The sequence below is a fragment of the Strigops habroptila genome, chromosome 7 (genome assembly GCF_004027225.2).
Source record: "Strigops habroptila isolate Jane chromosome 7, bStrHab1.2.pri, whole genome shotgun sequence".
NCBI classification, from domain to species: domain Eukaryota; kingdom Metazoa; phylum Chordata; class Aves; order Psittaciformes; family Psittacidae; genus Strigops; species Strigops habroptila.
Genome location: NC_044283.2, coordinates 31,588,028 through 31,732,206, shown reverse-complemented (window position 1 = coordinate 31,732,206; position 144,179 = coordinate 31,588,028). Strand labels below are relative to the sequence as shown.

The 144,179-nt window shown below is 39.7% G+C and overlaps 5 protein-coding genes across 27 annotated transcripts; 4 read left to right on the top strand and 1 right to left on the bottom strand.

The window, feature by feature from the left end:
• The first annotated feature begins 26,321 nt into the window (after window positions 1-26,321).
• On the top strand, window positions 26,322-35,033 carry FRG1 (FSHD region gene 1). The gene is made up of 9 exons (XM_030491668.1): window positions 26,322-26,496; window positions 26,756-26,823; window positions 27,929-28,051; window positions 29,004-29,061; window positions 29,238-29,352; window positions 29,764-29,868; window positions 30,619-30,710; window positions 31,723-31,833; window positions 32,723-35,033. Exons 1-9 carry the CDS (start codon window positions 26,435-26,437, stop codon window positions 32,757-32,759), a joined length of 771 nt encoding a protein of 256 aa, XP_030347528.1. The 5' UTR covers window positions 26,322-26,434; the 3' UTR covers window positions 32,760-35,033.
• A 355-nt stretch (window positions 35,034-35,388) lies between these two features.
• ASAH1 (N-acylsphingosine amidohydrolase 1) lies at window positions 35,389-54,949 on the top strand. Of its 2 annotated transcripts, none has more exons than XM_030491666.1 (14): window positions 35,389-35,516; window positions 43,840-43,886; window positions 44,078-44,168; window positions 45,362-45,448; window positions 46,235-46,313; window positions 47,196-47,270; window positions 48,028-48,073; window positions 49,510-49,654; window positions 50,830-50,884; window positions 51,091-51,172; window positions 51,777-51,908; window positions 52,139-52,262; window positions 52,806-52,862; window positions 53,521-54,940. In XM_030491666.1, the coding sequence occupies exons 1-14, from the start codon at window positions 35,493-35,495 to the stop codon at window positions 53,608-53,610; spliced, it is 1,134 nt and encodes a 377-aa protein (XP_030347526.1). In that variant the 5' UTR covers window positions 35,389-35,492; the 3' UTR covers window positions 53,611-54,940. The 2 variants fall into 2 exon arrangements, with proteins under 2 accessions (XP_030347526.1, XP_030347525.1); XM_030491665.1 differs by lacking the exon at window positions 35,389-35,516 and adding an exon at window positions 39,167-39,353 and having other exon boundaries at window positions 53,521-54,949.
• A 10,005-nt stretch (window positions 54,950-64,954) lies between these two features.
• Window positions 64,955-69,255, top strand: LOC115610338 (general transcription factor IIE subunit 1-like). Its single transcript, XM_030491719.1, has 4 exons — window positions 64,955-66,122; window positions 67,414-67,615; window positions 68,138-68,364; window positions 68,798-69,255. The coding sequence occupies exons 1-4, from the start codon at window positions 65,675-65,677 to the stop codon at window positions 69,184-69,186; spliced, it is 1,266 nt and encodes a 421-aa protein (XP_030347579.1). The 5' UTR covers window positions 64,955-65,674; the 3' UTR covers window positions 69,187-69,255.
• Window positions 69,256-70,751: 1,496 nt separating this feature from the next.
• PCM1 (pericentriolar material 1) lies at window positions 70,752-113,777 on the bottom strand. 22 transcript variants are annotated; one of them, XM_030491696.1, is made up of 40 exons: window positions 113,488-113,777; window positions 109,352-109,470; window positions 108,523-108,768; window positions 107,243-107,515; window positions 106,534-106,704; window positions 106,244-106,360; window positions 102,804-102,981; window positions 100,371-100,480; window positions 99,748-99,964; window positions 98,378-98,576; window positions 97,908-98,084; window positions 97,018-97,175; window positions 96,578-96,792; window positions 94,898-95,049; window positions 94,690-94,816; window positions 93,856-93,990; window positions 92,153-92,343; window positions 91,411-91,608; window positions 90,258-90,480; window positions 89,993-90,138; window positions 88,807-89,000; window positions 87,456-87,639; window positions 86,404-86,762; window positions 85,713-85,871; window positions 84,865-84,921; window positions 83,495-83,667; window positions 83,288-83,416; window positions 82,518-82,638; window positions 82,062-82,199; window positions 81,672-81,805; window positions 80,963-81,097; window positions 80,243-80,440; window positions 77,841-77,900; window positions 75,948-76,086; window positions 74,914-75,062; window positions 74,682-74,757; window positions 73,500-73,750; window positions 73,180-73,272; window positions 72,953-73,076; window positions 70,752-72,014 (listed from the first exon to the last, which is right to left on the bottom strand). In XM_030491696.1, the coding sequence occupies exons 2-40, from the start codon at window positions 109,445-109,447 to the stop codon at window positions 71,989-71,991; spliced, it is 6,228 nt and encodes a 2,075-aa protein (XP_030347556.1). In that variant the 5' UTR covers window positions 109,448-109,470; window positions 113,488-113,777; the 3' UTR covers window positions 70,752-71,988. The 22 variants fall into 22 exon arrangements, with proteins under 22 accessions (XP_030347556.1, XP_030347558.1, XP_030347559.1 ...); XM_030491698.1 differs by having other exon boundaries at window positions 86,404-86,759; XM_030491699.1 differs by having other exon boundaries at window positions 98,378-98,561.
• Window positions 113,778-119,185: 5,408 nt separating this feature from the next.
• On the top strand, window positions 119,186-141,153 carry FGL1 (fibrinogen like 1). The gene is made up of 8 exons (XM_030491695.1): window positions 119,186-119,268; window positions 124,097-124,172; window positions 129,806-129,986; window positions 132,408-132,567; window positions 134,588-134,685; window positions 135,548-135,636; window positions 136,190-136,377; window positions 140,653-141,153. The coding sequence occupies exons 2-8, from the start codon at window positions 124,107-124,109 to the stop codon at window positions 140,810-140,812; spliced, it is 942 nt and encodes a 313-aa protein (XP_030347555.1). The 5' UTR covers window positions 119,186-119,268; window positions 124,097-124,106; the 3' UTR covers window positions 140,813-141,153.
• The last annotated feature ends 3,026 nt before the right edge of the window (window positions 141,154-144,179 follow it).

The following is a 144,179-nucleotide window of genomic DNA, read 5'->3' as shown; positions in this document are numbered from 1 at the left end:
AACAGCCTTCCTGTCTTCTGGTACCGATTTGGAAAACCAAATGAGGTATTTCTCTGTCAAAATTCTCATCAGAATCATGTATGTGAACACAAATGAGGAAAGATTTACCCAGTGTCCCACTCAGGAATGCCTTTTAGAAATTTGCCAAACTCCATCCTAAAAGCAGCTAGTTGTTCTTCTAATTTCCACTTACATTTATTACTGTCCAACTACATCACCACCTATTCTCATCATAACTTTACCTTGTATAAATATCTTTTCTGCTTACCACCTGATATATCCATAGAAAACTACAAAATCCACCTTTTCAACCTTCATTTTAGTAAACTAAACAAGCCAAGCCCTTTCAGTCTCTTCTTACATGTCCCCCATTTTCCTCATTATTCTAATAGTAATTCTTGGCACTTGTTCAATTTTCATTTTCTCTTTATTGAATACAAATGACAAGTTGTCCTGGGTTCAGCTATAGCAGTCATTTTTCTCCTGCTTAGTAGCTGGTGCAGTGCTGTGTTTTTTAACTTTCAGCCTGGGAACAACGCTGATAACACCGATGTTTTTAGTTGTTGCTAAGTAATGTTTATTCCAACCAAGGACTTTCTCAGTCTCATGCTTTGCCAGGGAGGAGGGGAAGCCGGGAGGAAGCAGAGACAGGACACCTGACCCAAACTAGCCAAAGGGGTATTCCATACCACAGCACGTCATGCCCAGTATATAAACCGGGGGGAGTTACCCGGAAGGCCCTGATCACTGCTCGGGTCGGGCTGGGTATCGGTCGGCGGGTGGTGAGCAATTGTATCCTCTCCCCTTGTTATTTCACTAATCATTATTATCATTGGTGGTAGCAGTAGTGGTTTTGTGTTATACCTTAGTTGCGGGACTGCTCTTATCTCAACCCGTGGGAGTTACGTTCTTCCCATTCTCCTCCCCATCCCTCCGGGAGCGGGGGGAGGAAGAAGGGGGGGGGGGGAGTGAGCGAGCGGCTGTGTGGTTCTGAGTTACCGGCTGGGCTCAGACCACGACAGTTCTTTTTGGCGCCCAACGTGGGGCTCGAAAGGTTGAGATAACGACAGATCTGACCAGAGTGTGTTTAATCATATTTGTGATAAGCATTCATTGTTACTACTCGTCACAATGGTGATTATTTGGCTCTCAGACTTGTTGCGCTTGATCTCAGAATTTCAGCATGTTGTACCTTACTTACAGCCACTATTTGCTGTTTTAGCGTTTATCGGCTGGGGGGCCTGGGCTAAGGTTCTTGTTTCACTGTACTTCATGGTAATGACTTGTAATACAATAGACTCATTGATCATGAAACTGGTCTGGTTTGTGCTTCCAGCGTGGCCATCACCACTATACATTGGGAGGTATATAATGAAATATTTTAGCAATTGCATATCTTTTTTTTTCTCCTCGGGGGGTAAACTTACGAAGGAAGCATTCTCTTTCACCCCCCGTTCCCCCACCAGCCTATTTGCAACAGCAGTTGAGAGTTCTGAAGGTTTTAGATGGCCTTTGAGTACCCTTGAAACCTGCCTGCTGATTGTGCTGGGGATCAGCATGTTGGCACACATACGGAGTGTGTTTTACCCACGGCCATCCCGTCGTAGGAACATCCTATTTCGTTTAATGTCAAAAATTCAGCAGTATCAGGTTCGAATCTGGTCTAGGGTTAGACGACGATATAGGAGGACCACCAGGAGATTTTCCCTGAGGCTGGACAGTTATGAGTGGCAGGGTGTGTGGGATAGTATGGGCAAGTACCTAGGCCAGTGGGCCCCTCCAGTGCTTTGGAACTTCACCACTGAACAAGTGCAACATCCGGAAAAACTAGTAAAACACTTAAACGAGGTGTGCTGTCGTCCTGGTTATACCAGAGAGGGACAAATTTTGGCAACGTGCTGGGGCTTGGCCTATGCCTACAGAGCCCTGCTCAACACTATCCAGCACCTTCAAAGGGAAAAAAATGGCTCTGGATCTGATGGCAAAGCAACAGACAACGCAGCTATGCCAACTACAAGCACAGCAGCTACTCAGACCCTGACCACAACAGTCAACACAGCTACTCCAAGTACAGCAGCTACATCAACCCCAGTGACAAGCACAACAGCTACTCAAACCCTGACCACAACAGACAACGCAACTACTCCAACTTCAAATACAGCAGTTACACCAACCCCAGTGACAAGCACAACAGCTACTCAAACCCCGACAGCAACAGACAATGTGGCTACTCCAAGCACCGCAGCCACACCAACCCCAGTGACAAGCACAGTAGCTACTCAAACCCCGACAGCAACAGACAATATAGCTACTCCAAGCACCACAGCTACACCAACCCCAGTGACATGCACAGTAGCTACTCAAACCCCGACAGCAACAGACAATATGGCTACTCCAAGCACCGCAGCTACACCAACCCCAGTGACAAGCACAGTAGCTACTCAAACCCCGACAGCAACAGATAATGCAGCTGTTGGTGTTACTCAACTCCCAAGCACAACAGCCGCACCAACCCCAGCAACAGACATTGCAACCACTCCAATCCTAGTGGCAGACACTGCAGCCACTCCAACCACAGTGACAAACACTGCAGCTAAACCAAATGGCCAGTTTGTGACAATGTCTGTTGCCCCTGTAAGCAAAAGCAGACGAAAGGCACAAAGAGCAACCCGCGAAGCGAAGAAAGATGAAGACCCAGTGCCATTACTATATGCAACAGCACCTGAACAAGAGTTACTACTACGTGGGTCAGAGGAAGAGGAAGAAGAAGAAGAGGTCGCTTCTCGACCCCGGACCTCAACCGAGCTGCGGAATATGCGAAAAGATTTCACCCGTCTTCCAGGGGAGCACATTGTCACCTGGTTGCTCCGGTGCTGGGACAACGGGGCCGACGGTCACGAACTAGAAGGTAAGGAAGCCAAGCAGCTGGGATCACTTGCTAAGGAAGGAGGAATTGACAAAGCGACTGCAAGAGAGAAGCGAGCCCTCAGTCTTTGGAGGCGGCTCCTGGCAGCTGTGAAGGAAAGGTTTCCCTACAAAGACGATATTACGAATCGCTCAGCCAACTGGACCACAATAGAGAAAGGCATCCAGTCCCTGAGGGAATCAGCCATTATAGAGATGATCTATCGTAGGCCGGATTCCAGGAACACATCCGTAGACCCAGATGAAGTCGAATGTAGACGACCCATGTGGCGGAAACTTACACGGAGTGCGCCATCATCATATGCCCACACATTGGCATCAATGACCTGGAATGACGGAATATCACCAACAGTGGATTGCCTGATTCGTCAACTCCGAGAGTTCGAAGACAATCTCACCCCTTCCATCATTTCAGCTGTGGAAAAACTGTCCCAGGAGTTCAAACAATTGAGAGACGATTTATCCGATCTATCCAGCTCTCCACGCGTACCAACCCATGTCTCAGCTATCAACAGAAGGCGCCCTACTGCTCGAGAAAGAAAATATAGGAGGTACACGCCAAGGGCCACCCTATGGTTTTACCTGCGGGATCATGGAGAAGACATGAGAAAGTGGGATGGAAAACCTACTTCAGCTCTGGAGCAACGGGTGCGTGAACTGAAGAGGAGAACAATGGTCAAGGATGATCCTCCCAGGAAAGCTGCTGCTCCAGTCTCTGGCGAGCAGTTTCCCAGATGGAGCGAAAGAGCTGATTTTACTCCAGCTCCTGTGATAAGGAATACTAATCCCTTTCTACAAGACAGAAGTGGAGAATTTTGTGATCACTATTAGAGGGGCCCTGCCTCCAGCCAGGTGGAGGAGAGGGATAATCGGGTTTACTGGACTGTGTGGATCAGATGGCCTGGCACATCAGTCCCACAGAAGTATAAGGCTCTAGTAGATACCGGTGCACAGTGTACTCTGATGCCATCAAGGTATCAAGGGGTGAAACCCATTTCTATTTCTGGAGTGACAGGAGGATCCCAAGCGTTAACTATGCTGGAAGCTGAAATCAGCCTGACCGGGAGGAAGTGGCAAAAGCACCCCATTGTAACTGGTCCAGGGGCTCCATGCATCCTTGGCATAGACTATCTCAGGAGAGGGTATTTCAAAGACCCAAAAGGGTATAGATGGGCTTTTGGTATCGCTGCCTTGGAGACAGAGGAAATTAAGCAGCTGTCCACCTTACCCGGTCTTTCAGAGGATCCTTCTGTTGTGGGGTTGCTGAAGGTCGAAGAACAACAAGTGCCAATTGCGACCACAACAGTGCACCGGCGGCAATATCGCACCAACCGAGACTCCTTGATTCCCATCCATAAGCTGATCCGCAGACTGGAGAGCCAAGGAGTGATCAGCAGGACCCGCTCACCCTTTAATTGCCCCATATGGCCAGTGCAAAAGTCTAATGGAGAGTGGAGATTAACAGTAGACTATCGTGGCCTGAACGAAGTCACACCACCATTGAGTGCTGCCGTACCGGACATGTTAGAACTTCAGTATGAACTGGAGTCAAAGGCAGCCAAGTGGTATGCCACAATTGACATTGCCAATGCATTTTTCTCAATCCCTTTGGCAGCAGAATGCAGGCCACAGTTTGCTTTCACTTGGAGGGGCGTCCAGTACACTTGGAACCGACTGCCCCAGGGGTGGAAACACAGCCCTACCATCTGCCATGGATTGATCCAGACTGCACTGGAACAGGGGCAAGCTCCAGAACACCTGCAATACATTGATGACATCATCGTGTGGGGTGATACAGCGGAAGAAGTTTTTGAGAAAGGGAGGAAAATAATCCAAATCCTGCTGAAGGCCGGTTTTGCCATAAAACGGAATAAGGTCAAGGGACCTGCACAGGAGATTCAATTTTTGGGAATAAAATGGCAAGATGGACGCCGCCAGATCCCCACAGACGTGATCAACAAGATAACAGCAATGTCTCCACCAACTAACAAGAAAGAAACACAAGCTTTCTTAGGTGTTGTGGGGTTCTGGAGAATGCACATCCCAAATTACAGTCTGATTGTAAGCCCTCTCTACCACGTGACCCGGAAGAAGAATGATTTCAAATGGGGCCCTGAGCAACAACAAGCCTTTGAACAAATTCAACGAGAAATAGTTCATGCAGTAGCCCTTGGACCAGTCCGGGCCGGGCCAGATGTGAAAAATGTGCTCTATACCGCAGCTGGGGAGAATGGTCCTACCTGGAGCCTCTGGCAGAAAGCTCCAGGGGAGACTCGAGGTCGACCCCTTGGCTTTTGGAGTCGGGGATATAAAGGATCCGAGGCCAGCTACACTCCCACTGAAAAAGAGATACTGGCAGCCTATGAAGGGGTTCGAGCTGCCTCAGAAGTGATTGGAACTGAAGCGCAGCTCCTCCTGGCACCCCGGTTGCCTGTGCTGGGCTGGATGTTCAAAGGCAGGGTCTCCTCTACACATCATGCAACTGATGCTACATGGAGTAAGCGGGCCGCACTAATTACACAACGAGCTCGAATAGGAAATCCCAGTCGTCCAGGAATTCTAGAAGTCATCATGGACTGGCCAGAGGGCAAAGATTTTGGGATGTCACCAGAAGAGGAGGTGACGCGTGCTGAAGAGGCCCCACCATATAATGAACTGTCAGAGAGTGAAAAGCAATATGCCTTGTTTACTGATGGGTCCTGCCGTATTGTGGGAAAGCATCGGAGATGGAAGGCAGCTGTGTGGAGTCCCCTGCGACAAGTTGCAGAAACTGCTGAGGGAGAGGGTGAATCGAGTCAATTTGCAGAGGTGAAAGCCATCCAGCTGGCCTTGGACATTGCTGAACGAGAAAAATGGCCAGTACTTTATCTCTATACTGACTCATGGATGGTGGCAAACGCCCTGTGGGGGTGGTTGCAGCAATGGAAGCAGAGCAACTGGCAACACAGAAGTAAACCCATCTGGGCTGCTGCATTGTGGCAAGATATCGCTGCTCGGGTGCAGAACCTGGTGGTGAAGGTACGCCACGTAGATGCTCATGTACCCAAGAGTCGGGCCACTGAGGAACACCAGAATAACCAGCAAGTGGATAAAGCTGCTAAGATTAAAGTGGCTCAGATGGACTTGGATTGGCAACATAAGGGTGAATTATTTTTAGCCCGGTGGGCCCATGACACCTCAGGCCATCAAGGCAGAGATGCAACATATAGATGGGCTCGTGATCGAGGGGTGGACTTAACGATGGACACTATTGCCCAGGTTATTCACGAATGTGAAACATGTGCTGCAATTAAGCAAGCCAAGCGGTTAAAGCCTCTCTGGTATGGAGGACGATGGCTGAAGTACAAGTATGGGGAGGCCTGGCAGATTGACTATATCACACTCCCACCAACCCGCCAGGGCAAGCGCGATGTGCTTACCATGGTGGAAGCAACCACCGGCTGGCTGGAAACATACGCTGTGTCCCATGCCACTGCCCGGAACACTATCCTGGGCCTTGAGAAACAAGTCTTGTGGCGACACGGCACCCCAGAGAGAATTGAGTCAGACAATGGGACTCATTTCCGGAACAACCTCATAGACACTTGGGCCAAAGAGCATGGCATTGAGTGGGTATACCACATCCCCTACCATGCACCAGCCTCTGGGAAAATCGAACGGTACAATGGGCTGTTAAAAACTACACTGAGAGCAATGGGTGGTGGGACTTTCAAACACTGGGATACACATTTACCAAAAGCCACCTGGTTGGTCAACAGTAGGGGATCTGCCAACAGGGCTGGCCCAGCCCAATCAGAACTTTTACGTACTGTAGAGGGGGATAAAGTTCCTGTGGTGCACATAAAGAATTTGTTGGGGAAGACAGTCTGGGTTATTCCTGCTTCAGGTAAAGGCAAACCCACTCGTGGGGTTGCTTTTGCTCAGGGACCTGGATATACTTGGTGGGTAATGCGGGAAGATGGGGAACTCCGATGTGTACCTCAAGGGGATTTGATTTTGGGGGAAAACAGCCAATGAACTCAACTGTACGCTGTTGCCTGCTCTATAACACTTTTATAGCCCACCAGCTAGATATCTTCAGGTCGCCAGCCATTGACCCTGACTTCCCTCCGATCATCACCTCAACAAAGAATGAATTTTGAGGAAACCAGACGAGCTCAGCAGTGACCAGATGAGTTTGGCGGTATCATCAGCAGGCAACAACCCAACACTACGTACCGTCCCTCCTGCCCTGAAAGACTATTACAAGAGATGCAGCCTGACATCATGGACTGGATGAGTTCAGCAATTTTACAGGGATTGGTCCATGGACTAGGGAATGATATCTTTCTCTGTGTGCGGGTGTGGGTGTATACATATGTGTATATATGGGACAGGGGTGATGGTGTGCTGAGAGATGTGGGATCTGAGCATGACGTGAATGGTATGGAATAAGGGGTGGATACTGTCCTGGGTTCAGCTATAGCAGTCATTTTTCTCCTGCTTAGTAGCTGGTGCAGTGCTGTGTTTTTTAACTTTCAGCCTGGGAACAACGCTGATAACACCGATGTTTTTAGTTGTTGCTAAGTAATGTTTATTCCAACCAAGGACTTTCTCAGTCTCATGCTTTGCCAGGGAGGAGGGGAAGCCGGGAGGAAGCAGAGACAGGACACCTGACCCAAACTAGCCAAAGGGGTATTCCATACCACAGCACGTCATGCCCAGTATATAAACCGGGGGGAGTTACCCGGAAGGCCCTGATCACTGCTCGGGTCGGGCTGGGTATCGGTCGGCGGGTGGTGAGCAATTGTATCCTCTCCCCTTGTTATTTCACTAATCGTTATTATCATTGGTGGTAGTAGTAGTGGTTTTGTGTTATACCTTAGTTGCGGGACTGCTCTTATCTCAACCCGTGGGAGTTACATTCTTCCCATTCTCCTCCCCATCCCTCCGGGAGCGGGGGGAGGAAGAAGCGGGGTGGGGGAGCGAGCGAGCGGCTGTGTGGTTCTGAGTTACCGGCTGGGCTCAAACCACGACACAAGTACCTGAAGCAAACAGTGTTTCAGGTAAGACCTCTTTAGGAACTCCGCAGTGGTATCCATTCTCCTCCAACTTTCCTGAATATAGCTTGATTGATAGACTGGGAACTCATCTTAGCCTGCCTTCCTGCCTTCCTTCCTCTCACAACACTTTTCAAGTTAACCACTTCCTTCACTAACTCAAGCCATCATTTATTAGGTGTTACTGTATCAAATTCTATAATGAAATCCAAAGTAGATGAGATCCAATATATCACCTTTGTCTAGAAAATCTGGTACCAAATCAAAGAAAGTAGTAATATTAATTTTGTGCAATGTACCTTTCAAAAACCATTGCAGCATTTTAACCCCATTTTAATCCATGTCTTTAACTTGCATTTCTGTCTATAGGCTTGAAGGCAATTATGGACAGCTTTATTGACCTGCAGTTTTCATGCTGACTTTTGCCTGCTTCTCAAATACTTCATTTTTCACACTGTTGGCCTCTGGAACACCTCTTTGCTTTGTCTAAAATATTTGCTAATGAAGCTGTAACAGTTCTGAGAATTCTGAGATGGAAATTAGCTCATCAACTCAACATGAGCGTACTAACAACTTGAATTTCTGGCCTGTTTACAGGCACTGCAATTTATATGCTTGACTTTCATTATTACTCTCACCTCAATGTCACTATTTTTATTGAGAAAGCATGCAGTTAGTTCTAGGGTGCTAGACCTATAATATCCTTTATCTTCACCTGTATACGCCTTCATTTTCTTCCCCGTAATTTCTAAATTCTCTCCAAGGTGCTTATTCATCCAGCTAAATGTCTACATTTGTTCCTCTTAGTTGGGATAAATTTTCCCAATACATTTAACAATTTACAAGCATTCTCCATATTCAAGTTCCTGAGCTCCAGGGTTGTTTAGCCCGGAGGAAAGGAGGCTGAGGGGACACCTTATTGCTCTCTACAACTACCTGAACGAAGGTTGTAACATATTGGGTGCAGGTCTCTTCTCCAAGTAACAAGCGATAGGATAAGAGGAAACGGGCTCAAGTTGCACCAGGGGAGGTTTAGACTGGATGTTAGGAAAAATTTCACTGAAGGGTTTATCAAGCATCGCAACAGGCTGCCCAGGGAAGTGACTGAGTCACCATCCCTGGAGGATTTTAAGTATAAATGAGGCACTTACTTAGGGAAATGGTTTCATGATGGACTTCCCAGAGTTAGGGTTTATGCTTGGACTCTTATGGGTCTTTTGCAGCCTAAATGATTCTATGATTCTAAGATTCTATAGCCAAATGTACTATGTATTTTCTGTTTGAATTGAAGAATCCACTATTCTTCTTCCACTGAATTTAAACTAAATTGACTAATGATCACTTAATCCATAATTACCTTCTCTGACCTCCTGTTTTATAGTCGGTTGCCCAGGACCACAATGCCTTCTTACTCAATGAAGGTATGTTAAAATATAATATTTTATTGTTTCAGTGCCATCAGGCAGCAAAAACATCCTGGAATGCAAGTACTAATAAAAGGTACTATAAAACTCACTTTTATTAATGTTGTTTACTAGTATTAGTCCTAGCTAAAAATATTTCCAGACCCTGAAGCCTCTAGCCAAACAGCTACTCTACCAACAGCACAGTGAAAAGCATCTGTGCTGCATCTAAAACCCTATCCATATGTTTGGGGCTTTTAAAAGTACAGTCACTGCAAGTCATACCCAAACTAACTTCATTTACTGTCATGGTCAGCAACAGAGGATAGCAGAGTAAGGTGCAAAAGCTGGTAAATACTCAGGCAGTCAAGCCGTAAAAAGTTGTAGTCACAGCAGTAAGTCTGATACAGACAAATCCAGGATCAACACAGACAGTGTAAATTTGATATCCAGTTTTAATACATATCTACCTGCTGGAGAGAGCACAACTGACCAAATGGATGACTGCTTGTCAATCCAGCATCACATCTGAAGCCATAGCTGCTCTTCAGATATTCCTTCAAAAATACACAGGCTTCTCATTGTAAAGCAAGTCATGCAGACAGAGTTATTTAAGACTGCATCAAAGAGCGGGTTTTGATTTTTATAGTAGTCAGAAATCACACGAAAACCAACTTTTTTTTTTCATGTTGGTGTATTAGTTCGCTAAACCTTAACTTAAAACAAAGTTTTGATTTTTCTGTTTGATAGAGAAGATGGCTTGTACATTCACCTACATGTGTGTCTATGATACACACATGCACGCACTCTTTCCCTCCCCACAAGTCTAGCATCATACAGAACACAAGAGAAACCAGAAGGGAAGAAAGGCAGACCTTTCCTCCACTGCTGTGCTGGCTTTGACAGGGTTAAGTGTGCACTCCTCATATTCTACGTTTGTACTGCTGGTTCAGATAAATGGGTTTCATTTTATTGTTTACTTGCACTTGATAAGGCTCTTGGATTGATTCCGGTGGCTCACAATGCCTTCCAGGCACAGGATGTTATTCTTACTACTGCATCCAATGCCTTCCATAACACAGTGTTTTTACTCTAAGGCAGGCAGGCATTGTGAAACTAAAATGTCAGAAAAATCAGTTTCTCCATTTTTGTAAAATGAAGAAAAATCTGTGAAATAAAATCAATTCTATGCCAGCACAATAACCATAACAACCAGAAATATCAAGAGAGAGAGAAAAAATTGATTTCTTTTTTTCCTCTTCTATCAATCAGTGTTGGACAATATGAAGGCACTGTGGAATCCATGATTCACCTTGTTAACACACAGCTAGAAAAGGATCTAAATATGTTTCAAATCACAGGAGCTGCTCTTACAGAGCAGGCAAGTATTCTTTAACCCAATCAATTAGCAGCAGCAGCAACTCAGGTTCCTGTAATCGAAAAAGTATGTCTCTCCATTCATCTTCACCTCAAATACAGTTGATATTAATGTCCGGTGAACTCCAAAAGGATTTGGATGGCTTTGCACTGGGAAATACAATGAATCTGATTATTTCAACAGAAGACTAAAATCAAGATTTTTTGCATCACTTCCTCACCTTGTCACTGACTTGCATAGTCTCAAAACACCTGTATATCTCTGTATACCTTCATCTTGCATACTATCTTTAATAAGATGGATACTAATATCTATTTACCTAACAGAAATACCGGTGACTTTCCTCACTAATAATAAACTATTTTAAGAACTTCATTTTTTAATTAATTCAAATCCCCCCAGTCTGGTGATTATGCTGAACGTCCAAGACTGAGCCCATCTTTCTGGAGCACATGGAAATTTTTACTAGAACAGCAATGCACAGGAGGTGATCCCGCACCTCTACTCTGCTCTCGTGAGACCTCATTTGGAGTACTGTGTACAGTTCTGGTGTCCTCAACATAAAAACGACATGGAGCTGTTGGAGCGAGTCCAGAGGAGGGCCACGAGGATGATCAGGGGGCTGGAGCACCTCCCGTATGAAGACAGGCTGAGAGAGTTGGGGCTGTTCAGCCTGGAGAAGAGAAGGCTGCGTGGAGACCTCATAGCAGCCTTCCAGTATCTGAAGGGGGCCTACAAGGATGCTGGAGAGGGACTCTCATCAGGGACTGTAGTGACAGGACAAGGGGTAATGGCTTCAAACTTAAACAGGGGAAGTTCAGGTTAGATATAAGGAAGAAGTTCTTTACTGTGAAGGTGGTGAGGCCCTGGAACAGGTTGCCAAAGAAGTGGTAAATGCTCCATCCCTGGCAGTGTTCAAGGCCAGGTTGGACAGAGCCTTGGGTGACATGGTCTAGTGCGAGGTGTCCCTGCCCATGGCAGGGGGGTTGGAACTAGATGATCTTAAGGTCCTTTCCAACTCAAACCATTCTATGATTCTATGATTCTATGATTCTATTTCTGCCTATGATCTTAGCAAGAAAATACAGAGGTCATTAAAATAACAAAAGTTTTAAGGTATTATCCTGCTTTCTGTGTGAATTTGGAGAATACTTTACCTACATGTGTTTGACACTACCTTTCAAAACTTGAGAACCAGCTCTGGTTTTCATACATATACTCTGGTCAAAATCTGCTAGGACTATTTTAAACTTCTCCTGACATATTCTTGAATCTCATCCAGCTCTTTCCTCCATGTTAGCCTGCTGTAAATTAGAGCTTTGAGACTGGCTGCACAAAAGAACTCCCACATTGCAATAGCAATGCGTTACAACACCTGTCTCACACATCCTACCTTCCAAGGGAATCCTGCTCCACAGAGGCCTCACTGAAGCAGTGGTCAACACTGACAGCAATATCTGTAAGCAGCAGCCTCTTCATCTGCCACAGCGACCTTTAACAGAGCTTTCCAATCTTGAGCAAATCACGTGAGACCCCACCTGTAGCACTGTGTTCAGCTCTGGGGCCCCCAACAAAAGAGGGACATGGCCCCACTCCAGCGAGTCCAGAGGAGGGCCATGAGGATGATCAGAGGGCTGGAGCACCTCTGCTATGTAGACAGGCTAAGACAGATGAGCTTGTTCAGCCTGGAGAAAAGGCGGCTCCAGGGAGACCTTAGAGCAGCTTCCAGTTCCTAAAGGGCACCTACAGGAAAGATGCAGAAGGACTTTTTACAAGGGCATGTAATGACAGAACAAGGGGGAATGGCTTTAAACTGACAGGAGAAGATTTAAATTATACATTAGGAAGAAATTCTTCACTATGAGGGTTCTGAGGCGCTGGCACAGGTTGCCCAGAGAAGCTGTGGCTGCACCATCCCTGGCAGTGCTCAAGGCCAGGTTGGACTGGGCTTGGAGCAACCGGCTCTAGTGGAAGGTGCCACTGCCCTTGGCAGGGGGGTTGGAACTAGATGATCTCTAAGGTCCCTTCCAACCCAAACCATTCTATGATTTTATGATGACTATATGTGTTATCTTCTTGGCTTCCACAACTCAGTACCCTGTATGCTTGCATAATGTCAAGGAGATGGTTTTCAAAATCACTGTTCTCATCTGTGAGCTTTGACTCGCTGGAACTGCTAGAAGAGCACTAATGTAATCACAGCAAGCCTGACAGAGATCACAAATCAGAACCTTTACTAACCTAAAAGTAGTATTTACTAGGATTAAACACACTGCCCACGGAACTCATAACCTGGTGAGTAGGAAATGACAGAGAAGGTGTTTTCAATTCTGCCTTTCTTCAGAAGTTACATTCTCCCTCCCTCAAGGTCCACGGAGGCAGCTAGCCCTGCTGAGGATTCACACCTCTGCATACTTTGTATGTATATAGAATGGACAGAATTAACTGGTGCTTCTCAAATCGATACTAGCTTTTCTAGGCAAACTATAACAGCATCATATGAAAAAGATGAAAGCCCTACTCAGCACTGTTGTCACTAAGCCTCAAATCCTGGAACCAGGAGATACAGATTCAAAACCAGACAGAGCAGGGTATCAAATCCTGGCCTCTGACATATGGGATGATCATTTAAGTAGTATGATAAAAAGGTGAAGGATGTTTGTGTCAAGGGATTTACGTCATGTGTGCTAGTTTAGAAATATTTTATAAAACTCTTTAGCTTACTGTAGGGCAATATGTTCAGCGTCTTCCTCCGTTCAGGGCCAGTTCTCTTATACTCGTGAGAATTTTCACACCTGTGCCTGAGCTTTCCTTTCAAATTAGCTGCTCATCAACTCTATTACTAAACAAACATGAAGCAGCTGTAGCTCTCAGACTATGATTAAAATTAAACCCTTCAAATCCAGCCTATCTTACAGAACCTCTGTACAGTTGTTCTCAATTGATTAACTCCAACTGGCTCACTACTAAAGCTAATCTATAAATTTAACAGTCTGAAAAAAAGCTTCAAATAAAGCATTTAACACAAAGGGGATCCAAATGGTATTTCAAGTAAAACACAAAAAGATGATGCCACTAAAACGCTTTAAGAAAAATAAATAATTTATAGTTTTGCCTTAGAGCAGTTAAACCATGGATTATTTTATTGATTCAACATTCACTGTTGTTGTTTTGCACAACACTGGAAAAACAGAATAATGCCCTTATTGGTCTTCTAAGGGAGGTAAGGATGCTAGGAACCACAAACCAATCAGCCCACTATCAGCTGTATACACCACCTGTGGCAAAATACCAAGTGCTCACCAGAGGGCTGCATTCCAACCAGGCTACAGAATAGGTTTTCGATCTGAACTTTCCAGAATATAAACCCCTGCTGTGTAGTCAATGAAATAAAGTAAAAGACAAGTAGGGCTGATCCATAGGGCTGCATTATTCTGTTTAATCATGATGTAATGCATAAAATTATAGTGCTAGAAAGTTAGCTACACAGTAGGCAAATGAGTCTTCTGCATGAGCTTTCAAAACATTTCAGGAAACGCTTCTTTGCCTTTACAATTTCTCTTTAAGAGAAAATACAAATTTACATGAGGACTTGCGTGCTGCTAGCTGAAATTTACAAATATGAGCAATACTAACCCAATCATGCACTGTTTTTTTCCTTGTTTCTATTTTAAATGGAAAGGTTTTGCCTCAACATCCACATCATTTTTACTGGTATGATACAGGGCTAAACCCTCTCCATTCAATGTTGTAGTTAAATTACCAGTATTTCACTGGAACCTAAACAGCCCCATAAATGGACCTTCATTAGTATTCTCATGGCTCCGTTTTCCACCTGCTCATTGAATTCAGCATTTAAAGCCTGCCAATAGCTTCCACACAAGATGGAGCTGGCTGTGGATTCACTTTGACACTCTAGTTTCCATTCCCACCTGCCCATCACATCCTATGGTACACTCAAGTACACAACCTCTCCAAAAGAAACTCACAATACCCTTTAACAGTTATGAGACAATAGCCTGAGGCATTGCGTGATCCCAGCACTAGGGATGTGTCTCTGAGCCAGATGGACACATCATCCTCTCCAAAAACTGGCACACAATTAAGGAAACTGCCTGATTCAGTTATTAGGTTTGTAACAGATTTAGAAGCCATGCCAAATTAATGTTAAAATAAAAAAGAGAGATGCCCATAGCTGTTTATGGCAGATGGGAAGAGATAAAAGGTAAAACTGGCCTTTTATAGTCAGTGGGCTGACTATATTTTAGGGGTGAATGAAGGCATAATACAGCATGCAGCCTGCGTAGGGAATCTTACTATCCGTCAGCAGGAGAAAGAAACAGGAGACCCCAAGGATCTGACCCTTCAGACATCAGCCAAGAGGATGCCTACATTGCTTTTCTCATGCCAAGAGCAGACCACAACCTCAACAGTAGCCAAAACCATGTCACCAATCCAGCCAGGATTGTTCCCTCGTTTCTCTGCAGGGAGACACTTTGTGGTGGCATAAGACAGTACTATGCACCCAGATAAATGAGCACTCTGTTACCAACACGAAAGAAGGCATTTCAATAAACAGCTGTCTCCAGCTGCTCTTCCTCTGTCCACTAGCAAGGGACTCGCAGGAAACCTTTAGGAAACCATGCCACCTCCAGATGACTTTCATCTGAATCGCATTCCCACACTGACATGCCTCTCGGTGAAGGTAGCACTGGTACCAAGGCTTAAACGTAATTTATTCTCAGAGAAGAGCAGCGTAAGGGGCAAAATCTGGTAAATACTCATGCAGTCAACCTGGTACAAGTTGCAGTCATGGCAGTAACTCTGATACTGACAAACCCAGATCAACACACACAGTGTAAATTTGATATCCAGTCTTAATACATATCTATCTGCTGGAGAGAGCAGAACTGACCAAATGGATGACTGCTTCTCAATCTAGCACCACATTTGAAGCCATAGCTGCTCTTTATATGCTCCTTAGATATTCCTTCAAAAATACACATCACTGGCACCAAGTCTGGGGAGTTCTGTCACATGCCTCCACATACAGAAGACGAAACAAGAGGTGGCACCTGCACATATTCTTAAGCATCTCTTACCAGCACCCACATCTTGAGAAGCAGAGGGAGAGATGACTTGGAACCTTCAGGTCAGCGGGGTGAGACACTTGCTAAGTAAAGCAAGGAAAGGGGTTTCAAAGAGCATCCAGGAGCCTCTATTTCTCCCTTTTTAGAGTTGTCACTGCCATTTGGTGGACAAATGCTCTATATGCAGGCATGGGTAAAGGTAGCTGGGTCTTACATTGCTCCGAACCCTTGGTTTTTAATAACTATTGTCTTGGACTCATGTTGATTCCACAGGGCCTTTTTGTTTCTCAGTGCTTTTAGCGTATCAGGTCACCATGTGGTCAGTGTTTATGTTTGTTGTCTTCCTGTGAGTAATCTGTCTCAGGCCATAACCCAAGCATGACACAGGAGTACAGTAAGTCTGAACTGACGCTGAAGCTTTCCAGATTGCTGCAGTAAACTGCCGTGAATAGTGTTTCAAAGAGTATTTGAAAATATTATGTGGTTGTGAACCTTGGCTATTATACACTGCTACCAAGAAGGGCAGTTCCTTACACACTGTGTCAGCCGCTTAGAAGAAGCCTGCCCTATGCATAAACATCCTCTTCTTTTTAATCTGTCCCAGCGCAGCAGAAGAGCACTGAAGGACCATTAAGAGTGGCCAGGCTTGCAGGGCTCACTTCTTGCCTCGCACCGGAAGACTACCAACATTATTCTTACACTAAAAATCTGTTCTGCTTAAACAGCATGACCATGTTCATGTCATTTTGGGGGGAAAGAAATGAATCCTTGCTCTTTTCTTTTTCACTCTAACCTCAGCCAGCTGTAATTGCTATCCTCTCACATCCCGTCCCTGGGTGAGGGGGCCTCTACACTTGCTGGGACAGACGGTTTGCCTTGCTCAGAACAGAGGGAATCTCCCTGTCTCCAGTGGAAAATGAGGGGCATGGCTATGATGTGTATAGCCTACATATCTGACCAGAGATCCACAGGCTGCCTACTGTCAGAGCTGAAGCGCCAGGCAGCATGGTACTTCTTTTAACTAGACTACTTGTGGCTTTCCACTGGATACTGGAGAAAAATACATGTCCCATTCATGGATCTGGCAGAGCTAGACATTTTGTACCTCTCAGATATGGCAATTCTGGACAGCTCAGGCAGTGATGAGACCTGAATTAGATCTTAGCCATCTGCAACAAAGACAAGGGCAACAATGGACTCTACCAATGCTGAGCTGTTCCTCTGGAGCCCAGAGTAACCAGATCTCAAACTGATTCCTACCCACCACACCTGAAGCAGGTCTGGGAGAATTTCAGGTCTAGTGCTCTGGATGCTCTGGACTGGTTACAGCAAATCCTCACACACACACCTTAGAGACTTCACCCCGCAAACAAGCCAAAGAACAGTATGGATATGGCTCAGTGCTCCATTAAGAAGTTAATTGTATAAATTACACCCCACCTATTGCACATGCCAGAAACTCTGCCTGGATTATTCCCTAGGACTCCACTCCAGACAGACAGTACTCTGGGATGCACTGAAACACCTTAGCCAACCTCACAGACTTCACCTTTTAAGATTTAAAGCATATCGTGCCTTGTCACAACATAGTTTCATGAAGCTGTGCCAGCAAAAAGACTATTTTTATTTTCAGCAAATTAGGTTTGGGATTTTCAGGAGCAGGAGAGACCCCTTCAGCAAAATAAAGCTTAATTAAGAAAAAATATTTCATGCTGCACCTAGACTGTAAGAAAAGCACTGATGTACACTGAGGATCTGTTGTGAGGAAAACAGCCTGAAAGCAGGTGATGCATACTGAAACGTTCTCTCTCCTTTTCTCTCAGGATCAGAATATGGGAAGATCAGCAGTTTCAACTCCCAATCACTTACCTGCTGTGACAGGACACAAGCCAACAGATGCTGCCAGTTCAAAGCACTCAACAATCATTAGTCAGGCTAAAAAAAATCACAGCAATGTCTTGAAAAGCCGTATTCTAAAAAACAATAGATGTGCTCTTCTTTTGTTCTGCCTTTCCAATTTTTAAACCCTTACAATCAGGTTTTATGTCTCTTCTTCATAACCACAAGGGACAGGAATTCTGGATTGCATTTTTTCAGTGGAAGGTAAAAATTTGACATCATTCATTCATTCATTCAAGTTACTGAAGCTTTAAAAAAAAAATCCAAGCTGCATTGGGAAGGTGAATGCTGCCACCTCTGGCTGCCGTATTTCAAAACAGTTTCCATATACTGTTCTGGGGGTTAGAAACATTATTTCCTAACGTCAAGATGGAAGGCATGATTGCAAACTCAGAACCTGTTTTGTGCTGCTTGTGCTGCTTTTAGAAAGCATTGCACAAAAAGCTGGGCAAAGCAGACTTACCAGGTATGTTATGGGCAAAATTAAACACAAAAGTACAACGAGATACTGATGACAGTCCTGATAAGGCAAAGATCAGGAAGTTCCACATTTGCCTTTCATCTCTAACTGCTGCAAAATTTAATGAACATTGCCAGTATTTAGAGATTCTCTGGATGAAAAGACAAGTAGGACATTCTGAGTCCGGCTCCGCAAATGAGCAGGAGTTAAGTGTATTTATTTGTCTTTCATATTTGACCCAAAAAGGGGAAAAAACCCGCAAGTAGAACCACTGTCACTTACATTTTACACATCTACAAGAAAGTGAGTGGACAGGGATAATGAACAGCTCAGAATTCCCTCCAGAGCAAAAAGCTTTTTCTATCTTTGCCTAGACTATATAGATACTGTACCTATATGCAACAATCTACAGGTCTCCCTTCTACCTCCACAATTGCTAAGTCCATACAAAAGAATTTTTTACAAGACATTCACTGCCACTACATTAGTAAAAACTGCCTTTTTGTGGAAGAGCATCTGCATTCAGAACAAATTACACAGAATCAGAAGCTATAGAGGATAAGAGAGGAAAATCACATAGAATAGCTCTTCAAATTCAAATGGGCATTGAAAACAATCATAGCAAGTAAATGCTCCAGTCCTATCAGAGAAAAAAAAAAAATGCAGAAAGAAATTATATAGCAATCCTAGGGGAAAGGAAACACAATTTACAGAAGAAAAAGTGTGCTGTTTTATGGCCAGGACTGAAAACGAACATCCTGCCATGGATTCATTCTCCTTTTAAGTCCTGCCAATTCACATCTCCATTGAAATTGTAAAGGACACCCATGTAGTCTCAGAAGACATGGAGTAAGAAAAATATACAGCCCAAAGGGAAGTCACATACCCCTACGGGGGGGTGGGAAGGCTTATCCTCAGTAAGCTCCTTAGAAGGAATGCTGTGAAGATGAGTACACCCTTCCCAGACCATGAAAAACCACCTGCTTATTTCTTACTAAGTCACAGGCTTAGTAAGGGAAATACAAAAGGGAAGAAACCCTTTTCGAAACACTCAAAAAAAAAAAACCAAACTGGCAGTTAGAAACTGTATTTAACTCAAACTTGATCATAGGCTAACAAAGAACAACTGCAACAGTGCTACATATACATGAAACGGCAAATCTTTCCCTATGGATCCTGTGGCTTTCCTAATGAGATAAACAAACTCAACCACATGTAACAAGGGAAACAAGGCTCACTGAAGACAAGAGAAAACCGTGTCCCAGAGAAGGAAAAGTCTGCATACGAACACATAGCACAAAGCTGGTAACTTGCCACAGAAATCCCATCATGTTTAATTTATAGCTGAGTCCGCATTTGCCATAAAGTCCCAGTGAAAAAGGGAAGGGTTTTCAACTGCATTTCAGTCAAACATGCCAGCTATTTGTCAGGAAATGTCAAAAAACATCAAATACACTCAACTTACAGAATCAAATTTCCATCCCATAAAAAATGAAATTTCAGTATACAGCAATAGATTGCTGCTTAAGTACTGGAAGTAATGCAGTATATTTTTCACTCATTAGTATGCTATGATTTACTAGAAGTTTTTCTCCACAGACCCCATTCTGCATAAGGGTTCCCTCCCATCTCTAGTGAGATGGGAGTTCAGATTGCAACCCCGAAGTTACAGGTCTGTTTCCTACTTACCTAACAAGTTTCAGAACTCACCAGAGTTCAGTTACTGTTGTGACCTCCACCTGCCTGTTAAACTGGAAGAAAACTGGGCAGTTAAAAATTGATTAAAAACACCAGAGTAATAGGCAGAGAGAAAAACGTGTTCATACACATGGGAAAAATTTCCTTAGTATGTCAGGATAAAAATCAGACCAATTAGTGGAAAAGAATAGCAGAATTTGAAGAAGTACACACGCTAAGCCATTTGGGATGACATACAGAAACCAGCAGGCCTGAGCCCCTGCAGACACCATTCAGAGTTGGCATCTGCATGAGACTACTGTAGCTTCATGGTTGCCTTTTCATTTCTCTTTTGCATCCCCTCAGTGTCCAGCAGAAAGAGATTCGGTGAGTGCTCTGTTCCCTGATGCCAAACTGTAGATAAGGGTCTCAATATTTGTACAAGCAGACATTGAGAAGGTCTGGCCAGCTACAAAAGCTTAGCCACAGAACTTTACAGAGCAACTGCAGAGGAAAGCAATACAGAAAGCAATCAGGCAATGGAGAAGATGCTCAGGAGCCACAACCAACACAGGGTCTCTGTACCAGGGACGCTGAGGACTGGGGGATCTGAACTGAGACTCCATCCTGCTCCTGATAGGCTGAGAAACCTTTCCTATTTTCTAAATACTCTATCTACTATAAACTGAGTAGTAGAAATGCCATTTTGAGAATATTTACTTACCTGTGCTAAAAATCTAACACTACATTTTAGGGTTTTAAAGAGGAAATTTCAGGACACATTTAAAATTTAGAAGCTATAATAAAAGCATTTTCAGCATGCAGCATTACAAATGCCACGAATCAAATTAGCTTTTTACCTACATCTGTCATGTCACTGTGGTATGCACCATCATGTCCTGGGGATGCTTCAATACCCTGACACAACTGCTGCTGAACATTATGAGAAACCACTGCAACATTCCAGTGTATGTACTTTGTCCCATTGGGGAAAAATCAAGATATAGTTGCTCTGGTTTTAACTCACATCAGAGTGCACTCCTTCTGTAAATGAGTAAACAAAACTGTATCAATCTTGGCTGTTACATCAGTCAGCAGCTTAGTTATTTCACAAGGGCTCCACAGTTAGAAATGAAAGCACAAAAAAAAAGCATATAAACTATCTGTCAACTCTGATGTCTAAAGCTAATTCAAGCTTCTCTGGTTTGGGGATGTATTTTTCTATTTCCTAGCATAAATAAATAAGATGGAAGAAAACTGCAAAGTGCCCAAGTTTTGGTCCAAACTCTTCTGACACTAGGCTATCGCTACCCATGGACATTCAGTCTCAGCCCTCCACTTCCATCCACCCTGAGTGTCTATCGGAAACATTGTTTGTAATGATCCCCTGCAAACGTGCATGATGAAAGTGCACATTTTGCAAATGACACCTCAGCCAATCTGCCCCATCTGCATGAGAGATGGCAAATGACTTCACTCTTCAGGCATTCAAAATAAAATGCACATGCGGCAAATTCAAAGCTGGCAGGAAAATCCAGTCATTAAAAAAGTGATTTGTTTTCTACATTTGCAAACACAAAGGCTCCATTTATTTCCATTGCCATAAAGAAAATGAACTGTTAGACTTTTTTAAGCAATCATAGCCAGGACATTTTGGGAATGTTTTAATTTCAAAAATACTAACTAGCAAATTAGTGTTTAAATAGCTTTGCCAAAGCAGTACCATTTTAGATACAGCTTTCTAATTGATGGCATTGCTTTGCCCTGTGGGAAAAGGTTTTACTGTCTTCTGTATATACTGCAGTGATGCCTATTTGTTGCTGGAGTCACTAAATTAAAGACGAAACCTAAACTATGTGAATTTTCAATAAAAATATATTAATTAACAAGAAGATATATTTTACATTATGGGAGGATGAAAAAAAAATAATCTACATTTCTAAAGAAATCATAAATTTATGGCACCTGTCCTTCTGCCTTTCCCTCTTTTGCTTCATAATGGGGAAAACAGAATAGCAAATACAGAAAACAGCAAACATAACTGATACAGCCCCATCCTGAGAAAGCTTATAAACAGGCTTAACTTCACACAGAGTGAGTTACTTAATGGAACTCACTGGGATTATTCCCAATGCAAAAATGTAAGCATGTGTGTAATTCCTTCCAGGAGCAGGATAAGTAAAGGTAATCTGTAATGAAAATAAACTACTCACTTTTTTCAAATCTCTTCATCTGCATTTATTTTCGTGGCTATAGCAGCATCTGGTGGGCAAACAGAAAAATAGCTCATGCACTGCCACCATATGATCTCATGTATTTTAAAATACAGACTGGTTTTACTTGCTTTTGGGGTTTTTTAAGTTAACAAGAAAAACATCAATTTAACATAAATAATTCTTAGTAGCTTTAAAGTTACTACATCTCTTATAAAATGCTTTATACTCTTAACCAGAAGCGGTCAAGGCATCCTCTCTCATCTTACCTGTCAGGCAAGCGCTTACATACTTCGAAGAGCTAGTCACACTGTGTCAACGTACACTGGCCCACTTTGACAAGAGCATACAAATACCCCCCAAATACTAAGTGGTCAAAAATAAGATCTACTACAAATAAAGTTGAAAAGTTAAAGTAGAGATAAGAAAACAATAAAGAACCCTTGCAAATTTGCTCTCCACAGAATTGAAGCCTTAAAAGAATTCAAAGTAAAACCCCAAAATAACCAAAACACCAAAGGGCAAGTTAGCATGCAAGGGTGGCTGAGTGATAGGCATGCTGACAGGCATTCTTTTTTGCTTCACTAACTTCCTCTCTGCTTTCTTCTAATTCCTACATAATTGCTCTCCCATTTTTCATATTCCCTTTACTAAAATTTCTGCCTTATAGGCGTATCTGTTTAGAGCCAGGAAAAAAAAGTACTTAATGATAAAATGAGATTCAAATACAATTATATTTGCTAAAATTGCTTGATGCTGACATTAGCTTGAATTAATTTTCAAAGGGCTGGAGACATGAACATGTAGAAAAAAATATGAATATATTGACTAAGATGGTAACTTCCTTCTCCAAGTGACAGAGGAGAGATGTTGCGCTGGACCTGGTTCTCACAAGCAAGGAGGGGCTGCTGGGGAAGGGCTGGAGGGCAGCCTTGGATGCAGTAACCACAAAATGGTGGAGCTGGACATCCTTAGGGCATTGAGGAGGGTGCACAGCAAGTTCATTACCCTGGACTTCGGGAAAGAGACTTTGGCCTCTTTAGGTGTCTGCTTGGTAGAGTGATACGGGATAAAGTCCTGGAGGGAAGAGGGGCCCAAAAGAGCTGGATAACATTCAAGGATCACTTCCTCCAAGCTCAGGAGTGATGCATTCCGACAAAGAGGAACTCAGGCAAAAACACCAGGAGGCCTGCACGGATGAACAAGGAGCTCCTGGACAAACTGCAGCAAAAAAAAGAGGCCTACAAAGGGTGGAAGCAAGGATGGGTAGCCTGGGAGGAATACAGAGAAACTGTCCAGGCAGTCAGGGATCAGATCAGGAAAGCTAAAGCCCTGACAGAATTGAATCTGACCAGGGACATCAGGGCAACAAAAGAGGCTTCTATAGGTGGGTCGGTGATAAAAGGAAGACGAGCGAAAACATGTGCACTCTCAGGAAGGAAACGTGAGACCTTTTAAAGGGTTACAGGGGACATGGAGAGGGCTGAGGTACTCAACAACTTTTTTACCTCAGTCTTCACCAGCAAGAGCTCCAGCCACACTGCTCAAGTCACAGAAGGCAAAGGCAATGAAGAATGAAGAACCACCCATCGTAGAAGATCAGGTTCAAGACCATCTAAGGAACCTGAAGGTGCACAAATCCATGGGGCCTGATGAGATGCATCCACGGGTCCTGAGGTAACTGGCAGATTAAGTGGCCAAACCGTTATCAATCATATCTGAGAAGCTGTGGCAGTCCGGTGAAGTTCCCACTGACTGGAAAAGGGGAAGCATAACCCCCACCTCTCCTATGAAGACAGGCTGAGAGAGCTGGGGTTGTTCAGACCAGAGAAGAGAAGGCTCTGGAGAGACCTCAGAGCAGCTTCCAGTGCCTAAAGGGGTCTGCAAGAAAGCTGGAGAGGGACTTTTTACAAGGGCATGTAGTGACAGGACGGGGGGGACGAGGGGGTAGTTTTAAGCTGAAAGAGTAGATTTAGATTACATATTAGGAAGAAATTCTCTACTATGAGGGTGGTGAGGCCCTGGCACAGGTTGCCCAGAGAAGCTGTGGCTGCCCCATCCCTGGTAGTGTTCAAGGCCAGGTTGGACGGGGTTTTGAGCAACCTGGTCTAGTGGAAAGTGTCTCTTTAGTGGAAAGTGGCAGGGGGATTGGAACTAGATGATCTTTTAATGACACTTCCAACCCAAACCATTCTGTGATTCTAAAGTGCTTTAACAGTGAAAAAGACATTGTATCTACCACCAAAACGAAGGAAGCAAACTAAGGTTCAACCATTCTAATATTGGCTGTAAAATTCTAACACAGTACCATAAGGTTTCTAGAAGTCAGGCAATAATCTCTAGAAATATGAGAACAGAAAACAGAATGCACTAGAGGATGAGGCTGAAATCAAGGGATGGATTGCTAGAAGTCTGGCTAGGTATCTCAAGCTTGCATTTGGAAATCTGGATCTTCTCTGGTCCTTCACATACAGTGAGATGTGCAGGACCTTCACAACCAGACTGGATGCAAGACTTTGCTAACAAAATACTTCCCTAACTGCAGCTCTATGCAGAGTCCAGAAGTGGCCGCAAGCTGTCCATCACTGCCTGCAGCTTCCTGTACTGCCTAGTTTTTTAGCTGTTACTGGAAGAACTAATTGAAAGGTGCAAGTTCAATAAACCAATAAAGTCACATACTGCCTACTACAGCAACACATTGCTTCAAGCTATCCACTTCCCGAACACTGATCAAAGAGATGACTTCTTCCACTAACAAACTGCAACAGAAGCAGACACCAACAGGAAAGTAGCATGCCACAGACACAAAAGTATTCTGGATTTACACACAGCAGCAACTTGATTCAAGTTTGGGGTTTTTTTTGCTGACAAGCCCATGCCTCCTCCCAACTGCCTTTTCCCCAAAGCTCCAAAATGGGGGACTTGCCAAAAACTCTTGAAAGTACGTAACTGTTGTTTTCATTTTACCTGGCAGGTGTAACTACTCCAGCTTCACAGGTAAAAACATGGGGTTAGTCATGTAGATAGAAACTGGAAGCATTCTGGTGAGAACTGGCAGAGTCTTGGATCCAATCAAACTACCTGTGGAAGCCACCTGCAGTCATCCACAAACTCCAGGGTCTTTCACCAGGACACTACCCATGCAGAGTTTTATCACTGGCCATGATTGCAGCGATTTTTAAATGCCTTGACATAACAATGTATGAGATTCATTTCTTACTTGAAGAAGGTACCTCTGAGGTGCTGAGAACTTGCAAGCATACATAGGTAATGAAATTAGAAAGAAAAATTAAGCAATCCAATGCAAGCATCTCTGTATGTGTACATGCAAGACAAGATTTGACAAGGATGGTATACTTCACTTGAGCAGCTAATATAATCAGCAGACAACCTCTGGGCACAAAACCCCTTCTGTTAGTGTGAAGTAGAAACAACAGATTAGGAAGACTAAACATAAGCTACTTCTCTAATTGTGAGACTAATCACATGTGCTAGCAAGGCCATTCCCCAAAGATGTAGAGATACCTGTTGAGAAGGTAGTAAGTCAACCATGTGAGAAAAGGATGGTTATGCCCCTAGGGAAAAGCCTGAGGTAGATTTTACCCTGTGGAATTCTGAGCAGCTAGTAAGATGGGAAAAAAATGACATAAACCTCATTTTGTCCCTAATTTGGTGTAGTTGGTTTCCTCACAAGCTTCATTTCCCCAGCTCCATCCAATTTCCCCAATGCTCCATCCCTAGCAGTGTTCAAGGCCAGGCTGGACGGAGCCTTGGGTGACATGGCTTAGTGTGTGGTGCCCCTGCCCATGGCAGGAGGGTTGGAACTAGATGATCTTAAGGTCCCTTCCAACCCGAACCATTCCATGATTCTATGATCTGTCTTCACAGGCTTACCTTGAAGCTTTTGCTCCTGCACCAGCACAGCCCCCACGTCACACCACCCTCGCCACTGAGACAGTCAGGGCTAAGGGTTGTGCTGCGCATCCACCAGATAAGCTTTTGAGTACACCCACAAAAAGATGCTACCACATACCAGACAGGAAGCTGTAAGCTCTTAATTCCTTAGCGCCAGGGCAACTGAAGGCACCAAGCCAGACTTATAACAGGGGGAAGTGCAGGGGGACACGCTGTTAAAGGTGATTTTAAACTTCTCTTTACTCCTCCTCCCAATCCGCGTGCGCAGGGCGCGATACGCGCGACGAGCCAGCACGGAGCGCACGCCACCGCCCTGCGCTCACAGGCGGGCGGTGCGCGCCTGCGCGGGAAGCGAGCAGGCAGAAAGGTTTGTGGCTCCGCGCCTGCCGTCGGGGCGTACCCGGATGTGTCCTTCCACGACCGCCGTAGCTCGACATGGCGGAGTATTCCTGCGTTAAATCCACCAAGCTCGTCCTCAAAGGGGCGAAAGAGAAGAGGTGAGGAGCGGGCTGTTCCCGCACCCCCCGCCCCGGGCCTCCCGCCGCGGCAGGCGCTGGGCTCCCCTCGGAGGCTGGTTAAGGGTGGGCCCGGGCAGGCCGGACGCGGCAGGGCGCTGGGGCTGTGAGCCCCTTGCTGCCGGGCGGTGTCAGGGACCCGGTTCTATAGGGCTCGGGAGTGAGGCCGTGCGGGAGAGCGAGCTCGCGGGGGAAGGGCCGCGTCGGAGGCACCTTCTTATTTCTTTGCGTCTCTTTTCAGCAAGAAAAAGCAGAAGGAGAAGAAAAGGAAAAGGCAGGAGGATGCGGCAGAGCAGCTTGATATTGTTGGTGAGCTGCTTTCCGGAATTACGTGACAGTGTAGAAACTGTAGGGGATAGCGAAGCTGAAGAGGTTGTTAAAGGGCTTTGCAAACGAAGTCTAGGTTCTGTAGAGATTTGTGACTTTCTAACAACGTCATGTGTATGTTGGGATCTTTGTAGACTGCAAGTAGAACTTCTGACACCAAGGGGATGGATTTTCCACTTACCTTTTTAGCTGAAGTATGTAATTATGTAATCCCGAGCCATTTATCAGCTTGGATCTTTCCTCTTTTTTTTTTTTTCCTCCTCCTTCTCTCTCCGATGGTATTTGCTTCAGGAGGAGAGACTTTTTAGCGCTGTAACGCTGTTATTTAATGAGGGTATTTCTGTATAAATAACCTACATCTTCTATTACTATCACTTTGAAAATTAGTGCTTGGATTTTCTGTGCTTTCTGTTCTTACTCTGCCACTAGTTACTTTCTGACTGCATTCTTTAGTTCACTCAACAATCTATCCTTTCAAAAGGAAAAGAGTTTTGGCTAATTTGTTTGTTTTTACTTTTTCATACTTGCTTGACTGCTGTGATGTGTTCACATTATGAATTTGCTACTATTAATCAAAACTGAAGACACAAACATTAACCAGTAACAAAATATAACTTCACTTTTCCCTTTATCATAAAATAGGACCAAAGTATGTATGCTTATAAGCAGTAACTTGGCAGACTGTTGTCATTCCGTGCTGTTATGTCCTTGATTGATCACTTAACAAACAAAAGCAGCTAAAAGGAACCACAGAGTCATGAGAGATGCAGATGTGCACTGTGCACACTTGCAAGGTGTATGTTTGCTGCTGAATTGATCAACTTGCTCTATGGACTAACACAAAGAAAGGTTGAAGCGCAGGAGCCTGTAACTAGGGGTGACAGGGTGGGTGGAACAGCAGGACGTCCCAATTCAGCAGCAATACTGTGACGTTTGCTCTGTGCTAAAGAATAATGCACGAAGATCTCGAGATGGCAGTAGCAGTTGTATCTCTACAAATCTCGGAGAAGACACAGAAATACCCTCTGTAACTGCTGTAATCAGAAGTTGTAATTACTCTGTTAATTGTCATGGTTTTGTATTTTAGGAAACTGGTGGGCTGTCAGTAATTTTGGTGAAATTACGGGAATGATAGCTATAGAAATGGATAAAGGAGCTTACATCCATGCCCTCGACAATGGCTTGTTTACGCTTGGAGCACCACATAAAGGTTTGTTTCAGGAAATTTGGAAATAAGTAGTTTTAGTAATGAAAGGCGCAAGAGCATAAAATTAGCTTCACTTAGAGGCAAGCAGTTTTACAGCTAAAAGGGCTTATTACAAATAAAATAATGCAATAAACCTAGCCATAGCATGCAGATGACTTAAACCTAATGACTGTTAGTTTCACTTATCTAGTTTCTTGCTGGTTTATATGTACAATAAATTGAACTGCATTGGAGACGGTCACCTGTTAAAGGCCATACTGCTTACTGGATAAAAAGCAGTATAACTTTTATTAAATCCTATAAAATCTTTCTGGTGTCAATTGAAGAGTGAAACTCAAGGCAGATGAGTTTCAAGGCTTATTGCTGCATCCTCATCTTAATATATTTGTTTTGTTGCTGCACAAGTGGGCGACTAATGTGATCAAATAATTATCTTGTCCTTACTTTGAATTTGAGAGCCCTCAGTCACACAAGGAGTGCTCCAGAACCCTGAGCTGTGTTTCACCTCTAGTGCGAGATCAAAGCAATGATGGCAATACTCTCTCCTTTTGGTTTTGAGGGATGGAGAGGCTAGCAGCTTTTAGGATACTGAGTTGTGTTATCATATCTGAACCTTAGTACATTTTGTTGTGGAAAAAATAACATTACAAGGAGATAAAGGTTTTAAAAGCCACCCGGAGAATTATAAAACATTCTCAACTGTAAATTTCTTTACACAAGGAGTGTCTTTATTTTGTCTTGCTGTAAACACTCTAAATATATTAAATGAGCACCTGCTTTGCTTTTTCGAAGTGAATACTCAAAAAAGGAATTTTTAAAGAAAAAAAAATATTGCAGCTTTCCATAGTATTTAGCAATGGCCATGTTTAATTCTTTTTGAAGCTGCAGTATTAACAGGCTAAAATACTGTATGTTTAATACTTCATACCTAACTAATGGAACATTCATTCCTCAGATGATGAAGGCCCTAGTCCTCCTGAACAGTTTACAGCAGTAAAGTTGTCTGATACAAGGTAATTACTGAAACAATGTTACTGGCTTTGATACTTGTTATCTTTGTTTCTGGTGTGAATAAATGTTTTGGTAGTCTCTTGAAATACATTGTCTAGTAAAAAATGTTTCTGTTGGATATTGTGAATTGCTTGAATTAAAAACATTCTTCGTCACTTTCCTGCATTTTCTCTTTGAGGATTGCTCTGAAGTCTGGTTATGGCAAATACCTTGGTATAAATTCGGATGGACTTGTTGTTGGACGTTCAGATGCAATAGGGTCAAGAGAGCAATGGGAACCTGTCTTCCAAGATGTAAGCTGTTTGGAATAGTTCATTTGACATTCCTAGCATTTGACTGTATTTTGAATTAATCCTATATTGATGTTTTTGTCTGTCGAGTAAAAGCTTTTTGCAGTCTCTTCCATATTTTAATTTTTAAACTTCTGTTTTCCCAGCTGCAATACATTTCTATAATTGTAATATAATTGTAATTACTATAATTGGAAACTCTTAGAATACTTCAAGTTACTGCATTTTGACAGCTATAAGCATCTTAAGAATAAAGGAGCCAGCAAGTCCACTGGCTAGCTATTGACATGTCCATACATACAAGAATAAAATGCATTTACAGGATTTTTTGGTATATTGTAGAGAATAAATGTTATGAATCATGGATTATATACAAACTCTTTATACTAACAATATGTGATATTATATCTGCAGAAGAAAATGGCATTACTAGCAGCAAACAGCCGTTTTATTAGATGTAATGAAGAGGGAGACATAGAAGCCAAAAGCAAAACTGCAGGGGAAGAAGAAATGATAAAGGTAATCTATAACTTCCACAATTAATTCAGGATTGGCACAGATATTCAAACAAGCAAGTGTCTGTGTGCTGCAAATTGCTGTTAATACAGTTATAATAGCTTTCTATAAGCTGTCAAGTGGCCACAAGAAGGGTAAATGAGCTGCATGGCTGCATAAACCAAGATGCTTCTAGCAGAGATAGGAAGATACTTTGCCCCTACAGAAGGGTGAGAAGGGGTTGGGGGGGCAAGACAGTCTGTGTGATAGTCCAGATAGTTCTGAACAGCTTGGTATGGAAGAGATCAGTTATGACTGAAGCAGGGACAGAGGGTCTACCAGGATGGTGCAGAAGGGGAGATGTTTTAAGTAAGAGAATGTAAAAAGACTATCTTTATCTGGACATGGAAAGTATATGTGTGCCTCAAATAGAGGTAGGTGTCTATCAGAGCAATAATATTTTTAAGTCAGTCTCTGAAAAAGGCACTTTACCGCTGCTAAAACTGAGAACTGTAATGGTGCTTCTTTGAGATGAAGGCAATCATGTTTTACAGTAGTATTGAGGATCACACTTAATATTTCCCAAGAGGCAGCTCTTGCTTTTATTGCAGTTTTTTCCAGTTGTGAATTAACCAATTTGAAAGATGTTAACTTAAAAAGTCACCATGACATTCATTCTGTTATAAAGGATATGTTGTTGTCTTTAATCTGGAACTTCTGGTTTTAAAAATATAGGCATTTTCTGTTCTGTTTTGGTTTTCTCTCCATGACTAGATTCGTACTTGTGCTGAAAGAGAAGCTGAGAAGAAAGATGATCTTCTACATGAAGACAAAGGGAACGTTAAACAGTGTGAAATCAATTATGTGTATGTAGATCAGAGCAGGCTCAAGTACTTTTTCTCACTTCTCTTTGGGGCTGTCTTTGGAAGGACCACGTTCCCACACAGCCGTTCACTCTCTTTCCCCTCAGCAGGACAAGGGAAGAAAATAGTATGAGAAAGCTCGTGGGTTGACATAAAGACAGGGAGATTGCGTACCAGATACTGTTACAGGCAAAATAGAGTCAACTTGTGGAAAACTAATTAAATTTATTGTCCATTAAAGTAGATTTGGATAGTGAGAAACAAAGACAAAAATTAAAACCACCACCTTTCCTTCACCCACCTCCCAAGCTCAGCTTCACTCCAGACTCCTCTGCCTGCTTCCCCAAGCAGGATGGGGGCATGGGTCAACACATGAGAGCTTCTCTCTGCTGCTCCTTTCCTGTCCCACTTTTCTCCTGTTCAGGCATGGCCCTCTCCATGGGCTGGAGTGGAATATTCACTCCAGTGCCTGAAGCACCTCCCTCCCTCTCCTTCTCTGTCTTTGATGTTCACACTGCCATCTCAGAAACTTCTGCTTTTACCTCTCCTCCTCTGCCTGTGTGGCATTTTGCCTTTTCTTAAATATGTTTTCACAGAGGTGCCACCAGCTTTGCTGATGGACTCATCTGCACCCTGCAGTGGCTCCAGCACAGGGCAGCCCCTGGACCTTTCACACACAGACCACCCCTGAAGCTCCCCAATACCAGCACCTTGCCACCTACACCCAATACACTTTCCCTCCCTGACTTGTCATGCTAGTAGTTGAAGAAGGAGCACTTTAAAACTTGTAAGCACATCATGCTAATCGTGTAGGGCTTACTCCCATTTAGACTGAAAAAAACCCAGAACACTGAATATCTTCATCTCCAGAAATCTGGTGCTGTAATGGTTTGCTAGGTTTTGCTAAGCCAGTTGTCCACTGTGTAATAGAAGTTAATATTTTTATCACAGCTGTTTTTCAAAGTTTTCAGTAAAGCAGTTACACTCTTTTACATTTTTTTCCCTCCCCTTACAGAAGGAAATTCCAAAGTTTTCAAGACAAAAAGCTTAAAATAAGCAAAGAAGATTCAAAAGCCCTTAGAAAAGCCAGGAAAGAAGGCACTTTTCATGAAATGCTGCTTGACAGGTACTTCGGAGTACAAGAAATAACATCCTGATTTAAAAACTACTGCGAGGTGGAATTATAGTAAACCTGGGGTACAAAAGAGAGCTATGTTTCATGGGGTGGGGTGTTAAGCATTTCCTCTTGGGCCAGTGATCTGGCTGAGTTCTGGGGTTGGCTTCTTTTTGTGGTCTGCATTTTCACTTCTTAAACTGAAATTCATAGGTTTAGATTTACCCAGAAATTAATTGTTTCAGAAATCTTTAAGTAGGTCGGTCAGTCTGTTTAGTACAGAAGAGTTGAGGGATAAATCTTTTTAACCACAAAATCAAGCTAATTTTAGCATTTTCAATATCTATGGCACCAAAGCACTTTGGAGAGTGGAAAGCTGCATTTTAAAGAGAAATAGCATTTATTAAGAACACTGTTCATGCAATCTAGTAGGAACAATCTTTTTCCCCACGTGAGCTGAGACTATAAAAACTGTCTTGGATTTTTAAAACATTTTGTATCAATATACAGTAGAAATATTTGCATTAATTCAGTTGGTGGAATGCAGAAGACTATTCTGATAATTGGAAGTGATGGGAGAAGACTCCTGGGACATTAGAGGTTGAGTGTCAGTTTCAAATCACACCGAATCCGAATTCCATTCCTCAGGGTGGAGAAAATGCAATTCGTGATGATTTGAAGGGAAAGACAGGGTTAACTTTAGACATTGCAGTTCTAGCTCCTTAAAAAAAAATAAGTTAATTGACAAATCCAAAGTATTATTAGACTTTATGAGAGCTTTACTGAAGTAAAGTTTAAGAAAATTGCTTTTAATGCTTAATGCTTTGAGGAGGCTAAAACACCCTGATGTAATCATATTTGGCCTTAATCTAAATCTTGTTTCATTGCTTTTTCCATACAGGAGAGCAAAAGTGAAAGCAGATAGATACTGCAAGTAGCAACCAGCTGGTCCATCTTCTTCTGCAGCTTTGATGATGGTGTCATAATTGAAAACAGGAGTAAAATGTTTTGTAATTATTTTTTATTGAAGCAGTTTTGCTGATGTTTTTATTATGTTATTTTTAAAGGATTGCCTGAGAGCTGTAATTAATTATGAAACTAATGTCACCTTTCACTAATGAATACTATTACATTTACTCTAAAACTACATGCTATTGAAATAGTGAGATAATTATTTAATGGGAAAGAAATTGACCCACCGAGTCTTCCAGGGCTGATGAAAGGAACCTGAGCTAAGAGACAGGGCAGAAGACATTAAGGGCTGAAGAGAACGGTGATGAAGTTTGAAAGCAAAATATGGTTAACACATTGAATGTGTAAGAAGTATGTAACTATTGAACAAGAAGAAATAATTGAAAATGCATGTCTTGGAACACATCCTCCCAGAACCAGAGTAGGACATCTGTGGAGCCAGTCTACATTGCATCAGGTGAGGACTGGGCCAGAATATTCAGCCTTCCTAAAACAATGCTGTAAACAGATAAGTGGTGTAGTCTGTATGCTGAAAAGTGTTGACAGATCATAGAACTCCATTACAAATGAAAATGCAAGTGCTTCATGAGAAAAAGGGATGGCTCTTTTGTGTTAGCAGGCCGCTTATTTTACAAGAGGGAAAAACTGATTTTGCTGGTTTCTCTATGGCATGGACTTGAATTTGTTTAATAAAAGAGCAGGGACTTTTTTTTTTATGGTCATGTATAATATGCATTCTTAGTATCTCATAAAATATGGTACCCCTGTCTGCTCTGATTACCAAGAAGCTTTTCAGTAACAACATCTCCATAGGAACTACCTCAGAACAATTGCTTACTCTCTCCACAGCTTTTGTAATCTGCATCATAAAGATTACTTGGTAAGAACATTGAGCATTTTTATGGGAATAATTTAAAATGTCTCTCTGGAGCTCCTCCTAGCTGTCAGTTTGAACTGCACACATAGTACAAAACTGTAAGCTCATGCAAGATAATGATGTGTCTAAAAAGAGCGCAGGAGCAGACCAATAGCACCTAGTCAGTAATGGCAGTTTATATTGGTCTATTTCATAGGCAGTTGGCCTTGAGGAAAAGGCACAAAGAATCTAAGTACATCATAACTGTTTAAACCTTTTATTGACTTTCAGCATGAAAACAAATTATAGCTGGTTAGGGGAGGTTAGCAATAAAAGCATGTAATTTTTCCAAGAATTTAAAAAATATGAATATAGCCCACACACATTTTATGGAACCAAAAGAAGAAAATCTCCGCAGGCTGATCACATTCATGAGGTAACAGGCATTTTTTTAGAAAAAGCAAACAAAAGTCTAAACCTTCCACTGATGGCATTTTTAAGCTTATCATGCTCTATCAGTGCTCTGTCCCACTGAGTACAGAGATTTTTGCCACATGGCTTTTTCTGCTAAGGCAGCATAATTTATCTATTTGTTTTATACCTGTTAAATCTACTTGTTATTTAATAGCCATTTTATAAGAATAGGCACACTCGCTAGTTCCTTGTATGAATATCTGTTTTGGAATGAATGCCTTTTCTCCCCGCTTCAGCTTTTTCTGTTGAGACAACAAATGAGAAATCAAAATGCTCCCTCTAGGGATCTGGTGTGTGCAACTGTATTGGGACTGTTGTGCTTGTAACTTTCTTGTACAGACAAATCCTTGGAGACCTTCCTGTTATTCCGGCTGCTCCACAAGATTTTCTGTTTTAATGCCAATAGAAGTTATAACAGAATGCTGAGAAATTAAATAAGCAAGGTTTATGTTGAATAAAAAAAAAAAAAGTAAAACTATCAAATGAGAATTTTCCCCTCAGTTTTCAGAGGTACAAAAGCCTCCTTAGTAGCTGGGGGTTTTTAACTTAAATGATCTTCTAGAGAACTGTCTTCTCCCTTATGTCTATCACTTATCTGATTATTGTATTTCAGGAAATACTATTAATACTATTAACTAAAACATAATAGTATCAGATGGTCACATAAACTGATTGAATACTTGAGCTTTTTACCAGTTGAATAGCTTCATTTTAAAGCTTTCACAGATTTTATTTCTAGTTCTGGTACAAAACTGAGTCTAAGCTTAGCACATAGCAGGAATGACTGGAAGTTATCTTTATTTCCTATCAGTTTCTATTAACTATGCATTCTTTCAAGAAAGCAGGCAACTGCTGGGAATGTCAACATGTCTGTAGTGAGACTCTGCATTAAAACATTTGCAGAAAGAAATTGTAATTAGCAGAACTGATCCTTGATTCTAATTTTTTAGGTGTTTCCAGAATTATATTAAAATTCCCTCACATACAGATAACCCAGTTATAAAATCTCATTGACTGTATCCCTTCTGGATATTTGGCTTGTATTAAGGGAATGGCTCCAAGAAAAATTAGAAGTATGTAAATTACCAATGGTAAGTTATTTGCAATATAACTTAAGCCCTGTACAATGATGTAGTCCAGAGAGAAAGCTCCCTGTCTTTTAGTAGACTTGAGAGAGAATAGTTGGCTTTTCCAGGGAACTCTGTGTATCACCTGATTGCTCTCAAATAAAAATAGACACCCTGTCAATCAGCAAACCATATAGGCATAGTGTGAGGCTCGTGAGGCTAACTTTTTTACCAGTAGTAGAAATGGTTAAGCAGATGAAACTGATTGTATATGTAGCTTAGAGGCTTTAGAATTGCAATGTATGTCCATAAGGCTGCAGGCCAGAGTAATTATTTATTGGGCAGTTCATTGCAGGTGTCACTGATCCACAATCACTGTGAATCTTAAATGCATCTGAAGTGAGTGCTGATGGTTGAAATATACTGATGTGGCAGTATCTGGTTTTCCTTTCAAGAATAGAAAGGATTTTTCCGCCTCCTATTTGTCAGTGTAAATAGGAGAATGCAAGGTGTAGGTGCTGTAAGTAGCTCCAAGTGATAGTAACGGAAGCATGTTTGTTACAGACCTAGCAATAAGTGAAACAAAAAGAAATGTTTCAGCAAGTGAAAAGACATTGTCCCAAGAAGAAGAGGAAGTACTGGATTCAGCAAGGGACAAGCAGCCCTGCAGGGAACGAGGATATTGTACTAGCCGTGGGGTCACCCTCTGTGTTGGAACTAGTGATACACTAGATTCTTGCTAAAACATGTATCCTGAGATAACACAGAAGCAGAGGTCTGGGGAATTCACTGGAATTTTAGTCCCAGGAAAAGGAAATGAAATGTATAACAAAACAGTGAAGATCAGTATGTCTGTTGAACTGTTGCTATAAGGAGTACATTGGGATATTTTCCCACGGGAGGTATTAATAGAGTCTTGGTGATACCATGTCTAGCAGTAGTGTTGGCACAAAGAACTTTAGCTGGAGCAGAGAGAAAACGGGAAGTAATTTGTGCAGCCTCCACTTGCGGAGGAAGGAACAAATCTGGGGAGTGGCGATACAGTACTGGATAGATGAGTACAAGAAAGCAGAGGGTGGACATGAAGTACTAGGTGTCAGTGACACCAGCTGTGAGTACAGTTAATGAGTAAGCTGCACATCTTAAGAAGCTTTTTTCTTCTGACTTAACTTAGATTTTTTGAAAATTGATGGAGCAAACCTAGACAACAAAATGGTACTGGTGTGGACCCTGCAGACAAGGCGTTCTGATAGGAACACAGCAGCATAGCCATAGTCAGCCAAACACGGGTGCTGGAGGATGTTAACTATTCCTTAAACCAAAAATTTCTTTACTGCTGAAAGAACTAAACCAGAAGTATAAAGAGGCTTCAAAAAGTAAGTTGTGAATGTGTAATGCGACAATGGCGTAATTTTGTCTTCAGAGCATCGAGTTTTTAATTTTCCAAAGTTGTTATTTATTTTCTACTGTTAAAAATGTCCTAAAGATAGTAAAGCATCTAGATGGAGATAAAGATAGCAAGTGTAAGAAATGGTCTCTAGATAAAAGCTTTTCTTGTAAAAGCTCAGGGTAGACACAACAGTGAAGCAGCAATTTATTAATGTTTTTGCAAAAACACGTGTCCTGGCAAGCAGGCACACACAGCAAAGGCAGAACTTTGATTTATATTTCCTATCCCGTCCGCAAGTTTCCTCCCTTGTTTCCCCATTGAGTGGGTACTCCAAGGTTTACAGCCTATCTGATGCGTATAATGTACACGCTAACTGTCCCACCTCTGTTTACATCTCCCCTTACTCGATTTCATATGCCCCTTCCTCTTATTTATTTATCTATCTCCTTTTGTGGTTTGATTTCATAGCTCTCTGGCAGACATGTGGTACCCCAACTTACTGTTTAAATACAGAACCAGTTTGCACCGGCTTAGTTTCATAGGTTGTACAAAGATAGCACTCTTTTTAACCACAGAGTGTGGCTGTCGCCCAAAGATGACATTGTTTAACTACAGAATGTGTCTGTTTAAGTCATGGTATTTCAAACCCTTTGTTTTGTTCCCTTAGTAACTTAGCCCCAGCCCCAATGTTGCAAAGCCTTATATTGCAAAGCCCCATCCCTGATATGCAAAACCAACACTGTTTCTCTCACAGTAAGGCACCTAAAAGCTGGCTGCTCCAGAAGTAAAAACTAAGCAAGAGGGGCTACAGATGTTTAGAAAATAACAGGACCAACTTAATCTGATTATTTCTTATGTTAGCCTGCAATAGTATGTTCAGTTACCTGTGTGTAAACACAGAATTATTGCCTGGTATTTGTTTTCAACCAGAAAAATTTGCCTGAGCCCTAAGGAAACAAAGCAGTTTCTTATGTGTAAAAGACACTCCCATGAAAACCTCAAGGTTTCTCCTGTTACGCTGTAATTTTCCTCATTTCCTAAATCCCCTAATTGGTTCTGTATGTTCTTCCACCAGTACTTAATGCTTTTCTGCCTTGGTCTCTAAAGCTCCGTGCAATTCCACGCTGAGCTGATTCCTTCCTACACACTGCTCCATGCCCTCCCTTTGCCCAAGGCTTTCACATCTTACAACGCATTTCTCTTATCCTTTCCTGTTTCTTAATTTCTGCAATGCAATGTAGCTTTTCAATCAGCCAAGGACTTCCCTTCCTTTTCTTGCCACCCCTGCTTTGTTTTAGAAGAGTTAATTGCACAGCCAATTAAGTCATGATATGAAAGACTGTATTGCTGCTTTTCTGTGTCTCTAAAAACGTGACACATCTGGGGCACTGCATAAAGCTGAAGACATAAGCTAAAACACAAGCATCTTAGAAGGTTTTTAGTATTTATTTGTGGTGCTTCCAAAAACTGTTGCTAACATATATACTCATTACCTGTTCATTTGCTCACACTAAAATTATACCCTTTTATTATAAGCTGTTGGGAGGATGCAGCTTATTCTGCTGCTGGCTTGTATTTGATAATATAACAAATGGGCCATTTGTGTATGGTAGTAAATAAATAATGGGCAACTGAATCCTGGGCTGCATCAAAAGGAGCGTGGCCAGCAGGTCAAGGGAGGTGATTCTCCCCATCTACTCTGCTCTCATGAGACCCCACCTGCAGTGCTGCATCCAGCTCTGGGGCCCCCAGCACAAGAGGAATGTACACTGTTGGAGCATGTCCAGAGGAGGGCCATGAGGATGATCAGAGGGTCAGAGCTCCTCTGCTATGGAGATGGGCTGAGAGAGCTGGAGTTGTTCAGACCATAGAAGAGAAGGCTCCGGGGAGACCTTAGAGCAGCTTCCAGTGCCTAAAGGGGCTGACAAGAAAGCTGGAGAGGGACTCTTTACAAGGGCATGTAGTGAGAGGACAAGGGGGAATGGCTTTAAACTGACAGGAGAAGATTTAGATTAGGTATTAGGCAGAAGTTCTTCCCTATGAGGGTGGTGAGACAATGATACAGGTTGCCCAGAGAAGTGGCTGCCCCATCCCTGGCAGTGTTCAAGGCCAGGTTGGGCAGGGCTTGGAGCAACCTGCTCTAGTGGAAGGTGTCCCTGCCCGTAGCAGGGGGGTTGGAAATAGATGATCTTTGAGGTCCCTTCCAATCCAAACTAGTCTGTGAATGTGCTTAGCTGGGTGTACTCGCATACCCTGTATTTGCCATTGCACTGTCTCTCCAGTTGCCCATTTCCTGCACTCTTGAGCAGGCAAGATGGAGAAAACTCCACCTTCCTAACGCAGGCGCCTGCCTCGCACCTCGAACCACCACAAAACCTGCCTAAAACCTCCCAAGGACGCAGAGTAATTACAAATCACAGTGTTTATGAAGTGAAAGCGGGTGCCACGGGTTTGCTTTTAGCGTTGGCCATTTTAGTTCGGATCTTCCCTTGTACAACTTCCCTCTTCTAGAAGTCAAGGAGTGCCCGGGCGGGGAGGCCTGGGGCGGCGGCGGGAGGGCCGGGGCGGCGGCGGCAGGGCCCTGCCGCCGCCGCCCCGGCCCTCCCGCCGCCGCCCGCCTCCTCTGACAGGCGAGGCGGGGCCGTGTCATGTGGGCCGCCGCACCGGGAAGCGCGGAGCCTAGCCGGGCAGGAGGATGGCGGGCTGGGGTTGGGCGCTGCTGTCGCCCGCCGCGCTGCTCGTCGTGGCGGAGCTCGTCTGGGCGCCGGACCCGGTGAGCCTGGCGGCGGGAGGGGAAGGGGACGGCGCGGAGCGGAGCGGATCGCTCCCGGCCGGGGCAGGGCGGTGTGAGGGGAGCCGGCCTCACGCAAGAGGCCCTTAACTTCACGCGTGTGGGTTCGAGGGAGCGCCTGGCTCCCTTCACGGGCTTTGTAACTTCTAAATGGCTCCTCTGGCAGCCTTGGCTGCGGTTACAAGTCTTGGCGTTTATAGGGTGTGTTTTACAAGTCCTTACTCATCCCCGCGTTCAGTTTCATACACATCTGTAATGTGAATATTGTATGTTGCAGCAAAGCAACGATTTTCAGAAGGAAACTTAAGAAGGCCGTGCTAAATATACATACGCTTTTGAATCTGCTCGGTGTATGTGCTGTAGCCTCCCCCAGGGGTGGAAGCGCAGAGCAGGTGGGCTTGGGGTGTCCTTGTTTGGTTGTTTTGCTTTGTTTTTATTTTAACTGAATAGGTGAAGTATTTAACTTTTGGTGGAATTGAGAGGTCAGGGGAGTGGGGGGGAGTTATTTGGAACAGGCTGGCTTCCATCTCCTGGGCATGTAAACTGCTGTTTTTGCTTCCTGATGTGTTTTTTTATTCCCGAAGCTTCAAAGCACTTTTTGATGTCTTCAGTTTCCGACTCTCCTCATCCTCTGTGAAGAGGACAGATTTTTAAATATCTCTGGATTTCAAAGTACTCTTTTGCAACCTATTTTTAAATACAGTTTATATTAGATTTTCAAATATTTTGGGAACATACTACTCCCTGTATTCTTTTGTGTTTGCTCTAAGACTTTTCCTAGCAAATTATATTGATTTCAGGAAAATGAGTGTGGGTTTTCGAACAGGGAGAACTGCCGGAAAGGGTTTGGAGGATTGTGGACATCTGAATGACCCATCTTCCCTTAGTGCCCTGACTACACAGGATTTTTGTTAACGAGGAACATAGAAGCCGAATGCCATGAATTACACCTCGGTGGTGCAGACAGTCAGTCCCTTTCGCTTTTGGTTAGGCCTCCTCAGCCATACTCAACTTTTTGTCCAGACTGCAATTTAAATTGGTTTGGTCCCCATTTCTTCAGCGTTGCAAGAGTACTCTTAACTTCCCTGCTCAGAAAGGTGCACAGCGTTGGGAGTGCTGCAGCAGACAGAGTGCTGCACTGGCATCGTCCTGTAGGGGAAGAGGAGCAGGGAGAAAAATGTGTTAGGCCACAGAGTTCATAGACAGAAAGATGCTGAATGTAAGAGATTGCTTGGAAGATATTCAATGCCATGTCCTTAAACTACGGAACCTTATTTTGTAGCTCAAAGAGGTCTTTTTGTATTTATTTTTAAAAATGAAGATGAGAAACACTGAATATTAAGGAAGGATGCTGGAGATCGTCCACCTCAAAAGTACTTTTGAGGGTTCTAAAGAAAGTGCTGGCATTCCTCAGACTGGACAAGCTACATTCCGCCTATTTCATATTAATGAAATGAGGCTAGGTTTTAGAATATTAACTCAGCAGTCATTAAACCATGCATTAATTTTCTGTACTAGAGTGAATAATAACTGTCATCACTTGGTATTTTTTTCCCAGGTAGCAATTAATCTCGACAGTTTTCCGGCTATTTGTTTCCTGGTCTGGTCTACTTTTTTGTTTTTCCTTTTTATATAATCAGTTGTAATATAAATCTTCTGTGCTCCTTCCATTCTTTCTTGTTGTTTCCATCTTTCCCCATACCATATTGTCTTTCTCCTCCACTGTGTTCTCTTTCTTTTACTGTTTCGATCCTATGCTGCCACACATCCATTTTTGTATTGTTACGTGCATGCAAATTTGAAAGAAAGAAAGAGGCTTTAGTCACCACTCAAGAATAGCTGTATTCATCTTAGGGGACTCAGTGCATGTTTGAAAAGCAAGTCTGCAGTGGTGACCTCCTAATTGGAGCCAGCTTCTGCAGGCTCTTTCTAGGAGACCACTTCTGGCTTGTCATGTTGGAAACTCAAAGTGATCCTCTCGTGCTGGCAGGCTGCTCCTGCTTCTCAAACAGTATTTATTGTTCCTCTTCCAGTGTCAAGCCTCTGCGGAGGGGAGGATCTCGCTGACCGCAGCAGTAACTCCATAGCTGTTTGTTTCAGGCTGGTGACAGAAAGTGCCTGGTGGCTTTTCTGTTGCTGTAAGAAAAGGTTTTAGGTGTCTCTTTCAATTTTTAACTTGCGAGATAAGTTTGCAGTTAGTCTTCAGCTGATTGCAAAAGGCAACATTTTTTTGTTCACGACCAACCAAAACATTTCCAGTTTTCTGGTTGTCTTGACATCTTTTTAAATTACTGCTTATATGCCAGCATATAGTGGTTTACCTAAAGAAACTTAATAATACTGGCTTTCTTCAGGTATCGCAATCAATGCTAGCAGTTTTTGAAGGTATATGGGTTGGTTTGGGGATTCTTGGTTTCTTTAGCTTGCTTTATGCATAGACAGGTGAGAAGTCTAAAATCACTGACATGTAAGGAGGGAACATTTTCTCTGTATCTTTCCCTTAACTCTTCCTTTAGCTGTTGCTTTCCCCACCTTTTTTGTGGCTTAGGTTGCAAAGGGCTCAGAAGATAAAAATAGCTTCAAATACAAGATTAAAATCTCAAGAGTGACATAACGTTTAGCACGTGGAACATCACTTAAAATCCTTTGAAATCAGTTTGCATGGTTGCCACTGTTTCCTCTCCGTACACATGGGCTATACAGACAGATCAACTGAACTTCCATCCACTGCAGATAATTTTTTGTTACAGGCTTTATCTCTGAAGAGGCATATTCTGATAGCAGGTATCTCATGAAGGTCCAGATCTGTGCATCCATTGCACTAGTTTGTGTATGTAATGTCACTTTTTGTGATTAATTTTAGTATTGCAGGATGGAAAATTTCACAAGACAGTTGAATTAATACTGTTAAGCTTTTGCATGGCTTTGCACAAAGACTCTGACTTTTGTTGCCTAATTAAGTCATCTGATATCCACCCCCTATCCTCCTTGTTTTGAAACTTCCTCATTTTGGAAATTAAATGACCTTTTGTTCCAGCTGTGCAAAGGCTGTAACCGCACTGTGGTGAGATCTAGGAAACACGTAGCTGCTGGTCCTATACCTTCATCTTGCGTGTAGGAGAACCAAAATTCATCCCATGCCTTTTCCCAGCAGCTGGAAACAATACAAAAAGAGAACACGTGATAGCACACGGAAACCAGTCCCACTTTCAAATTCCTGTTTGCAGTTGTAACAAATTATGCCTGTGTTTAAAGCCCGTGGCATTGTGGAAGACATTATGTTTTCAAGATTAATGCATTAAAACCAGATAATGTGATGAGCCCAAACAGAACATGGACATTAGTTAGCGTTTTTGTCCCAGATATGTAGCTACTGGAGGTCTTGTGTCAGTCTTTACTGGAGCCAGAATGCATTATAAGGACACATTAGTAATGTCATTAGTACAGCCAAATAAATATTGGAAATCAAGGTGTGTGGGGGGAGCGGTGGAATGATCCCTACATATTCTTATTTCAATTCTGTCTCCCAAACACTTGTGCCTTGGGAATTTTTCTGTGGAGTCCTGGAATAGCATGTGTACCTTTCCTTCTTCCTAGTGGGACATACTGTGCTCTTTGTTGCTTACTGATCTGTTCCGATGGCTTGGGGACCAGATCTGGTCTGCCCTTGATTGGCTTGAAGCACAAGTGCAGCTAGTAGGCATTTGCTTGTATTTCACTGGGTAAAACATAGTTAAATTGTGGCATGTATATGCATATGTTTACATATGTATGTGCATGCTTTGTGTGATCGATGGGAAAACACCCTTGCATTCACTTTGAGAATGCTTCAATATAGTCCTCAGACTTTCATTTGTAAGTAGCTGTGCTTACAGGAATGAAGGTAACTAGTTTCTAGTTATATTCCTGAAATATGCCTCTCATAAGATTTGGCAGCAGTTCAGCAGCACTTTCCCACACTAAATAAGCAGTCGTGCCATATAGCTTATTGCACCGGCTGAGTAATTTGCCCAGAGTTCAGTGTGCTTTCTCTGCCGCAGCTACGCAATGCAGCTTAGTGCTTAGCATAGTTATGAATGATGCTATAAAATGTGATTATGAACAAACTGGTCAATGCTGAGAATTAAGGTTTCTGAACTTGTCTCTAGAATATGCTTATGCTTATTCAACTCTTTGTTGAATCACACCAAGTAAAAATGCATCTGTGTATTTATGGTAAACTTGTGCTTGCCTTGGACTACATTCGTCAAGTTGTCTGAAGCACAGGGAAGTTGTTGTTTGTCCCCTACCTCTTGCATTCTCCTCTGCACCCTTTCCAAAGTCCCAAGACTCTCTTTATGATCTTTATTATTATAATCAGGAACTGAATTAGTTGATTAGTCCTAGAGGTTTAATTCAAATCTAAGGCTAATAGAATAATAGTATTTTAACTAAGAAGCTAAATTGTAATGGTTTGCTGTCTTTACAGTATGGAGAAGAGTGCAGGACTAAAACATACCCTCCTTCAGGACCAACGTAAGTAATCCAATTAAACTTGTCTAACAAATGACAGAAGGGAATTGCAAGTCTGAACAGCTTTGGGGTTTTTTAGTAACTTGTTCCAGTTGCAGCTCTAGAAAATGCTAGTTACAGGTGGGAAGCACCTATTTTGTCAAATGTTTTTTCAAAGCCTTCTTCAAATTTAAACTCTGGTACTTATCTTTCAGGTTCAAAGGGAACGTACCCACATATGTCATAAATCTTGATTTGCCTCCCAGCAAAAGATGGGATAACTTGATGCGCGACAAGAAGACAGAGGTATGAAATGCAGAGCTTGCTTTGAAGCTTAGCAGGTATAAAACTAGCTCATGGCCTTTTATTTTGAAAAAAGTTTTGGAAAGGAATACGTGTGCTAAAATTCTCTGTAACATTTCTACTTGACTTTTTTATTATGATTCTAGACTAAAATAATTGCTTGAGTAAAACGTTTTTTCTATTCAGCACTCAAGCTCGCAGCATCCAGTGTAGGGGCACTGATGTTTGGGATGTAGAGGAATAAAAAGTGGTGGAGCATAAAGCAGGCTTTCATTTATGAAAACTCTTTAGTCATGAAGCAGTACAGAACGATGGGGAAGGAGTACACGAAAGGGACAGCCACAGCAAACTGAAATGAAACAGAGGCAGCATCCCTTCTCCTCTGCACATCCCTGCTTCTTTCAAAACACTGCATGAGATGCTGAAGTGAATTTCCTGCCCTTTTCAGGGATGCTGCTTCCATCACTGGTGCTTACAGAGCAGAAATTGTTTTTAAAATACTCAAGACTATTTCAGGCTATTTAGAACAGCTGTTCTTCTGAAGGTTGCTGGCAATTCACGTCAGTAATGCTTAGCTTCTCAAAAAAGGCCAGGGTTTTTTACTATATCCCTTTGACCTTTCAGCTCTGAAGGCCAGACGAATTCTACTTACACTGTACTATTTATTTTAAGTGTTGTAAGCTTCAAGTTCACCTTGAATTCTGACAGGTTTTATCTCATGTACTTTGGAGTTAGATCACATAGGGTAGAACTCTATTTGTGGCCATTCACATGTCGCAAATGGAAAGCATGTACTTCTATAAGAACTTTATTGAGTCTTTTTGGCTTCAAGAACATCAGTGCTTAAGCAAAGAGCTTTTAATTAACATTTTTAAAGACAGAAGAGTGCAGCGTATTAAAATCAAAATGATCAAAGGAGCAGAAGACAAGGGTGGCTTTTCCTTGTAATTCTTTTTGTCTGGTAGAGGGACACATCAGAGCTAATCTGGAAAGTTATTTGAATAAAGGTTGAAGAGTGACTCTTTAATGAGGAGTGGGGGGGTGATTTTCTCAGCAAGAACACAACATTTAGCACTTCACTTAAATAAGTATTTTTTCAACAAAACGTTTTTTTGAAAAACCTGAAGGAGTTTTGTTAGTGTGCTAGCAATTATTATGCTCAAAATCTGCTCAGTAAAAGCCGTTCTTCTTTTTAGCTGAAGACTGTGGTCCAGAATATTAAAGATATAGCAAATACCTTCTTCCCCAGCGGCAAAGTTGTTGACATAGTGGATAAGAAAATAGTAAGTATTTCAACTTAACAATTTCATTACTGTATGCTCAACTACCAGAATTAGAATGCTGCTAAATCTGGCAATTAAGAACTTTACAAGTGATAATTCTTCCAGAGCAAAAATGCTGTTTTGAAGAGTTACTCTGAAATTTTGCCGCCTTGCCTACTCTGAACTACTCTGAAACCATCAAATGCACGTCTCTTCCTCCTCTCATTTTTTCTAAGATCTTTTCAAGTTTGGATCAGTCATGCCAGACATATGCTACTTAGAAAACCAGGACATTGCTGTAGCAAAACACTTCACTGGAATTCTCTTTGCTATGTTCAACTCCTTTTAAACCATAGAATAAAATCAGGTTTTGAAAACTGTAATAAATATCTGATTACAGGGACAACTGACCAGGTCTCAATTTAAAAAATAATTTGGTTCTGATTAATAGGCTTGGGCATAGAATCAGGACAGGGGAACACAGTGTAGCACTAGAGACAGCATAAGGTCAGATCTGTCCCTCATCTTTATTTACAACAGCCTTAGGTCATGCTGGCTGTGCTTCATTTGTATCCCTGTTAACATGAAGATACTGTGCTAATCTCTGTTGTTCACACATCAGTATTTTGAGAAGTAATAGTTTTTACCTTCCCCAAGTATGTACTTGTCATCCTCAAGTTCTACAGGCTGCAGAGGAATTCAGTACTCAGTATTTGTGAGAAGGGTGTACCTATTGGGGAGAGATATGTTTTAAGTAACAGAATAGCGTTGATTTATACAAACAATGTGCAAAACTTTTCTTTTCAGGTTCACCTGACAGCCACGCTTCCTTATCCTTTCAATGAAGAACTTAAAGGGATTGCAAATTCATCTGGGATTCCTTTGGGTAATAGTTTCCAACACTTTAACATTGTGAAAAGCCAGACTCATTTAAAATTAGTATGCCTACCAATCTGTGGTATAGTTGCAGTCATCTGTGACTTTAACAAATAAATTATTAATGAAGTAGATAAAGCTATAAATTGTGTGTCAAACTAAATGAAACCAGAAACAGTATTTTGGAGGAGAATGGCAATAAATCACATAAGCCTTTCATCAGGCTGAAAATTCTGGGTAGAGCTGTAGCTTCTCACGCCTGAGTTTTGGGAAGTGGAGCAAGTTTCAGTTCCTGTGCGCTAAAATTTGTGGGAATCCTTGATTCTCGTTGGTTTCCCATTCAGCTGTGTGTCTGCTGTTGGCATCCTGAGAAGGCAAGGCTCAGTTTCATGCCGTGCTTTGTGATCATTTGCCCCATTCTCCTGCCTTCTTTCCACACCTCCTGAAAAAGAATGCAATGCCAGTGAGAAGTAAATGTTGAATTCTTCCAGGATTGAGACAGAGAAGGTCCACAGACCTGCTTCCACTGCTTCCCCCATACAGGAGCAGTGTACCTGGTGCTAGTCAGCAGCTCCTCTGTGGGAAGAGTGGTACATAGAGTACATTTCTTCTTTAAAGTGAATTTTGTAGCTTGTTTTGAAGTTTGCAGAGGAGGAAATAGCAATGACTGTCAGCTTTCTGTATAGTAAAGCAGAATAGATCCTTCTATTTGCCTTTCAGGAAGCTCTTCATTTTGCTGAACCAGTCATTTCAATGCTCAACTGAGATTTAAACAGAAATTCTTAAGAGAAATAGAATGCTGAATTTTGCAGGATGCTTTTTTATAACTCTTTTTTTCCTCTGTTCATGGCAAAAGTTTCAAACTATTGAACTTTGTTTCTTTTTGTTTTAGGGGAAATTGTTATTTTTAACATCTTTTATGAAATTTTTACTGTATGTACATCAATAGTGGCGGAAGATAAAACAGGTAATGCAACCCAGAATCTACGTGAGAATCTCTTATGTAGGAGAGGGTCCAGGTCAATTACACAGACGTAGTCCTTGTCAACTGCAGGCAAGAAGGTCTGGTAGAACAGACTAAAAGCAATAATAATAAAAAGGTATTCTTGAGAAGAGAGTAAGAGGTCACAATTGTCTTATAGCTTAAAAAAAAAAGGAAAAAATACTTTCAAAGGTTAAAATAGGTAGCATTTGTTTTTCTAGCGGAAAGAAACATCAGCCAGACACCTGATACTTTCTCAGTGCCATGAGGGATTCTAGTGCAATCTGTTTGGCATCTAGTTCCTAGCTATTGCTCATGAAAATGGATAGCCTGTTCTAAGAAAAAAGACTTGTTTTCTTTCTGAGTTCTGCAGCCCTTGGCTGTACCTATTCCAGCTTAGGAGATGTCTGAGGGATTCTCAGAGGGCTTACGAACATCTCACTTTGAGAGGAAGCTCAAGGTAATAGCATTGCGTTAAGATAATGTGGAAAGCATCTGAAGCTGAGGTGGACAGCAGTTTACAAGATTACTGGATTTCAATTATGGCAAAACACTTCCCTGATCCAAACCCGCCCACCATTTACTGTGCTTATGAAAAGGGCAACTAGACAGTGGTATTTTCCTTGTTTACTTTCCCAGGTATTTTCCCTGCTTACTCATTTCCTGGTTTTCTAAGCTGAAATTTATGTCTCTTTCTTTCTTTAGAAAATTGTATTGATTTAATTTTTTTACTGCTATTCAGGGAAGCTGTACCATGCCAGAAACTTGGATTTTGGACTTTTTCTTGGGTAAGCACCTACACTTTTATTTATTTGTGTATGGTTTTTTTTTTAAAACCCAAAGAAAAAGCTGAACTTGAAATTTCTACATGCATTCTATGAGTCTAAATGATGAATTGGATGTTGTTAAAACTGTGACAGGTAATTCTGGATTGCATGTTGTGAAAAAAGGGCTAAAAAAAAACCAAACAGAAGGGTAGTTCTGCTGATCTTATATCAAACTACTGTGAGTCTGTCAGGAATGACTTTGTAAAACAGTTGTGTTCAGTGTTACTTAGTGTTTTCTCAGCTCCAATTAAAACTGTCAGGAACCAAAGAAAGGTCCATGTAACCTTATCTCCGAGGTGTGGTTTGTTAGTTAAATGGCGGGGCAGAAGCATCAATTGTAGCATATGCAAGGAAGTGTGGATTGGATTGGGGCTTGGTTTTGTGGCGGTTTTTTCCTCCCAAATTCTTCCCTTAGTTACTGTACTGTGCTCTACTGGCACTTCCCATCATTCATCACTTTGACTCAGAAGCCAGTGATTTGTACTCCACCGATCTAACATTATCATTCATTTGGATATAAACTCTAGTTTGGTGCCCAGCACTGGATTCTCTTTGAGTTCTCATTTCATACCTTGTGATCATGTAGTCTTACTATCCCAGTATATTGTTTAATGTCACACATCCAGATAACTCTCAATGCCCAGATGGATTTTAAATGTCCATCTTCATTGAGATTCTTACCTGCCTATCAAAAACTCTTAATGTTGTCAACTGTGACTCCACCTGTCCCTTGGTGTGGCTTGTGTTGAACTTCTCCCACTAGTCAGAAATACTGGGAACATGCTCCCTGAAAATTAAAGCAACTTTCAAAGCTGCTCCCAAAACCTGGATTTTTTCCAGAGAATTTAATGGTCTGCTAAGTGTACTTTAGCACCCTGTTGCCTACAAACTGTTCTGGCTTAGCTTACAAACTAGACTGGCGCTTCCCTTAGGGTAGAGCAAATCCAGTAGTATGTGGTTTGTTTTCTCCCTTTGAAAAGTCAGGATTTGAGAGAACTGGATCATTCTGCTGCAGAATAAGCTACACATGCTTTCAGGATACGGTAGGTTTGGTGTCACAGGCAGTACCTGTAGCAGCCTCCTTTTGCCAGCAGGAATAGAGCAAAGTTACATGTGTTCAAAACAGACCAGCTGTATTGGTTGTGCCATTTAATACTGAGTAGCGTGTACGCTCTTGGTTCAAACAAAACTTGGGTCTTTTCACTGACTGCCTCTGCATTTAGACTTCCTATTTGTCCCTTGCTAGTGCTGCTCACATAACTGCTGAGCAGTGGTGTTGGCTGACATGAGTAAGATCAGAGGACAGGCATCACACACAGGAAATCTGTGTACTGTGAAGGGAAGTTTTAAAAGCTACTAAAGGAGGGAGGTTTCAAATGCTGTACCGTCTTCTGCAGGTGGGATGTTAAAAATAACTCCTGGACTTTAACTCGGGAGCTGAAGCCCATAGTGGTGAACTTGGACTTCCAGAGAAACAACAAAACAGTATTCAAGTCTACAAATTTTGCAGGATACATAGGCATGGTATCTGGAGTCAAACCAGTAAGTACAGGGAGGGGGGATTGTCAGTTTGTTAATAATGCTTCAGACTTTCCTGTAAGATGTAAGTTTCCTTGCTTTCGTTCTCTGCCTTGGGATGGTTTTTAATAAATGATCTCTTAATTGTTCTGGTACACAGTATAGCTATTTGAAGAAAGGTTAAAAACCCAATGCTGCACTCATCCTTGTAAAAGGAGATTGCCTAAACAAAATATTTATGTTTGGACAATTCTTAAAAACAATGTTGAATTCTGAATACAAACAGGAGTGAACACAAAGAGCTCAAGTGGTTGGAGTTTCTTGCTAGCAAAGGAGTATTGCTGTGATCCCAGAGGTGAAACAGCATCGTTGTGCTATTTTAATTCCTTCTCTAATCCTTCTTGGAAAAGGAGTCCTAAATTGCGAGGGTTTTTTATAATTTCTTTTTTAATAGGCAACTGAAATTTGGGGGTTGTCTACATCTTAAAAAACAGCAGTGGAGAATATGCCAAGGTCTCCAGCTTACCACAGCTCCTCCTTTTCTACGTGCTCTGGCTTTATCCTCTGTAATAGGTGGCCCTTTTCATAGTAGAGCATTTCTGGCATAGATCCCTGCATTGTATCCATTTATTTTTTCTTCTGGTCAAATAAATTGGGAACAGTCCATTCTGAAAATAACCCAGTGTAGCTGAATTCCACTTTCATTCAAAAGAAACCCTAGTTGGAGAAGACTTGGATTGGAGTTTGAATTGCATGTTGAATTGTGTACAGCTGCATGCGCATGTGAACAGCAATAACATATCAGGGTGTACTTAGCACTGGGACTGAAAAATCTACCTTCAAACTGAAGTAGTATTCAGAGGTTTGAGAAGATGGTTATATACAGCAGGGGAAGGAAAACTGGTAATTCAGCGATACAGCAAGGACCAAGAGAAAAATGGCCACAGGCTTGACCTGCTTAGCATAAAAGCATGGTTTGCTGGATTGCTGTGCCAGCCAGAAGACTATGAATTACTCACTTCCTCAAGCAGTGATAAATTAGGTTCTTCTCTGCATGGGCTTAATCTTGCAGCCCAAAGGGGAAGAGTCTAACAAACAAGAAGCTCAACTGGCATGTAAATTGCAATGCTGCCCCTTGTTTGTTACTGGCATCAATGGGCTGGTGATGAATGGAGTTTGACTTGTTTAATGCTTTTCAGGACTTGTTCACTCTGACAATGAATGAGCGTTTCAGTCTTGATGGTGGTTATGTTGGTGAGTAATGCTTATTTCTGTCACTATTTCTGTACAAGTTTCCCAGACCTTGGGCTTACCAGTTACCTTGAAAAACAGGCATGCAAATGGTGAAAAGATTCCGGATGAATAAGATAAAACACAGTTCATTTTAAAGGCTGTCAGAGTTAGAATAGCAGATGTGAACCTCCTGAAAACAAATTATTGTAACCAGTGCTATTTTGCAGGAATCTTCGAATGGTTTCTTGGTAGAAGAGATGGTATGTGGATGGGCTTTCTTACAAGAACAATACTAGAGAATGCTACAAGGTATTTCCCCCCTCCATTCCCCCTGCCAATATTCTGCTGCTTTAATCTGCTTTGCTTTCAACTGGCGTGAATACTGTAGACATATACTTGGTATCTAGTGATACAGATACCTTCCTAGAAGCCTTCATGTTAAATAGTTCTGGTTTTGCTGATCTGGGGGAGGGAGGAGGCATCTCAGGATCCCTTAGAACTCCTCAAATTGTTTTCTCAGATATTTTTGTTCTAATGACCCTATTGGTATCTGAATGTGTAACATTCTGCATCAAAACACATCGAAAAGGTTTCTTATATGAAGTAAACAAACAAAAGCTGTCACACAGTAAGTGAATTAGGTGGAATATGACACAGCATGTCCTTTTATTCCTGGTTTAAATGTAGAAAAAGTGCAAAGAGTACCTCCCAACAACCGTACTTTAAATACAAAAGTGAGTAGAGGAGCTTTGCTTAAATGCATTTCTTCATTGTGATACAATCTCCTCATATGTGCATGAAAGGGGAAGAAGGGTGCAACTACCAAACCTTTCCTGGGTCTGTGAAACTCATTCTTTAGTACTTGAACCATTTATAGTGTTTTAATAGTCCAAAACTACTTTGTTATCTGCAGTTACCAGGATGCAAAAGACAAACTGGCAAAAACAAGACTGCTGGCTCCAGCTTACTTCATACTGGGTGGAAAAAATTCAGGAGAGGGGTGTGTGATAACTCGTTCCAGGACAGCTACTCTGGATATCTGGGAGTGAGTATGCTTGACCTGGCACCTGACTCAGCCCTCCAGAAGAGGATAGGTTCCAACAATAATTGCATCCCATGTTTCTTGTGACTTCTGTTGTCCAAGAACTCACTTTAGCATTGTTGAAAAATTCCACAGCAACCCTAAAAAAAAATCTGCCTGTATATAGTATATACTATATATGTACTTACTGTGTACTTGGAGAAGCAAAACATAAACATACACCTCTCTTTCAGCCTTGATATCCAGAAAGGTACGTGGTATGTCTTAGAAACAAACTACGATCGCTGGAAGCCTCCACTGATCTTGGATAATCGTAGAACACCTGCAATGAAATGCCTGAACCAGACAATGCAAGAGGTAAACATACTCCCAATACCTCATCTTGCTGCTTTGAAACTCCCAAGCTGCAGTGCAGATCTGACACTGCCAGGAGCAGTCGGGGCACTTGCAAGCACAGCTGTAATGACAAAAGTGGCTAACGGTTTTGTGGCAATTTGTCTGTGCTCCTGGGTCATAAAGTACCAGCTGCTCTTCACACAAGTGTATTCTAGTTTTAGGCTTTCTCTTCATGTAGGTGGATTTCCGGCAAGCATCTTCTGCAGCTGCATATGCAGGGGGATACACCCGGAGATACTTTGAGAGAGATTTTTGTGTTTCCTGGGCTGTTTTATCACCAGTGAAATTCAAACACACACTGTCAGGCAGCAGACACTGGCATTCAAGTGTCCTGTGCTGTACTGAGATCTGCTCAAGTTTTTGCAACCCACGTTCTTCTGATCTCAAGATGTACGAGTACCATGTATCTTGTTATGTAATTGAGCAGTAAAAAAGTTACAGTTCTGAGCATTTACACCTACAGGTTAATATCCCTTACCATCAATGTATTATTTTTTTTTTCAGAACCTCTCCTTACCAGCAATTTATGATGTTCTCTCTACAAAGCCTGTCCTCAATAAGGTAATGCTTCTATTTTTGCAGGAGGTTTAGAGTGGGGAGCAGACCACTAACTACTGTATGTCTAAGGAGGAGGTCACAGTGGTACATTCAGAGTTCTTTAGGTGAAAATGTGCACATAAAAATGAAACAAACTCCACGTTTACTTTGTAAAAGCAAAAGGTAATTGCTGTTTTCCGGAGGCCCTACAGCTTTAAAACTCCGAGCCCTTTCCTCATAGCCGGCTCTGGTTTGAGGCAGCATTTGCACTATAAACATCTTAAGGACCCTTCTAAACAGAATTAACCTGGGATACTGCCTTTATAAGTAGCATGAAACAAGTTAATGTACCTCGTGGTTTAGGCATACTACATGCACATTCTTCTTGCAGCAGCAGATGTTTTAGTCTGAATTTCAGGTTTTGGTGTTTAGGAGCAAGAAGAAAAAAAAGACTAAAAGGGTGGGAAGAGTTTTTGAAAGATAAAGTTCAGTTACTGTAGTAAGTGGAAGCAGCACTCTTGGCTGAGCACACAAGCTATACATACTTGCATGTTGTTGACTAAATAAGATAAATGCTCATTTTAGTTGAACTGTTCATCTGGTATCAGAGTTTTTCACTAATTGCTGTAATAAGGCTTTTTCTTTTTCTTTCCCTTTTCCCTTCCTCCCACCTGCCTGTTAGCTGACTGTGTGCACAACGCTGATGGAGGTGGATAATGGTCATACAGAGACTTACCTGCGGGAGTGCCCAGATCCCTGTAGTCCTTGGTAGTCCTCTACCTTTCCTACGTTGGAAGCTGCTTGTCAGAGTTGGAGGTCATCCAAGAAAAAGTAATTCTGGAAAAAGATTCCTCAGTCTAACTCCTCTCTTCAGAAATCTAACAGCTATATAGAAATGTCAGTGAGCTTCTAACAGCGGAGGACCCACTCTCACAGTGACTTTCCTGCTTTCTGACCAGCGGTTCTGCTGACAAGAAATGTATGCTAATGAATGTCTGGGTTGATTTCAGCCATTTCTGGCAAATGAGTTCAGCAGTTGGCTCTAGATCCCTTCAGTCTCGGCAGTGTTCTTGGTTTGGTTTGTTGTTGGCTTGTGGGTTTGTTATTTTTTGTTGTTTGGTTGGGGTTTTTTAGATTAAAATACTTGTAAAGCACATGAGAGTTAAAATGGCACTTACCAAGCATGAAAAAGAATTGGGTATAAGGCGGCCATCTGGGAGGGTACAGTTCTGTTATTCATTCCTAAGCACCTAAGATGAATTGCTAGTGTTATCCAGTGTGAGGATATGTCTAAGATAACCTGTTATAAAATAACCTACCAAGTGTCATACCTACTCGCAGAAACGACGTCTTAGGGCAATACCTAAAATGAGGTCTGAGCCAAAAAAATGTCTTTTCACTAGTGTAAAGATCTGCTGCTGAAGCTCGCTCTTGGCCTATTAACAATTTTTTTTAATACAGATTATTCTGTTGTCTCAAAAAAATAAATACTAATACAGTAAATATTGATAAGAACTACTTTCTTTGACCAAAGGACACATGCACTGATTTTGCACGTCGGTGGCAGTCACTGTGCATGTCACATAGCACACGGCAGCAAATCTCTGCCATATCATGCAATCATATAACAGCAAGATTTAGATCAGGGCAGAATGCCTGTATAGTGTGGTATGCAGCTTCTGGGACATTTGATTCATATAAAGCAGTTAATCCAAGTCAGATGTTACAGTCTTGTACCATTAAGAGCATATCATATACTTCTGAGGTCGCACCTTAATCTGGTAGGGGGTTGTTCAGGTTTATTTGGAATTAGTTGTGTAACAGCCATAATCAAATTACTTTGTCATTTAAAAATAAGTAAGTTTACTTGCTTAATGAGTCCTGTCCCACTTTAGCATATGTGGAGCAAGGCAGCATAGACTATTTACAGTCATTAACTAATGAGCTTTTGGTATGTCCCTTGTGCAAGGCAATCCACGTTTCCACACTGGAAATTGCTTTACAATTGCAAAAGCACAGCTAAATCCCGTGGATGTCTGTCCAGAGCTGAATGCCTGTGCCTGCTGTTGACTAAAATAAACAAAGCTGTTTAGAAACAAAAAGCCCAACAACTCTGTCTTACTGTGTCTGCCTTGATAAAGTGTTGAGTGTGAGGAATTGTTTATTGATTTAACCTTCACCTGTCGAATCTGAAAGCACTTGATCTGAAGGTTTTCTCAACCCAGACAAAAAGTCTAATTTGCTTATGTTACAGATAGTAACATCTGTTTTTAACAGCAGTTTACTGGCCCCTCCTGCTTCTGCTGCCCTAGGCACTGTAACGGAAGCTAAGACCATTTCACTGAAGAAATGTAAACAACAACTTGTAACTTTGAGATTTAATTTAGCTTCTTTGCTATTTTTTCTTTAACAGAAAGACAAAAAGAACGAAAGTGGGCCTGTTTCATAGAATCATAGAATGGTTTGGGTTGGAAGGGACCTTAAAGCACATCTAGTTCCAGCCCCCGTGCCATGGGCAGGAACACCTTCCACTAGAGGAGGCTGCTCAAAGCCCTGTCCAACCTGGCCTTGGACACTGCCAGGGATGGGGCAGCCACAGCTTCTCTGGGCAACCTGTGCCAGCACCTCACCACCCTCACAGGGAAGAATTTCTTCCTAATATCTAATAGTTGAGGTATAATAGTTGAGGTACCTCACAGAAACTAAAAGGGTGGTCTGATTTTTTTATTGTAAGGTTTGTTTTCCCCCCGGTCAAGGAAACAACCATACCTATTTTCTCTCAAAGTTTAGATAAGGAGTTTACACAGCTTTCCTAGTTCTGTTGTGAAAAATCACCAAATGGTTGCAAAAAAAGGAGATAGATATATATATATGTAAGCAACAAGCCAAACATACTTTTGTATTATCACTGCATAGTCCAGTTCTATAAAGAACAGCCTCAGTATTTTAGCTTCCAGCAGATTTTTACTGATAATGTAAATACAAAGAGTTAATCCAGTTTATTCTGAATTCGCTCAAACAAGGCGTTACAGGAAAGACAAAACAGTTATTTGGGTGCTGGCATTTAAGTGCAAAAACTGTCAGTTTCCAAGAAAATTTTAGACTTCTACAATATAAGAAACCCATGCAGTGAAGCCCCATACCATTTCAGAGGAAGAAAGGATGGCTTCTCCCATGTCAAAGAGCAAAATGCTAGCAGCTAGTGAGGACAGGAGAATCCAGGAAAGGAACTGGGTTCAATCAAAGTCAAGCACTAGTTTTGGGACACGCATGCAAGTGAGTTTGCATTAGTGTCAATTGCAAGACTTTGCTTAGAAGCCAGGCTCCAGAGCAGCACCTACAGTTGTGCTGAAAGTATCTGCAGGAAAAGCAGCAGGAGTAAATAGAAGACTTGAGCTGGAGCGTGCATGGAGGCATGATGGAGGGTGGAATGAGAGGCAGCAGCTGAGAGCTTTAGGCAGGCACCACAGGTAACAAAATACTCCCAGCACAAACACCCGTCCCACCTTCACGCAGCCAGCTCTTTGGACTACAGGTGAAAGGAGAAAGAAGGAAAGCAATGCAAACAGAAAGCTCAAAAGCCTGGATTTCACCTTAGTGGCAGCAATAGGAAAATGTCCTGCTTATGCCACAGATCGTTAGAGGGACTCTTCTGCTTTGGGAGGACCAGAAGTATTGGTGAGAAAGGCACACCCAAGCTCTCCAGCAGCAAAACCTTTCATCCTTTGCACCAGAAGAACAAGATGAGCCACGAAGAGTAATGCTCAGTCAAAGCAGTGGCAGAAACCACAGTTTGCCTTGGGAAGAAAACTCCAGGTATTTATGCGTTTTATGAGAAGCTGCCTTTGACTGTTAAAGGAGTCTGGAAACACAGCATACCAGTTGGCCGAGTACTGTGATCCAGAAGCAAGCACACCACGCAGCTGTTCTCTAAGTCTGCCTTCCAATTTTTCAGAGCATCATAACTTGCAGTATCAAAGATTCTAAAGGCCTCTTGCAGCTAAGTCTGCTCCCACACTCTTACTTAGAGGAGAGGACAGTAATTATAAAGGAATTAGTGTGTTTACATACCGAGAAGTGCTGTACTTGGGACATTTTCTGATCTACAGTGAATCAGCTCTGAATTATAATAATTGTATATGGGACAATCCCGCTCAGTGTAATTTGTTTTGCAAAGTTTGTTCTCCTAGCTCAAGGGTGATGGATGAGCAATAGAAGAATTCCAGTAGTGAGGCTGCCTCTGTTGGGCATTCTGTATTTAAGGTAACTCCAGTCATAGGGCTTGCTTTGGGTTTTCCACTATTAGTCTTGTGCTCCTTTCAATCTGGCTAAGCTTTCCCTATTAGGAAGATGCCCAATGTAGAAAGAAGTTAATCCTTAGGCTTTTCCCTCTTTATAAAGTTTCAGTGAAAGTAGTTCATCTCACTAAGAAAGAAAAACGAAAAAAAATACTTATTTTGTCTGTAGAAATAAGAATAGATCACAAGAGCTGAGTTGTAGCAAAGGCTGAACTGCCATCTTGTTTTTTAAGTGGAACTTTAATTTAGGTGCCTGGGGGTGTTTGTATCAGACACAGCCTTTTCTCAGGCTACACCAGCTATCTGAATTACACCACTATTTAAACCTTTGAGTAGTTACATATTATTTGCACCAGCTTAGTTCCCAAAATGCTACATCTGCATTCCTGCAAGTGGTGTACATGCACCATCTCCTGAGATGGAAACTGTTCTGTCAAGATATCCCCGTCCAGCTGCAGAAGGTATGCCTTCTGCATGAACCAGGTGGGAAAAAGAAATAGAAGTGACCGGATGGAGAGGGGGAAACGGGAGAAAAAGAAAGAGTACACGTCTCTGCTGATCCTACTGCTCCCTAAACTAAGCATTCCTTTGCTGTCATATGAAAGCCCAACCAAAATGTGCCTCCCCACCTGCAGCAACTGCTGTTACATTTTTTCAAGTCATGCTAAGAGGCAGTAGGTCCAAACTGATCCTCTGAGAAAAGAATACTGAAGTTAAAACATACATGTTATCCCAGGCAACCATTCTTCAGATTTAAAAACAAGATACACCGAGGCTGTGGAGCGTCCAGAAGCCAGCAAGCATAGCAGCCACTCATTCGCCTTCCCTTTTGGATAGAACACAGTCTCTTTGTATGATCCCAAAATTCCTTTTACAGAGATGCCTTGTTTCACTCGCTGCACAGGACAGGCTGCGTTCCTGTGATGAATGAGGATGGCATAATAAAGGATAAAGGCTTCTGCTTTGTTCCAGCTGTCAAGACAGTAAATAAGATAAGGCCTTGCAAGAGAAAGGATCATGCTGCAGACCAGGCAGGTCCAAGTACCCACTGGGACAACCAAGTCCTCACCCCATCTCTGTCAGGTACTGCACAGGCAACTCAATAACTTGTGGTGTTTGGCCAGTACCCGGTCTGTGATACCTGTGGTTGCATTTGGAAGTACTCCTCACAACAGCCATCAAAACAGAGGGAGCTATGCTGCAATCAGATAAAGTACTGTACAATGTGTCCTAATTCTCTAATTCACCTCAGTTCGGGGTCTCAAAATTCTCCAGCATCTTGGTTTCAAATTCTGTTCCTCTGAGGTCCATACATAACACTGGCATGATATGCCCTGTCTTTCTAGATACCAGATTGCAACATAAACTAATCCAAAAAGAGGCCTAAAGCCCTCAAACAAAGTTGAGTTAGTTCAATACCAGCAAGCCTTCAAGAATCGTGGAATTAAGTAACACAAGGAGAACACCATAGGAAAACTGGTAAGAAAATGAATCATCTCAAAGCGAGGTTTGGATGGTTCACAAAATAAGCAGAGCTCGGAGCAACACACTGAGATAGGGACTTTCTGAAAGGGCCAGCACAGGGAAAGAGAGATGTTGAAAAGGAGGCCATGTGTGATGAAGAGCCCTGTGTGGACAACGTAGCAGGCTACATACAGGTAGCCTCATTATACTCCTGATGGTTATTTTGCAGTGCTTGAATGTACGAGCTAGGCAGCTAGAGGTTTCATTTTTTAAACTGAGGGCTGGATATCAATTGGAGTGGAGAACATAAGGCACAGCAGAACGTAGCTTCCACGTGCCTGTCTGGCGAGAGGGAGAACAGCAGCTGTTTGGCCTGGGGAGGACAATAAAACAACTTATACAGCTCCTGTTTACCCAAGGTGCAGGTCACAACCTCCCACCAGGCCATTGAGACCAGCCGCTGCTCTGCCAACAGGTAAAACAAACCGCATTTGCTCTGTGAGGATCCTGATCACACCTTTGTCCCCCAAAGCAGCAACCCACTAATTTTCCCCTTCAGCCTCTGATCATACTCTATTTGTTTCTCCCACCTGAGACTGCTCAGTCCATTATCGGCCTCCTTTTCATCAGGCAGCCTGCCAGTGCAGTGCGTGCCCACACCATTTGAGATAAACACCCCAGCACCAAATGGGTCTGAAGTGAAGCCAGGCAACTTTGCCCATCCCCACCTCAACCTCCCGCTTTCAATAATGTCTCTGTTGTGCAACATCGCAACAACACAGCGGCACGAACCCTGCTTCCCACGGCCCTCGGTGCCACAGTCACACATACCTGCTCAAGCCACACTGTACTTTTACTGGGGTTTCTTTGGCTTGCCATTTTCACTGCTGCTTGGAGTGGTGCATGAGCACAGCATGAGCCCATATGGAGTTCCCTCCCAGCCACCAAATAGGTGGACGCGTGGCCGAGCAGCACCTTTGCTGCATGGAGGTTTACCTCTGCTACATGGTTCACCTCTGCTATGTGGAGGTTAACTGTCCTCGCTGAGCAGCCGTGGTGGTGTCAGGCACAGCCTGCACAGGCGACTGGGATTTCCTGCTTCTGAAGCAGTGTTATCAGCCAGACTATCACGCTCCTTAATTTAGAAAGCTGGTTCATGTTGTCTTGTGATCTGGTTCCACACCTCCACGCGCAGGCTGAGGACTGTCACATGAGTAGCAGCGCTGGGGTTACACGGCACTTGCCCTGTTAAAACACTCGGCAAGGAAACCCATGGGTATTGCTCACTGTAAACGTTTCCCACAGACTGAATCCAACAGGTACCAGCAAGTAGTCTTGCTCCTTTGTGTTTTCTAGTGTAACATGACAACAAAGGAGCACACTCAATAACCACTACATGGAATGAGGTGTATCTGCTTCATTTTACCTGTGTGGGCATTTTAAATTTGCAGTGGAAGGTTTATGCCAATTATACTCCTCAGCTGTGGGTGTCTACCAAATAGTTTCTTATTTGACAGAGCAAAAAAGAGTAGTAAAGGGTCTTTCCCAGAATAAGGCATGAAATCAATCCTCGCTGCTATAAGTCGCAAGCAAGAGCAGAGCTCATCTCAGGGATCTTTTTTTATAGTCACCTGTTCCTGCAGTTTCTAAACTGTGGCATCAAACCTTTGCTGCTAAAATACGAGGGTTTCTTCTGGTATTGGCTATTTCTCAAAGGCGCTGCCTTTTATAGTGCCAGTCCCACAGCCTATCCTATGCAGAGAAGCGCCCGCACCTTGAGGGCTCCCCACAGACCCAGGTGAGTTGGAGAGTTACAGTTCCAGCAACAAAGAGCAGTAACGAAAGCACATCGCATGCTGCAACTCGTACCACGACGACCTAAGTCACATCACTACAAAACATCAGCCCCCACTGTGTGTACATAAAAGATAGAGATTTGAGATCGAATATGATGATTGCATTCCTGATAGAATTTGCATTTTAACCCTGGACTGTACAGTGTCTGGCAACTGCATTTCAACATCATTTTTAAACACAGGAAATAATAGTATCCATAACTTTATCTTCTAGAGAAATGCAGTGAAAAATTGCTTTTTGTTTTCTTTTGAAAACATAATCCACCTAAAAAGATTAATAAGTAAAAATACAAACCTAGTAAACACATAAATCCCAGCTGTTTTCTTTGCAAGATACTCAAGTTTCCAGGTTTGATTATGAAAGCTTCTAAACACAGATTATGTAAAATACCTGTACTAAATATTTGGTTTGCAACAACAAAAGAAGAGCTAATGATTATGTTACTTTTAGTCTTCTAAAGTCATGCTAATGAAAACACTAATCAACGATTGCAGTACTTACATTTTCAGTCCTTCCCTGTTGTAGGTGGATGTCATTGAGCAATAGATTTGTGACTTTATCATGACACAATGTAGGCAAGGCTGAATTCATTCAGTTGCTAATGAATGTGATTTGGGGACTCTCTTGCTCCAGCTGGGTGATAATTAGGGTTTATCACAGATAGGTCTAGGAAAAGGCTGGGAAATACTTAAGCTTGTTTTGCAGTTAGTTTGACCTCTTAGGAAAGGAGCAATTCTGCAGTATCAGCCTCAAGTCTTCTGCCTATACAAGAGAGGTAATGATGAGGTTTTTAACTTATTTGCAAAGGATATGGTTATATGAAGTCTGATGAGAGATTGCTTTACTAAATCTTTCTGGTTTAGTGCCTTCTGAAGTGTGAGATGGGTACTTTGCTTTCTCAGGCACCTCAAGTGAAATGTTAATTAAGCAACTGGCTCCAGAGAAACCTTGCAAAACTTGCTCTATATGATGCCTCTTAACTTGAAATTCTGCTTTTGGTTGTTGCCTGACAACTTCTGTGTAGGTTTCCCAAAGCAAAAAGGATCCAAAAGGTAGATCCTGCATGTCGGAAGGACAAAGCATTGCATTCCTCTCTCCTTGATGACACTGGCACAGGCTGCCCCGAGAAGCTGTGGCTGCCCCATCCCTGGCAGTGTTCAAGGCCAGGTTGGACACAGGGGCTTTGAGCAACCTGGTCTAGGGGGTGGTGCCCCTGCCTGTAGCAGGGGGGTTGGAACTAGATGGTCTTTAAGGTCCCTTCCAACCCAAACCATTCTGTGATTCTATTAAGATTATAATGGCTCCATATTAACTACAAGCAGAAGGGCCTCTCAGGCATCTAAGCAACTGAATAATCCTACAACTAACCAATGTAGAAAGAAGGTAGCCCCTCCACTCATATCAATAAGTACTTTAAAAGTATCTAAAGTCAGAAGCTAGACTGTTGCTTCCGAGATATCTTGTCCAGACACGTTATCAGCTGGAAATACTCCATTCTACATGAGTAGCAAAATATCTGTCTGTCTCCTTAATGCAGACTGTGGCTCAGCTACGGAGCAGATTCCAGTTTAAAGCCCTTCTCCCTCTGTAGGGAGCTGCTCCTCCTCCCTTGGTAAGGGTCTCTCTAGGTACTCTTAAAGGAGAACTGCTACCTGTGAGCTGAAAACTACACAACAGCTTTTAAAAGTCAGCAGTTTTCCTGAATTTAAAGACTTCAGATTTGGTGATTAGAAGATAAAGAGGTTTTTCAAAATGGACTGGAGAAATAGAACTTGAAATAAACCAAAGCACTGTAGAGAAAGCTTCCCCCCACTTTGTTTCTATGTAGTTTGTACTAAAAAGTACAGTTTGTGGTTTTAAGTAGCTTAAAGGAACACTTCTGGAGGGGTTTGTGTTTTCCATGAACGTTCTTTATTCAGGGCAAATTTAGCCATTTTTGTAAAAGAAAGTTATTTCCTCTTACATTGAAACAAAGGCACATCTAGATTCTCACTGCAAATGGACAGTGGGTTCTATAGATTTGTTCTCAAAAAAAGCTTTTCACTCATCTCCATATCATCAATTAATGATATTTACAGTGTCTATATATGGGGGAGTTCTGTTGTGTGGGTGAGCTGTTTTTTCCCTTCCCTGGATAGTTCACATAATTGTAGGACCCTGGACCTGAAGAGCTTTTAACATCAAGGCGCTCGGAAGCACTTCAGTGCAGTCCAGACTTCCCAGCACTTCAGACCACTGCTTGCTTTAGAGATGCAAGTACGCAGTGCAAGTCTGGGATAAGGAGTCATCCAGAGAACTGATAGGTCAGCAAACATCAAACTTACAGTTCAGGTCCTACTTCTTCCTTAATGATGTTATCTACTTATCACACTCCCTTTGAAATGATTTCATTCTGTATTTGGCTTGGGGTAAGAAAAACAGTCATGAGACCTGCTTGTAGTACAAGTCCTTTAAGTGCCAGGGTTCTGCCCCCATTAGCCAAGGGCTAGATGCAGAAGTGGATTTATTCTTTCTTTAATGGTTCCCACTATCAAACTGGTGTTCATATAAAATGAATTCACACAGAGGGCACCTTGGCCCTTCCTGAGATCTTAGCCCAGACTAATGCATGTGCCTGGTACTGTATCTGATGCAAGTGCTGGGGCTGGACTGTGTTACAGAAATAAGTGATGGCTGCTTCCCTTTGGTCCTGTACTGGAGGCTGTGGAGCCTCTCTTCTGTGGGCTGTGTGCCCACAGTGTAGCAGGACAAGGCTCAGGGCTCTCCAGAGCCTGAGGAGACTCACAGCCATGCTCCTGATCGCTGGAACTGAGGCTGGCTGAGGACACTGTCCACCCATCCTTCCTGCTGAGTATAAGCTGTGACACAGAAACATTCCAAATTTGTGAGGCCAGAAAGAGGAAGAAAGAGAAGTCTTTAGCAAGACTTCTGTTGAAGTCTTATGTTTGTCTGTGCTCCAGAAATCTTGTGGTTTATGCTCAAGTGCCCCTGGGGTTAAAGCACTGGAGATGTGGGAAACTAGCCCATAGCCCTGGGCCAAGAGCAGTAAATCTAAGCTGTCCTGCACACTGGTAGCTTCTCTGCAGTCTGAAGCTTCTTAGCTATTCTCAATATATAGATCATTTCCTCTGCATACTCTTATCCTGGCTTCAAAGGAAAGCCCACTCAGCTCTAAGAGCAGAGAGTCCTTGCTGTGGATGGGGAAAGGAAAATTGCCTGCCAAGTGCAGCTGAGGCACGAACATGGTCGAGTGGCTCAGGGGTAGCCACTGTGCTCACTGACCTGTAATCCACTAGGTCTGCTTATGGTTTTACCTGGCAGAAATTGCCCTGGCAACCTGAGGTAGCTCATCCATGAAGGGAAGAGGTAGAGGTGGGATTGCAGTCAAAAAGATTTTATTAAGCATCTAGTCTCTCCTCAGCAGATGGAGTTCCTGACTCTGGACTAGAGTTTGTCCCTGTCCCACCACAGACACATCCACATGCATGTCAGACCTTCACTTGGACGTGGCTGGCAGCAAGAACATGGTTTAGCTTCTGAGAAGCTTGGTTGAACACAAGCTGCATGTCCCAAGCTTTCCTGCCTGTGGAAGGGAATATTGTTTGTCTTGTGATGTGATGAGCTATGCTGCCCTGCTAACCATGACAGTCAGCTGCACTGTAGTTGAGCCTCTTTTGAGAACAAGGGCAAAGGAGAAGTGAAAGAGTAAAAACTATAAAAATTTAAAAAACTGCTTTTTTTCTCCAGGATCTTGTGAAAAAGCACAGAAATGCTCTTCTTACAGTCTGGGGAGGACTGACAAGGAACTGACTGACATTCCCAAAGCTTCTCTCCTTACTGTGGTTAAATTTAACTCACTTGGAACAGAACAGAATAATTTAGGTTATACAGAACCTCTGGAAGCCATCTGGTCCAACCCTTGCTCATGGCACGACTAATCTCAAAGCAAGGTCAGGCTGCTCAGGCTCTTGTCCAGTTGAAGTACGGAGACCCGACCTCTTCCTGTGGGAGGAAATATAGGTCAGTGTGGTGCTATTGCCTTCAGGGTTCCCAGCCTCAGACCAGTGGGTTTATGTTTGGTTTAGGTTATTCAAAAGGCTGCTTCTATGAGGTGTAAATTCAATTACGGCTCAACTACAAGGCTACTGTGAATAGGTTTGGCTTTTTTAGCTTTCTGATGAAGGGCACCTGGAAGCTCAGTGTAGCAATATCTATGCTTGAGCAAGCTGGCCTTCAGCAGTGGGTGGCAGTGCTGGCAATGCAGCGTACTGTAACACATCCCGTGCCTGCCCACTGCCTGGTCCTGTGGCTACACCAGCACTGCCTGGCTGTACATGTCATGGTTCTCTGCACAGCAGCCTGGCTGGCGGTTGCGGTACCAAACACCACTGTAGGATTTTAACACACCTCAAAGAAGGGAATTGGGATGTGGCTTTACTGAAACCTATCTCAATTCTTTTCTTCTCCCTCCACTCATCACAAGTAAGACACAGGACAGCCAGACTGATTAACGTAAGCACTAAGGAGGAAAATGTTCCGCTACAGATGTTCCCGGGTCATTTGGTGTAGTGGAACAAGCAGGCACAGCCTGGACACTCTGTGCTGAGTGCAGGCAGTGCCAGACAAGATGGAGCAGCCTGTGCCCCAGATTTGCCAGGCCTTTGGCCACAGCAGCCAGCAGAAAAATCACAAAGCACAAGCTAAAAGGAGTTCAGATGGCTCTTGTGGCTTTGCCACAAAGGGAGGTACAAGCTCATCTATTTCACATGTTGTTAGGATTTAAGCCAAAGATTTCTTGCCCAGCTTGTGTCCTGAGCTTTACTTTTGAAAACGCATGGTATTAACTTCAGCTCTGACCTGGCTGGCTGTGAATGAAAACAGATACTTCGAGCAGACCTGGACATGCAAGTTAACTGTGCTGTCTTCTGTAAAGAGGATTATTATGAACTTTGTGTAACCTGTTTTCCTAGATATCTTCTCTGGGTTTTTACACAAGAGGACATGAATAATTTACATTAAGTAATCTTTCATACCTTCCCCATCCTCAGGTGCAGGTTAAGGATTTGACATCAATCTGTTTTGTGAAGACTCTTGTAGAAGCACAGCACAGCAAATGACCTGCTGTATGAGCAGGTGAGTGCTGAGAGGTTCACTATAGCTCACCTCCCTTCCGTTTGTTGTGCAGCACTTCTCTTTCTGACGGTGGTTCAGCTCCTGATGGAAGAGCAAAACGTTATCACAGAGGTCCCAGCAGCCCTAAAGCGCCTGGCCAAATACATAGTGCGTGGTTTCTATGGATTAGAGCACTCCCTGGCCCTTGATCTACTGATCCGCTACCCCTGCATGAAAGAGGATGACCTGTTACAGCTGCTCAAGTACGAACGTAAACAACTGCGTGCTATCCTCAACACGCTCAAGGCAGACAAGTTTGTGAAGCTGCGTATGCGAGTCGAAACAGGGCCTAATGGGAAGAGCACAAGGCACAATTACTACTACATCAACTACAAGGTGCTGGTGGATGTGGTAAAATACAAACTGGATCATATACGCCGGAAAATAGAAGCGGATGAACGGGATTCAACTACCAGGTCCTCTTTTAAATGTCCGTCTTGCTCCAGCACTTACACGGACCTTGAAGTCAATCAGCTCTTTGATGTATTTACAGGTATGTTGCTTATTTGCTCTCGTCTTAAAAAGTAACTTCGATAGCACAAAGTTGGCTTCTATGCAAACTTTGCAATAAAAGCATGTTTTTAGAATATATTTCTTGTTGGACAAGGGCCTGGGACACGAGAAGCTGGGAGGTGAAGGTAAGAAGAAAGCTGTCCTTGTAGAACAGGCCAAGCAAGAGGAAGAACAATCTTAAATACACATGCTGGGGTTTGGAGTCAGATTTCAGGCCTCAGCTTTGCTATGAACAAGACTTTTAACCTGTTTTAAGACTACTCACCAAAGTCTTGTGATCCCCACCTCCTCATATGGGAATGAGAATACAGTACTTGTTTGACTCTGTTCTGAATGCATCAGTTAATCGATTTGTGTGTTCAGTTCTTCTGCTGAAAGAGTTGGACAAGATGGATGAAACTGTTTGCACCCAACTACTGTAATAATCGTATTGCAGCTCGGCAGCAGAGGTGTTCCATCACTCCTGTGCTGGAAACAGGGGAGTTCAGGCTCCTCCTGGGGCAGCACAACACATCCACAGCAGAAGTGGCATCAGAGCTTGTGGGTTTCTCTTCACTAAAATCAAAATAACTCAACAGAGAGCACTTTTTCTAAATGAGTCAAAATGGCATCATACCTCAATGCATTACTCTAGGCGCAATTGCTGCGTTAACATCTGGGCTGTGGTATATCAGCAAAGGATGCCAGAGCCAGGGAGAATGAATTTTACATGCCTAGCTTGGAATGTCAAAGGTGAAACTAATATGCCATCAGTTAGCAAAATCATCCTTTGCTCTAAATGGAGGGACTTTGTCAACATAGCAAACACTGAGGCTTCCGATATATTTTTAATAGAATTTGCTTTTTTTTTTTCTTGCTTAAGACATAAATAGAGGGGTTTAGCGCTAAATGAGTCTTTCTGAACTTCAGACCTCTGCTATTTACGCTTACAAATGTCTTTTTTTTCTTACATTATGAACTAAGAAAAAGATGAGATCAGAGAAGAAAAAGATTAGATCTTACTAGCTGATGACACTCCACGTCTAGCCAACTTAACTTCCCCCTCCCCAATACAGACCTTTCTGCCTTGCATAGCAACTGTGTGAATATCAGTCCCTCTCCAAAAGGAAAGTAAGGCTTGCCTTTATAACTTGAGATCCCTAGTTAAGGTGAACAAACAGAAAAAGTCAGAATGTTTTGGTAATGGTGCAGGCTGTGGATTTCTTAGCAAGGTACTGCTGGTCTTTTGTGCCTTATGAACTCCAGAATTTCTAATTTGGATCATGTTGCAGAGACTTTCCACTGCACGTACTGCAACACTGAAGTAGAGGAAGATGCCTCAGCACTTCTGAAGCGTGATGCTCGAACCTTGCTAGCGAAATTCAATGAGCAGATGCAACCTGTCTTTGTGCTGCTGCGTGAGACTGAAGATATTGCTCTGCCATATGAATTGCTGGAGCCACAGCCAACAGAAATACCAGAATTGTCAGAAAGGTATAATCATAACCCTCGAACTTCTCATCAGCAAACGCCCCCCCCCCCCAACAGCTTCCCAGTTGTAAACCCTTTGAAATACTGAACTTGCAGCCCACTTTCTACTCAGTTCTGTTTTGTTCAGTACTGTCAGCTGCTTAGTGAAGAAGCCTGTAATATCTAAGGCATCCTAAATTATTGTTACGCATTTATAGTTTTATTTTTGCTACCTTTTAAAGTAATTAATTTTCCAGATTTCTTCAGCTAATACTCATGACCCTTTCTGTCGGAAAGTCACGTTTCTCTAGCAGCATGCTCCATCCAGAGATGCATGACTGAAGTGTCCATGTAAAGTTCAGTAGTTCAGAGCCACTTGCCTCTGCGATAAAGTAATAAGGAATGAGAATTGCTTTAATACAGAGCACTGGTTAAAGCTTGTCTGCTGACAAAACATGCTTTTTCTTGGTTGGTTGGTTGGTTGTATGGAAACTGGGGGTTCTTGCCTGAACTTAACCTGTCCCAAATGGGTGATATTCCATTCAGCTTTGATCAGAAGGTGGGTTCAAGTGTGCTGGAATCGTGCAGCCAACCTGAGAAATGGGCCAGCAGACGTTCCTCTTACAGCAATATGTACACCCAAAACTTAGTTATTGATGTACAAGACTCTGAGCACAAGAAGAAAACAAGAGAAAAAGCAACTAAGCAGCAACCTATCTGGATGTCACAGAGCACTGTGGAAGGAGCAACAAGAACCGCCAACAACAGTGTTGGTAAGTTTTTTTTGGGGTTTTTTTGGGTTTGGTTTTTTTTTTTTTTTTAGCAAATACTTTAAATTTGCAGCCTTACTGCATTTCATCATAGCTTTCCTGTCAAAAATGTAGTCAGCTTGGTTTAGAATATAGTTACACTTCAATTCTGCACTAGTGGTTATCACAACTTCTAAAAACCAGTCTTTAGCCTGACTGAGGTAGCATTTGTAAATGGTCAAGAGGTCAGGTACCAGCTCCTGGAATTTTTGGCTCTAGCCATGTGGTAATATTAGTGGTAATCTTTAAAGTAGATAATTCTTGGAGATGTCTGCACTTTGAAGAGAACCTTAGAGTGTGGGTAAAGATGACCCAGAGTAGAAGAAAATAATTTATGCAGGATGCCTGTAGTGACTGTAAACTATTGATACCTCTAATACTTAGTGTTGTGTATTAGCAGTAAATGCTTCTGAAGAAAGTGGTAAAGAAACTGTTGCTGATAATGAAATCATGAAGACTCTTCTGATCCATGAACCCAAGTTGTCATCTAACACAAATCAGGCTCCTGTTGTCAGAAGCAAACCACCTGAATCAGGCAGTGACGTTAGCGAGTGTGAAGGAGATTCCAAGCACCCAAGAGTAGCAGAAATGGAAGTAGCAGACAGCAACTTTGAACAAGAGGAGGAAGAACAGGAAACACAAGGTCCTATTTTAATGGTAGCTGGTCAGCCTCGTTCATATGGTGAAGTTAATGAAAATCCAGAGCTTGTGTCTTTGATGACAAATGAAGAGAGAGCAGCTTACATTAAAGCAGGGCAAGAAATGTTCCAGTCTGTTTTTGAATAAATACTGCTGTGTGAACATGCGAATTTGTGTAGAATGGGTGAAGGCTTCTTTTGAAATAAGACAATCTAATAGTTTTTTAACTTATTTTCTTCAAAGTTTGGTTTTGTTTGAATTCCTTGCTCTTTCTTATGCAAGACTGTAATCCTGTAGTAGGTGACTACAGCTCAAAATGCTATCAGTGCAGCAAAAGCCACCCAAAGTTATTAGGGGTTTTCTGTTGTCTTTATGCTTAGACTTTGTGCTGTAATTAGTTTTGGAGCATGTATCATTTTGTGATACAGGGCGACTGATTAAAATAAAGTTTCAAAAGCAGTGGTGAACTCTATTGTAAGAAATTAATTATTCCACCTTCCTCTGGGAACTAGCAGATGCTTCTAGTAGTGAAAATGAGTTAAAGCCCAGCATGATGTGGTTTCACTCCATACCAGTTTTGTTAGGTCATTCACCATACAACAGTAAGAACTGCTACTAAATTGCATTGGCTATAGGAGAGAACCACCTCAGGCCTCTTAACCTTAAGATTAAAAAGAATTATGTCAATTCTTTGTGATGAGCTGTGCAATGGATACTGGACAGTAAAATGTAACATTCATTTTGGTCTGGATGGGTAAGGGAGCAAGCAATGCTTGCTGTTTCTCATAGCTCTTTCAGACACTTTCCCATTAATCTTTTTAAAGCAGGATCTCTCCTGCTACCACTAGAAAAACACATTCCATGTGAACTGAATGACACAAGTAGAAGGACTAGCATCAGAATATAAGGGAGATCTTAACTTCCCCAGCACTTCTACTTCAATGAATGTAGATGATGGGCACACACTGAAACACAGGCGCTTCCCTCAATGTTAGGAAACCCTTTTTACTGTAAGGGGGACTGAGCCCAGAGGGATTGTGTAGAGTCTCCCACACTGGAGATATTCAAACCCAGCAGGGCACAGTCCTGGCCAACCAGCTCTGAGTAGCCCTGCTTGAGTAGTGGGTTGGACAAGATGGGCTTCAGAGATCCCTACCAACCTCAACCACCCTGTGGTGAAAGGGTAGAGAGAAAGCATGACCAAAGAAATAGTATTTCAGTTCACTGTTCATACACACTATTCCAGAGATCTGGTGTGTATGAACAGTGAATTTCTCTGAATGCCAGAGAAAGAATTGAAGAATGGTGTGTGCTTATGCTATTTCTTGAGACAAATCTTGTTTATATGGTAAATCATTAAACTCCTAAGCTCAACTATTCAGAAATCTTACTGTTCTACTTTATGAAAATGATCCCTTTTAGGTCTACTGAATGATTCTTGTGCCAAGTTAGTTAGTGATTAAAAACTTAAATTTTGTTTCACAGATTTGCCTTTGACATAATATATTTCATCTGTCCTCAAAATTGTAAAGTTTTTTCTGCATACAGTACCATAGTGGGGTTAGAGCCTGCACAGTAGTTAAACTGAACTCAAACTTTCTGATATAATTCTTTCTTTGAAGACAAGAGGCATGTGATTGTAATCTGCCACTTCACTATTCACTCATAAAACCTGGAGACACTCAAACTAAAAAAAAAAAAAAGAAACCACGGAACAATCACACTCTCCTTTTTATTCAAACTTCAGGCATATTTAGGCTTCACTGGCACTAGACTGTTTCTCACGGCATATAGCTATATTATTACAGTGACCTCAAAAAGAAGACAATTCTGAATTAAAGAAAGAGCACCATTGCTTTTTAACTACTTTTAGAAAAGCCTTGTGTTTAAGGTAAATGGATCTCTATAATGCAGCAGATATGCCAAATTATTTCTAGCTCTATTTTATGACTGCCTGTTATTAGCAAGTCTGATCTGAAAAAGTGAAGAAAACAGTTGTTCTGGTTCAAGTTTTCCAATCTACTCTTCTACAACCCTAACCCTGCCTTTGCCATGAGACTTCAGGAGGTGCTGACTTTAACTGTTTGAGTTTTCTTTCAAACATTAATTTCCTAAATTTCTTCAACGTTAAAACTCTTCACCAAGTCAACTACTTTTGACAGCCTGTAGAATCCGTTCCTATTGCAGCAACTGTGAAAGGACACTAAAATTTTCAGACAGGTTTATCCCTTTGCACATTGAAAGTCAAAACAGAAAATGCAGAAAATGAGAGCTGGTTCCTGCAGTTAACTACAAATCCAGGGTATTTATTCCACCTCAGATAAATGTGCTGATAGAAATGAATTCCACAGGCCCTGAACAGGAACATTTTTTGTTTGGTTTGTTTTTTACAGACCAGCTATACTCTAGGCTATACAAGCAACAGGTAAGGCATGTATTGTGCCTACATCTTATAGTTGTAGAAGATAAAGAAACTCTGTGGGACAAGAGTTTCTTGTCCTAGGAAATTAGCAGTGTTTCTCTGTAGAGGAGTTACAGACTGCTACAAGCATTCCAACATTAAAGTCAGTTAACTTCCAACAAAAAACCCTGCATACCATTTTGTAAGCCAGAGGAAATTTTTCGGAAGATGAACTTACTTACAGACAAGTCCAAACTTTATTTGAAACTACCATTTTGAACAATTTAAAAATTACTAAACAAGTCACAATAAAAATAAAAAAGAAGAGATTAAGACAGAAAAAGAACAGTGCAGCAAAACTGAATAGAAGAGGATTCAGTTCCAGCTGTTCAGACTGCCACAGGCAGAAGTTAGCATACCTATCCTAAGAGGCAGTGTGTCAAATTTTACATTTTTATACACTTCCAGAATTCTGGGAAATTAGTGATGATCTTCCATATGTGTTTGTATACAAGGAGTTTATAAATGCAGGTATCTGCAGGTTGTTCTCATCCACTTTGAGCTCCAAAAGTTTCTGTAAAACAAGAGTATGCTCATTATCGTCTAACAGCTACAAGGCATCAAACAGCTGCGGAACACATTTCAACTCCTTGTAAGGATTCATTAAAGCACCTTGATGAAATATCTCATCCTCACCTTTTTTACAAGCATTCTGAGCCATGGCTTACTTGAACAGCTTGTACTGTTTGAAGAATTGGAACTAGCTACACTAGCAGAAAACTACCATCAGAATACTCAGTTCATGCATTTATTTATGTCTTTACTGTACCTTCCACTACAGATCTACAAGCCTGACAACAGAACGTAACATAAGCCTCTAATGCCATAACTTGTGTCACAATTTCAACATTAAAAAAACAAAGGTTTTTTGACCTGCATTACCATTAAGTTTTTGGAGCTGCATAAATACTGTTTCATGAAAGTAATGAATTTTTATTGTTGTCATACACACTGAAAGTTTTTTTTATCTCATGGTATGCTTCACATTAACAATTATTTTCATTTCCCTGAAGAGAGATTTTACTATTGTCAGCAGTCTCTTGAACTCTTCTATTACAAGACCACTGAGCAGTCTGTCAGCAAATTATATTGAGCATTATTATATCAGATGACAGCAATTAGAATTTACAATATTATTAAACCCCAGCTTGTGTTATGAGGAAAAAAATACTGTTCCATTTTATTAAGTTTTAAAACCATCCTGTTGTAACATGTTAATTTTTATGACTATCAGCCACATAATCTAACAGAAGTATGTATACAGAAGAGACACAGAAGGCAAAATCCCTTCATACCAATACATCATTTGAAAATGCATGATAACAAAAAAGGATATTCTTTCAGCACCACGATGATTGCTTACTTCCCTCACTGGTAAGAAGATATTTAAATTCTAGGACATTTGAGGGTGTTTTCCCAATAGGTGTAGAGGATTTAAGAAATAATCTTTACCAGGTTCTTTCAAAGTTTGGGCATCTCCTACTAATTCTTGATCTTGAGCTCCACCTCCACCCAGTAATTCATCAGACAAACTGTTGGTTTGAGCCTCTGTTGCCATCTTCTTCATTAAATCTGCCTTTGTAAGAGAGAAAGCAAAACTCAAAATACTGGATCATTCTTATTGCTCTCTTGATAATTAAGATTGCTAAATAACAACCCCACAAGCAATAGCAAAATACCTCTGAGTATACTGCAAGTTTAAGGGCCAAGTCTTCAACTTTTACAAAGTCATCTTCATCAGATTTTTGACTTATGTTTCCAGAACCAGCTTCCTGTAAACAGAAATGGAGACATTTACGAGTGCTACTCTTAAATAGTGCTACTTCTGTTTATCTTCCCTCAAAAACTAGATTCTTGACTATTATAAAGTACATCAAAAAACAATGCCCATATCAAATTCATAAATGAAAACTGAACAAAACTGGAAACTAGAAATAACACTGAAATAGAAAAAAGCTTCTTATTTCTCTTGGACGTATCTTAATGGAAATATACGCACATATTCATTCACTAACACAGGCGACTCTGTATCAGGGCTGCCAGCCATGGAGCTTTCAGAACTTGCAGCTGATTTGTTTTCCACACATGTTGTATCTAGTGTTTGAGTTTCATTTACTGGTAAAGGTGGGCTTGATTCTTCTGTTTTCACGCTGGCTGTTATAAAGGATTCTGGCGTACTGAGTGTTAAAGGTGGTGTACTCTCCATGCCATTGAGGTAATGAGGCAAAATTGTAGCCACATCTTGTTCATCTAAAACCAAAAAACTACATTTTAACTAGGTATAGTGATAGTATAAAAAAATTCCCAGATCCTTCTATTATGTTTTTTAGATTATGATCCAAAGCTGCAAATGAACAATGAAAGTTATTTGTACTCTCATACAGTTAAGTGTCAGCAGTTATCACAAGACAGAACACGACTTCAAAACATTTGACTTGATAGAGCTTTAAAAACAAAGAGGCAACAAAAAAACAACTTCCAGAACTATATGACCTACTGTAAAATATTCATTCTAGATATGAGGAAATAATTAATACAGAACAATAAATTCCTTAACATTTTGCCACATTCTCATGGCAACACAGGATCTACTCAAATACTGCCTATAGAAAAAGAACAAAACAAGTATTTGCAACAGAAGGACACCCAGGAGAAGGTGGTAACAACTGTTGGATTAGAGGTAACATTCATACCACCCGGTAGTGTCTTTTGACAGAAAATGATTTCTCAGTTCTTCACCAGTTACAACACAGCATTACTCACAGAAGTAAATCTTAAAGTGATTTTAATTGCTAGTAAATGGTAGTAGCAGGAAAAGCAAGTACTAGACAAATCTAAACATCAAAATACCGTAAGTGACAAATTTAACTCTGCTGCAGTTGTGTGCCAAGAGCTGCAACAATCAACTGAAATTCACGCTATTTTCAAGCATCAAAACCACTTCTATCTAGCTAAGCTTATTCCAGGTTTCCTCCTTATAAGGTCTGCTGTGTCTAGATCAACATAGATAGATCTAGTCAACTGACATGGTTCCATAAAAAATCCAGCCCAGTAAACTCTTGCAAATTTGATCACCTTCCTTTTAAATTACATATATCACAGGCACTGTCCAAGATAATTCTCACAGCATGTAAATTCATATAGAAGTGTTAATCTCTCAGTTACTGCATAGGGGTCTTACCTTTAACATTAACAGATTCTTGTTCTGATGACAATATCTCACTGCTTTTTGTCTTACTCAATTCTTGCTTTGAAGTCTATTAGGGAAGGTGAAAACAAGTTAATTTCTTCTATCATTCTACTTTCATTAATATGAAAACACTGCAACAAGAAAAACTGAAATACATACAAATATGTACTGAAAAGATGTGCACTGGCCTAAGTTTTTTCTGCATTTACAGCTTTGGTGATACCTGTTCATTTTCAGTTGTTGTTTCACTGCTTGCTTGTAGTGATGTCTGCACATCAACAGGCCCTTCCTCAAATTCAATTTCTTCATCTTCATTCTCATCTTCTCCACTGCCATAGTTAGTCAAAGCTTGGGTTTCTGCTTTTGATAAACCTGAAGGCAAATCAATGGAAAACCACCTTCATATTATATTTACATATTGACATAGCCTGACAGCGTAAAAGGCTGCAAAATCCAAATACCCTTTGGAAATTTACTGCAATGATCAGTTATAACTCTTACTTCAAAACTTTCTTTGAAATTAAGATACAGCGATGACTGAACTTTCAACAATCCACATGCTCCCTATGTGCTATCTTGCAAACGAACACCACTGTGTTGATGTGAAATATCTAAGTTATTAAACAGGCTGGTGTGAAGAAAGTAAATCTAAGGGAAACCAAGCTGTGAGCATTTGGTGTAAGGCCACAAATGGGACAACAAATTATTAAAAAATATGCAAGTTTAAGTGGAAGCATATTAAAAAAATAATAATTATTCACATGAAAAAAAGTCTGAAATTTCGTCAGCTTTCATATTTTCAATTTAAAGGCTGAGAAACTTCAAGTTTAGCTGACCCAGGATATGTAACTTAAACAATCTGATTCTAATCTGTTTTTACAGATGTTTACAAAGAAAAAGCTGTTACAATTGGAATGTTTAACCCATGACACAATACTAGCAAATACAGTACTGGAAAACTTTCGCTGGGAAAGACCTGTGGATGCCCAGTGCCTGGAAGCGTTCAAGGCCGGGCTGGACGGGACTTTGAGCACCTTCCAGTGGTCTAGTGGAAGGTGTCCCTGCCCATGGCAAGGGGGTTACAACTAGATGGTCTTTAAGGTCCTTTCCAACCCAAACCATTCTGTGATCTTATGACTAGAAAATCCATGAGAGGTGGTGTTACACAGCAGTACTTCACGCAAATCCTGTTGTAAAATTAATTGGTCAAAACTACAGTGAAAGCACTGAATAATGAGCTATATGAAAATCACTTACTTATTGCCACTGGTCCACTTTCATTTTCCTCATCTTCCTCTGGATCAGACACATCAGACCTAATACTTTCAGGAACTCCATTACCATCATATATTTCTGAATCCTGTACTTGTTTAGCAGTTTCAGTCTCATCCTTGTCCTAGGAAAACAGGGAATATTGTGCATTTTCATGTTTGCTTATCTATAGATCAAGTTATGGTTTCTGCATCAAGGAGTCACCTTTGCAACTCAAAAATATTTACAGACTAAAATTCATGTTTAAGAAGTACTTAAGGCCTTGAAATGAATATTGCAGAGCTACTCCTAAAACAGCATCAGAGCCTACTATAAGAGATCACTCACTGTTCAGACATTGCTATCAAGGACGTTGTAACTGAGTTTTCATTATCTGAAAAAGTTCACACTGATTGGCATTCTAGCTTAAAAAAGCATATTTAAATTAGGTTTCTCATTATCAAGAGGAAGACAGACACAACTGCATTACTACCTTCTAGCAACTTCCCTGCTTCTCCTAAATGATTTCTAGAAAATGTTAGGGATATTTCTAACTACAGCTTCTCATTTCTTTAGCAATAGCTACTCAGCAGTTTCTCTGTTGAATGATTTTCTAAATAACTTGAGTGAGAAAATTATGCTCAGCCTATATGAAACCTCAAGTAAAGCCCTGAGTTAGGCTCCAAGTCTTGACGGCACTCTTTTACACTACGGCAACCATAACAAGTGATATGCAGTGATATGCAACCTTAACAAGTGATATGCACTTTTAGTTCCAAAGCAGTGTGACAGAAACTCTAAGCCCATACATGCCTACACATATGCCTATGCCCATTTGGGAAAGCTTTCAACATTCTACTTAGTACTTCACCTATCTCTTTCCCTTGGTTGGAAAGAGTGCAACATTCCAGCAGAAACTACAAAGGTTCATATATAACCCATCTCCCCAAACACAGTGATTTTAGTGGTTTCCAAAACAAAGAGCAAAGGCAGAAATCTGGGGCACTGACATTTAACACTCAAGAGCAAACGCATACTTTGAGGACTGCAAATACCATGTGTCCCAACTCAAAACTTCTGCCTTCTCCTTAAGATGAAAACAACTTATTCCATACCATTAAGAAATAAAATGTTAATTGCTAAAAATAGTTAAGCTGTCCTCGTTATTGAGTTCTTCAGCGAATGACTGCATGCTCAATGCTCTGAGCTGAGAACACGGGCAACAGCCCCAAAACAAATCCCGCAATAAACACCTTCAGAACAGGTCTTTCCTTTTTTCTTTAAAATACAGAAAATGCATACTAAAAGGAAAAACGAGATCCTACCCTAAAGCTGCTCAGTATCACAAATTACTCCATTTCAGTTGTGTAGCATTCAGCATAAACTTTGCTTCTTTTAGACTTTCAAATCGTCACTCCTAAAGCAAAGCTCATTCTATGTAAAGGACACCAACAATAAACAGAAAAACATCCTCAATGCTATCTTTGTTGATCTGAATGCACTTCTTGAAAGGTAACAAGATAATATTTTATAATAGTCTTTACGCTCTGCAGTAGAAAAAGGAATAAAACAAGAGCAACCAAGGAAGTGATATCCAAGTCATGTTTACTGAATGCATATAGTACCAAAGGCTTATCGATGAAGGCAGATTTTTTGGTAGTCATTTCCCAGACCATCTACTCAAATTTAAAAAGGGAAATTATAATTTACTTCATTAAAGTAACAAAGTAAATCACTGAAAATAACAGAAAGGAGATAAAAGCCATGATGTTGAACATATTTATAAACACTAGAAAATGGGCTCCTTACAGATAATAGATTTATCAGACAGAAACAGTAAGACTAAGTGATCTGTGAAATTATCTGAGGAATAAAGACAGTTGAGAAGCATAAACATACTTTGTCCTCATCGACATCTTCAGCAGATGAACAAACATCCACCTGGACACCTTTTTTTGCCTAGAAGAAACACAAACTGTCTTCAATTCTAAACTGAAATAAATTTGAAACACTGAACCAAACTAGGGCTTCATGAAAGCCTGGATGAAATGCCAATCTTACCAAGAACTGCTATCTCAAAATGGCAGAAAGCCACAGGGACTTCTATACTATGACCTGTTTACACAGATGTCTTAAAAAGTTGAGAGCTGCAAAACACTACGAAAACTCTTTTAGCCCGTTTTATTCAAACAATTATGTCTACATGGGCTAATTCTCCAGATGATGGTTGAATCATGTTTAACATACGGAATTAGATATACCAGCTCTGGTCAAGACAGTGCTGTGTTTTTCAGCATGCAATCTAAAACCAGGTAGCTTACTGGGCTCAAGACAGCCACAAAATCAAACAAGATCAGATGTGCCTGCATCAGGATCTGAGAGTTGAAAGCTGTGAGAAAACCACATAAAGATAATTGTGCAAATCTGTACAAAGTAATTGGGGACCTATCAGTTCCGGCTCATCTCTGGCTCTGCTGAATCTGAACTGCTGCCACAGGAACAAGGCAAACACTGACCTTAACCCTCATTCTCCGTCTTCCAGCAGATGAGAAGAGATGCCAGATCTAAGTTGGCTCTATGCATCTTCATAAGAGTGTATAAATCAATCCTTTATGTAACAAGGACCCGATGAGCAACTTCAGATAAAAAGAAGCCTGACTCCAGAAAGATTTGGACATGAGTGTTTCTTTGGCCTCTTTACAAGGCACTCTGCCGTCTCTCTCATACTAGCCATATTACTGGTATACCTAAGTTGAACTAGAAATATAACTGATGATATGCTTAAAACTGCTTATAGAACTTCATGACAGATTCACAAAATATATTCTGTTGACATTTTAAAATGAGTTAAGGGTTTGCTTTAGTATTTGTTTTTCTAAAAGAAACCTGAAAGGACACTGAAGTTGTAACTAGACAAGAAACATTAAGGTAGATACCTGACTGATGTAAATATATGAACACGATCTGTTTTAGTGTTTCATAAAACGGTTCATTTTTAGTTATCTAAAAAATGCTGTGCTCCTAAAAACTGCAATACTAAAATTAGAAATGGTGATGCAACATCTTAATAATGTAAATGGTGCAAAAGCCAACCAAAACTTGCTGTGTTAGAGCAGAATATGTACCACAGTCTCAAATATTTCTGAAAATTTTATAGGTGTTTTATACTCCAAGTCTAGAATGCGATACTTTCTACATATGGCAATAAGCCAACTACTTGATGACTACACATGACTTATTCAAGTTAGGTAAAGATGGTGCCTAAGCTACTGCAAGGAAAGCTGTAGGCATAACTGGAGAGATGACGAACTGGGACTTCCATGTAAAAATATTCGGGTGGGATAGAGTTAATTTTCTTCATAGTAGCTGGTATGGGGCTATTGTTTGGATTTGTGCTGGAAACAGTGTTGATAACACAGGAATGTTTTAGTTACTGCTGAGCAGTGCTTACACACTTTTCTGCTCCTCACACCACCTCACCAGTGAGCAGGCTGGGGGTGCACAAGAAGCTGGGAGGGGACACAGCCAGACAGCTGACCCCAGCTGACCACTGGGATATCCCATACTATATGGTGTCATGCTCAGCATATAAAGCTGGGGGAGAAAGAAATAAGGCGGGAAATGTTCAGAGTCATGGCATTTGTCTTCCGAAGTAACCATTATGAGTGATGTATCCCCACTTTCCTGGAGATGGCTGAACATTTCCATGCCAATGGGAAGTGGTGAATGTGTTCCTTGTTTTGCTTTGCTCACACATGGGGTTTTTGCTTTACCTGTTAAACTGTCTTTGTGTTAACCCACGAGTTTTCTCACTTTTACTCTTCTGATTCTCCCTCCTATCCCACTCCGAGGAAGGGAGCAAGTGGTGGCGTGGTGCTGAGCTGCTGGCTGGGGTTAAACCACAACAACTACACAATGGCCTCAGATGTTAATACTATTTCAACACTTGATTATTCATTCCTATGTGCACATATAACTATTAAAACACATTTTGTATGAACTATCAAAACCAAAGTCTACACTTAGATACCTGTAACAGACGCTCATCTAAAATACAGGACATCTCCCTTACTGAGGAAAACTGGTTCATGCTTCTACACAAGCAATACTGTGACTACACAGCGCTCATTTGTAAAAAGAAAAACAACAAACCCACACCAACAAACAACAGAGATCCAACAAAACTCCCAAACCCCACATATATACAATGTATGAACTAAGGTAATCAAACTAGTTTAGGAAAGACAGGTATTTAAGAGACTCAGAAAAGCTACATTTTTCAAAAATGTAATAAAACAAACCTCTTTAGCATATGATTGTATGACTTCAGTAGTTTCTGTTTTTCTTTTACATCTCTGCTTTACAGAAATACTGTTGTTGTCCAAGTCTTGCATTAGTTTAAAAAAGGCTAATTCGTTAAATAACACTTCAGAGATCTCCACAAGAAGATCTTCTCCACAATCTTTTAATGTTCTACCAGCAAATTTCACCAGTGAATCCTGTAAAGAGAAATAATTATTCTGGTTTTGTAACAGGCTTTCAGACTTCAAAGACTAATTATTTGTCATATTCCTAATAACTCAAAATTAGTTAGGTATATAATAGCTAGTACTTTTTTAAAAATACAGTTTAGTGTCTTAAAGAGATTTTAAGTAGAATCTCTAATCAAGTAACAGAACTTATCAAGTTACTGATTTAAACTCTTGTAGGAAAAAAAAAGGAGCAAGAGCAGCTTATTGATTTTAAGGAATTTATGCAAAATGTCCATGAAGAGCATCCCAGAGCTCTCTCTGAAGACAGCCACAGGCTGAAGATACACCTCTTACTGTTTTGCAGTGACTGAAAAGAAGTTCTGTGCCTGGTGAAGCTTTAAGAAACAAGGTAATAAATACTTCACTGCTGTACCAAAGCTGAAGAACAGCAGCTATGCTGTAATTTACAGCTTCAGGGAAGCTGGTTTATCTGTTGCTTACTATCCAAGTTGAAACAGAGTGGCAAAACAACACTGAAAAGCTACTAACCTGAAGTATACTGCCAAGCTGCTTATGAAAGAACTTCACAAATTCTTTACTTTCATCGTTCTGTTGTGTAAGAGTCAAGACCATACGTCTTACTGACGTCAGTAACTGCGAAGAGCACACTTCATCCATGTGTTCCTAAACAAGTGTCACACAATGAGCTTAGTCACTACTTAAAAACCCCAAACAACTAGCCATCAAGTCCAATACTGAAATTGATTTATAAAAACACCACCCACCCACTGAAGGAACAGCATTCCATAAGCAGGTCCTAACCCACCTCACAAAACAAAACTGGAACACCGTTATAGCAGATACCATACTTCATTAATGACTGACTGGCCATGACACACAAAGCTTTATCTCACTTTTTCAATACATTAGTACATGCCATTTTTTAATGTTTGGACAAACATTTCTATTTGATTTGGTCAGCTCCAAACAAAGAAATCTCTATTCTTCTTGATGTCAAGTCCACCAGCCCTATGCAATCTAGAAATCTTACAATTTCTTTCTCTTATTAAAAGCCTCACATAATCTTTCTGTTAGAGCATTTAATTCTTGCTTCATCCTCTGCCAGTCTGCAACTTGATACACACTTATTGGCAGCTGTTTCCAAGATGCAAGTTATCAATTTAAGCAATGTTCTTCTATGCAACTGTGCAGGCCCTTTTCCTATCCTAATTCGCACCTTACCGAAAAGAGTTTTTACCTTCAGAAAAGGAATGACCTCTTTCATAATTGCTTTAATCTGCCGGTCAAGCTGCTGAGTATCTATACGAGGACATGGAACAGCAGGAACTTCATTTAACTGTAGCACAGGAGGACATTCACTGTTACTTGGACCTTGTTAAAAAGAGAAAAAAAAAAAAAGGCACATTTAAGTAATTCAACATTGCACTGCTATTAAAGAAATGCAATTTCAAACCCATCTATTTTCATTTTAAAAAAATAAGTAACATTTACTTAAGTATGTAAAGTTCCTAGAAACTTTGCCAAGTTTTCAAAATAAATGAAGAGGAAAGTAATTCAGCCAATTACATGATTCCTGATAAAGTAATTATTTTCTAAAACTAAGCAAAATACGTATATATGTGCATACCTTCTAATTTAGCAGCAGAAGCACCCTGAAAATTACTAGAGCAGCCCTCAGAGTCAAGGGTACTTTCAGCTTCAATTTTCATACGCTCATATTCCCTCATCCTAGCCAAAGCTTGATCTAAGTGAATCACTGTGTTGCCTATATTTAGAATAAAAACACCTTTTAATCTAAATAAAAAATTTTCAATTGATAGACAAATAAACAATGATAAAAATTCAAAGCCACAAGTTTTGAAATCTACATATAACTGTACTTGAATTATAGTATTTTATTACACACTTTGATCAGCTCCAAGTGTTTCACAAGTGACTAATTTCTCTAAGTGTTGTTTTATGAAACATGTGATTACACACTAAAAATCGAAGAAGAATATGTCTATGCTATTTAAGCATAGACAATTGCAGGCATTTTAGGAGGGAGGGAGTAACACAACATGGTAAATCACAACATTCTTACCAAGGTCATCAGTGGCAAAAGGTTCAAAATTTGAAGATGTAGACATAATACTCCTATTGTCTGCATCATTTTGTTCACAACCTTGACATGCTTCTGTAGAAAAGTTCTTGCCAAATGTTTCCTGGAAAGACATCAATCAACTGACTACAAAGCAGGAATGTACCATCCTCTCACAGATGTGTCAACAAGCCAGCAATTCTTTTCAGCCACATGCTGCGGGATCGAGACTTGTCACCAGGCTGCCTGACTGGGGAACAACCTTACTTATGAAAGGTTGTTCCTTACAACCTTACTTATAGAATCAACTGATGGATATAGAACCATCAGGTGATTCTACCATGTTTGTTTCAAATACTTCAACTATAAAACACATAAGAAACTCTACAGAGGCATCAGTGATCCCTTATATAGAACAAAGCAAAAATTTGGGGGGAATCTTGTGATCAGTACTTGCTCTAACCTTACCACAAGAGGATTTTGACTCTTTTGAATATCAGTTTCTGATTTATGTCCCCCTCCATGTCCTGTTCCTTCCTGACACGCGCATTTCCAGCATCAAGAATCCTACTATATTTAATCACTTTATATTTAATTTTCTCCTGGTATTATTATTCTCCTGTATTCGTTTAGAAAAGTCTGTGTAAGTTGATACTAATTTTAGAAAAAGTCAATTGCTAGACTGAATATTTCAGTACACAAGCACGCATGCATGCAAACTGAATAAATAAGAAAAGTTGATAGTAAACTAGCTTCTGAACTTTAAAACTTACATCATCTGTAGAAGGCAGGCTTTCACTGGGAGTGAGTTCAGAATTTGATGCCACCCATGTTCCAGAATTCAGTGATTTTGTGCACTTCCCTCTTTCATTGTTCTCAGATAAATGTCTGGTCACTATATCCTGCAAAAGATATTAAATCAATACTGTAAAAAAGGATCTAGGATTTGTTTGATTCATACACAAGATTTTTGTGCATACCTGTAAAGCATATAGAGCCCTTTGCCTCAGGTAATCTGTATTTAGCAGCTGAAGCTCATGGAAAAGTTCAATAAGAAAGTGGGGACGAGACTCATTTTGAGAAATAAGAGTTGCCACTTCAGAATAAATTGTGTCTCGCAAAGCTTCAAACATAGAAAGATCACTACCAGTTTCTGTAGAAAAAAGGGAATTCATTAAGTCCTTGACATGCGTCCAGTTGAAAGACAACTGCCTATCAGGTATGCAAGTTACAGGTACACAAACTACATCACAATCATTGTAGATTCCATTATATAGCTGCTTTCTTAAAGCTCACTCATTTCCTGAAGCGCAACAATGATTTAAACATTCTGAAAGAATACTTTATGCAATCCTCTATATACAAAATAAGATATAAAGCATTCGTATGAATAACTTTCTTTACACTTCTGAACAATACCTTCAGAAAGCATTCTTTACTAAAGCGAATAATGCACACACCTCAATGTTGCTTTCAGTATTCCACACTGAAAATAGTTTTGAAGTATTCCAAACGAGATAGCCAAAGGTCTCAAGTTTATATAATATAAGTCCACACTTTAGCAACATAAGTGACAACATTAAGAAAGCTCTAGACTGAATTCAAGAAAGCTACTCCTTGCCACACCTCCCACACGAGCTTAAATCCTACATTCTCATACCTGTCTAATATCACTAAATTAGTATCATATCCTTAAGCCCGACAACATATGAATGAAAAGACGACTGTGTTCCCTCGTAAGTCTCCCATTCCTTTGAAAATTGAGGATTATCCTTGCGACAGTTATATTATTACATACACATTTTAGCAAGTGTTGAATGGAAAAAAAGTTACACTTGGAAAACTCAGCTTAGTTTAACAGATGTGTATTTGTTAGTACTTAAGTTAATGAAGTTATTAGCAATACAACAGATGTTACTGTGCAATTTGATTATTTGCAAATAGTTTAACAGTATTTTTTAAGCACATAGACAAGCCTTTTCAACCATTAATAAGCCACCAGAAATCACTCCTCTCCCCATCAATAAAATATAATAATAGCTTTTCAACTTGCTAAAAATGCTTATGGAAATTAGATTCTTATTGTAGTATCTACATGTGTATTTTCTATTTGTAATCGTGACTAACCAAGAACATGATAAACACGTTCTCCACAATTACAATTCAAAGTAGTTTGCATCACTGCATTTCATGCAAATTACAAGTAACTTCTTTTGCCTTGTTTACAGAGAAGGTGCTGTAATAGTACTAATTTTGAACATCTGTTAAACAGTCTGAGTTTAGGACCAAAGCTAAGAGGAAAAAAAAAAAGTAACAGGACATTGTTGAAGCTAAGCACTGAATGCATTACCTGGCGCTTCAATGCATGCATTTCTGTTAGACTGCTGCAGAATTCTCCTAGCATGCGCTGTAGGAAAGTGGGGATAGACAGTGATAAACACAAAAATGTGCACCAGAAATAAAGGCAGGCTCTATACAAAATAGCAGGAGGAAAACTGCTTAGTCATCCAAACCACATCAAAGCTGCTTATGGTGAGAATTTGAATGGTAAAAGTTTATTATGTATCCCAATAAACAGCTCTTGGTGCGGACACAGCAACATTGACAAAGCTGTACATCGTGCTACAATGACTAGAATTTCTGCATCTTTCAAACAGGACAAAGATACTGTCAAAACCTAAAAAGATACAGAAGAATATATTTATGATCTAGATGCAAGAAAAGCAGTGCAGACGGCAAAAATGTAAGGGTTTATGTGATGTTATAAGATTGAGTTTGAATGATGTTTGATAGAGCTCCTTTAAGCATGAATAGAAAGAAAACATGGATGCAGTACAGGATGTAGTTTAAACACTAAACAAAGTTTAATCTGTTGTGCAGTTACTTTCCATAAGGACACCAACAAATGGGTGAGGTTTCTATTGGCTAGGTTTTTGTTTGTTTTCAGTTAAGAAAATATAGAAACAAACCCATCAATCAAGTACCTAACCTACAGAACTCACCCAAAAGCCATTAATACCCAACTTTTTACACACTTTTATGTTTACAGCATCCTGTTAAAAAGCAAAATACACACGCTAAATATATAGTACTGTCTTCTTGTCACAATACACTGCTTTTAAATAATACACTAGCAACAAAGTATGGAGGTCCTTTACTCAGAGAAGTTCACAAAATAACTACATCAGAAAAGAATACCTGAAGACATTTCTGTAGATCTACTGTATTTAATTATTTTTTCCAATTGTTCCCGATTCCTTTTGCTGAACACCTTTGCATGAACCACCTCTTCTGCGTGCCTGCTTTTATTGCTCTTGCAGGGTTCACACACACTTGAAGCACTTGCACTTTCATAACCTAACGCAAGCGAATGAAAAGGAAGAAATCAAAAAATAGCTTACAAAATGTTTTATTACATTTAACAACTTGTCCGAGAGCAATCTCAAAGATGAAAAAAACCAGTGATGTTTCCTAGCCAAAAATTTTCCTCTGTACACTGAAGCAAAACCCTTAGTGACTGCAACTATACATGCTAGTACCGTCCCTATCTTCTTATTCAGTATTCTACTGAAGGACATCTTTCAGCAAGTCATCCAGTTTGAATGTGAAGACATAATGAAAAGATTCTCCTGGTGGTTTATCACAAGCGTATTCTTAGAGTATTTGCATCCACTATCCATTCAAATCATGATGCCCTAATCGGCTATGTTTTTTATTTACTGAAATACTGAAAAACCTTATGTAGTTACACTATGTAAAATGAAATTGTATTTCAGTGACTTATTTTCATTAGTATAGCTACCATTTATGGAGAGTAAATTCTCCGCAATGTAATGATTATAATCCAAGTTGAGTTTGCCATGGTATCTAAGATTACTTTACAACCTACCAGTATTTTTAATTCTGCCCTTTAGCTGAGAAGAACTCTTCCTCTTATTCTTTGATTTGGGTGTTTTATCTTTTGAAGCCAAACTTGCTTGAGCTGATGCTTTTCTAGATTTAAACGTCTTTGTCACAGTAGTTGGGTCTACTGGATCAGGCATGCTACTAAAACTCTCAAAAGACTCTTCATCAAAGTCTCTTCTTCTGCTCACATCAGACTGATTTTTATGACTGGAAGCAATGTTTTGTCCTGAAACTGCAAAACCTGCTTTCAGCTGAGACTGATCATCTTTTTTCACTTCCTGGCTTTCATTAAGCCAAGTTGATCTTCTTTCCATTTCCTCTTCAGGTTGTCTATGACTCCTTCTGTCACAAAGAAAGAAATACACACCATAATATATCATAACCTAGTCTCTCAGATAGAAACAGCATGTATTATCAGGCAAATAGCTTTATCCATAATGCAAGTCAAATGCCCTAGTTACTTAGCCAACAACTAAACATTGGGCGGGAGGGAGACGAGGTGGGGGAAGAAGAGGAAGGGAGGGAAATCTAGTGAGAACCCTTCCAAATGGAAAACAGAAGATGTCTGAAGAAGTTTACATTTATCATTGATTTCAATCTGAATACACTTATGTAGCTGTTGCTGTGCTCAAATAGCAGTATTGGACAAAACGTTTCTTTAAACAACATTTGTTACTACCTACTGTAGCACACAAATAAGCCTTCACTGAAATTCTGTTCTCTAGTTATTCAAACAGCTCAGTTTCTAAAACCCATGGAAATGAAATCTTCCTCCACTTACAAGTATCACAAAACCACTCCAGCATTATATTTGATCTTAAGATTAAGTGATACATTAATATATAGAAAAGCACAACATTCGACTGAAAAAAGGAAAAAAAAAAGAAATTCAACTGGAAACTGCAAAAGTAAAGCTCATCCTGTAATTCTATTATAACGAATTCCGCAAAAGAATGATGAATTCCCACAAGCCCCAGAAAAGGTAGGAGTGTGGGAGGGAGAACAGTTAAAGAGTTGCACTGTGACATTTAATACCTTTGTTTTTCTGCTCCATTAGAGGATATACTTTCAAAAGGTTTGGGGAACGTCATATACTCAGTTTTCTCAGAAGCATTATGATCTAGAGGATGTTGTGGCTCCTGCCGCTCACTGCTGCGTGGGGAAATATTGTGTGCAAAATCTCCAAAACCAGAAGGAAACACTGGATTACAGTTAAAACCTACAAAGTGAACAAGAGAGTCAGAAGGTACTAATTCATTTATCTGTGTGATAGAAGTAAAATTTGAGACATACAGTGTGACAACATAAAATTATGAAGCTAACATAGTAGGTAAGTAAGCAAAAACTGATTTTGTCCTGAAAGCATGGCAATAAGCAGAATTTACCTTAAACGCAGGTTTTAAACATAACTGGATACTACACATGCCCCTACCATCAGTGGAGAGATGAAGGTATCTCAAGAAACCAGTGAAAGTAAAAAGTGAAGATAAAAATGACAACAAGGCAGAATTCTGCCTGCATGAAGACTTGATCAATACTTCAACTACCATCAAATTGATAACAAAATTTCAACGGTACAAGTATTCACAGGGCCAAAGAAGTCATAATACTCATTTTCACTTCAGAATCATTCTAGCTGTGGTAAATCGAACATAACTATTCTTCTGTGCAGGTTCCATATAATGTAAAATATATTCAACAGAAAACAGACTAGAACCTGAAAGCTACACTCTACCCTGCCTATTTCTTGAAACTGCTGAAATATATCAGGACAGCTTTAACAACTTTCAACGATACAATAAAACGCCTACTTTTCTTCCCCCATTTCAAATTTAACATTAAAAGCAGATTTGGTAATGAGATTAGGAACACTGTATCCGAGTCAACAGTAATTCCATACCTCTAATGGAAACAAAAATTAGCAACATACTCCATTTACAGGCATTTAAAACAAAAATAAGTGCTGGAAGTTCTAAGAAAAAGAGAAATAATTACCAAGTGACACCTTAGAATAAAACAGTTCACTTAGTCATAACACTATTAAATGATTAATGAAGGTATGCAAAAGCTTCAAACATTGCTTTTCATGTGTTTGATGAAGAACATTTTAAATGTTAACTTTATGGATTTGGCATTTTCAATTACAACCAACATCTTACAGAGGAAGTCTTGCTTTTCATACTGAAGTCAAAATATACAATATTCCGCCATAAACATTAACAAACTTCTGCTAGGGTAATACGGACTCGTGCAAGTAGCATTTCAGACCATTTTAATATAAAGGAAAAGTCACAGAGGTTCTACAAGTTCACATGAAGATTTCAATTAAATGAGGGAGTGGGAACTTTCAAATTCTTACTCTTTTCACACCTGTAGTAGTACTCACCTGGATCAACAGAAGAAAAATCAGTAAATCCTGGTACATTCAACAGGTTCACAGGTTGCGGAGGAAAGCTGAACGGACAGAAAACAGGGGATGGAGGTGGTGGTGTACTACTGCCTCTCTCCTTTCTCGATGGCTTCTCTTGACACTGTTGCTGTTCTTGCTGGCGCATAAGATCATTTAACATTTGCTTCAACCTTGAAAACAAGGAAAAATAATCACTTGGGAAAACGAATGCTAAGGAAAAGCTGTATATTTATACTCAAGTAATTTGAGATTCATATTATTTCATCCCACCCATGTAATGTATGGAAAGAACTACTCCATTCAGCTAGGAAAAAACAAAAACAAACAAACAAACCCCAAACCACCAACAAAAAACCCCAAAGAAACCAACCCAACTTGTATTTAGCAACAGACAGGAACAGTTTTAAAACCAATCACTCTGAACTAGTGGTCATGTTTACAGAAGTCAGACATCCTTGTAAGAACAACAAAAATTGACCTGATACTAAAAATATAAGCAGGCTAAAAAGGAAACAAATAGAAACAACCAAAGATGACAAAATATTTGCAGGAGTGGCGTTAGAACTGCTTTAAAATATTTTAAGAGGCCAGTAACTATATACCACTCACCAAACACAAAACAGAGGTGAAGAGCTTGAACATTCACGTAATGAATTAAAATGACTGTTACATCTTTTTTAAAAAAAGATCATTGTTCAGAAGTTAAAAGTAGTACTTCCAAATGGAGCATTAAGTAAAAAATTCTACACTAAGGATAAAAACCTTTTCCACCATCTTTCCACAGCCATTAGAATCCGGAATCTTGCCACACAGTCTAGCAAAGACTATAGACTTAAAAGCATATTCAGGGAAAGCAAGTCTAAACCAAAAAAGCCAAATAAAGTTATTGCCAGAGATTTGTGGAAGAGATGTCAACTTCTGGTTCTCTTCACTAAAGATTACTCAGAGAGAACCATTCCAAAGGTGTTAAAGCAGTGGTGGGAAAAAAAAACCAAAAACCAAACCACCAAAAATGCTGTATACGATTTCAAAAGCTTGTAATCAACTCAGAAGTTCAAATCATCTCATATTAAAGCATTATCCATGATCTGTTATTCACCTAACCATGTTCTCTGTTACTGAAGCATTTCAAATTCCACAAACACAAATGCAGTCAACAAACCTTTCCACGTTATTCTGCTGCCAAGACAGTTGAGTGTAACACTGGTTTAACTGATGCATAATAAGATGTACTTGTAAAGATGGAACGTTATTGGGCATCATATTGTAAGGGCCCGTAAGCAAAGTTTGTAGAAGACAAGAAAGGGTCTGTGGAAAGAAAATACATGACAGCAACCAAATTACCAAAACCAGAACTTACTGCTGCAAAAAGGGGAAAAAATCAATAGCAAAGTAAGAACAGCAAAATAACTGCTCTTCGTGTCTACCTGCTGATCCTGCATCAATGTCTGACAAATGCTGACACTAAATTCATGCTGTTTCTTCAACTGATTGATCTGCTCTTGCCACCGTTCCTTTTCTTCCACATATGAAAGCTCAGACATCCACCGAAGGTTTTCCTGACGTCGCATACTTATGTTTTGCTGTTGCCTGGCCTTAGACAATGGACGATAATTCCCATCTGCTGAAAGAGGATGGCCTTTTTTCCACCTGGGTGGGGAAAAAAAATGGAAGAATGAGGACAAAAGCTGACATTTCAAACAACTTCTTCTAATGACACTTCCATTATTCAAATTACATTTCAGTTGAATGTCAACAACTCACTTGGCACAGGCCATTTGTGCATGCCAGCTAATGACCAATGTGATTTTGTCAATCCAGCATTATCCTGAACAAATGGAAAATAACAGCCACCCAACTGACAACCATTGTCAAAAAAGAACTGCTAAGGATGTCTCTGGACCTTGTCTTTCGCATCGTCCATTACCAATATATAGTATCTACTCAGATGAAAATAGAAGCTACCAACATAATACATTAAGAATTAAAAGGCTAGCTCCTGACTAGAAAGCCAATATCTACTAAAATTATTTTGGTCACAAAACCAGAACAAATCAATTGAAGAGATATACATTACTTTTAACAGGGCATTTTCATTTAGTCACACAATGACTATGAAGGAAATCAGTCAGGTATGCAAAAGTTAAATATTCATGTAAATTAAAAAATCTGTAGGAAATAGTTTTCAAAGCTGCAAAAGCCAACTATTTGAAAGCAAAAATTTCATAGTTTAGTCACCTGAACTACTGTTTTTGAGGACAGTGATCAATTTCAAGGCAAAAATGTCATACAGGTTATCTTTTAAGCTGATTAAAAAACCCCACTGGAACATAAGGAGCTACTGCAGCTGGGGAGCTCAATGGCAGACATGTGACTGAAAACAGGAGAAATAATCAAATTGGTTATACACATTTCAGCTAGAGACTCAAGACAGGAAAGTGCCACTACACACAGCTCCCTAGCAAGCAGAAAGAAATTTCACTTTTCTGTTAAAGAATGACTTGTAGTTAATGCAATGCTTCTCCCACCCCTTCCAAATATAGTCCGACAAGCATCAGATCAATAAGCAATGCCACTAACCTATCCTTGTTTTCTTTAACAATATACGCATTTTCTGGTATGTTGTTATTGGGATAAACAGAGAAACTGTCATTCAAACTTGACGCATCATCTTCCTCTTCTTCTGCCTGGCCAACTCCATCAGAGAGATAACCATCTTCATCTCCATTCTCTTCCTCTTGTGCACACTGGGTGGAACCGCCCCAGGTAGCCATTGTCCTAGTCAACATTGGAGCGGGGAGAGAAGGGGTGTTTGGGAAGAGAGGAGTTTGTTTTGTGGGTTTGGAGGTGGTTTTGAGTTTATGACAAATTATTAAAACAATCTGTTGACAATTACAAGTCTGTCTAATTAATCAAGCTGCACCAAAACTAATTTAAACATTATCTCACTAATACAAAATGAAACTAGTATTCTTCTGATACTGTGATAGTTAAATAAAATTACTTACTCTTGGAAAATTATTCCTTTATTATTGTTATAAATGGTGTAGGCATGACGAAAAATTACTCTGAGCAATTTTCCACATGTTCTCCTCTCCTTAGGTGATTTTTCACCATTTATGGAGCAAGGTACACTAAATATGCTGGGAAGACCCATAAAACAGGCAAGCTGCCAACTAACAGTCACTTTAGAAGTCAAGAAATTAATTTACTTCTCTATTGTGTCATTACAGTGCTCAGATGAAAACAGGAAACTGCCCAAGACTCCTATCTCACTAAACAACAGAAGCAGCCACTAACATAGAGTGACTTGTGTTCTTACTTTTCAGTCCTACACTGCTGCGGAGTACACCGGGCTTCTGATCCTTCACTTTTAACAGATGCAGCAACAGTAGATACTGTTTCTGCAAGCTCTCTCCTCCTCTGATGTTCAGCCATTAAAGCTTCAAGTTGTTTTCTTCTTTGTCGCAATTCTTCTCTTAAAATCTCATGTCTTCTCATCTCTGACCATAACTGTTTGCCGTAAAACAGAAGACATCAGAATATAAACAAAATAAATACAATCTAAGCTAAACAACATTTGATACTACACTGCTACTTTTTTGTTCAGGCTTTGGTATTATACTGTAACTGAAGCCACACCACAGAGAGCTGCAAAATACATCCTGGATCTACTATTTATCCCAAATACTGCAAAATCTAAGCTAATTAAACATTAAAGGACAGGAATTTTTAAGAGAAACAGTTCATGCTTCACTCAACACTGGTTTTATCACATAATTTATACATTATTAGTTAGCTCTTTAAGTAGCATGACAGAATACTACCCTCTGGAGAAATGTGAAAACTGTACCGAGTACTTCTTTGATAACAAAGTAGAGGATACAACAAAAAGATTTTCTGCAACATGCAGAAACTTTAGGTTGCAGTTTATGATTGAACAAGACTTAAGTAAGCCATGATTTACAAAGAAGAAAACAAAGGTACAGATAGTAGGAGGCCTTTATCTACCTTAAATGAGGTACAGTGAAAGCACAAATGGCAAGGTACTTTTATAAGTATGAAAACAGCATTACATAATAGCATAACATTCAAAAAAAATTGTGTGAATGAACTAGACTGGAAAACTTAGCCTTAAAGAGATGGGCAAATGACAACGTACTGAAGCCTGAAAGCAACTGAACTAGTTGGTGGTGCTGGAGCCAAGACATTTTCCAACAAAATTCCACATGTGTTTTGATAATTAATAACCCAACCTGTTTGCAGAGTGTTAGCAACTGCGGCAGCACATTCACTTGAGAGACAGCTCCTTTTTAGCAGGAAGAATTCAGACTTTTTATTTAGTGAAGAGAGACAATTTGCCCTATAATACTTATTTGGAAGATGCCAAAGTTCTGAAATTCTCCTCTTGGAGAAAGAAAATTTGGCTTCTAACGATAACTACACAGGCACTGCCCAATCAGCCTCACCTAAACTCTTAAAGGAAAATCTATAAGAATGCTGACGTAACTCACAGAGAAAGTCTATTCAAAAAGGTATTTTTCTGATACTTGTTTTTGATGTCTTCTCTAGCCAGGAAACACTTCTCATCACATATCCCTTCACCCCTACAAATACTAGCATAATTTTCAGAAAGACTAAGTAATATCCAGATCATTATTTAAGACATGAATTTTGGTGTAAAAGGGCAAGGAATATGCATGGAAGATGAACTACATTTCAAATAATGCCATAATTTTCTTCATGGATGAGTTGCCTGTGGTATACACTTTCAAATGCTCACAGTACGAATTCAAAATTCATTCAAATTAATATTTGGCAACAACTGCTATATTTGAGGAAAGATCTCCTGTCAGTTCAGGCCAACATTTACTTCTCTCCAGAAATGAAACAAAGAAGTTACACACTTTCTTAAAATGGCTACTGCTCCACTCCCCAGGCCACATACTTAATGCGTCCAAGTTACCTCAAACTGTTTTCCTTTTTTAACCTTTTTTAAGTCATAAAATATCAAGTATGAAATACCTCATTGCCCAGTGGTACAGATTCATCAAATTCCAGCAAAGGCTTGCCAGCGGTATTGCACTCATTCATGGCTGGAGTCGAGGTTGCTAGTAAAGTCTGCCTATTTGCTGGGCAGTTACCCAGACCAGCCGTCAACTGAAAGAGAAAGTGAAGAAGCAAAATAAGAGTAGAACAGCTTTCTAAAACTTAACTGCTATTAAAACCCAACACAGTTCAGGCTTTATGAGATAGGAGAATTGGTATTCAGTGAAAAGGGATTTTCAAATCAAGGCTAAATACTTATCTCAGAACTTAGCCAGGAATAAATGAAACTTATTTTTATGTAATATAGTATCATATAATGCTGTAGGTGCACAGTATTGAGAATTTACTACTCACTTCATAGAAAAAAGTTCATCTTCAAAGAGTATGAGAAACAGTACAGCACTGTGCAGTTAAGTTTGAATACAACATAGTGTTGATCATGTTTACAAGACACAATACTGTTTCAAAATACCAGGCCCTGCAAATAACTACTAAAAGGAGTAAAGATGCAGTGAGAAGCAGGTATCTCAGGCTAAAAATAAGATAGAAGGTTCTCTATCTTTTAAGACTTTACATTAAGGCATTTCACTACAGTTAAATTGGAGCTTGATGCAGCAATCACTGAGCAAGAACCTACAGTGGAATGAAACAGAACTCTTCTCTAGGTTTAGAAGCTCAGCTGCATACAGTATACATGCACTGCCTATTTTAAGGTTTTTTTCCAGTTTTTATAGTGAAAAATGGTGTGAAAGGTATTTTATGTTTCATTGCTCAACAGCTTAAGAGAGCAAGGAAATACATTCTACCTACTTGGAGGTCAGGACAAGCTTTCTGTAACACTTGAATTTTTTCTTGAATTTCAATCAGTTTTCTTCTTTCTTCTTGTAACTGCTTAAGCTCCCGCTGCTGCTGAAGTTTAGCTTCATAAAACTTCTCTCTATGTAAATAAGTTATCCGCATATTACTTGGCAAGAAATTGCCTAAAGCATGATTCCACTATGCTTTGACAAAGGCATACCTTGCTTTTTCATTTAGCCCTGCATCTTTCTGCAACTTATTGGTACTAGTTCGGACATTGTTTGGTTGCTGCTTTGTCTCTTCCATCTCACCCAACAAGTCACCAATATTAGATGCATTTACAATCGTTGCTTGAGGTTCTGGATCATCATCCTGAAAGGATGTCAGAAAGGTAATTAGACTATTTTCACATTGATATGCAAAATATAACTGGTTTGTCAAGCTAATTTTTCAAAACTAAACAGTCTGAATTGCTTTATCTTTAGTTAAGGCATAAACTGAGAAGTCAACCCTTCATGGAATCACACCTTTAAGATAAATTAATGAGAGAATTCAAATTTATAAAGCTCATGCTACTGAGATTTCCACTATAAATGCAAGATAACTTGTCTCATTTGGGAAGCATAAGCCACTCAAATTTTATTTTATGGCTACAACTGAGTGGATAGAAATACGCAGTCAGGTCAAGAAACAAAGGGGGAGGTGAAAAAAGGAATAGGAGACTGAGGTGAACAAGACTGCTTAATTATTGTAGTCATGAAGTTAAATACTACTAATAACAGCTTAAAATAAAACAAAAACTACTCCTGAAAGTTAAATCTAAAATATTTTAGGAAGTTTTCTACATGGTTTTCTATTCCACTTTTCTTGTTTTCATAATTTTTGTATTTTCAGTTCTCAAGTTAAATTGAAAATATTAAAGCTGCAGCCACTGCTTCTTTTGTTTTCCAACTTGATCATTCTTAATACAGAAACTGCTGAACAGGAGAGATCATCATCAGTGACAAAGTATGACAGAGCTACGCAGACCTGCAATACCATTACTGAGTACATACAGATACAAGCCTTATAAATATGAAGGAAAGATTGAAGACATCATTAATTAGGTATTTTTTAAAGAAACTGCTGTATCACCTCTAATTTAGACCACTGTAAAGTTAACATCCCTACAGGGATGACAAACAATAATGATCCAGATGCTGAGAAATTTCTGAAAGCAGTATAATCCTGAAATAGTAATATTGTGTTTATATTGTTGATATTGTAAAATGTATGTTCTAATTTTGATTGGTTATTTAGAGTCCTCACATAAAGCCTTTATGTTAGCATTCTGTAGGGACATTAGAGACAAGAAAATGTTTTTAGCAAGCATCACTAACTTGGCATGAGATACTCTAAATCAAAACCACTTTCAATTCACAAAACAAAAACAAAGCAACTCTCAAAAACACACCACGCCAAACCCAAATCAAATTACAACTTGAACATGTTGCATCCTAAGATTGTAATCGAAAACAAGTAATTTTTCCTTTCTGATTAAAAGATGTTGCAAAACCTAGGATCCAAAAAACTAAAACTGATTAATATTTATTATAAGCTTAAAAAGAGATCAACACTATTTAAAAAAATATTAGACTTCTTCATTCATATTTTGCACTCCAGTGCTAAGTATTAAGGCCGTTCTTCCATTAGGTTAGCATCCCCCAAGAAAAACCCAGATGTGAACTTCAGAAATATCACCCTTAACTTCAGAAAAATCACAGTTATCTCTTTTTCCCCAGCCTAAAAACGAGCATTTTAAATGTCACACTAAGCAGAGTGGTTTCTCTTCCTAAAAGCTATACATTTTAAAAATAATGAATGCTATACTTCTGTGCACAGATTTATGCTTATGAAATACCTGCACCATAGCAGCAAGGTTTTGTAGCTGCCTAAGTTTCTGTTTTGCAGCTATAAGCCTATTGATCTTCTGCTCAAACTCAGCATCTCCAGCAGCATCACCCAGGCTGCTTCTGTGACTAGACATGGAATCTTCACTAACTCTATCTTCTTCCACTTCATCATCTTCACCTTGGGGTAGGTCAATGTCTTTGCCATCCTCCCTATTATGACAGTCTGGAGGTGGGGAGAAGAGGAGACAAAACGGTACCAATGACACGTTATGGAACTGTGAAGTCCACTGTAATTACTGGACTTTAGAAAAATATTAGCTTAATGATTAGACTCTTGAACATTTTGCTCTAAGTTCTCCCAAGTTCTGTGCTGCTATCAGAATTATTTAAGACTTAAGTAAGACTTGAGACCAAAGACTTAAAATTATCAAAGGATTTTAGAACATACCTAGAGTAGAAGACATTTTTAGAGTCCTTATATTAGCAGCAGATCGGTTATTTATTTCACAGTCTGTATTAAGATGTCTCCCATCTCTGTTATTAGTTCCACACTGTACATTTGAGTTGCAATTCATTTCACTCCAACTACTGATACCTTGAGGGTTTCTAGAGTAAAAATACATTACTTGTGTTAATGTTTTAAGAACTGGTATCAATGGAATTTTATTTCAGCCACTTTATTAATTGGCTTTCAGGAATGGGTCCTGATCTTTTAAAAATAAATTAAAAAGAAAAAAAAAAAAGTCAATCAACCCCATGAGTCCAGACGTTTGGAATTTCTCGGTAATCCATCACTCCAATAGACTGGTTTTTAATTAAGAAATCAAAAGCCGCTATGAATTATCCCCTGCTAGATCTAGAACAATACAGGAGGCTTTCAAGGTATAGGTCTATATTATAAAAGCTTTATATGCTTCATAGCTAAGTCAGTATTCGTTTTGCACAGTGAAAATCCTTGATGCACACAGTTGCCCTGTTAGACTTCACCTCTAAATGCCTTGTAAAATGAAGTTTGTTTTTACTCCAGGTCTCTAGTCTAGTCCTGTTAACCTTTTAGCGGACTTCCATACACATAGTTCAGTTCTTAAGACCAAAAGAATTACAGATTTTATAGTGCTGAATGCCCAATATAATCTACATTTGCTATACAAATAAGTTACCAAGAACAAGTTTATTATTAATTGTCTGTATGAGAAAGCTACTTCAAATTCCAAATTTTAGAAAGTTAATGTAATCACAGAATTAAGTTACTTCTGGTTGACTGAAACAATGCATTGCTTCAGGAAACCTGCAACAACTTAGCTACAAAGATTTAGGATGACAAAAAAATCTCACAACCTAATATTTGTAACAGGTTGTGGATCCCCATGTTCAGAATCACTTTCCGATTCTTCTGTTTCTTCCTCTTCCTTAGTGTTTTCATTCACAGCATCTGTCATCATATCAGATGTTTGCTCATAGTAGTGAACTAACTCGCGTAACTCATTCAGCCTCTTACGAACTTCATTTAGCTTCCTAAGGCGAAAAAAAGAACATGCCATGTGTTTTGTCACATTAATCAAATCTATGTAGAGTTGAAAAAGATATATATAGTTTATAGTTCTTAAAGTTTACTGCCATTTTCCTAGCTGTAAGAACCTTCTACTTGAAGCTCTGAACATATTTAACTGTCTTGGACCATTTCCTAAGTGGTCTATATTAAATTAATTAGATTAAAATATGAAATGTTTTCTTAACATAGAACTTATTGAAAAAGTAACACTCAAAATGACAAAAGCACATTATGAAAAAAATTAAAGAACTTTTACTGAAGCTTTTCTGTTGGATTTAGATTGTCATCCTCTTCACTCTCATTCTGAGAAACCAGGGAATCAGGAGGATAGGGAACAGATGCCAGGGTATTTGATTCACCATTGACAACAGTTACTATGCCTACAGGACCAGAAGCAGCTGAAGTTGTACTTCTTTGATCAATACTCCTTTGAGGAGAACCTGAAGCAGGAAAAACTGCAGAAGAGAAATACACCTTATAAGGACAACTTGCAAAAAGCAACCTGCTTAACTGAATTACTTTACCAACATGCAAACCAGCAGCCAATAACTTCTTTTCTTAGAAGAACAAGAGTTTTTGTCTTAAAGTTTCATAGCATGCAATGCTAACAGGCAGAGTAGTAAGTTAGCACTTGTAAACAACACTTCAGTCAGCTCCTTTTAGCTTTATCAAACTTCAGAAGTGGAAGCCTTCATGCTGTAAATTTGCCTAAAGAGTTCTTCAAGGGTTTATTTACAGCTGAATTGCTTTTTTTGATATTTACATTTCAACATGATAAAAAGAAAAATCCTTTCAATTTTTTCCTCTGCTAAGTTCTTTTGTCCATATGCTGTAAAATGTAGATTTGAGCTACATGAAATCACACCCAAATATGTTTATACTATATGCATTAAGTATACGTAGAAAGATGGGGGAATAGCAATGTAACTACTAAATCCGTCTGCCCTTCTCCAGGAGCATGCTTCAAGTGCCTCATTTCTTTAATGTTAACCAAAATACGCTGTGATCACCACTACTGGACAAACTTCACCACTACAAATGATTTCTAGAAACAGAAAGCGAGAGTATCAAGTAGGCCCACATCAAGACTTCAAGGAGAAGAAAAAGCCATCTAAGGAACAGACCAAAACTCTAAGTCCATTCAGACAGTTAAGCTCCTCTGGTCTATGATTGAAATCCCTGTGAATAGTGGAAGAGAAAGTCAACAGTAGACGAGCAAACCCCATAATGCCATAGAGCTAACACCTGAAATGCTGAGTACATAAATACAGATTTATGGTAAATAAATCTGCACTGTGATAAAAATACAGAAAGTTCAAGTTCATATGGTATACTCCGCAAGTCAAATGTGTCACAGACAAGCCCTGAAGAAAAAAAATCCCATCATCACATCCTCACATTAGTCAACTTCGATATTCTAAACCAAACTGCTACTAGCAAAAACACCATCACTACATGCAGAGCTGTCCATTAAGCCAGAAACTTACACAGCATTAAAACATTCGCGTAACATTGCCCCAACACAGCTTTATCACCTGCATTTCAATAACTAGTTGCAAGTTGAAAGACCACGTTATAAATGCACACTATTCTTGAACAGATGTGATTGTGCCTGTTTTTACTTACAGGAGGAGTTATTTAGATGTTGGTCACGAAGTGTATGAAGCTCTCCTAACAGTTTGTCCATTTTCTGCTTTTTACCCTGCAGCACTCGCATCTTGTTAAAAAGCTGTGCCTTCTCATCCAACAGGTGCTCAGACATTGAAGAGTTCCTGCTTTGTGAAATCTCTCTGGTAAGTGAAAGACTTTCTGCTTGCCTTCTATTGTCTGGCACAGATTGTGTCTAAAAAGAGGAATTTCATTTTATTCCAAATACTATGAAAAAAGCCAAATAAATTGTAAAAACTAAAAAAGCCCTGTTATAGGCTTGCTAGGCTCAACACCAGAACAAAGGGAAACTGATATCAAAAACACTCTCATGATAGCACCATTGGATATTGAGTCAATATATAATTATACTACAATATAGAAACTACTTCTCTGGATTTTCATGGAAAACGGCTAGACAGAAAGCATAGATCAGTCAGCTAGTAACTCTTAAGAACACAAAGATGCTGAGCTTTGAAGTTTAGGGGAACCCCAATTACTCCACTAGCAAATGCACACAAATAAGCAAGACAAACATTTAACTGTTCAATAAGGAAAAACAGACAATAGCAAAGCTTATACACTGTAATCCAAGGACTGACCTGAGAATCATGAAGTTGGTTGTGAAAGCGCTGAATTAAGTCATTCAGTTCCTCATTCAGCTCTGATGTAAGGCTTACTCCTGAAACACTACCTGTAGTCTCTGTTACAACTGGGCATGCAGAAGGAGGAAAAAATGTAAACACCTTTCCACAGCAGTGAAATAAAGGCTATTTGTTAAAATGTTTGGTTTAACATCATCATCAATATACTCCACCTCTTAAAATACAGCAATTATTTTTAATGTTATGTTCTTCCCACCAACTTTACTCTTGAAACGTTAATCCCATTACAGAAACGCTAACAAGCCAACTCGCAGCTCCTTTGTGAAGAGCCATACAAAAAGGACTTTACAAGTCAGTCCTGTGTTTTGCTAAAAAGGTGAGAGTAAAATGAAAACAACCAACTTGTCTAGGCTTGATGAAAACATTTTGTTTGTTAGAAACAAACTGTTCTGACTTAGTATAGCCAAACTAAGAACAGTGCATGTAATTTTACTCCCTTAAAATAATAAATTAACAGGACACCAAGCTTTCATCTTGGTATAAGTTGTAATCTTTACAGCTGCAAACAGATTCTTGAGGATTTGTCCTTTAAAAAGCTTTATGAGAGGAATACATTAAAAAGAAAGCTTCTCCCCCCTCCCTGAAAGCTGTTCAAACAGTACTAAGATATAAAACTGGCAGTTGAGAGATCAAAAAAAACTTTCTTTCTCTTCATATATGAACCAACACCTCATAAGAAAAATCAAGCACAAATACTATTTATTTTCCCCAGAGATCATGACTTTTTTACCTGCACAATGAAGTTTTACTATATTCAAATTTAAAAACATTTATTTTGCCCTATGTTGAATTTGAATCTTTGTATTTCCTACCCTACGGTTCTGGCACATAACACAAACAGCAGTAAGACACTGTTTGTAAGAGTGACGTAAGTGGAAATGTGAAACAAATAAAAACACCACCACAGAATTTAAAGGAAAAAAAAAAAAAGTAGTTCTAATTTATCATAAGGAATCCTATTTTCTATCCACTTCATCTACCCACTCCTCATCAAGATGGAGTTTTGTACATCTGAAGAAAGATAAAGCAGATTCCATCACAGATCTACTGCTGCAAAGCAGGTAAGAGACAAGAAATTATTGAAAACCATTAAAGAAACAAGGAAACACTTTTCAAAAGCATTTGCTTCTCTTATTGCTGTAGTAGCTTTCTAAAAGCCCTCTACCTACCAACTTCTCTGCTTCTTTTCCTACACTCAAATTTAGAGCTTTCTTAACTAGCTCTGCCTTCTTTTCTATACTCTATCACATCTAAGGAGAAAAAGCAGAAACAGGAGCCCTTAAGAACAAGGAACCTTAAAGAGAGACTTTTCATAAAATGTAGAAACCAGTGCTTACATTTCTACAAATTAAGCTATTCTAAATACAAAACCTAACTGTAATAGGAACTTCTATCCCATATACTCTCTAATCAAGCCTAATGGCAACTCTTACGGGGAAGAATCATGAAACAGTAACACGGAAGGAACCTGAACTTGCTCAGTGCAAAAACATCATTCTCTATGACTGCACACAACTGCAGTCCATTTCCAAAGAAAACTGAACAAGATTTAGGGAGAGGTGGGGGCAGGACAAGTTTCCAACAGAAAAATATAATTCATACGTGCACAATCAAGGACAACTGTCTACCTTTTAAGACTGAACTCTTGAGAAAAGAACTCTGCTGACAGCCTTGAAGCAGGTACCAAAACAAGCCCTTGTCCTAAAGATACTTTTTTAAAAGTTTGGAATACATGAAAACGAATCAGAAGAATGCTTTTAAACTGAAGGTTATAACATAACAGTGGTGCCCTAGTATCAGAGCCATGCCCATAATTTACATGCCACAGAATTTCAGAATTCTGGTTTCATATTTACTTATGTAAATGCTGTAACAACTTCCTCTTTTCTTTTATTAGATAAACCATTAGTCTACCAAGGGCAACTGCCAGGTAACCAGCCACAAAAAAAGCATGAAAAGGCAAACAAAACCTGAAACTACCAACTGCCTATTGCCAGAAGGAGGGAGAGAACACATTGTATTCCATTCCCCCTTACTCTCTCTCCCCACCCCTTCTTTCCTTCAAAGGACTAGTACGACAATGGAGATGAGAGACGGACTTCTAATCTGATGTGACAGACCAATTCTTAGGAGAAAAACCCGTACTTTTAGGATTTTACAAGCAAACCACAGAAATCAGCTGTGTGGTTTTTAACCGACACATAACTTCGCAATGTTACGTTGTCAACTCTTTTCAAAAATAGAAGCCTTGCAGTAAATTTTGCAGTAAGTGCATTAAAAAGGACTTATTAATGTGCAATCCATAATTCCAACTTTAATAATTCAATCAGCATGCTAACACTCTATCAAAAACTCCATCATTCCACATACCAGAATCATCCATGACAGCAATTGCTTGCTCTGCTTTATGCTGCAAAGCGAGAAGAGCTGCCTGTCTTCCTTGAAGAGCCTTCAATTGCTCTTGCTGTTGTAGCATTCTTTTCAATAAATCATGCTGCTTCTTCAAGTTCTCCAACTCTTCTTTAGCTTCCTGCTGAGGATCTCTGGCCTGCAAGATATGGAAGAACACTACCATAATCATGACAATTTCTTTGTTGAGTATTAGTGACAGAACTGTCAAAACAAGCAAAACTTTAATAGAATCAAACAGCCTGGTTTGTGTAAAAAGGTGAAAATGAAACAGCTCCACCTTTCCAGTAGTCCTTTTCAGACTTAAAATCTTAGACATCCAACAGGGAGAAGCCTGTATCACCAATACATGCTTATCACTCCTAGGGGTTAAGTTTTCTTTACAAATCCAGTCATCTGCCCTAATATGTTCCAAAGACTAACCCAAGTATCCTTCTGTCTTTTGAATTATTAAAGAGGGCATTAAGCTAGAAGACTGGCAAGGCTAAGCAAGATAAGGCACAGTATCATGAAGCTACATGTAAAACAGGATCTAGTTGGTTTACTGGCCCAAAATCTCTAACTTTTCAGCAGAACATTTTGGGTGGGCAGTTACTCTTCTCTAATGTGTAACATGTTTAGTTTTGTATGCTGTATTTATGCCATAGATACTACAATAGGCCAGATTTATGTAAACCGATTTCAAAACAAAAACATGCACAGAATCCTCTAGATCATATTTTCAAACACATGGAAATAGATCTGAAGGAATAAAAGCATGTTGACCGGTTAAAATAATCATAGAATAGTTAGGGTTGGAAAGGACCTTAAGATCATCTAGTTCCAACCCCCCTTGCACTAAACCATGCCGCCCAAGGCTCTGTCCAACCTGGCCTTGAAACTGCCAGGGATGGAGCATCCACAACTTCCTTGGGCAACCCATCCCAGTGCCTCACCACCCTCATTGTAAACAGCTTCTTCCTTACACCTAACTTGAACTTCCCCTGTTTAAGTTTGAACCCATTATCCCTTGTCCTGTCACTACAGTCCCTAAGGAAGAGTCTCTCCCCACCATCCTTGTAGGCCCCCTTCAGATACTGGAAGGCTGCTATGAGGTCTCCACGAAGCCTTCTCTTCTCCAGGCTGAACAGCCCCAACTCTCTCAGCCTGTCTTCATACGGGAGGTGCTCCAGCCCTCTTATCATCCTCGTGGCCTCCTCTGGACTCGCTCCAACAGCTCCATGTCCTTTTTATGTTGAGGACACCAGAACTGTACACAGTACTCCAAGTGAGGTCTCACGAGAGCAGAGGGGCAGGATCAAGCTTAGTTCTACATTTAGACTGAGGGTGACAAAACATGTAGGTCTTCTATTTTAAGTAAAAAAAAAAAAAAATCTTTTTTTTTTTTTTTTTTAAATCAGAGTAAGAGACAAAGCCATAGGAAAGCTGGTAACAGATAACAAACTTAAGTTTTAGGCTCCAGGTCTTCCTCCTTCCAACCTAATATTTATATAAACAGCCATACAAGAACATTTGTGGAACAAATTAAGGCTACTCTTCTATATTTTCTTTATACAGTATTAACTTAAATTTGCTTTGGCAGACTATTAGTGTAAACGTGACAATTGTCTGAAAGTCACATTTACAATACATTTTCCAGGAAAGAGAATAGCAAAACTGGAAGGATCTTTCACAAAAAATCAGAACACCTGCTGTATGTATGTAGTACCTTCTCTGTCAATGTGGACGCTTCAGAAAAGAAAGGTGTCAAATATCTCTATTTAAATAAAAACTAACAACTCTAGGCAAAGAAATTAATTCAACAAAGAGACAGCTGGATACAGGTAAGTAGGCCAATGGGAACATTCACTAAGTAACAAATACATTTGAAGCAGCTAACAAGAGGAGGGGGGAAAAAAAAAAAAAAAAACCACCACCAAGAAGAACAGCACGTATAAACCCTAGTGAGGCTAAAGTAATATTTTGAAGTGTACCTTTGAAGGCAATCCATGTTCTTGGCTATTAATCCTACAAGGCCAGATTTCCCTGTCATTCAGAGCAGCTCTGTCACTTTTCCCTTTAGGGCTTGCTGTAACATCAATGTCTGTAACCTGTTCTTGTGAAGCTGAATTCCCTAGTTTGTCCTCAATGCGGGGCCGAATGCTCAAACTAAAAGATACCTCCTTTATTAAATAGTTTAGTAAGTTAGATTTTGAAAAGGTGCTCCAACTTAGCATGCATTTTTAACTTACAAATCTACAGACTTGTATCTTGCCAAATAATGATAACTAATATAAAATAAAATCTACTAAAGAGCAAAGGCATTTTTAGTCATTCTTAGAATTTCTGTAACAATCAGGCTCCATATAGCAATCAGCCTTTTATATCTAGAAATACTTAATCTATATGTAATATATTCAAGCTGCATGTAAAGAGAAATTGGATGGAAAATGAACAGCCAAACATAAAACTAAAACCCGTTCTGCAAAGATGAAGAAAAATGCAAATTTACATGCATATTACTTAAAAACTCTACTGGTCTCTGCATTTTTCGGTTTGGATTTTTTTAAGCTAAAAGTACATCTTCCAAGTCTACCATTTTATTTATTTTCAGGGAAAGAAAGAATACCTACGAAGCTAAAAATAACTACAAAAAGTTCTTAACATTTTAACTGCTGTTATACTTCCAAGCATGTAAGTTCTCTTCATCTGTAGAACATTTAACGTACGAACAGGACAAAAGAGTACCAGCTCTCTAGTACTTTTCCTCAGTATAGGAGTATTGGAAGATGTAAAACGTAAGTTGCTGTTAAAGTGCTTCTGTATCTACTACAAGAATTGTTTACCACATTAACATAAAAGCTTTTACAAATAGAAAGGAAGATTGTCTGTATCTCAGAAGTTCAGAAAACATTTCCTAGAAGGTGCTCATCTCTCCAAAAAAAGGATCAAAGTTTCTGCATTAGGTCAATACTTCTATCATATCTCTATGAAGATGCTTGGGCAATGGCCCACTAATGACTAACTTCCAACTCTTTTCTCATCCAACACCAGCAAGTTTCCCCCACTAACAGAAACAAACTCATAGATCAAACATTGTACACAAAGATATCCTTCCTACATCAATCCAGTGCATGGTCTGCTAACTTAAACATTTAACCCTTCATTCTACTTTGAGGAAAGACCTAAGTTTTTTTTTAAATAATTATGATATATTGTTGTTGTGACAAAATTAATTTTTCCCCCATATTAAATAATAAAAAATTAGAATAGCCACACATGCATGAACACCTTCTGAAGAGAGTGCTTAGGGATTTACCAATTTTTAATTGAACTGCAGATTATGACACTATCATAACAATCATGACAAAACCAAAACAAAGTCTTCATTTCTAGCACCTTAATTACTAAAAGCAGCTTACCGTGGTATCTGAAGCCTCAGACTGCACATCAATGTTTAGCGATGTGCTCTCACCTACAGAACCAGATCCCACAGCTGAATCTATAGTCCGAACATCATCCTCCTCATTTTCTCTAGCCTGGAATATTTCATTGGCATAAATCAAAAGCTATGTAAGGGGGGCAGTAAAAATGAGTTAGGGAAGGTACTACATATCAAAACCAACACCCCAGTAGCACCATCAAAACATCAATGGTCAATTCCTCAAAAGCTTACAGTGCAGAAACAAATACATTACATTCTCAAACTTACAAGCATCTTTTGCAAAAATTTCAGATAGGATTTCTCCTGCTCTTTAAGGTGATCTATAAGGTGTGATAAACGCTCAACATTGGCCGATCTTTCATTTTTCTCTACAAGATCATCCCGCATGGAGCTGGCCTTAGCAATATAGTCGCGAATTTGAACTAGTCTGCTCACAATCTGTAAAGACACTGAGGTTACTGAATGCATTCAGCTACAGCTTTAACATAGTTAATGCGCAAGACATGGTGATAGCAACAGCAAAGTAGTAATTACAAGGAGTGACATAAAATCCTATAAGCACTCTTCTGCCAAGTGGTTAAAAGTCAACAGCTTTCATAAGGATAGATTTATGCATGCATGAAGCTGCAAGGCTGAAGCACAGGGCTTCTTGTCGACACAGGCTAAAACAGAATTGAGCTCATTAACGTAGGAAAACATTAAACTGTGAGAGTATTTTCTGCAACTGTATAAAAGAGAACCAACCTCTAAGATGGAAATTAATACTGCTTCTGTTACCAATAAGGAGATTTCTAAAGAACAATACATGATTAAGTTTGGTTTCATGTTTTTCTAAAGTTGTGTTTTAGAATAAGGTAAGTATTTTCAAAGAAGTTATACTTTTCAGAAATTTAGAAAGATGCACTGGAAAGTAACAAGGGAATTAAAACCCTTCTAAGAGTCAATATTCTGTAGACATTCTAAGCTAAGCAAATACCTGGCTGCTATCCATAGCTGTTTCTCCCCTTCCATCTTCTTGAGCAGAGACTTGACAATTTTGCAAGAAATCCTTGCTTAGAGCAGCTCCAAACAACTCTTTACGTTGCACTGATACCCCACTTTCCTTTTTTTGGGAACCTGAGGCAGGATCTTTGCTTTTGTTAGTGTTTATCTGCAGTGACAGGAAGTTGAATGGCTTCTTATTTTCATTAAGTTGACGTTTGTTGTTAGCAGCCGTTGCCCTGCCTTGAGAATCACTTCCAATGCTTCTCTATAAACAAACAAAAAAAGAACAACTGCTTTAATTCTTTGATTTTTCCTCCAATATATTCTGAACACCGATTAGTTTCACTGCTTGGATTACCAGTTCTGCTGTACTATTAGACTGATTTTAAAGTTACCTTATTAGTCACAGATTAGCCAAAACCTAGCTAAAGACAGTGCCAGTGATTTTTGCCACATAGCTTTCAGAAAGCAAACCCACCCTCCCAGAACAGCTGAGAAGCAAAACGGTTCTGAAGTTCCTCAGAGCTTAGTTCCTCACACTTGCTGTGGCCTCCACCTTTACTATAATGAAAGGCATCCTACTTCACCAGGTACATTTGAGAGAATAATAAATGAGCAACATATTCACTTGAAGAATATGATACCTGATAACTTCAGCTTTTCTTTACAAACTTCTGAATAGAAACTTGCTGCTGTAACATACATTTGGGGAGGAAGTTATGCCCAGTTTTCATATTCTAAGTCAAAGCAATGAATCACATTTCAAAAGAACCTTCACAACCCAAACAAGTTAACAACAAACTTTGACAAAAATTAAGTTATGCCTCAAGAATTCATGCCATACGTTTCACAACACTAAAGAGCAGTTTTTAATGCTACTCTTCTGTTAAATCCACAAGAATAACAAAGTTGAAAATCACAAACTGGCACTTCAAGAACAGACTTTCAAAACAAGGTAACAAGTATTCTTGAGTGCCGAATGAGTATGATGAGTAAGAAATACTGACTTGAGGACACAGGAATTTGTTAATGATTAAGAGGAAGAAAGTGAAGGCAGCTAGCATACCCTCAAGCACAGGAGAGCATGGTCCTAAACTTTCTCTCAAGTTCAAAACCAGAATTTTGATTTGGTTTCCATGGCGACTATAAACTTTTTTTTACCTTAATCCCTTATGAAAGCTTTCTTTATTCATCTGTTGAATTATTAAGAGATAGCTGAATAAATTTTGTAGTCACATTTATAGTGGGAGCTAGTATTCTAGTCACACAAACCTGATCCAGATCACTGAAGTTTATTTTCTGTTTAAGCCTTTCCAGCTCAGCCTGCTCTGGAACAGACATCTGGGTCATGTATCGAGCATGAGGAAAACTATGAGGAGTTCTGGTCTTCCGCCGTCCCATTCCAGGTGTGGATTCTGGAGATATATCATTAGTAAGCCTCGTTTCAGCTTCCCCACCAAGCTTTTTCTTGTTTTTTTCTGAAGATCTGTTTGCTTTCTTCTGTTGACTTCCCCAGTCCTTAAGCAGAAGCAGAGGGAAGAAAACCAAAAAAAGTCCTGTTATCCACATTGATTAAAAAGTAAATGTTTTAATTCAGAGACAGAGAATTTACTTCCATTTTAGAAATAAAAATAAAAAGCGATATCAAAATATGCACTAAGTTTTCTAGAGCAAATGTCATGTTACCAAATACAATTTTCTCCACTGCATAAATTAGAAGTGGCTTGACAGGAAATTTTAAACTCATTTCATCCTAGAATGCATTAAATTAATTTCAAATGAAGCCAAAATTCTTTTCTTCTTTGCTGAAGACTCTTGATTCTATGATTCTTCAGCATTTTAGACCTTTTAGAGTTTTCATTTTCATGACACCTATAATGCTTCTGTGTCTAGCTACTTTATTTACCCAAACCACTTCACACAACCTCTGAATTACACTCATTGCTTGCTTATATCTACCTTATTCTTACAGATTTTGCTAGCTGTAAAGCTGTCCTGACAAGGCTTTGAGTTTTGCTTTGTTACCTGCCACTAACAGTACCTACCTGGGAATTTTAATGTACAGCATAAAATGGCAACTGAAATATAAGATTAATTATACCGTGTTGTTCAGGCGGTCATCAAGGCTCTCGTTGCTCCAGCTAGGCAAGTCCTGATCATTCATGCCTTCTTCAAAGGGACCACCTCCTGTTGCCATGACAAGCAATCAGTAAAAAGAATCTAAAAAGAAGAGTTGAAAAAAAAATGTGCTGTATTAAAATCAGTTTGTGTAGAACATTTGAAAGATTCATAATCTAACAATTACATATTCATTATAAAATGCAAACACATGGCTATTTTAGAAAACTAGATCTCCTGTTTGCTAAAAATGTAACAGTGAGAACACCACAGATACTGGCATTAAAAATTAAACGAGAAGTAGTTGTGGATTGGTGTGGGTTGGTTTGCTGGGTTTGGGGTTTTTTTTTAAAATCTCTGCTTAGAAAGAATTGTTTGGATTTTTTTTTTTGAGGCTCTCAAATTTCCTCACTGTAAAACACACTCCACAGTGCTTGGAAAGACTGCTTTGGGATTCCTAAAGCCTGCACTTTCAGGTCCAGGGTGATGTCTAGTCAATATAGTAAGTGAGTTTGGAGACCTAGGATGTCAAACTCTTGCATTTATTTCAATACCAAGATGTCAAAAACAGGGTTCTGAAGGGGATACGTGACACAATACACAGAAAATACACATCAATAAAAGGATTTTTACCTTCTTCACTACAGGTTAAGTTATTCAAGCAGTGAATGCTCTGCCACTTACATCGCAGTTTCTAGCAAAACCAAACAAGAGAATTTGGGTTTCCTAGAGCTTTGCTGCTCTCTAATAGTGTCATTCTATGCACCATAAAACAATTTGCATGTTAAAAGTTTTCTTTTCACTTCTAGTTTTGAATTTAGTAATGGAAAAGTTGCTAAAGCTGAAAGATCAGAAATAAAGTATTCTTTTATAGCAATAAAATTAGTCTGTTCAAACAGGTGAAGAATACATAACTGTATATAAAACGCCCTGTAGCCTAAGTGCTGCTGGCACAGATCCACTGCACAAAGCTCCAAACCTTTTCTTTCTAACAGCTATGAAGTTCCCTTATAGATGGGGGGTGGGGGGGGGGGGGGGAGGGCTAGGGAAGAGTCTTGCAGAGAATAACTTTTTCCAGCTAGTTTTAACTGCTGTGTTAGGACATGATCCTACCTTCACCTTTAACTGGGCGGGGAGGAATCAAAAGGGACAACTTATTTCTAAACATTTTACTGCAACCTATCTACAACCTATAAACTATTAATTTTTACAAAGTGCAGGTGAAAAAGTCACCTAAAGCTTCAGACTCAAGATTAAGAAGTATCTAAATAAGTGATTCTTTTTTTTTTAATAATCAGTTCCGGAGGGGGAGGCAGTAAAACCTGAACCAAGTTTTAAAGCTGTACTAGTACACCTTACACCTGTCTGTCTTAGGTATATTATTCAAAGAAAAATCATACAGTACAGCCCTCTCAGTAGATGCACTTGCACAAAGCAGTATTTTTATGCAAACACAGCCTATTACTAAACCATTAAGGAAACAGGATCTACAAGGTATGCTCATTATGTATGGACCCAGGTCACGCAAACACAGTTCGGAGTAATTCAGCTTCTGCATCTCACAATCAGAATCATAACACAGGTATAGTTAGGAGCTTGCTACTTTGGGAACTGGCAGACCTGTGCCCTACTGTCCTTGCGTATTCATCCATACTCCCTTCCTCATCTCAACAGAAGCGTTCACTGGGCCACGCATCCACAGGGTACCATCTATAAACTAGCTAGCCAACAAATAAAGCCAAAATTAAAAGAAACACACGAGTTCTCAGCTGGCTAAGCTCCCTGACCTGGCTAGCCTTATGACTATATAAAAAATATTTGTGGGCTCAAGGAAGGCAAATAAAAGCCATATCATCAGGAGGAGCGAAACCCAGACAGGCCAAGCGTAAAACCACACCTTCTGTGTAACTTTAACTCAGGTGAACTGTCAGATTTATTTAGAAAATAAGGACACTACGCCTTTCACATTTTCTTTGTTTTCAATTAGAAGCAGAACACTCCTATGAGAAATTCAAAGGGAAGCTCTCTTACCAACTCAAAGTAAATTTGACAAGCATTCAAAACAAATGCATAGTCATCAGTTTAGCTTATTTTAGAAAACATCTATGTTTTGTAAGAACTTACTTCAGTTACAGATAACTGTTCAGCCTTGTAGATGTGCAAGACCCAGCTTTTCAACTGGCACTCTATGCTGACCTATGTCACCAAGCATAATGAATTCAACTCCACAAGATTAGAGGCCATCTGGGTTCACAGTCCAATTCAGTAAGCTGTTTTCTCATCATCTTGTTATACAACTCTACTAAAACAGTAGCAAAAGAAGTCTTCCCCTACCTTCCACTGTAAAAACACGACGTGGCAGCACTTATCTTTACAGAATACAAGTAACTGTTCACATTTATTTCATGTAAAACTTTCACAAAAGCTATCTTCAACTATTTCTGCTGTAGGAGTCTCTAATTACCTCTGAAGTAAATTCACTGCCACAGATGGAACAGTCTGAATAATACTCTCAAAAAGGACACTAGGCATATACTAATAGAGCTCAAAAATAACAGTATCCTCATTACCTACAGCAAGTGGATTTTGAAGTGTTCTAACAGAACCATGCCCTTTCCAGACAGAAGTTTCTAAACATTCATATTGAAGTGTTTGATATTTCCAAATTAGTTATACTCAAGTGAACTTAAAATCAGAGCTATGCTGATACTTTACTCCTCCAACTCAGAAAACACAAAGAGCTTTAGATGGCTTTTTTCTTAGAGATGAAACTCTCCCACATGAAGCTGTGGTTTTCACCTCCTGACTCACGCGTCACCAATTTGTCCCTTATTGGGGACTTGAAGAAACAAACAAGCAAAACTTTAACGTGTATTTTCTATTGAAAAAGATTTTCAAGTATATTTTCTATAGAAATAATTTCAGAAAACATGTAAAGTTATAGCAAAACCATGCAAGACTGTAGCCAAAACATATTTTCTACATGTAACAGCAATATGCAAACTGCTCAGAAGTATCACTACAAAACATGATGGCAGATACAAAGATACACATTTTAAAACGCTTTTTTTCCTGTAGTGGAGTTGGTTTTGACATTTTCTTCCTACACCATTCAAGCGAACTGCTAGAGCTCTGAAGAGCACTTAATCCTACACATAGAAACTTTTGAAAATTAAAACTTAAATGGGAAACACAATGCTGTAAAAAGCCATCACAGAGCCATAAAGACTGAAAACGGCCTCGAGCATTTCTCGAAGTTTAGCTTTTAAAGGCATGCGCTCCCCACTCAGCGCTAACTTCGCATTAATTCATTAAATTGCTACAGAGTATCGCCAACTCTACAGCACCATCAGACAGGAGCAGGCACAGGAGCAAGCCCTCTCTCGCTGCACCGGGCAGCCCTCACACGACCACCGCGCTAGGGGAACCGAATACTTGTAACACCAGGCCTAAAGGAAGGATGCCCACCACTACCTCCAGCCTGCGGAGCCAGGGCCGCGCCGCGCACCTCCACCCCGGCGTCCCGCAAGCTGTCGTCCCGACCCGCTCCACTCCGCGCCCCAGCGGGTCTCTCCGCTGCCACCGGCGCCGGCAGATGGAGCGATCCCCGGCGGCTCCGCGGGCGGAGCGGCTGCGTGCGGCGACACAGGCGCTCCGCGGGCCGGGCGCCCGGGGGCCGCGCGCCAAGCCCGCTCCCTCACGGCGCCAACACAAGCCCCGGGCAGCGCGGGGCGGGTTCTGCTCAAAGCGCCGCAGGCGAAACCGCGGCCGTTGCCGCTGCCCCGCCGGCGTCTCCCTGGAAAGCGAGTAACGCACCCTGCCCCGGGGCGGCGGGGCGCGACCCGCCCAACCCCCGGCCCCGCAAGGCCTCCCTGGGCCTGCTGAACCCGGGCTCCCCCGTCTTGCCGACCCCTCCTCCCCGCCGCGCCGGGCACCAAGCCCAATCCTCTCTCCCCGTCGGCCAGGTGCCCACCTACGCGGTCCCACAGGGGCGCCAATGCCGGGCCGGGTCGGGCGGCCCCGCGGCCCCACAGCGGCGGCCCCCGCCTCTCACCGCGCCTCGCTCCCGCCAGAGAAGGGGGCCAGCCCGCCGCGCGAGGGGAGGAGAGGGTGGCTCACCCCGCGGCGGAGGGGAGGTCACCCAGGCCTGGTTTCTCCTCCACCGCCGTTCACTACCCGCAGAGCCCGGGCTGCCCGGCCGAGCGTTTCGCTTTCCGCCAGCAGAGAAAAGCAGCGACCTGGCTTCGCGCAAAGCAAAGGAACAGCGCTGGCGGACGGACTCAGAGCCCGGCCTCCGCGGCCATCGCCGCCATCTTGGCCGCCACTCGGCTAGCAGCCCAGAGCCAGCCCCCAGCAGACGGATACACACCGTTACCTAGTAACCCCACCCAGCCCTGCCCGCCCGCGCTGCGCACGCGCCGCCCGCCCTTTCCCGCGCTCCTCCCGCGCACAGCGCAGCGTCCCGGCGGGCGGGAGGGGCCCAAAACTACAAATCCCAGCGTGCAACGCAGGAGGAGCGAGGTGGTGGCGCGGCCGTCGGCGGGCAGCGCCTGCTGGGAGTGGTAGTTTTCTAGTCAGGACAGGGGCGTCGCCAGCGCCGTGGCAGGGTTAGTGAATATCCGCGGCTAGCCCGCGCTGTGCTGTGGGGCGGCGGGCTCGCGTTGCGTGGGAAGGAAAATGCGAAAACGATGATGAATTCAGCGTTTACCTGAGTGGAAGAGTAGAAAAAACATGTCAAAATGCTGGTCGAGGATCAGATGCTGTCATAGAATCATAGAATGTTTTGGGTTGGAAGGGACCTTAAAGATCATGTAGTTCCAACCCCTCTGCCACAGGCAGGGACACCTTCCACTAGACCAGGTGGCTTCAAGCCCCGTCCAACCTGGCCTTGAACACTGCCAGGGATGGGGCAGCCACAGCTTCTCTGGGCAACCTGTGCCTGTGTCATACCGTCCTTGTGAAGAATTTCTTCCTAATATCTAAATCTACCTTGTTTCATCTTAAAGCCATCCCTCCTTGTCCCATCACCACATGCCCTTGTAAGAAGTCCCTCTCCTTCAGAGCAGCATCAGCTTGCAGAGTCTGTTTCTGTCTGCATTTGGTCTCCTGTAAGAAGTCACAGCTGAATATGCAGTGGTGAAAAGATGGAAACCATTGTAAGCCTTTCTACCTTTTTTTCCCTCTTTTTCTCCAATGACATTATTTGTGGTTTGCTACTTGCTTTAGGGCTTGCTTTACAGCTGCAGGTTCTTTAAGCTTTCATTTGGGGAAAAAATATAGGAAAATATAGAGGATTTGGCATTTTAAAAGAGTTGTGGCTATAGTCATGCTGTCCTTTACTGTTATGCTCTGATCACCCAGTTGTTCCAGGCAGGTAAACTTAGTATTTAGTCGAAGTTCATTTTGTTAGGCCTCTAGGGCTGGACTTGGATAGTATTCCCAAGATTTTCAATTTTTGATTCCATAAGGTGATATCATTTGTATTTCTTGCATTTGACAGGATTGTCCCTTGTTAGAATGGGAAAAACAAGTTACCATTTTCAGCATTTCCATTACAATGAGTTGCTAAAACAGAAGTATTAAGTATATACATAGGCCTCAAAATTCATCCTGGGTGAAAAACATTCTACTGGTACTACTTGGAAAAATGTAGTTAACTCCCCATCTCTCCTGTATTAGTACTTATACCAATGTATTTTGCTCCACCAAAAAAGAAATGGCACATGTATCTTTTTCAATGACACATTAATGTCTGAAATTTAGTAAAGGAACTAAATGATTGGAAAACCTGTGAAATAAAAATGTTTCAATAAAGATACCATTGTTTTCTCCAGCAAATGCCCCCATATCAAAGGAATAGTTCTGGACAATACGTAGCATGTGAAAGAGGTGAGCATAAGACTGACCGTTACAGCAGCACTTTTGCCTCATTTCTACCATGGGCTACATGACTCTATATCCATAACTGAAATCGCTTCAAAAGCAATCTGCAACAACTCAATGGAAGCTCTTTATGTAATAAATATATATTATTAATCTCTCTGGAAATTCTGCAGCTAGTAAAAAGTTAATTTATCAGCTTTTTTAATTATACTTCTAATTAATGTCTTTTTATCCTGGCCTCAGGAAGTATGTCTGGTTGTTCAGCACAATATTGGCAATGTTGCTGTTGGCAAGATGCTTTATATTGTCACAGTGGCATACCTCCCACTGTCCGGCAGATGGAGGCAGAATTTAAGAGAAAATAGAGCCTTAATACAATGATTATCATTATTTTTCTTGCTCTGGTTTATTTTGTAAGTACAGCTCCCTCATTCCTATCGTTTCTTGTAGGGGAAGAAGAAAGAACAGCAAAGCAAAAAAAAACTTATGTAAAAATATAATAAGTTGTTAAGGAAAAACAATAAGTTAAATAGGTTTCAGTATATTTTCGTAACAATGTGTTTACTGCAGTCCCCAATTATGTCATAACAGCATATTTTCCATACCATAGGTTGTCATATATTGGTAGCATGTCTCCCATAGAAGCTTACAGCTCCATTACTCTGGTTCCTGTTTGGCATTTGCAGGTTGATTTTTGTCTTCTTATTTTCTGACCCTCTTCTGGAATTTGCAAACTTGTTCTTTGGGAAAAAAAAAAAGTTCTAAAGAAATAAAGCTCGTCAGAGCCATTTTTCACTGGGGATAGGGACTGAAAAAAGATACACTAAGTATTTAGAAATCAGGGATTGCACTTCAAGAGGAATTATTTCCAGTAGGTGGTTCTCCACTACTATTATAAGATAACATCTCAGGATTTCATAATAACTGTGAGCCAAAACTAATCTGGCTTAAAGAATTGCTTAAAAAAAAAATAAATTGTTAAAAAAAAAAATAAATAAATCTTTTGGGGGAATTCTTATATCAATACTAATGAGTCTTTAGTTTGACAGTAACTAATTCCTCCTACAAAGATCTCTGTTGTAAGTGCTTCCATCAGCAGACATGCTAATGAATACACCCTCACAGAGACTGAAAGGATTATCTTTGAGATAGCCCAATTCAATTAGGATTGAAAGTTATGTCAGAGACGTGATGAATTTTTCCTTGTGCATCTGCTGGCTGTATCTTGTTAATTTTCCTTTATTATTTCAGAGTGAAAGGAAAGAAAGCAAACAAAATACAAGCAAGTAAGGACTCGAAGCAAGAAGTGAAGATTTAAAGTTTTACTGAGAGAAAGGAGATATGATGAATAGGCGGGAAGAGAAATTTTTAAAGGCCCTGAAACAAAGGCACTAATTAATAGGACGTTTGGTTCAAATAGCAATTGTCCCCTTTTTGCTGATTTTGTGACAAAGAGCTTTTTGCTGCAAAAATGAAACTGGCCAAAAATGATTACCATAATGATTTCGGTATCGAATATCTGAAATGACAGATTATGAAATGACTGAAATGACTAAATTATGCACCTGTTAGAATAATACTGAAAAATGGGGTGAATCACTTAAAAACTGGATTTTATTGTTGCATAATACATCCATACACCAAATAATAAAGTGTATTCATTCTGTCATTTCAGAATATGTAAGAAGTTTTTTGCTGCTTATTACATATATTACCTTGACATTTCAAACTCATCGTGTGATTATGCAAGTTTGAGAGATCTGTTATTCACACACTTCATACAGGTTGCAGTCATAGGCCCTAGTCACAATGTATTTATATAGTAGGTGAAATCTTTATAAGTGTATAGATGGACTTCCGTATTTTTGGTGTAACTTACTTCTAGCACTGGTTTTAGTAGGATTGTGGCAAACATTTTGAAGACAGCATGTTAAAAGAATCAAGAGCTTTAACATATTTTGACGTTTCTTATTTGTCCAAAAGTAAGCAAAGTGTTGGCTTGTAGTACTCTTTAATTCATCTGACATTGGAAAAGTAAAATATTTCTAATAAATTGTATGAGAGAGAGAGCTAACTGTTCTGCATAAGCAAGTGTCCAATATTCCTCAAAGGAATAGGCCACTGTCTGCTTCAAAGACTGAAGCCTGTGGTGGATCATGTACACTAAGGTAGCTTGCTTGAAGACTACTTCAATGAGCTATTTCTTTTAAACATCCACAAAAGATATTAGATACATTTAATACAGCTGACTTTTTATTTATTCTTATAAGTAAGGAAAAAACATTTTTATTTAGTGTAGAAGTGAGGAACAGAAGTTTATCCTTTATGCATAATTTTGTCAAAAATCCCATAAAAGAGTAATTAATGATCCTTTTCATATTTTCCTTCACTTCTGTGCAAACTATCCCAAGAGCAGCAAATCTGAATGAGATCTGTCTGAACTGCCAGGTCTTTACTGGCCACGTTAAGGTCTATGACGTTTGACATATTTAAGTATTGGATGTTTCCAACAGGTCTAAGACAGACATTTCTCTCTTCCTTTTGTGCTGATATGACTTCCAATTGTATACTCTTTGAGAGTCTTCTATTTAGTGTGTTTATTCTTTCAAAATCATTTTGATGATTTTGGGTAGCCTGTAGACTTCTTGAACAACACAAATCTCTGACTTGACATTGTATATAATTCTCATTTAACTGAATCACAGCCATACATTTTAGCCATCCAGTCTTTGCTTAAAGACTTCAAGTTATGGAGACTCTACTCGTAACCCTCAATAAATTGTTTAAATGGTTAATAAATCCGACTTTCAAATGCCATGCCTTTTTTCCACTTTCTAAATTCAGAGCCCACTCACTGAGTAACAATTGGTTAAGAGTCATGTTATGAACAGGCATCTCCCTCCATGCAAAAGTCATTCAACATAGTAAGATTCCCAGTAAAAATTACTTGATGAATGGTTTTGAATTTTAGAATGATTCTTAGTGTATGCTACTCATGAGAAATTTATTGATATTATTAAGTATTTGAAATTCAGAATATGAAGTTAATTAGTTGAGGTAATTATGAAAGAGAAATACCACTGAGTAAACAGATTCTAGATATTACACCAGAAATTATTCAGAGGAAGTGTGCAACAAGTATTAGTTTTCAAAAGAAAGTTTATGGTGTGAATTATTATTATTATATTGTGGGATGTAAAACTTCTTTTACTGCTTTCGTTCAGTATTTCCTTAAGAGTTCACTTCTTCCAAAAGCATTCCTTTAAGTATACTCATTTCTTGAACTTTTTGGGAAGAGCCAACAAAGAAGGAGGGCAAATACTCAAAACAAATTCCATTTTAAACATTCTTCGATGTATTCATCTGGCTCAAAAAAGCTTAAATAGAAAATGATTTTGTCTAGCCAAATCACTGAGATCATGTGCTTCTGAGTGTCTTCCAGTTCAGCTAAAAAATACTGACTTACATCAAACAAGATTATTTGTCCTTTTTTTCTTGTTCTCTTTGGCGTTCTCTCTACTGTGTTTGCTGGGTATTTTTTAGCAGATTTCTTGTTATTTTGTGGCCTTTAACACGTGACTTCTAGTCTGCGCGATTATGTTTTGTTTGTAAATCGGTTGGGTCAGTTATGCTTTCTGTATACTTCTGGAGCCTAAGAGATGTAGGCTCTGATTCAGGAAAGCACTGGAGTGTATAGCTGAATATGATGCCGAGAGCAAATTCCTGGATCAGAGCAGTAAAAGGGAATGGATGTTTCTTTCTTATTTTTGGTCTATTTTTATTTCAGAAGTAGTGTGTTAGGCACAGAATTATCGTTGTCTTCTTATGTTGCAATTTAGTCTTGATTGATAACTGCAACTTCTCAGAAACATTCCTGCACAGTGACTCATAGCAGATGTAAGCCTCAACTCTACAGAATTTAATAGCAAAAACAATCACAGCCTGGGAAGGGCTCTGGAATTCTTTGCATCAGCTTAAGAAGATTTATCAACTTTGAGTTCTGTCCAGAGGGTAAAGGTAAACATTTCAGGTACCTAGGGGTAGGTAGGAGGAAGGTAGAAGGAAAATTTGGGGTAGCTGCTATAGTTACGATTTAAAAGTGGTGTGTTTTTGAAAACCATATAACTGGTGCAATGTTGCTAATGATGTATGAATGTTTTAGCAGTATCTAGCTATTTTGCTATGATATCTAGTTAGTAAACCTCATATTCAAATCTGTAGTTTTTAAGTTTATAGTAATGCTTGGCTGTATGAACAAGGCCACTCTTTAAGCCTAAAAGTAGATCAAATCATGAATTATCACCCATTTTTCAATTGAATAAAATGGGGCAATTTTTGTAACACTGCCTAATGAAAACAAAGCAAAATTTGTGCATGAGTTTGGTAATTATTACCAGTTTGAATTTTGAGAAAACATTTCAAGTCATTATCTGTATCTGTCCCTTGGCAGTTTCTCTCTTATTATTATTGTATTTGTTTGCAATGCGATTCTTATTGACACTGTACAAACAGAAACAGGCATCTGAATTCCATCTAGTTTGCTGTCTCCAGAATTCAAAAACAGGAAATCAGACTCATGGTTCAAAATTCTCATAGTACAGAGTTTCTCTAATATAATCAAATCTATTTAGTAATTTGTTATTGAAAGAATTAGAAAACCATCAAATTTAGGGGAAATAAGAACATAGGATTATCTGAGTAGCCTGTGAAGAAAGCCCTGGCACAGAGAAAGAAAAAGTTAAAAAGTTACCTTTCTAGACTTTTTATTCCATAGCTTTGGAGAAATCTTTCTGCACAGCTGTGGAAGTGCACATTTCAGGTATAATCTTTGAATAGTAAATGATAGTACATGGATACAATTTCAAGGTTTCACGAGAGTTGTCCTTAAACTTCAATTTTATTAAAACAGAAAGTGATTCCTAACTGCAAAGGGCTAGTGTTTTCAGCCTGAGAATATTACAATAAGTTTATCTCACTCTGTGATGATGTGTGATAATTAATCCACATGTCTACTATCTGAGATGAAGATTTTCCCGGAAAGGGTTTTACTCTGCACAGGTTTTATTTTGTTAAACCAACACAGGTGTTATTACACAAGTGTTGGAAGTCTCTCAGGACTTACTAACTCCTTGGGTTCACCAGCATCAACAACACACAAATATTTGCTAAGTTAAACAATTGTTTTCACCTGTGACATGGATTAAGATTTGTAATTATTTTGCAGTTTTGGGGGTGACTGCTTTTATTGCTTTGTGCATGAATATTTATCAGTGGTTGTATTCACTCCCTACTTTAATCTTTCTTTGAAAAGAACTTCAGCTTTATGTATTACCAAAGAGCATGGATGTACACGCTCAGAAAACTGTCACTAATGCAGCCTTTTCTGAAACTTTTAGCAGAAATGTGGAAAACTAAGTAAACAGTTACCCATATTAATTCCAAGACTGAATCTCTTGATTCAGTTACTGTATGCAAAGTGCTCTGAACATATATAGGGCTCGACCCTATATATCACTTTTATTACCACTGTAGGATTGACCACTCAGTGAATCTCATGTCACTGCAACTGTGGGATCAGATAAACTGTGGGAGTTTTTACCTCCTGAGAAATTGGCTCAAAGTTACTGCCCTCTGCCTTACTGGGTCTCCCTGCTGTGCAGTGACAGAAGCAGAGAAACACTCTTGGGTCAGCGATTTCCTTTCAGAGCTTGAGTTTTCATGTCTCTTCCAAGTCTTTTTGACCTTTCTTCTTTTTTGGGAGGACAATAGCACAAATATTTTGGTCTCCCCAACTCTTGTTTCTACTTCAGGTCCCCTCTGGAGTTTTTGGTGTTCTCTCTGTTTCAAAGTCATCCCTGTTTCTGACATAGAGGTCTGCCAAATTGAACGCTTGGTTGCTCCCTCTTTATACGCCTCTTAATTCTCTTACAATCATAGCAAGCTCGTATTTTGAGAGACCACAGGATCAATAATCCATCTTGAGTTTACTGTCCAGCTTATTTTCTTAGAAATTAAACTCTAGGATTAAAATATATAGAGCAACATATTTAATCACATTTGGAATTTTATTTATGAGACTTTTGAGCATATCTTAGGTCAGTGCAAAAGCTGATGCATATGAAGTTGTCCTCCAAGTGTAGCCCTCATGAAGTTCACCATAACAGGATCATGCTTCAGAAAGAGGCACCCTTTAAATGGAAAGTTGACTTCATCTGAAGATGATAAACCAAACCACCTATACACACTCTACACTCCTCAGTCTAGGCTGTGTTCCTTTTGTGCAGCTTGCTTATAGTAGTACACAGATGCTGTAAGGGACATCATCTGCCTTGATCGTGCCGGATAGTCTTCTATTTTTATTCTTTTTTTACTAACATAAATTTCACTGAACAGTATGCAAGATTTACTTGGTAGTCTATTTTAAAAAATAAGTATACCGTACTTGTAAAGCTGTGCAAACCTTTTATGATGGATTGTGGTATTCAGACATTCAGTCAGTGAAATCATGATAGAACAGTTTGCATATTAAGACTAATGTGAGGGAGACAGGGTGCTTTTATAATGAAAATAACAGAGAATAAAGGAGAACAGTTAAATATTACTCTTCCAGTGGAAAAAAATATTGGCCCCTCTTTCCTAGAAAACATATTTAGATATGCATGGAGGTGGGACAGTGATTATCATATATAGATCGTTTATAGGTTGTCTAGGTAGCTAATGTACTCTTCAGTCACTCCTCTCACTGACAGTATCATTACAACCGATGGCAACAGCTGCTTTCAAAACAGTGGTGGCTGTAATAGCCATAATTAGTAGTGTTGTAATACTGTTGTAAGGTGAAAGCACATGTTTTATCATGACAGAAACCTCTGAAACCTAAATTAATAACAGAATTCAATGCCAGACAATTCTTCCAGATCCTGCCCGGCGTCATTTTTTAAGCCTGAAATTCATAGGGTTCACCACTTCAAACAGTAGCAGAACTGTTGCATTCAATTATGGTAAAGTTTCTAATTCAAATGATAAAACATTTATTTGGTTAGCATGAAGAACAACTTACAACCTAAAATTCAGAAATTTTATGGCACAGGAATAACTTAGTCTAAGATTTTCAGTTAACACTTTATAATCAAGAAACATTTTGTAGGTAATTTTTAATGGATTCCTTCAGAATCCTTAAGAGATAGACATCAGCTTAGTCTAGTGCTTTGCAGCTTAATGGTAGATATCGCATATGTCCAAAATGCTTAGAAAAACCTTCTGAGCTGTCTGTAATGTGAGTCAGTGCATATAGAGTATACAACAACATACCTTGTGTCTGCACCAGCCCAGTGCAAGATGTGATATAACAAGCTTTATACAGATATACTTGGGCCTCCCGACTCTATGCTTTCATATATGATGTTTTCAAACCAGCAAAACTCAGAACTAAAAATAAAAAAATGTTGCTTACTTAAATGAAATACATGTAATTAAAAAAATCATCGCAAGTATTTTATAGATAGGTGTTGAAAACCTGGAATTTGGCTGGTCTGTAATTTGTACTCTTGCATGAGTTTTTCAGAGGTTGGTGAAAATAAAATTGGACTTATGATAGAATCATGGAATGGTTTGGGTTGGAAAGGACCTTAGGATCATCTAGTTCCAACCCCGTGCCATGGGCAGAGGGACGCCTCATGCTAGACCAATTCTATAGGAACTTAAAATCGTGCTTCACATAAGCACCTTGCTTGTCTTTGTACAGTAAAAACAGAGTCTGCCAAAATTCCACTGGCATTTTATATTAATTCGTGTAGAAACGTGAATGGGAATTTCCATAAAGTTTATGTTTCAATATGCACATGCTGGCATTGAATCATTAATCTCTATTAAAGGTCTTATGCTTTGTCTAACCACAAATGTTTTAATATGTAGTTAGTTGATTCAGTTTAGTAAGTAGAAAAAGCAGAGTGGACACGTATTTTTGGTTTAAACAGGCATTGGCATATGCTAAATGAAAATACTGTAAGTTAAAAAAAACAAAACCCAAACATTCCTCAGTTGATGGCTTGCAGCAGGTTACCTGATCAATTTAGAATTGGTTTGTGTATAGTCTATGTAAATATTTTAGTGATTGGAGGCCTTGGTTTCTCATCTGTGAGATGAAAAGCACACATCTACCTTAAAGGAAATTGCGATATTATATCAGTGAATGTTTGCAAGGCAATAAGATACAATGGTGATTTTTTTTGTCATATAAAATAATTTTCGTATGAAATAATGGGATTTAAAATGCTGTGGGTCATACAGTACAAAATGTGCATAGCTGTCAGTTGAAAGATGTCACCATTAGAATAAAAGCTGGTAACTATTACACATTTTCCCCACAACTGCTCTATAACAGTAAAATGTCTATCCTTTCCTGGCACACAAAAGTTGCACAAAACTTTAGTTCAAGTATAATTAGCCCAATTCAAATTTTAATTACTTGAATATAACAGGGAGCTTTCTCACAACTTCAAAGGACCAACAAGGAATATTGTCCTGCTTTTCAGAGCATCTTAAAATGCTATTTTTCTTTTGTCTCATTTCACAATAAAAGGCAGGGGTTTGATCCTTGAATAGATGCCCTACAATATATGGGGACCACTGCTACAAAGTAGCCTAAAAGGATAAATTCTATTTTTACTGAAAATTTTGGAGTTCTACTTAATGAGACTATTTTCAACATTTGTAATGAAGCCTAAATAAACATTATATTTACAATATGTAAGAAAATAATTATTTCAAATAAAATATAGATGTCCAGTGTAAATATTCAGTTTTAATGTTTAACTAGTATTTCCTTTGTTCCTCTACTTTACAGCTTCCAAAGAATGAAGATACTGATAATGATTGATTTTGTCATTGCAGCTAACTTCATGGATGCCATTGGCAGCTCTGTAAGTTCCAGTAATTAAATTAGCCTATAGAGTTTCTTCTAAGCCTTTCATACCTTGTCCTCCGTGGTGCTTACAATGTATCTCAGCTACATGAGATGGTAGAACCTTTGATGGAAAAGATTAGAATTCAGAACAAAACTGAAAGATTGGAGAAATAACCTCAAATGGTGGTCAGTGGAGACAAGTCTCTACTAAGGAAAGAGGAAACAAATGCACAAATATACAGTGCAATATAGATGACTGGGTAGTAGCACTGAAGAAAATAATCCAGTCAGTTTGTTATGGGATCCAACGTGAATTAGAAGGCGATGGAATATCTTTGTTAAAAAAGGTATCATATGATGCAGTAACAGGTACATCGCATAAGGCACAGAAGACAGTTATACTACCACACAGGGGTAATGCTAACTCAGAATAACACCTTTAGTTTTGAGCAGCATACTTACAGAAAGGCAGAACCCAGAAACTCCTAAAGTGGTAGCTGCAGCAGTAGTATTTGTGGTCATTGGCACTCAGGATGAAGAATCTTTCTGTCCTTTTCTATCTTGTCCCCTTGCCATACAACTTTTTCTCAAGATCCACAGCTTCATATTCTTACTCGTTCCCATGTTGCTATGTTATAATTCACACTCAGAAACAACAATCAAAACACCTTCACATCTAGCTCTCAAAACCACCTGCTATGGATTCTGATCTCCAGCAAAACCCCTAACACAATCCCACTTACTCCACTGCTTAAAATACTTCTAACCTCACCAGTCCTGTATTGCCTGTCTTGGCTGTCTTTCCTAGTTTGGTATTCTGGTCATAGCTAGCAGGGACCTGGGAGATTGAATTGTTGATTCATAGTTGCCTAGGTGGAAGTGGTTGCTGAATTTACAACTAGGTGAACATCATTGTTTGTGGCTTACGCTACCTTATGGAAGCCCTTTGCTCAGGTAAGTAGCTCTATAGGGGCAGAATAGGAAGCACCTGCCTCTAATCACTTCTGCTCAGTGGAGAAAAACATTACTAAATTTTATAGAAGGCTACTAGGAAAAAGGCATTGCAATGAAATGCATTTGCTTGCTTTTAATTTTTCATTTGGAATGTTATGTGCCTTATCTGGCCCTGTGACTAAAAACTGGGAACAATCTGAAGTTTATCTCTTAAGTTTTCACATTTCAATCACACTAAAACACTAACCTCAATAGAGATTTTTGGACCTCATTTAAATTCTAAAAATAAACGAAATAAATCTTCAAGTAAAAAAAAATAAATTTTATAGTTTTCATAAGGTATTCTGAGTCTAATTTATATCATCAATTTTAATGCAAGGGCACTAGCTGCTAAATAATTCACACAATAATGAAATAAAGATTGTGAATGCACATTAATTACAGCAGCTGGTTAAATGTGTCAGGAGTAGAGCTGTCAGCAGTTGTTGGATAATTGCTTCTCATTGTGTAGTACAAACAGTTGCTTCACTGAGGTGGACAGAACAGGTTATGTTCAGTCTGGTTTCAATCAGTGGGTACTACTGTCCACTGGAGAGAGCAACAATCAAATTCACATTTTATTGAGTATTTCAATATTGTAATAGTTTAACTTTGGTTCATATCTAACAAAAGGAAGAGCAATATATTACAGCTACTGACTTTTATGACCCTAAGATACGTTTTGCTTCAATATTAGTTTAGCTGTGCACTTGTTTAGTTCCAATGACTTTAAAAGAGTTATCCTGTGAAAAAGTATAGTAGTACATTAAAAGAACAGTCTGGTCACCTGCAGATCTAAAAGCCACATTGATCCACCCTGAAGTTACACAGCTAATTTGTGATTGTCCCATGGGAGAAATAGGTGTGGAATTCCAAATACAAGAATTGTGGTTTTGCTGTGCAGCAAAGTAATGGGATTTGTCTGGAGCTGACAGAAGGAGACATAAATGAGGAGGTTGAAGTCAGGAAGAGAAAGCAAAGTGTGAGATATCAGTGCTTTTCATATGTAGGTTACTTTCAAAACGCTTTTTCTGTCAGTCATTCCTTTCTTATAGTGTAGCTATTCAGTACGGTTGGTGATTTTTTGATTGTCACTTACTATTTACCAGCACAGTGAGCTTAAATCCTTTTCCTCAGGAAATTGCTCTCTGTAATCTAGCTATATTACTATTCACCCCATAATGAGTGTTGTCTGTACAGTAGATGAGAATCAGCTCAGCGACACTTTTTCATTTTCATGAATTAATTCACAATTCACGATAAGTAAAAATAAAAGAAAAAAGAAAAGATCAATTTAAAATGCAAAGTTAAGAATAATATTTAGAGACATAGCCTACTGCAGACTTGCGTTTCATGTGGTTCGGAGGAAAGGACCTTTTATAGTGGTGTATGAAGGAGTGTCATACTGTGTTTAGAGACCAAGTTTTTCTAAGGTGCAATAATAGCTTTTGAGAAGTTCTGTGCTTCTGCTATATAATTTAATCACAGCAGGAAAATGGCTTTTAGCAGTATGAATAGGTGAAATGATAGATGCATTTTCACTTACACCTGAAACACACTTAACTGCCCGTAGCTGCCTCTCCAATGCACAGGCTCATGCTCTCTCCAGAACTGAAATTTGTGGCTCAGACCTTGGCATGTGTTAAAGAAACTACTCACTTGAAGTTTTGCCTATGAAATTGCCAAGGCCTGGTGACAAGGACCACCATTTCCAGGATCACCTAGGTCTTTCCTATTGTATTTTACCATGTTCTCCAAGGTTGACAATGAGTTAAGACTGATACAGGCTAACCTTCTCCATGAACACTGCAGTAAGACTAGTAAGTGTGGCATGATAGCTTCTTTAGCACTTTTAACTTTATATTATTAGGATTACTATTTGGTCTGACTGTTGACATGGGATTTTTTGACAGCTTTACTTCTACAGTTAGCATTAGCTCATCAGTGTGATCCTGGAAATATTTTTTTTTAATTATTGTTTATTCACTCTTTCTCAACCCACCTATACAGCTCTCCAGTTCTCCATAGTTTTATGTATGCACTCGGGACTAGTCTGAGAATTTGCAGAGACCTGTCAATGAAGCCTCTTCTAATTTCCCAATTCAACTCAGCTTTTGTGGAGGGTTTATGTGAAGCTGCAGATACAAGCTGAGGCAACCACTCTGGAAAGACTACATAATAGTGCATCCTTTCTTTGTAATATGCAACATGTCACGCGTTATTCGGAGCTGATGGTCAAATAACATCCCTCTAAGCCACTGTAGCAAGTTGTCTCTGTATGTGCATATATTTTAAGTACTTTCTTCTCTCATTTCTTGCTAGAAGAAAATGAGGGTATGTTAGGGATCTCGTATAGCTATCAACAACTGGAAAAGATTTTCAAGGGAGTATTCTTAAATAAGATAGGACTCAAGGGATATTAGGTCACTGGCTGCTTTGTTTATTCTAAAAATATTCGTGTTTGGTAAACATGCCTCTTACTTCACAGCTCCTCCTTGTGGTCAAGCATCTTAACGGCTTCTCAGGACCTGGTAGCAAGCAGGCAGTTGGAGTCTGCAGACAAACCTGCTGCCAAAGCAGCCTGACATGGGCAGCCCAAACCCAGGGAGGCACTCGAACCTTTTCCTCTCGAACAGGTCACTGACAAACTGCTTAGTCCTTCCACATGTATATTCCCATTCCTTTAGTACACCATGTCTTAGGTTGCAGTTAAGTATGAATTGCAAGTATCCAATAGACTTCAGAAATACAGCAGAGGCCTGTATTGAGGATTGTTGTGCAAAAGTCCAATCATCAAAATTTTCAGTGTGACTAAATATTGTAAGCAAATGGAACATGATGGCTAGGAGCCATTTTACTCGTGGACATAAATTATTTAATCTTCAGATACACTCTTGAAATTTTTTTAGTTCCTTTGTCTATTTGATGGAAGTGAATTGCATCCTCTCTAGTGCGAAAGGAAAGGGGGCTGCAACACTTAGTTCTATCAGAAATAACCATAGCCATGACACAGTTTATATGGAGGTTTCTTGACAGTAGCAGAAGTTCCTCTGCTTTTTCACTAGTACCACAAATGAATTATGAAAAAAATCTGCATGTATTAGAGTTATAAAATGCAGATTCTATTAGATGTTAGTTTAATGCACAAAGTTTTTCCTTGGAGTTGTGAATGGTACCACAAGGAAGTCAGTCTAAGCAGAACCGTGTTTGTGCTGCATAGAAACTTACAGAATGGTACCTGTTTTTCAGATAGAAGAAAAAACAATCACTGCAGCAAAAAAGTGACACAAAATATTTTGGTGGAAATGTTCATGGAAAACAGGTGAAGCCTGAGCCTGGTACAAGTGAAAGTATGCAGATACCACTGGAGGTGCATGTCAGTATGCTACTTCAGGTCTCGCTAGTTCAATGTGGTAGGGCAATGTTCTAAGATACCAACTTTTCTGTATGGATGGAATATGTTACAGGTCTACATCCTTAGCTTATGTAAATAATGTTGCCCTATGAATAAGGTTGCACCAATTTAGAACTATTGCACACTTGATCTTGCATATCAGATTTCCAAAAGGTTGCCCTCTGATTTTGCTTTTAAAGTGCTAGTTGTGCTCTCATGCAAGCACTGAAGCTACTAAACTCAGTTTGCTCGTATAAAATTGCAGACACAATGCCACTGATACAAGACCTCATGGCACATTTGTACAATGTGTCATAAAACTCCAAAGGCTTTTTTCTCTATGTTGAGATCAAATTTGTTTAGCATCTACTTGGAACTGTACGGGCTGGTTTAATTTAAGCTCCCTAGATTGGGTTCTGTTCACTTTGGCTATTTTACCATAGTCATTAATCTAAACCAAATTATTTATTGCTCTCTGTACAATCAGCATGTCAGAATTTGGAAGAGTTATTCTACCTCTCTTGTCATGTATCTGTATTTGCACCAGGGCAAATGAGTGCTAGGTGTCACCATATAAGAATCGACACATTTCTCATCCACTCTGCGTGGCAAAATTAAGTGTACAAGTCACAGCACAATAGAGACTTTAAGTGTTTATCCTTTACATTTCATACATATTTGCAGCTTCTTAGGGACTATTTCTTTCAGCATGCCAAAAAATGAACTTGAAACTGTGCAGTATTTATGTTGGCAATGTTAAGATTTTTATCATAAGAAGTATGTAATCTAAAAGCATTTGAAAAATGCACACTGAAGTTGAAAATGTATAAGTGTGGACTGTATTTCTTTAAAACTCTGGAATTTTAGAAGCTTCAATGTTAGCAGCAAGGCCTCACTGGATAGTGAATCTCTGTACATGGCAGGTGATAGGGAATAAGCAATCTTTATGATAGGGTCTGTACTACAGGGCTTTTCTCTAAAGTCCCCTCTTCATGTTTGCAGTGAGAGCTGGTAATTATAGCTATTAAAGAGAAGGTCTCTCTTTGCAAAGCAGGTATATGTTTGGACACTTAATACACAAAATAATATTAAATAGATGTAGCTATTGAGGTGGAGGTCAAAATAGTGTCTGTAGGAAATTGTGAGCAAATGTTTTATTCAACTTAAATTTTATTTATGGTTTGTTTGGTTGTTTTTTTGTGTCATATGTTAAATGTGACAAATATCATTGATTTTACAATAAGATATGTTTTCCTCTCTAGGATCTACAGAACTGTTTTCAAGAGCAGATACGACTTCACGGCCAGGTTAGGCTTCTGGAACATCGTGTGAAACAGCAGCAGTTAAAAATTATTCAGCTTTTAGAGAAGAAAGAGATTCAGTACAGTGACAGAGGAGATGAAAAGAGTGTCATTGACTTGGGAGGAAAAAGACAGTATTCAGGTTAGAAATGAAGCTATTCTTTTCCTTTCCATTCATTGTAATGATACCCAGAAGCTTTAGCACAATTGGGCCCATTGACTTATTGTTTCAAAAGCTCATAGAAAATTGTTTGTTTAAAACACAGAGTTCAGCTTTTACCTAGGCCTGCTGCCACAGGGAAAAAGTGTTAATGTCACATGGTACAAATTAAATCAGGATTGAAGTGGTTTACTGGTTTGTTAATAACACATAATTCAAAAACAATGAGTAAATAATAAGTTCAGAACAAATATCAGCAATTCAACAGATAAAAGCCAATAATAGCCATATAGGAGATGTTAATAAACAGTTACAGATTTCTAAACACCCTTTGACTAACCTCTAAAACCCACAGGGTCAGTTCACATTCACACATTCACAGCATGACATGGGTTAAAAGTACACTCTGACTCTGTTCCAATCTGTAAAGTCCCTGTGACATCCATATTTACATACGTAAGCCTGGCATAATGACATCTGCATCTTGCTTGAACAATATTCTGTATGTTGCTCCAATTTGACTGAGGTAAGTACAGGTCAGGACATCACAGCTTCTAAAATGCTGGTTTTAAGATGTTTTTGTAATCTCACCAGCATTCTGGTGGTGATCCAGTCCCTCTGCAGTGCAAGAAGGCTGTGTCGGCTCTTCGGAGCTGGAGTGAGGCCCAATCTCTCAAAATAATAAAATACCATCCAAACCAATAGTTGGATTGAAAATACAATTTGGGGAGTGGATTCTTGGATGGTGTTCCTTTCTAGTTGTCCAGTGCTAGAAAGCCTAAACTTCCATGATTTTTAATAGCCTTGTTTGAATATACTTGTAGTGTTTATGCTGCTGGAAGAAATCACAAGATATAGCAAGACATCGAATTTAAGAAAGCAGCATTAAAATGAAATTAAAAGCAGTTATAAGTCTGACTTTAAATTTTAGCTGTATATTTAATTATGTATTCAGCATCCTGGAATATTTTCTTTTATTATTATGGCTGACTCATTTGTTAGTGGAAAAGATTAAAACCACATTTAGGTGAAAGGTATTTGTCCTTTCTTAGCGTTTGCATCAGTTTATTTTCTTAAAATGTGATTCTAAATAACAGATCTAAGTTGTTCCAGTTACTGTTGTGGGGTGTTTGGGGTTTTTTTCTATTTTTTCACTTTCCCTGTTGATACTGCAGTATTTGATTCGAACTGCTGTAGCGTTTTAATGTCAACAGAGCTGGGCAATTTGAGGTTAGATAATAAAGGAGAAATTCCACACTATATACACCTGCCAAAAAATAAAATATGCTCAAGTGTTTTGCTAATCTCCAAGAAACTAGCGGACAGGAAAAGCTATTTTCTAGAAACCAATCAAACATTCTCTAGAAAGACAACTTAGCTATCATTTAAATCCTGTTTTCCATTAAAGTTTATTCAAATCCTGGCATAGCTACTTGTTTTCAATATGAAGTGTTTATTTTCTGTGTCTAATCTTCACTGACGTTTTCACTGAGAAGAAGTAGAACAGTTCAGAAAGTTCCAAACTGGCCTGGAAGTTCAGCCAACACGTTCATAAATGTTTCAGGGAACATTTTACAGTTATTCAGCCCTACCTTTGCCAGGAAAAACAGAAATGTTGAAAATGATACATCTTTTCTGTATGACTGCTTGATGGTAGATTACATATAAAGAAAGAACTCCTTTCATTTCTTAACTCCTAGAGGAAAAAAAATAGAAGATTATACAATTACATTGCTGTTATATTTTCATGAGCTCTGAATTTTGTCATTGCTGTAAATGCTGGTTAGTCACTAACACCAATGCAGACCAGACTGTAAATAGTATCAGGCCAAAGTGGTATCATTTTACACATATATAGCAGGTTTTGGGGGTTGTCTTCCATATATTTTTGCACCTGTTTGGTACAAGGGACAAGAGTATGAGGTCCAGCAATTGTTTCCCTTTTCTAACACTGGTGATTTCATACTCCTGGTTTTGGCCATTCTCCTGTGGACGTTCTGGAAATAGAAGTACATGTTTGTTTTTAAAGGTTACTGTGTGTTTTATATGTAGATAAATTATATGATCGTAACAGGATTCTAATGTGGATGATACCATTGTAAATTAAAAGTGACACCACTTAAACCAGAGGAATTATTTTGCTAGTCAAATGAAAGCAAGAACGATATTTTATGGTAGAAAAAAGATTCTTCTAAAGAAATGTCAAAATATTACAACTCAATAAAGGTTTAAACCAACACAAATACAAGAAAATGCCTAAGAGTCATACAAATATGTTTGCAGAAGTATTTCCTTTGTATTAGCTTGGTCATGTGTGACTCTTACATGACATGACTTGATTTCTGATTTTGCCAGTAAGCATAGGACTACAAAAACTGTGTCCAATTAATCTTTTGTGAACAGATTGTGCAGAAATCTACAATGACGGCCATAAGCAAAGTGGATTTTATAAAATGAAACCTATCCAGAGTCCGAATGAATTCCTTGCCTTCTGTGACATGTCTGAAGGGGGTGGCTGGACTGTTTTTCAGAGACGTTCTGATGGCAGCCAGAATTTTGATAGGTAGGTACTAGACTTCATCATTAAAACTGGAAACAAAGTGGAGAAACATTGAGTGAGGTGGAGCTAAGTTAAACCTTAACTTTATAATTGTTGTTATCCCAGATAAAAGGGAGGAATGGTTATTTTGTGGGACAGCCTCAAGATGAGATACCACTTCTGGCTCTGGCTCTCTTCTGGGAGACATCTCTTCTAGTCTTTTTCTGACAGCTTGAGCATTTTACATGAGGACACTTCAGTGTCAAATGCATTAACAATTGTTGGAGCAAGAACTCTTAATGACAAATAAAGACTACTGTGTCTTTTGCAAATAGTCAAACCTAAAAATGTAAGCAGTCTGCTTGAACTAAAATACCATCAGCAAACAAGTATGAGAGAAACCCACCACAGAGTCATTTGTAGCTCATTATAAAATGCCTCCAGGAAAGATAAGGTGGGTGACACCTACTCTCCTTGCCTTTGCATTTTTTGGGAAATGTCCACAAGTGAAATTTTTGGTTCTGTGAGACTTGAATATAAAACCCTACAAATATTTACAGATATTAGAAGCAACAAGAATGTTTTTAGAACCTCTGCTTTGCTCAATTTGCTTTTCATGTATCTGTATCCTTCTGTGGATTTGTGTCTTACCTGTGTTTATGATTACTGCAACTAACTTTACAATACCCTTACGAAATAAAGCAGCAGTCCCCAGAGAGGATACAAAACTTCAATCCAGCCAAGAAACTTTGCTATTCTTATTTTATAAAATATGGACAGACAAGCTACAGAAGCAGTCTGTAGCATTTTACAATTGTTCCCACCACACACCACCCATTCTCCCCTGCCAGAGACTGCCCCCTATTTAAGTCACAGAGGCTGCTTTCTCTTATGACTGCCTGTGCACAGCCTAATACTTTCATCCACTGGTTGAAGAATAGTTGCTCTTCATCAAGGAAATAGATATTATTTTTGTCCCCATTAGAATATGTCATGAAAGCAAAACCACTGAGAAACTGTTTCAAAGCCAGTGTTGACAGGGAAAAGATTCAGTGTTTTCAGTATACACATTAACTCTTGAAACTACGCACCAGTGTAAAAGTTCAGAAATTGTTAGAATCTGTCGGTAAGTCCAAGCTGGAAATAGCTAATACCTCAGTTTAAAAAGTTATATATCCAGCTGCAGGGGTTTCACAACCTCATCACGTCATGGAAAATAAAGAAACTACATTTGTGGTAAACCTACACATCCACTTCAATCCCCTGGATTTAACCAGGAAAAATATTTTCACTTCAGGTAAATTGTGCTATGCCAGAGATTGGACTGAGCTAATGTGTTTTCTTCTGGTTTTAAAAATCTGTTAAACCACTCTGAATGTACCTCTTAGGACTACTCTTTAGACTGGGATTCAGTCTTTCACATATGAGAAATAGAAATAATTCTGTGAAGATCAACAATGTAGATAAGATAATAAAGTCTAAAATATTTGTTTGTTAATGTTCTGATATGTAATGAACCTATAGAGTTCAGCAGAGATGATCAAGGGCTGCAGCACTTGCCCTGTGAGGGCAGACTGAGGCTTGTTCAGCTTGGGAAAGAGGCGGCTTCAGAAGAACCTAATAGTAGCCTGCCTGTACCTACAAGGAGGTCACTAGGAAAGGAGAGCAGTTTGAGAGCTCATTGAGTAAACAGGCTCTTCACAGTGGTGTCTGGTGGGAGGATGAGAGACAAAGTACATAAGCTGAAACAAGATGAGTTCAGACTGGATATAAGGAAAACCTTTTTTGCCCTGAGAACAGCCAGCAGGTTGCCCGAAGAGAATGTGCAGTCTCCATCCTGGGAGGTTTTCAAGACCTGCATGGACAAGTCCTTGAGCAACCTTGTCTGATCTCATGGCTGACTGCCTTGAGCAGGAAATTGGACTAGATTACCTCCTGAGGTTCCTTCCAATTGGAATTATTCTGTGATCTATGATTGTATGATAAAATAAACACTCAAGCAAACTTGTTTTTTTTGTAAATTAGTAATTTATACTCTTTTCAGAGTCTGGACTGACTATGAAGAAGGATTTGGAAATTTTGTTTCAAAAAATGGTGAATATTGGCTTGGAAATAAAAATCTTCATTATTTGACTAATCAAGGTAAGATTTGTATTGTAACCATAGTCTTCTATTGTTTCTGTTTCTTTGCTCTTTCCTGGCCACTTTTTGTTACCTGTTTTCTTTGCATAAATCCTGAATTCTGTTGTTAGTCTGCATGGACTTCCCCAAGTTTCAGAACAAAACACATTTGAATACATGTTTGCTTTCTAACGAAAGGTTCAAAACTGTCATTGGGCCAATGTCATGCAGGGAGCCTCAGCAAAACAGGGGACGGTAGACAGGAGTATACCTTAAAAGAATTCTCTTTACCCATTTCACAGTCAGCATCGCTAACAGTCCAGAGCCAGGTAGTATGCTCTACCAGTTCATTTAGTAAGGGCTTTACACGGCTGCATAGGCTATTACATGAAGGTAAATCTGGGTCTGTCAGTTAGGCTAGTCTTAGAAAGCTATTTCCATCTTACTAATAGTCACTCAATTTAAGGTAACTTCCGCTTTGCTGTAGGATGCGCCATATACAAAACTTATGCATTGACTTAGCCAGCGAATTACATGGAAATCAGTGCCACCAGGATGCAGTCCTAGTTTAACTCTTTTATCTTCAGAGTACAAAAATCTAATTTTCTTAGGATTTTTTGTTGTCTAAACTTGAAAATCTGTATTGGAATAATTCTAAAATTTTCTAAGCTGAATCAGGTGAATAAAGACAAAGAATAGCAAGATATGCTTTAATATGCATGAAGAAAGAAGATAAACCCCTCTAAAATCTGCTGTGATGATAGAGATAAGATTCATGATAAATGCCTAGTTAGTATATTAATCTTCTGCTATAATACTGTGTTCTGAAAAGTAGTGAGGTGGAACAGTTTAACCAAAATAATTTGTCTTGTTATTTCTTAAGGGAACTATACTTTAAGAATTGATCTAACTGATTTTGAAGGAGAACGGCGGTTTGCACAATATGCAAGTTTCAGAGTTGCAGATGAAGAGGTAATAAAATGCTGAGTAATGTCTAGAGAGTTTAATGAAAATGTGGATTCTGTAGACAGACAATAGACATACAGGTTCCCTAATTTTCATAAAGGTTTGTGTAGAACCTTATAATATTTTCTTTCTTAGACATGCTTGGAATTTTTAAATATATAATAATAGTGATTGATACATCAGTTTCACACTTTCAGTAACATGTATGAATCATTTTGTTTAGCAGCCATGGATTAAAACAAGGTTTTCTATTTTTGTCAGTATCACCAACAATAATGGTACATGGTGTTCTGACTTGTTCATATGTACTACAAACTAACACTGATATTGTTTTTATTATGTCATTTATGCACATAATAAATGTGCTTACCCCAGTAAGCATCTTTACACCCCTCCATTATCTAGTACACAGTGTTTAAGTGGCATGACGTTTCTGAGCATGAAAATAGTAGCAAATGGAACAGATTAGTTTCCTCTTTGTGGTTTCACTCTCTGACATGCTAAAGGTTAAAGATATATTGGCATTATTTTTTTTTCTTTCTTTTTCACATTTTATTAGTATTCTTATGTGATGAATTGTGGTGAATACTCTGGTACAGCTGGTGATTCCCTTACTGGTGGATTTCATCCTGAAGTAAAATGGTGGGCTGATCATCGAGGAATGAAATTCAGTACTAGAGACAGGGATAATGACAACTATGAAGGGAACTGTGCTGAAGAGGAAAAGGCTGGCTGGTGGTTTAACAGGTATTTTGATTTTGGACTCTTCGTTAGGGACTGTAGTTGTAGGACAAGGGGTAACGGGTTCAAACTTAAACAGGGGAAGTTTAGATTAGATATAAGGAAGAAGTTCTTTACTGTGAAGGTGATGAGGCACTGGAATGGGTTGCCCAAGGAAGTTGTGAATGCTCCATCCCTGGCGGTGTTCAAGGCCAGGTTGGACAGAGCCTTGGGTGACATGATCTAGTGTGAGGTGTCCCTGCCCATTGCAGGGGGGGTTGGAACTAGATGATCTTAAGGTCCTTTCCAACCCTAACTATTCTATGATTTTATATTAATATAGCATTGTCAATTATTCTGCTTCATGTGTATTCATACAGTAATAACATATGGTAGAAGAGAGGACTGGCATTGTTTATTGTATTTGCAATCTGCCCTTGACTCCTAACAGAGATCTCAGTGTTGGTAAGACTGAGGCTGACCTTGGAAGGGACACCACCTACCGCACAGCCCAAGCTAGTCTGTGATAACACTATTTGCCATAGGCTTTGGTCATCTTTGTTATCAGACAGTAAGGAGAAGACAATTCTGTCTCTTTAACCATTTTTTACACAAGTAGGTCAGATATATCCCTGTTGTTTGCAGATGTATCCCTGTTGTACTTCATTCTTGCATTTCTCCTGTATTGCACTAGACCAGATTGGCAGTACCACAGAATATCTGATGAGTTAAGCTAGTGCTGGGTTATTAAACCTCATTTTTTTCACCTCAGTTCACAGCATCTAACTCTTGTTATTCCTTCTATATCAAGATGGGAATGTGTCCACTCTATTTCTGTCAGTGAGCATGGCTGAACTGAGAGGAAGATTTTTTTAAAGAGAGTTCAGTAAACAAATTTTTAAATCATACTTACATGCAAAATACCAACTCAAAAAGAAAGGGTAAACCTGGTAGCCTTAGCACTGTCTGTGTAAGCAGCTATGTTCTTTCCCTTAATTAATTAGATAAGAACAGCCATGAAGAGAAACTATGCAATCTAGCTGAATAATACAGAGATTTAAAACACAAGTCAAGGAAGCATACTACTGTCTCACGGTGATCTCAGCTCACTTGGCAAGAGCTGCCAGGCTGGATCAACTCCATTGTTTCTCTCTGTTGTGTCATCCTTTGTTTCTATTTTTTACTTCCTCATTTTCCAGATTCTGTTTCTGTAAGTAGTCTGAGACCACCGTAGCTGGTACAATGTTGCCATTAACTCAACGTTGCACACTTAATAACTTATTTTAATGCCTTTTAATATATTTGCACAGATAGGGGGTCAGCAGAATGTTTGAGACATAGAAAAAAAACACATGTAGACAAAGTTTTTTGCAGTTCTCACAAAAGCTAAGATATAGAAGGGAAAGGCAACTGTGTTGGAGGCCCTTTTCCCATGGAATCGTAACTTTTGTGGATATAGAGGAATACCTAGACCTCAAGGACCATAAAACTCTGATATCATGCCATGGAGTTCATAAAGAGTGAATCACCAATAAGTGTGGGACAACTGCATGCTTTTTTGGTATTTTAAAAACTTTTGTTGTTGTTGTTGTTAATATTGGATTTGTCTGGGCAAAAGAATGACCCTTTTGCAAAAGTAACTGTATGGCAGACTTGACAGTTATTAATACCTTGTAGTTGGTGCTACATAACTGCTAAAGATAGCTGACTCCTACGAGGCTAGTTCCTATTATGGCTGTGTAGCTAATGCTCTTAAAGTGACAGTATACCTGGATAATGAAAATCAATTACTTATAGTAATTGATTCCACTGCCTTGCTACTGACTTTTTCATGTTAAGCCTAACATCAAACTGAATATTGCAAAATACTAGAAAATTTCAGTATCCTTAAATCCTATCCAAAAGAACAGTAGCGGATCCAAAAGAACAGTATTGGCAGAGAAAGGAAAGCATTCAGAACGTGTATTTGTCATGCACAGATTAGCAAACCTAGAAGGAATTAATGCTCTTGGCTAGTTTGTATAGGAGCTCCCAGCTATGAAGGAATTTTTTATAGCCAGCTCTGTGCTATCTGAACTAATGAAATACAGAAACGCCCAGATGATATGAATACCAAGGGATGTGACACAAGTGAGGCCACATGGAGGTAGCTTAGGTCTAGTTTAAAGCCACTGGCCTTGCTCCAGCTCAGCACTTGTCATCCTGGAGTGCTGCGGAAAAATGACATTCTTTTGTAAGCAAAGTTCTAGAAGAGATTTTCAGCTTGGATGCAAATCCACAGAGCTGGGTACACCCTGGTGCTACACTCAAGTGATAAGCTTTCTTGCATCCAGGGCATTGCAAAGGTCAGTAAGTTCATAACTAGTAAAAGAAGAGCTAACAAGTCTAGTTGGGCATGAGCTTATTCTCTCCCCAGCACTCCCAGTTATAGTTACATCATGCAGGATGATCATGGTGGATCTGCCAGGCATCAAGGTGGGGCCACAGATCTCACTAGCTCAGGCTTCTCGCCTCACCAGTCATCCTGGAGACAGCATAGCTACACCTGTGTGTGGGACCATACTGGAATCATTAAGCCCAGGCAGAATTCAAACAATTCTTCAGAGAACCAACTCCATCTCCATGCATCTGTCATACAGTTAATATATGCCAGATAAAATGTTCATGGATAATTGAGAGTTAACTGTACTTTTGAAACTATTGCAGTAAGTTTTTTACTTTAAAAATTAGCCTATCAGGAAGAAAGGAGGACCATAGGCTAACTTTAAGGAGCTTATTGACTTGTGAATAATGACTGTTGCTTCATAATATCGTATCAATAGTCATATGCCAGTTATTTCTTTAGTATGTCCAGTTACTTCAGGCAGCATCCAGTTGGTTACAGAATACTGTGCCTCCCAGCACTAACTAAGAATTGTTACTGGCTCATGTTGCTGTTGAAAAAATCATGTTTTGCCTGCTTCCATCAAAGGAACTAAAAGGAGGGGTTCAGTTGATCTAGATACCTCTTAGCAGTTATGATTCTTCCAATGAAATCTGTGGTTTGATTCATTTTGGTAGAGTGCCTGCTCAGCGCTGAATTTGTATGGCTAGAAAGATTCTGCCAGCTCTGATACAAGTTTGTCATTCTTAAAACTAAAGTCACTTTTGATATCTGCAGTTTATAAGCTTTCAACTAACACATTACCAAAATTGAGCTTATAAACTGTAAGCAATAAATAAGCATATATATATGCTTATATACATATATATGAGAATTTTCCTATGAGGCTTTTATGACAGTTTTTATTTCAGTTCTCAAAAACTGTTGTTCATGAAGTGTAAGCAAAGCCAAAGAGACCAAGATTTGCCAGTAATAATATCCATAAGGTTAATTTGGGCTGTTTTCTGTTTGCATATGTTCTGAAGTGTGCTTTTGAAATCCAGCATGGTGTTCGACAGCTAGATATTAACAGCACTTACAACTAAATAGTGAATTGGCAGATAAACCAAGCCAATTCATTGCAGTGTGCTGCAGAAGAAACAACCATTTTGCTCTCCATATGGTCACATAAGGATCCAAACTCTCCTGTAGAAACCAAATGTTTATCAAGATGGTGCTGGTAACTAATCAAGCCTTTTGGGTTTTGCTAGGGAGTCTGTTTGTGGGGTTTTATTTGCTTGTTTGTTTTACCACTTTATTTAATAAATTGTAACAGCATTTCCTCAGTGATTAAAGAACACCCCCCCCAAAAAAAAAAGTATTTCGTACAGTCAAATAAAATGCTAGCTCTGATGAGCCAGTGATTTGGTATACATATGTTTATTAGCCGCCAGATTTCATCTATTTGTACACAGAAGTCCACAGATGAAAAGGCAAATTGATGGTAGTATTCAGGTTTTTGTTATACAAAACCCCATGTGGGGTAACTGCAAAACTGAACAACAAAAAGCAGAACAGCATTTCTTTCCCAGACTTTTGTGTGGTGTATGCCTTGCTGCCACCCATGACCTGAAAAAATCTGGAATAATTCTCCACTGGAACAGATTAGCAGGCAGAACTCGGAGAGCTAGTAATGTCAGAAAACATGTGGAAAGAACAAAAAGAACTTTTGTTTCAAAGAAGCTAGTAAGAGCACTTGCAGTTATGCCCTAATTGAACTGTTACTGTTCAGGCGCACTAAAGTCCACAAATGCAAATGTTTGCAGCTGCCAAACTGGGCTGTTGTCAACGTGGCAAAATATTTGACTCACACAGAAAAGACAAATGCAACTTGTCGACAGGAGGCCTTATCTCTTTCCTTTTCCTTTACTTTCCACCAGGTGTCATTCTGCCAACTTGAACGGTTTGTACTACAAGGGCCCCTATACTGCAAAGACAGACAACGGGATCGTTTGGTATACTTGGCACGGGTGGTGGTATTCTCTGAAATCTGCTGTCATGAAGGTCAGACCAGCAGACTTTGAACCTAATATTGTTTAAGTATTTTATTAAGACGATTTATCTGGTTAATCTTTCAGCAAATCAGTCCAAATTAAAACAGATGGGCAGATTTTTGCTTCTCATCTATGCATATATAAATCTGGAATAATTCCTCTGTAACCAGTAGTTTTAGGACATGTAAATGAGAAGAAAATCTGGCTTATGAATCTGTATACAAATACTTGTGCTACCGTGTGTACAGGGTTTTTTAAAATAGGCAAACATTCACCTAGGGATAAGGACATCATCAACATGGAGAATTTTTAGCTTCTGCAGTAACTACAAATCCTTTCACCTTTAAATAAAACAGTATTGTCATGGTGTTGACTCAAAAATTAAAATGAATTGTACTTATTACAACCAAAAAACTATTTAAATGTAAGTGTAAGGCTGGTTTACTCAGTGGGTGGAACATACTTTCTTTGGAACGGTTCAAGGCTTTGGAAGTGAGTTGCCTGTAAATTCCTCTGATTTATTTGTTGCATGTGTTGTGTACATAGCACACACAAAAAGTATAAAGAATGAGGCAGGGAACTGAAGGAAGAGAAGGGATGCTACCAGGCTAGAATCAATTGAATCCAGCCTACAGAAGTGGATTGTCTGTTATTGCTGAACCATTTCTAGGGCTGGTCACATCACTAAAACCTAACATTTTCAGATGGTCAATAATTATGTGTTTCTTCTTCTTGTAACCAATATGCCTGCCTTTTTTTTTTTTTTTTTTTTCTTGGTAACAAAACCTGGCCTTTAAGGAATTGACATTTAGAATTTACTGAAAGGCTAAATAACAAAAGCTGCAATTAATTTTAATGTGACCTACGCTATGAACATAATGCATGTAGAGGGAAGTGAATTTTATGTGCAACTAAAATCTGGCATTTTAGAGGTTCTTAGCGCTTGACTGTATAAATCTTTACTTTCGTTATGCATCTGTCAGACTCCACAACTCTCCAAGTTTAGATGTCTTGTTCAGTCACTTCAAAGTGGTTCTGATTCTAAGTCTATTACCTGCTTCTTTTCCTAGGTCGTTGTCTTGGCTCCCTAGGCTTTTCCCCTTCTCAAGATTTTCTTGTGCAAGTAAAATCCTAACAGAGACTGCCTACCCCTGACTTTTGTGCCTAACACTACAATAGACTGTAATAGCCAATAATAACAAGAATTGCTGGTTAGTGCTTGCTGCCATGGAGAAGATAGGAACTCTCTCTAGAAAGCTGTCTGATGAAATATAATACATTTCTGTTGAGCAGATGCAAACCAAGATTAAAAAAAAAACCCAAATATGGATCTGAGCTAAATTTGGGCATTTTTATTTCCCTGCTTTCCTAAAACAATTTTGCTTTTGTGATTGGACTACCAGTCTCTCTCCCCCAGTCCAAATACAGTTTTTGAACATGGCAACCAGTTTTAGTCAAGTTTAACATAAATAAAACTAACTTTTGGTAATCTATCAGTCAGTTTATAACTACATTGATACAACTACAGGTCAGCTGAATGATAACAATGATCTTAACGGTCCCTGCATGCCCATTTTTCCTTCCAGTTTAATCCTCCAAAATCAAAAGTTTAGTAAGAATCCTTGAAAGAATTGCATTGAATACAAGAGGGAGGATGTGTAGAACAACTAGGGAGAAAAAAGAGAGGTTCATAATGAAACAATCTCATAAATCACATTACACCTAAACAGAAAAGGGGAATTAAGTAGAGAAAAAATGGGGTTCAGGCAGTTAAAGGGACGTTATCACGTAAAAATGGTGCTGATAAATATCTGCAGTATAGACGTTTTGAGGTCTGTATTTTCTCTGGTAACAGCCTTTATTCTAGATAATTCAGTCTTTTTCTTGATGTATCAGCAGATGTTGTGGTCAAGATTTCTAGCCTGCATGAGAGGACCAATGGAAAGCTCTACAACTGCTTATTTGGAACCTTGTTTAATCAATTAAACTAAATTAAATTCTGTATCTGACAGGAAGGCATACCAGCCTATATGTGTGTGTATGTATATATGTATACTTACATACAGACATATATATTCAGCATTCAACATTACAACAAAACATGTGATGTGCATTTTTATCCAATTTTATTACAGAATTTAAAATGGGTTCCCGTGTAACTCTATGAGCAGCTCTGTAGGTATGGGTCATTAATAATACGATGGAAGTTTTGGAGTTTAAAAAGATGTTGTAAGTACAGTATTTCCCATCATGATTTTCAAATTCTTTTGCTACTCTTAAGAGAAGGATTTAATTCTTTGCAAAAACATGGGTGTCATTATGTAGAAATTGCAAAAACATCCTTAGTTTTTCCACAGGAAAGAGGAAAGATTAGCTCATTTATTTGCAGAGTACCAAGACAGATCATATTCCACATAATTAAAATAAAAGACTTGGAGGATTGAAGTACAGCAAAGCTGGATCTCTAGCACACACACACAAAAGACTAAACATGTACAGATTGTGCTTATAAAATCTGCAGCAATTCTTTTTGTTTGCTGCAGCATAAATCCATCCTCTACTTAGGAGAATGCTAATGAAATCTTTCAGCTGAGTTAGGGTGCTTTTGTCATATTCTGACGTAGAATTGGACTCCCTTTCTCTACTGGAAATCATAAATGAAGGAGGATCTAATCTTCATTTTTACATCTTACAATGCATTTATATTCAGCCTAAAGGACTGAATGCTCTTTAGAACAAGGACTTTGATATACTAGCTGTCTGAAATGCATCTGGTATACTGCTAGCAATGTGCAAATACAGTATTCCTGCCACCTTCCTATGGCCTTTCTTTGTGTAATAAATCTTCTTGGCCACGTGAAAAACATTTCAAAATGTTGTAATTCAAAATGGTCACATAATTGTTCTCAAATAGAGAAACCCCTTATTTTCAAAAGGCAAGTTTAAATAGCTACTAGGCAAGAGAGTAGAGCTTGGAAGAGAATTCTTTTTGTTGCATGGCTTGCCTGTTCGTATTAATTTATTTCTTCAACAGGTATGAACATGTTCTAAGGTAGTCTTTATTCTTACAAGATAGCAGAACAAAGGGCAGTTTATTTGTTCAAGCATTAGACAGAACAACATAATAACTCCCAAATAGTTGAGAATTAATACATACCATGTGATATAAATCATGTAATGCAACAGAAGAAGAATAAGAATCAAGGAAGTAACAAGGAAAATATTTATCAGTCATGATTTAATAAAGAACATAATGACAGCTACCAGCAACATGTAATCAAAAATACGTCTTTCTGTAATATTTGTTCAAGGGAAACACCTTTGTGTCTTCAGTTGAGTATTTCTGTTTTCTTCCATTTGCTAAACATACTGGACATTAAAAGAATGGAAACTACAAGCCCAGATGAATTAAA

Bases quoted from the DNA above. Each gene is read 5' to 3' on its own strand.
- ASAH1 (XM_030491665.1), top strand. From the start codon at position 39,276: ATGGCGGGCTGGGGTTGGGCGCTGCTGTCGCCCGCCGCGCTGCTCGTC. The intron at 45,449-46,234 runs GTAAGTATTTCA...TTTTCTTTTCAG, and splicing joins ACATAGTGGATAAGAAAATA to GTTCACCTGACAGCCACGCT. The intron at 47,271-48,027 runs GTAATGCAACCC...ACTGCTATTCAG, and splicing joins AGTGGCGGAAGATAAAACAG to GGAAGCTGTACCATGCCAGA.
- PCM1 (XM_030491696.1), bottom strand. From the start codon at position 109,447: ATGGCAACAGGAGGTGGTCCCTTTGAAGAAGGCATGAATGATCAGGAC. The intron at 97,176-97,907 runs GTTGTGAGATTT...TTTTTACTCTAG, and splicing joins CAACCTGTTACAAATATTAG to AAACCCTCAAGGTATCAGTA. The intron at 81,098-81,671 runs GTAAAAACTCTT...ACACTTGTTTAG, and splicing joins AGGTCATTCCTTTTCTGAAG to GAACACATGGATGAAGTGTG.
- FRG1 (XM_030491668.1), top strand. From the start codon at position 26,435: ATGGCGGAGTATTCCTGCGTTAAATCCACCAAGCTCGTCCTCAAAGGG. The intron at 29,869-30,618 runs GTAATCTATAAC...CTCCATGACTAG, and splicing joins GGGAAGAAGAAATGATAAAG to ATTCGTACTTGTGCTGAAAG. The intron at 30,711-31,722 runs GTATGTAGATCA...CTCCCCTTACAG, and splicing joins CAGTGTGAAATCAATTATGT to AAGGAAATTCCAAAGTTTTC.
- FGL1 (XM_030491695.1), top strand. From the start codon at position 124,107: ATGAAGATACTGATAATGATTGATTTTGTCATTGCAGCTAACTTCATG. The intron at 124,173-129,805 runs GTAAGTTCCAGT...TTTCCTCTCTAG, and splicing joins TGGATGCCATTGGCAGCTCT to GATCTACAGAACTGTTTTCA. The intron at 136,378-140,652 runs GTATTTTGATTT...ACTTTCCACCAG, and splicing joins GCTGGCTGGTGGTTTAACAG to GTGTCATTCTGCCAACTTGA.
- LOC115610338 (XM_030491719.1), top strand. From the start codon at position 65,675: ATGGAAGAGCAAAACGTTATCACAGAGGTCCCAGCAGCCCTAAAGCGC. The intron at 67,616-68,137 runs GTATAATCATAA...TATTCCATTCAG, and splicing joins ATACCAGAATTGTCAGAAAG to CTTTGATCAGAAGGTGGGTT. The intron at 68,365-68,797 runs GTAAGTTTTTTT...GTTGTGTATTAG, and splicing joins AACCGCCAACAACAGTGTTG to CAGTAAATGCTTCTGAAGAA.